Source organism: Macaca mulatta, chromosome 5, assembly GCF_049350105.2.
Source record: "Macaca mulatta isolate MMU2019108-1 chromosome 5, T2T-MMU8v2.0, whole genome shotgun sequence".
Classification (NCBI taxonomy): domain Eukaryota; kingdom Metazoa; phylum Chordata; class Mammalia; order Primates; family Cercopithecidae; genus Macaca; species Macaca mulatta.
In genome coordinates, this window is record NC_133410.1 from 185,749,286 (window position 1) to 185,885,543 (window position 136,258).

General features: G+C 38.4%; 1 protein-coding gene across 3 annotated transcripts; it reads left to right on the plus strand.

Moving 5' to 3' along the window:
- The first annotated feature begins 31,043 nt into the window (after nt 1-31,043).
- On the plus strand, nt 31,044-84,619 carry NEIL3 (nei like DNA glycosylase 3). Of its 3 annotated transcripts, none has more exons than XM_001090459.5 (10): nt 31,044-31,335; nt 43,739-43,851; nt 57,120-57,254; nt 57,542-57,755; nt 61,208-61,282; nt 62,916-63,082; nt 73,125-73,294; nt 75,010-75,430; nt 82,131-82,305; nt 83,967-84,619. In XM_001090459.5, the coding sequence occupies exons 1-10, from the start codon at nt 31,180-31,182 to the stop codon at nt 84,147-84,149; spliced, it is 1,809 nt and encodes a 602-aa protein (XP_001090459.3). In that variant the 5' UTR covers nt 31,044-31,179; the 3' UTR covers nt 84,150-84,619. The 3 variants fall into 3 exon arrangements, with proteins under 3 accessions (XP_001090459.3, XP_077858868.1, XP_077858867.1); XM_078002741.1 differs by lacking the exon at nt 31,044-31,335 and adding an exon at nt 37,962-38,040; XM_078002742.1 differs by lacking the exons at nt 82,131-82,305; nt 83,967-84,619 and adding an exon at nt 75,509-79,966.
- The last annotated feature ends 51,639 nt before the right edge of the window (nt 84,620-136,258 follow it).

Sequence of the window (136,258 nt, forward strand, 5' to 3'; positions counted from 1 at the left end):
ACTGAAAAGCTTTGAAATTAGTAACGAATATTAATAAAAATACTTTTTTGTTTCTGTTATAATCTTCTTTCATTTGTTAGTTGATTCAATACTTTTATTTTGAATAACTACTAGTATTAATCTCTGTACATACCAAAATAAATAAGGCACATTGCTGTTTTTTTAGGATCACCCAATGTGGAAAGAGGTAAGCACAAAATCAGACAATATAAAAAAAAGGATAATAAAGACTTCATTGCCTTTAGAAACTATTACAAAGTCAGAGGAATAGCAAAACCCATGAATCACGCTCTATATGCTACCAGTGTACACCATGGAGAAAGGAAGAGATGGGATTAACTGGGCAGCCCCTGCATACAGCTGGTGAAGCTGGATTAGTTTAGCATGGGCAGTAGGTGAAGATGAATGGAGCAGATTCAAGGATGACAATATTAATTTCCTTGTCATAACATGGAAGTAATGCCTATCTCATAAAGTGGTTATAAAGAATAAAAAAGGGGCCAAGAGCAGTGGCTCATGCCTGTAATCCTAGCACTTTGGGAAGCCAAGGCAGGCAGCTCACTTGAGCCCAGGAGTTCAGACCAGCCTCGATAGCAAGGTGAAACCCCGTCTCTACTAACATCGTGAAAACCTATCTCTACTAAAAATACAAAAAATTAGCCAGGCATAGTGGCACGTGCCTGAAGTCCCAGGTACTCGGGCAGGAGAATTGCTTGAACCCGGGAGGCAGAGGTTGCAGTGAGCAGAGATTGCACCACTGCACTCCAGCCTGGGCAACAGAGTGAGACTCCATCTCAAAAACAAAACAAAACAAAACAAATAGTTGGCTGAAAATATTGGGTAAACCATGCTGTAAACAGATGTGTTGTCATCTACACTTTCTTGTTCCAAGAGAGTCAGCCTGACATTTGAAACTTTGAAGCCAGGCTTTAACTTCTCTCTAGTTAGGAAAGTCCTAGATAACATCTTTTCCTAATAGAAGGCTGTTTCATTTACATTGAAAATCAGTTATTTAGTGTAGTCACTTTCACTGATTATTTTAGCTAGATCTTCTGGATAACCTGCAGTAGCTTCTCCATCAGCACTTGCTGCTTCACCTTGCACACTGTTATGTTACGGAGATGACCTCTCTTCTCAAACCTCATGAACCAACAACCTCCACTATCTTCCAACTTTTCTTCTGCAGTTTCTTTACCCTTCTCAGCCTTCACAAAGTTGACTTAGGGTCTTGCTGAGGCTTAGACTTTGATTTATATATACATATATGCAAAGAACCTGATGTTCAATGTCCATGAATTTTATAGACAGTTATTGCTGTTTGACTATTTCTTTACATAAAATTCATTTTGTGTTTCCTTTTCTTGTCTTTAAAGTGAGTTTTCTTTCCTTCACTTGATCTATTTATTTCAAAAGCACTTTTAGATGTTTTTCTACTTAATTTTAGTCACCATCAGATTAAATTACACAGCTGACCTTTTTTTTCCTACTAGCCATATAATTGTAGGGAAGTACATGTGCCAAAATATTACATTACTAAATATTTGTTATTATCTAAGTCAATGCCAGAATGTCAAGATGGTATGAGGCCAATGAGAAAAGCTTGGAAAACTTACAAATGTGAGGTGGATTTCATGTTACCCGGTAGGAAATGTGTATTAAAGTCCAGGCCAGAGAGTATGTGATAAGAAGGAGAAGAGATTAATGCAACATATTTGGGCTTTAGTTGTTAACATAAAACATAAATACTTTCAATGACTGAGACTAGTTAAAAGAAAGATCAGCTTCTGTACAATAGATTCTATAAAGAAAAAGAACACACACAAATGATATGCTAGATTCCCTTGCAAAATTCTAATAAAGTTGAAAATCATTATGGATGTAATTATTAGAAAAAAGGAAAACTGGCACCTATGAAATAGAAGTCACAATTATATTCAATAGCAATCACAATTTGCAAATTTTCAGGTTCTTAGTGAATTGTTATTTAAGTGAGTGGGAACAGCAAGCTTTAAGAAGTAGAGACTGAGAAAATAAGCATACTACCAAAAAAAAAAAAAAAAGCCATCTGCAATTGTAAACTACAGAAGGAAGATTGAGGATTCTAAAACAAACTCAGGAAATGTGCAGTTAGTAGCACTCAGAAATAATGCAAGAGGAGAATAAGGCTGATGTGAATGAGTATGAAAATTATGAAAGCCCTTGAACAAAAGTAAGAAAGCATGTGTCAAATAAAGCATCGCACTAGAAATTGCTACTAAAACAAAGAGCTAAGAGCAAGAATAAACTATTAGAAAAACTATCATTATGATGGAGAACTAACTTATAAAGTAAGTAAGCAGAACAAAGTTGTAAACATGTTAGGGCAAATAAACTATGTTGAACAAGAACATAGTGTAATTTCAGTTCCACTATATTAAAAGAACATAGTACATAATATACTTTGAAGAAAATAAAATACCTTATTCGTGAATTCTGCTAGACTTTTTAAGTACCTTCATTTACCTTGTGAAAGGACCTATTCTTTTTCATGCACAGTAACAACTGATGGCAATAAAAGGTATGAGTTCTTTAGAATACTTTACGTTTAGCCAGGTTCACGAATGAGGATTGGGTTTTACGATCTTTTCGTGAAATATTAGAACACTTATTAAAGGATAGTATACTGTAGTTGAAAGATAATTAGATTAGGACCCAGGTTCAAGTTCAGTTTTAATCTTTTATCAGCTGTGTGATTTTGGACAACTTTTTTTTTCTTTTTCTTTTTCTTTTTTTTTTTTTGAGAGTGGGCCTCATGTTGTCACCCAGGCTGGAGTGCAGTGTTGTAGTCATAGCTTACTGTAATGTCAAACTCCCGGGTTCAAGCTATTCTCCCACCTCAGCTGGCTGAGTAACTAGGACTACAGATGCATGGGACTGTGCCCAGCTTCTTTTCTTTCCTTTTCTTTTCTTTTTCTTTTTTTTTTTTTTTTTTTTTTTTTTTTTTGTATAGACAGGGTCTGACTATCTTGCCCAGCAATTCTCCCACCTAGGGCCTCCCAAAGTGCTGGAATTACAAGCATAAAACGACCATGCCCAGCCTGGGCAAATAATCTAATCTCTTTTAGGATCAGCTGCTTCGTCTACAAAGTGTTTGTACTAATCATTCCTTCAGACAGATACCTTAAGATTTAAATATAAAGCAGTTCTGCACTATTCCCAGGACTGATGCATAGTGACTCTCTCTTTTTCCTTCAAATCTTGATGGTTCTGGCAAAGCTTGAACTCAGCAATGTCATCGCTGAGCTATATAATAAAGAAAAGAATACCTACGAATAGGCGTGTTGAGTAAATCCATTAATGATGAAAACACATCGCCAAAAAGTGGTAGTACCGCTTTTTCATCAGATTCCTTAAGGGGATGTTCACAGTATAAAAGGCTTTAACTTTTGGTAGCTGACAGCAGTGGACAGTATTGCTTGCAATCAGAGATAAGCTCAGTGTGAACAAAACATCTAATGATTCGGACACAGAAATAGAACAGTAAACATTATGCAGAGTATAGTGCCTTGCCCCCTGTAGGCACTCAAAAAAATAATCCATGGTGATTATGACAATGATGAACAGGACCAGGTCCCGCAAACAGTGTCTAGAGCCATTGACAAAAGGCCATGCACTTAGGAGGGGGATTGCTGCCTTTGTGGCGTTTACTGAGTATATTTCCACTCACTGGGTTACAGGGCAGTGATGAGAGATGCGTAGGGCTTTGAGAAGACAGGAAATGGCCTGTTTTGTGACACAAGTAAAATGTCGACAGCCTGTCATAAAACCATTTTCAATTTCTGGCCTGAAACCTTATTTACATTTTTTTTCTGAAAGATACGTTTTTTTCTTAGAGATACTAAATAATTTTAGGAAAAAATGTCTTCTGCAAGTTATTTTTATCAGAAAGCTAGAACACAGTTTATTTAAGGACATAGTTTGAAAGTTGCTTTACCTATCTGAGGGAAGGCCAGGAAAGGCTCTATTTTCCAATAAGGAACTGACCCGAAGAAAGTGGGGAAAGGCTGAGTAAAGAAATAAATGGAATTAAAAGAATCAAGAGGTGCTCCTTTGCATTTTGTAATTTTTCTGCAGTAAGCGAATGGTAGAAACTTGTCACTTGCCACTACCTCTTCTCCCCTTCTTCCTGGATAATATAACTCCAATTTTGTTGGAGGTTATTATCAACGTTCCAAGTTTAATATGTAATATGTAAATATATTCACTTTCACAAATGCCTTTGCCGTTAAGGGAAGCCATGTTGCCAGTTCTGGCTAATAAGATACAGACAGACATGCCTAGGGCCAGCATCCTTGTCAAGATAAGACAGAGTCTTGTGGGAAAGGGTTATGTACCGATCCGTTTCTTTCTGCCTGGAATGGGAACAGAAGGCCTGGAGAGGCAGCAGCCAGCTTGCAAACATGGGCACTGTCTTAGTCCCTTAGGACTGCTATAACAAAATACGCTAGACTGAGCAATTTATAAACCACAGAAACGTATGGCTCACAATTCTGGAGGCTGGGAAGCCTGAGATCAACCAGCAGCAGATTCCACGTGTGGTGAGGACCCATTACTCATCAATGCCACCTTCTAAGAGTTCTCACATGGCAGATGGGCAAACAGCCTCCCTCAGGCCTCTTTTATAGTGGCACCAAGCCCATTTGTAAGGGCATAGTCCTCATGAGCTCCCAAAGGCCTCACCTCCCAAAGGCCTCACCTGTTAATGCGATCACACTGGAGATTAAATTCAAACATAAAAATGTTGGGGGGTACACAAACATTCAAATCGTAACAAGCACAAAGGTAGCAACACCCTGAGGAGGGCAGAGTAGAGAAATAAAAGGAGTTGGAATCCTTGATAATTTTGCAGAGCTTCAGTAATAGCAGCCCTGGACTACCTATCTCTACCCCGAAGTGTACAGGAGAAAAATTTACACTTTCTGTGTTTAAGCCACTATTCATCAGGATTTTTATAGCTCAAAACCAAACATAATACTATGTCCAGTAAAGGCCTACTTCATTTTTGTGTTTTGCTTTATTGTGCTTCAAAGATAATGCATTATTCTTATTTTTCTTCTTTTTTTGGAGACCATGTCTGACTCTGTCACTCAGGCTGGATTGCAGTGGCACAATCATAGCTTACTGAAGCCTCAAACTCCTGGGCTAAGGTGATCCTCCTGACTCAGCCTCTGGACTAGCTGAAACTACAGACATGCACCACCATGCCTGGATAAATATTGCATTGTTTACACATTGAAGGATGGTAGCAACCCTGCCTAAAGCAAATCTATCAATGTCATTTTTCCAACATCATGTGCTCAATTTATGTCACATTTTGGTAACTCTAACAATATTTCAAACTTTTTTGCGATTATTATATCTGTTATCGTGATCTGTGACCAGTGATCTTCGAAGTCACTACTGTAATTATTTCAGGGCTCCACAAATTGTGCAAATATAAGATAACAAATTTAATAAATGTTGTGTGTGTTCTGACTGCTCTACCCACTGGCCATTGCCCCATCTCTCTCCCTCTCCTTGAAATTCCTTAAGATAAAACAATATTGAAATTAGGCAAATAAATAACCCTCCAATGGCCTCTCAGTATTCAAGTGAAAGAGTCACGTGCATCTCATCTTAAATCAAAAGCTAGAAATGATTAAGCTTAGTGAGAAAGTCATGTTGAAAACAGCAATAGGCCAAAAGCTAGGCCTCTTGCACCAAATAGTTCGACATGTGAATGCAAATGAAAAGTTCTTGAAGGAAATTAAAAATACTACTCTAGTGAACACACAAATGATAAGAAAGCAAAACAGCTTTATTTCTGATTTAGAGAAAGTCTGAGTGGTCTGAATAGATCAAACTAGCCACAATATTCCCTTAAATCAAAGTCTAAGCCTCAGCAAGACCCTAAGTCAACTTTGTGAAGGCTGAGAAGGGTAAAGAAACTGCAGAAGAAAAGTTGGAAGATAGTGGAGGTTGTTGGTTCATGAGGTTTGAGAAGAGAGGTCATCTCCGTAACATAACAGTGTGCAAGGTGAAGCAGCAAGTGCTGATGGAGAAGCTACTGCAGGTTATCCAGAAGATCTAGCTAAAATAATCAGTGACAGTGACTACACTAAATAACCGATTTTCAATGTAAATGAAACAGCCTTCTATTAGAAAAAGATGTTATCTAGGACTTTCCTAACTAGAGAGAAGTTAAAGCCTGGCTTCAAAGTTTCAAATGTCAGGCTGACTCTCTTGGAACAAGAAAGTGTAGATGACAACACATCTGTTTACAGCATGGTTTACTTAGTATTTTCAGCCAACTCTTTGTTTTGTATTGTTTTGTTTTTGAGATGGAGTCTCGCTCTGTTGCCCAGGCTGGAGTGCAGTGGTGCAATGTCGGCTCACTGCAACCTCCTCCTCCTGGGTTCAAGCGATTCTCCTGCCTCAACCTCCCGAGTACCTGGGACTACAGGCACGTGCCACTATGCCTGGATAATTTTTTGTATTTTTAGTAGAGACAGGTTTTCATCGTGTTGACCTGGCTTGTCTTGAACTCCTGACCTCAGGTGATCCACCCTCCTCAGCCTCCCAAAGTGCTGGGATGACAGGCGTGAGCCAGCGCGCCTGGTCTCAGCCCACTGTTGAGACCCAATATTAAGAAAAAAAAAAAAGTTTCCTTCTGCTTTTGAACAATATACCTGGTCACCTAAGAGCTCTGATGGAGATGTACTAAGAAGTAAATGTTGTTTTCATGCCCACTAATGCAGCATTCATTCTGTAGCCCATGCATCAGGAAATAAATTTGACTTTCAAGACCTATTATTTAAGAAATACATTTTATAAGGCTACAGCTGCAATAAATAGTAATTCCTCTGATGGATCTGAGAGGAGACAATTGAAAACCTTCTAGAAAGGATTCATCATTTTAGATACATTAAGAATATTCATGTTTCATGGGAGTTGGTCAAAATATCAGCCTAACAGTAGTTTGGAAGAAGTTGATTCCAACCCTCATGGATGACTTTGAGGGGTTCCAGACTTCAGTGTAGAAATTGACTGCAGATATGGTGGAACTAGCAAGAGAGAACTAGAATTAGAAATGGAGCTTGAAGGTGTGACTGACTTGCTGCAATCTCATAATAAAACTTGAATAGATGAGAAGTTACTTTTTATGAATTAGCAAAGAAAGTTTTTGGTTTTGGGTTTTTTTTTAAGACAGATTCTCTCTGCCACCCAGGCTGAAGTGCAGTGGTGGGATCTTGGCTCACTGCAGCCTCCACCTCCTGGGTTCAAGTAATTGTTTCTCCTGTCTCAGCTTCCCAGGTAGCTGGGACTACAGGCGTCTGCCACCACACCTGGCTAATTTAGTATTTTTAGTAGAAACAGTGCTTTAGCATGTTGGCCTGGCTGGTCTCAAACTCCTGACCTCAAGTGATCCACCTGCCTCAGCCTCCCAAAGTGCTGGGATTACAGGCATAAGCCACTGCGCCAGGCCAGAAAGTAATTTCTTGAGGTAAAAACACCACCTGGTGAAGATGCTGTACACACTGTTCAAATAACAGGATTTAGAACATGAACATAACTTAATTCTAAGTTATTTAGAATAACTTGGTTGGTAAAGCAGCAGTAGGGTTTGACAGGATGACCTCCAGTTTTTAAAGAAATTCTACTGTAGGTGAAATGCCATCAGTTTGCATGATACACAGAAATCTTTTGTGAGAGTCCACTGATGTGACAAAATTTATTTTTGTCCTATTTTAAGAAATTGCCACAACCACCCCAACTTTCAGCAACTCCACCCTGATCAATCAGTGGGTATCAATACTGCGGCACGATCCTCCAAGAGCAACAAAGAGATTACAACTTGTTTAAGGGTCAGACGATTGTTCGAGTTTTTTAGCAATAAAGTATTTTTAAATTAAGGTATGTGATTTTTAAAAAACAGGATGTGATTGCACGTTTAATAGATGACAGTATAGTGTAAACGTAACTTTCATATTCCCTGGAAAACCAAAAAATTCTTGTGCCTTGCTTTATTACTATATTGGCTTATTTCAGTGGTCCGGAAACCATCCTGCAATATCTCCGAAGTATGCCTGTATACGTTATTGGTGGAATTGTTTTGAAGTTTAAAATATAAGAGGCTTCGTAACCTAATTTAGGATCAGCCCTAATGGGAGCTTTTACTTTGTCAAAATTATGGTTAAAAGAGTCTGCCTAGGAGGAAAACAACAAAGTAACGTTCAAGGACCCCAGGAATCCACCCTTCCTCATTCTACAGGTGACTCAATCTGAGGCCAAAATCTACTTAAAACATATAGCACTGCCCACTCAGGCAGATTGCCCTCAAGACCCTTGGTCTTTTAAAGTCAAAATAATTCTACCTGAACCTAATAGGTGAAGGACAATCTGAGACACCAGAGCCAGAAAACAGAGGCATCTGTATCAAGTATCGAGCGAAATTAAGAATCAGTTCCTCCCTGTGGCGGAGTGCTGGGACCCAAGTTCTGCAATTCCAGTCCTAACTTGATTAAGCCTCAACCCTGCCTTATCTACTCATCTTGCCTTGAATTTCTTCCTGGAAAAGTCTGCATTGACAGCTGGCAATCACTAGCCTTGATTCTGCCAGTTTCTTGGCCTTTCTAAATGTCTGCCTGCTCAACCACTTAACCACTTAAACCTAGTTGTCCCTGTGTGGCTTCAAACTCCTGTTAAGTAGGCCCAGTGTTCTCTTATCCATGGCCTTAATGTCTGTCTATCTTATCTAGCTGAATGAGAAGAAATTACAGGGCAATCAAGGCAACACAATGCCTCCGCTGATCAATATAGAAAAGGGCAAATTAAGAGCCTTTTAAAATTTAGGCAGACATTCTGTGAACTCTATAAAAATATCACAAGGCTTAATGCTGAAGAGCCTCAAGTAGCATTTGCAGAGTGTGTTTCTTGAAGTAAATGTCAGTGATCAAATAGATTTGGGAAGCAGTGTTCCATACTTTCCCCTCAGAAGTTCAAATGAGCAACAGTGGATGAAGATCCTCAGAAATCCACATAGAGGAAACCACTTTATTTTTTAAAAATTTAACCCAATGCTTCATAAAATACTTTTTTTACATTTTTTCAAATATTCTCTGGAACACAATTTGAAAAGTGCATGAGGACAAAGTTTTAAAAATCGATGGGAAGATATCTCTTGGTTTTAAGTTGGAGTCCAGTAGACTTAATTCTACAGTATATTCAATAAATAATGTCTGAACTGGATTAAAGTAACTAGTAATAAAAATCCTGAATTTGACAAGAGACATTTGTTTCCTTAAACTTTAGACATTAAGGTTTAAGTAAAAAATATGTATTTGACACCATTTGATTCTAGTTAGCTAAATATCACTTTTTATTATCAATGTTCTGAAAAATTCATGGTTAGAAAATCTGAATTTTAGAAGAAAAAAATACAGATTGTCAGTTTGATATCTAGGACCAAAGTTCCTCTGTAACCTAGTGACACTGTTCGAATAGTAGCAAAAGCAGCTAGGAAGAAAATGTCAGCTTTTTAAAGACCAAAGCTACACATTAAATTGAAAAAAAAAAAAGTAATGTTATTGTATTAGTATTATTTATCAGTGCATACACATGCACATAAACACATATATATACCCATACTTATACATATTCATGTGTACAAATATCTTGATATTTGCTAGATATTTGCATACACATATAAACACTTGGGATTATTTATTTGATTTATTCTCATCATCAGGAGAGTTTTTAAATGGACGTGAAAAGAAAGCTATAGAATGAGAAGTACAAATCTGAAATACTAAATAAAAATGTTAGGAAGTTTAAGATGCATGGATTATGTATGAATCACAGGGTGGGGAAGAATTGATATTTTCAGGCCAAATGCTGATGAAAGGAGTTCTAGTACATAAAATAATTTAAGGCTATATTTATCAAACCTCTTTAATTCATGAGTATAGACATGAATTAAACTCTTCTTAGAGTTGGAGATGAGAAGACCTGAAAAATCCTTTTTCCAAACCTTCTGCTTTCATGAATAATGAACCTGAGACCACAAAACACAGATGGCTTGTCCTTAGGTGAGAATGCATCAATAGCTAACCTAAAATCAAAACCGTGTTTCCTAATTCTCAATCAGGTTTCTTTATCACTGGATAGATACAAGTTGGTGGATTTTTCAAGCTCAGAACCGCTCTCCTGTCATGCAATACATCGCATGTATTGGCATCCATCTGGGCCCTTTGGGTCACCCCTGTGGGACTGGCGAACAAGGTGAATAGACACAAATATGTTGATGAGGTTGAGTCTCATTGTCTTCTGCCAGACTCTATGAAACCGTAACATGCTAGATAATAGCTTATAACTAGGGTAAAATCAAATCCTAAGCCTGACACAGACCTCATAGGAAACACTGGAAATTATTGCCTCCTTTTTCATTTTATGTGAAACTATATGTAAGATTTGCTAGCTTGTTTGAATTTTTTTTTTTTTTTTTTTTTTTTTTTTTTTTTTTTTTGCAGTTGCAAGATTTAATAGCGTGAAAACAGAGCTCCCATACAAAGGAAGGGGACTCAAAGAAGGTAGCCTTTGCCGGATAGAATGCCTGGCTTTATAATCCCATCATTGTCCCTCCTCCTGTGCTCTCAGGAGATAGATGATTGGCTATTTCTTTACCTCCTGTTTTTGCCTAAATAGCATTTTGGTGAGCTCTCTGATTGGTCAGGTGTGAGCTAAGTTGCAAGCCCCGTGTTTAAAAGTGGATGCGGTCACCTTCCCAGCTAGGCTTAGGGATTCTTATTCGGCCTAGGAAATCCAGGTTTCTTTCTTAAATGTTTGACAGAATTAACCAATAAAGCCATTTAAGACTCAAGCTTTGGCCAGGTGCAGTGGCTGACACCGTAATCTCAGCACTTTGGGAGGCTGAGGAGGGAGGATTGCTTGAGCCCCAGAGTTCAAGACCAGCCTGGGAACAGAGTGAGATTTCATCTCTTAAAAAATTTAGCCAGATGCGGTGGCATGCTCGCGTAGTCCCAACTACTTGGGATGTTGGGGTGAAAGGATCACTTTGGCCCAGGAGGCTGAAACTGCAATGAGCTGAGATGATGCTCTTGCACTTCAGCATGAGCAACAGAGCAAGACTCTATTGCAAAAAAAAAAAAAAGACTCAAGTTTTATTTGTGGAAAGACTATAATTATAAATTCAACTGTTATTATGGGACTATTTAGATTTTCTATTGCATCAGTTTTGATAACTGGTGTTTTTCAAGGAATTTCTCTATTTTATCTTAAATTGTCACACATATTGGCAAAAAGTTAATAATATTCCACTATTATCCTTTTAATATACATATTATTTGAACAAAAATTCCTATTTTTCGGAAAGTAGTAGTTTTGATTTTCTTTTTAACTTTTTTGAACTTACCAATCTAGCTATAGTTTTATCAATTTTATTCATCTTTTCAGAGAACCAACTTTTGGCTTTGTCAATTTTCTCCCTTGTTTGTTTTATATTTCTTATTTCCACCTTATTTTTATTGTTTTTGTGTCTTTTTATATATTTGGGTTTAAATGCTTGCCTTTTTCTACCTGCTTAAGAAAGCAGAAATTTAGAGTGATCTTAAATCATTTTGCTTATTCAATTTTAGAGTTTTCCTTTTAAGTACTGCTTTAGCAATATCCCTCAAATTTTCTTGTTTTAATTTCACTCAAATTAAGGTTTTATTTAATTGTAATTGTTTTCTTTGACCCATCTGATATTTAAAAGGCAGTTCTTTTCTAATGTTTTGGCTTTTCGAAATACCTTATGTTATTGATTTCTAATTTAAGTCTGTTATCAGTTAACAAAGTTTATAATATGAAGACTATTATATGTTTCATTTTCCAACATATGGTTTATCCTGGAAGTTGCATAATATGCCTTCATAAAAGGTGTTCATATGTCCATTGGAATGGTCTGTATCTGTCATTAGTTCCACCAGCTTTTACTTTAGGTATTTTTGTATCAACATAGTACGTCTTTAGGTTTAATTCTCAGGGCAGCCATATGAAGAGTGACGTCATACTTCCTTTTGATTTCTTACCCAGTGTTGCCAGTCTAACACACTTTCTTAGCCTTTCTGCATATATGAATAATTCGGGTTTTGTTCTTGTTCTGAAGCACTGTGAAAGAATAAACTCTTCATCAACACGCTCTCACGATGTCATTATTTCCTCAAAAATAAACTGTGCACTAAAGCTATTTTGCACAAAATCTATTTCTAATTAAGCAAGATAAGGAGAGAAGGTATTGTGTAAAAAATAACTAACAATCAAGATGTCACAGGCATCTGCCAAAAATCAGAATGGATGCTGGTAAATATCTTGTAATATGTGGTGGAACATGCTGATTGACCACTCAACACCCATTCCCTCCTTTGTGTTTACTAAAAGAATCCTATTTCTGTTTTTATTAAAAGGACCCTCATTTTGTTTTTATTAGCAATGCAACAAAAACCAAAACAAAACCACACCTATCTCTCCGGCTCTGTTTCAGCAAAGGTTTGGTCAATGAAATTAGCTGAACTCTGCCAGGAATTCCTCTGCCCTTTTGTCTGCCTGACGTGGGCACCTGCCCTTCCACCTCATAACTTTCTTATTCTTCCTGCCTCGAATAGAGAAAGGAGGTTACTGATGGAGAATAACACCTTACAACCATGAAGTCATCATGAAGAGGAAGGAGCAAAAGATGAATTAAGTCCAGGATATTGATGACCTCATGAAGCCACTATACCAATCTCACTGACCTGTATCCAGACTTTGTATGTGAGAAAAGGAAACCTACATGGTTAAGCCAACAAAGTTGTGTTTATTTTACAGTCAGTGGGACATAATCTCTAACTAATACCAAAAAAGAAAGGAAATTCATGAGTCTATCAGAAACCATATTCAAACTTCTGCCTGAGTTACATTTTTCGATTTTCCCCTCTTCTAGAATAGTTTCTCTGAAGAATACACTTTAAAGGTTACAATCTTTTTGTTTTTGTTTTTGTTTTTTTTTGAGACGGAGTCTTGCTCTGTCGCCCAGGCTGGAGTGCGGTGGCGCGATCTCTGCTCACTGCAAACTCCGCCTCCCGGGTTCCCGCCATTCTCCTGCCTCAGACTCCCAAGTAGCTGGGACTACAGGCGCCCACCACAATGTCCGGCTAATTTTTTGTATTTTTAGTAGAGATGGAGTTTCACCATGTTAGCCGGGATGGTCTCGAGCTCCTGGCCTTGTGATCCACCCTCCTGGGCCTCCCAAAGTGCTGGGACTACAGGCGTGAGCCACGCCCCCGGCCAAAGCTTACTATTTTTTCCTGCAAAGAATTCAGTGCGGACTTTCCCCCATTATGCGGCAGATGATTTCTGGTTTTGGTAACCAGAAATCGTCTGAGTAGTGTTTCCCTTTCGTTGAAATACCACTACTTTTTCTAAAATGAGACATTAAGTCCAGGCTATCCTGAAGAACATTGTTGACTGCCCTTTTGTAAAACAACTCAACTTCTTACATAGTTTGAAAGACACTCCCAAGGTGAAATTTCTACAAAATTATTTCCATATCTGGAATCTCTGCAAATACGTTTCTGTAACTGCCTTGGCCTTTTCTGTCTGAGCTGAAGTTATGCTTAACCCTTTTCTTAAGGAGAGTTTTAAATTTGCAGTGCTAATCCCTTTCACATTAGCACGCAACCTCAGAATCAAGTTCTAACATGCATGTGCTGAGGAATTAATCAAAACCTTTTATAATCAAGCTGTCACATAAATGTCTACTGATGCAAACTTCCACATGTAAGATAAACAGTAATTCCAGCCAGCATTTAGGATATGGCTCTGGATGCCCTAGTGCAGCATTAATAAATGAAAAGAATGGGCTGTTTCTCAGCTTTGCTAATCTAAATTAGAATATTTTGTAAAGCTGAGTGCTTACCCCTGAAGGACTATAAAACATGTCCGTGTACATGCGTGCGTGCACACACACACACACACACATACACCCCTCCCTTAGCAACTTCCAATTGCTTCATGAATAAAACCAGTGGAACAGAAAAAAAAAAAAAAAAAAACTAGGTGTCGGTATTTAGCAAGTAAGCAAAAAGTCTTGAATTTTAAATGCTGCATAGGTTTAGATCTGATAAACCTTTCAAGTCTAATAGATAAAAAAAATCAAAATAGAACCTATTGTGGCTTAATCAGTAGTTCAAATTCATTACAGGCCAATAATTATTAGATCAAAAAATGCTAAGGAATCTTTGTTGAGGCTTAATGATTAAACTAGGAACCCCGTCTGCATAAGATGAACAATTTCTAAATATCGTTCTTGTCTTTAAAAAAAAAATGGGTTCCAAAACATCTACAAATTTTATACATCTGAGTTTTTCTGTTGATTTTGGTGGTTGACTAAAACTTTGGGCAAGAAGTGAGTGATCTTTTATTTGGCTGCTGAAACTGACTTTCTGTTCCATAGGAATATAAATCCATTTTACCACATTATAATTACTGTGTTCTCATTAGGACATTATACAATAGACTGGATTCAGTCACCTCCTGAAAGTTGTACTTGTGCTGTTACATATGTAGGGATAAATATACATATAGCTGACAAGTTATCTCCCAAGTGTGTAAATACGATTGAGAAGGCTAGAGTGTGCCCAACTGTCTTAAAGGAGCTCACGATATTTATATCTGACCTTTAGTTAATGATATAACCTGCTTCTATATGGTCTGTCAAGCTCAGGATTGAGTATTTTGCTTAAACTTTGCACACCTTTGATTGCTTCATGCTAGCAAAGTCCATCTGTTGCTGTCATTGCACAGCTATCAATTTCAGTGTTACCTTGCTTCAAATCATGCCTTAAAACAATCAAGTCGACTTGGAACATCCACAGAGTAGATAATGTGGCATAAAGACATCATTCAAGCATTTCTATTTTTTAAAACTCCAGGTCCACAAGACTTTTTCTGTTCCTGCTTCTGCTTTGTAGCAGTCAGGACTTAACTTAGTTTCTGCTCTACCTCTCAGCTGCCACCTCCTTCTCTGTCCCTTGCTTCCATTTCTCCAAATGGCTTGCTGCCCCTAAAAACAAGAATGCAGCTTGTTTATTCTTAAGAGTTTTCCAGCTATTCATGATGTGAACTGGCGATCACTAAAAACAGCAACAATGAATCCACATGTAAAATTATTTCAAAACTCTTGGTCCTTGGTCTAAAATAATAGTCTCTGCCTGAGATGAAATCTAGTAATATTTCTGTTCTCAGGTTTTGTTTCTTGAGATGAATTCCTTACTAAACACTTCCTCTACATCCAGACTCTATCAATGAAGATAATAGTGGCCCCTTTGCCTCAAGTAGAAATTCTGATTTTTAAAGAATAATTAGGCCAGGCACAGTGGCTCATAATCCCAGCACTTCGAGAGGCTGAGACAGGATTGCTTGAGCCCAGCAGTTTGAGATCAGCCTCAGCAACATAGTAAGACCCGTTCCACAATTATTTTTTAATTAGCCAGGCATTGTGGCATGTAGCATCTGCTACTCAGGAGGCTGATCATAGTTCAACGCAGCTTCAAACTCTCTGGCTCAAGCAATCCTCCCACCTCAGGATTGAGGTCAAGTGAGCCTGAGAGTTTGAGGCTGTACTGAACTACGATTGTGTCACTGCACTCCAGCCTGGGTGATAGAGCAAGGCCCTCTCTCAAAATAAAAATAAAAACAATTTTTTTAATTTCTTAAATTTTTTTTGAAAAAAAACAATTAGCTTGATATTTCTTCTCCCTGGAACAAATGCAGTCCTCATTAGAAATCTAATTTTTACAGTAATCACCCTCTGGAAACTCATCCTTTTTCGTCTTTCAATTTACCCATCAAAACATAGCTTATGTTGACATAGTTACTGTGATTTTTTTGCATTAATAATCTGACAGGAATTTGGGGGGAAACTGACTTCCAAAATGGTTGGCAACCAAAACATCAAATGAGTCAAACATACAAAAGTGCCGATGTTCTTAATCCCTTCCAAAACAGCCAAATACCATGAATTTCAAAATTCTGCTATGAAGCTTTAAAGTTCACTATCTTATGATGAATTACAGAAAATATTTAACTCACTAAATCAGTTAATTAGTCACTATAATTGTTTACTATAAGTGGTACTAAGTGACTTAGGATGGGTCCCCTAGGTAGCCTCAGGATGGGGATGGTCACCAGAAAGACGAAGGTGAGGGTTAGAGGGTTAGAACCTTTGGCCTTGCCCACTGACCTCTAGAAAAGGGCATGGAAATGAGATTAGGATCCAAAAAACTCTTGAACAACAGAAATTTGATGAGCTTCTGGATTGGTGAACACATCCAGACGCTGAAGGAGTGGTGAATGTCACAGCACAGCTTTGGTATCCCTTCTTTTCACCCTTGCTAATTAAATACCTAATACTTAGTTGAAGTACGGCCTTTTAACGTTTGATAAATGAAATTTTTAAAAGCAGGTAATCTACATCTTAAAAAAGCTCTTCCAGAAACAGAAAAGAAGCCTGGAGCGCTGGCTCCTGCCTGTAATCCCAGCACTTTGGGAGACCAAGGTGGACAGATCACCTGATGTCAGAAGTTTGGACCAGCCTGTCCAACATGGTGAAACCCCATCTCTACTAAAAATACAAAAAATTACCTGGGTGTGGTGGCAGGTGCCTGTAATCCCAGCTACTCAGGAGGCTGAGGCAGGAGAATCACTTGAACCTGGAAGGCGGAGGTTGCAGTGAACTGAGATCGCATCATTGCACTCCAGCCTGGATAACAAGAGTGAAACTTCGTCTCAAAAAAAAAAAAAAAATGGAAAGAAAGAGATTGTACATGTCACTTTATATCACTAGTACCCTGATATTAAAATTGGATAAGGACAATATAAAAGAAAAAGAAAAATAATTCACTTCTGAACAGATGGAAAAATACTAAATAAAATATTAGCCACATAAATTCAAAATGTATTAAGAAGAATATAGTGTGAATAGGTAGGGCTTATTCCAGGAATGCTAGAAAAGTTTACTGATCAAAGCTCTATCAATGTAGTTCATTATAGTAGAAGACTAAAGGAGAACAATTTATTATCTCAATAGATGTAGATAAAGCATTTAACACAATTTTACACTTATTTAATACAAAACAAAAGAAAAACTAGGAAAACTGGGAGCAAATGAGATGTCCTTTACTTGTCTTATGATCTGTTTCTATCCACAGGATACTTTTGGCACTAAATGTGTGGGGTTTGTTTCTCACACCAACCAATTGTGTGATTGTCCAGATACCAACTGGGAGTTCAACAATTCAACTTTGACACTAACCACCTAGGGTTAGAGCAAATCCCACAGTTTAAGGGTTCAGTCCCTCAAGACTGCCCCAACTCCAGATGCCAGTTGCAAGTCCCAGGCCTCCTGTACTTTCTGATGGCTATACGTTAAGAAATCCCGTGACCTCCTCTGAATGCTTGATAATTTTCTAGAAAGGCTCACAGAACTCGGGAAGGCAGATAACTCACATTTACTGGTTTATTATAAAGGGCACAACTCAGAGTAAGGTATTGGGGGAGGGGTGCAGAGAGGCTGCACACACTCTCCTGACACCACTCCCTCAGGGCCTGGATGTGTTCACCAATCCAGAAGCTCATCAAATCTCTGTTGTTCAACAGTTTTCATGGAGTCTAATCTCATTTCCATGCCCCTTTCCAGAGGTCAGTGGGTAAGGTCAAAAGTTCTAACCCTCTAACCCTCACCTTAGTCTTTCTGGTGACCAGCCCCATCCCGAGGCTACCTAGGGGACCCATCCTAAGCCACTTAGAACCACTTGTAGTAAACAAAAAGTATTTAACTTTTTAAGAAAAAGAAAACAAGATTGTGCTTACTGAAGAAATTTTTAACTCAACAAGACAAAGATATCATATATCTCAACTACGGTTCAAGGTACTACTGAAGGCCCTGGCCAACACAATAAGACAAAGAAAATAATTACTGACCTTAAGAATTGGATGGCCAGGCACTGTGGCTCATGCCTGTAATCCCAGCACTCTAGAAGGCTGAAGCGGGTGGAACACCTGAGGTCAGGAGTTCAAGACCAGCCAGGCCAACATGGTGAAACCATGTCTCTACTAAAAATACAAAAATTAGCTGGGCGTAGTGGTGTGCACCTGTAATTCCAGCTACTAGGGAGGCTGAGGCAAGAGAATCACTTGAACTTGGGAGGAGGAGGTTGCAGTGAGCTGAGATGACACACTCCAGCCTGGGTGACAGAGTGAGACCCTGTTTCAAAAAAAAGGAATTGGAAAGGAAAAGATGTGACTGCCGTTGTTTGTAGATGCTAAGATGATCTCTACATAGAAAATCCAAGAGAAAAACCAAATTAGTGTATCTAATAAAAGAGTTAAGTAAAATTTCTACATACAAGATAAACTTTAAAAATTATTAGTGTTTTTCCACACCACTAGTCTCAAAATATTAGTTCCTCTAAAAATTAATAAATAAAACTGTTAGGCTTGCTGTGGTGGCTCATATCTATAATTGTAGTGCTTTGTGAGACTGAGGCAAGAAGATCACTTGAGGCCAGGAGTTTGAGACCAGCCTGGGCAACATCACAAGATCCTGTTTCTACAAAAATAATAATAATAATAAATAAAATAAAATAAAAATACAACTTTGAAAAATATATAATCCTTATTTTTAAAAAGCAAGACAGGTTGGGTATGGTTGCTCATGCTTTATAATCCCAGCACCTTGGGAAGCCGAGCCGGGTGGATCACTTGAGGTCAGGAGTTTGAGACCAGCCTAGCCAACATGGTAAAACTCTGTCTCTACAAAAATACAAAAATTAGCAGGATATGGTGGCGAGTGCCTGTAATCCCAGCTATTCTAAGGCTCAGGAAGGAGAATCACTTGAATCTGGGAGGCAGAGGTTGCAGTGAGCTGAGATCGCACCACTGCACTTCAGCCTGGGTGACAGAGTAAGACTCTATCTCAAAAAAAAATTAATTAATTAAAAAGCAAGCCAACTCATTTTATGAGCCTATTATGACCCTGATATTTATTTATTTATTAGCTACAATTATCTACTTCACATACAATATAACGCAGAGGCTAAGAGTGAAACTACCTTTGCAAAAATTATAACAGTGAGAAAAATCTAACCTAACTGACTCCATCTTGCTTCTAACCTCACAAGCTAATTGCTCTCACTCATTTCTGGGTGCAGGCCAAGGTAAGTATGGAAGAAATTCAGTTTTCAGTTCAACTTTGAAGCAAGGATGATAATATTCCCTCCCAAAACTGACCCCCTCTGGGGACAGAAACTGCCTTTGCAAGAACACTGAGAGGCTACAGGGTTAGGGTTATGGGAGGGGCCAGAATTCTGCAAAGATGTGGACATATTTAAATAAAAAGTAGCCATTGCTCCCTAGCTTACTTTTCTATAATTCCTTACTGCTCAGGAGTCATGTAGCCAGATGTCACTAGGTTTGTAACTTCTCTTGTTGCTCCTATAGATAACATTACTATTGATTGGTTTTTGAGATATTTTTCAGACTTTACATTCGGGCAGACCAACTGATGCCACCTGGACCTGTGATTCATACCCAGAAACTGACTCAGCACAAGAAGACAATTTGGATGCTCTGATGATTTCATCCCCAACCAATCAGCAGCACCCGTTCCCTAGCCCCTTGCCTACCAAATTATCCTTAAAAATCCTAGGCTCCAAGCTGTTGGTGAGGCAAATATGAGAAACATCTCCCATCCTTCTGCTCAGCTGCCTTGCAATAATTAAACTCTTTCTCTGCTGCAACACTGCTGTCTCAATACATTGGCTTTAGCTGTGCATTGGGCAAGAAGAAACCACTGGGAGTGTAATAAGAACAAGATTGCCCAGACTCAAATCTTGGTTGTGTCATTATCTGTATGAATTTGGGCAAGTTATGTATCCATTCCCTGCCTCAGCTTTCTCATCTGTAAAATGAGAACAATAATAATACTTATCACTTGGGATGCTGCAAGGATTAAGTGAATCATACTTGAAAAGCACTTAAATATTCATAGTACAAAGTCAGTGCCTCATAAATATTTTCTATTATTATAAGTATAGAGCTAAGTTATTAATCCATTAGGAACTACTTGCCTTAAAATTAAAATATTTTTAAGAAGAAAAAAAAGTTTTTTAATATATAGAAATGCTAATATGTTTTTCTCTTCCCCAATTGCATGTACACCTTTCGCATTGCAATCAAGTGCCTTTTATACAATTTAAAACAATAAAAATACAATAGAAAATAATATGGCACTCAATATATCAATCTATGAAATAACTAGAAATTAAGCCAATAAAGCACACCACCTTCACAGAGAAACTTATAAAATTAATAAACTTCATCCAATGAGACCTTAATAAAAGAAGACACATTAACATTGTGAAGCTATTAATTTTTTCTTAAACTTATCTATAAATTTAATGTATTTATAATTAAAATCTCAGAAAAATTTCAGGAGGAATATAAAACTGATTCTAAATATAACCTGGAAGTTTAAACAGTCATAGAAAGCTAATATAATTTTGAAAAGAAAGACTAAAAGTGGGAACTCATTTTCCAAGATATGAAGACATATTATAATACCACTGTTATAAAAATAGTATTGAACTGGAGCAAGAACAGATAGACCAATGAAACTGAGGAGGAAGAACAAACAGACATATATAACTGTGAATTCTGCATGTAATGATGGCACCATACATAAAAGACCTAAATGTAAACATAAAAGTTTTAATCAAAGTTTTTTAGGTTTTCTGCATAAGAAACCATCCCAAAGTCTCAGTGGCTTCCAAAAATAAACTTTTCTTTTGAGATGGAGTGTCTTTTATGTATGTATGTATTTATTTATTTATTTTTTGAGTCAGAGTCTCAAGTCTCACTCTGTTGCCCAGGCTGGAGTGCGGTGGCTCGATATCGGCTCACTGCAACTTATGCCTCCTGAGTTCAAGTGATTCTCCTGCCTCAGCCTCCTGAGTAGCTGGGATTACAGGTGCCCGCCACCATGCCCAGCTAATTTTTGTATTTTTAGTACAGTGTTTAACCAAGTTAGCCAGGCTGGTCTCAAACTCCTGACCTCTGGTGATCCACCACCTGAGCTTCCCAAAGTGCTGGGATTACAGGCGTGAGTCACCATGCCTGGCCTAAAAATAAACATTTTATTTCTCACTCACAAATTTATGATCAGATAAGAGAACTCACATTCAATTGACTAAGGTAGTCAAATGGCCTGACAACAGTGTGGTGAAGTCTTATCCTCTAGAGAAAGACACATCAATGATAGCATTAATAAAACTGCTGTAAGGAAGCAAGTGAATGCAGGAAACAATAATCAATTTAGCATAATAAAACTATGAAGTTTATTAAAATAGTGTGTATGAGAACATTTTTATGACATTGGTACTACCTTGGATTTGGGCGGAAAGAACAAATCATAGTATAAAATGTTGATAAAAATAAATCAAAAGTAAAAATTTATGTTCAGGATAGAAAAAAAATAGCTGATATATGATAGAGGAAGAAAATAAATTAGCATTATACAAGAGATTATTTTCTAGAGTATGACAAAACCTCATATGATTCAGTAGCTTATACACTTGAAGAGAGCCAGAATTATTATCACTATTATTTTCTGTATTGATCACTATTGTAGCTCCAGTGCTAAGATAAGTGCCTGGCAATATTGTTACTCCTCACTGTTAAACCTCCTTACTGTGTATCCTGTTTCAGGATTTGCTTCTGATCTATTCCTCTCTAAACCAGATATATTAGTTTCCTATCGCTGATGGAACAAATTATCACAAATTCAGTGGGTTACAACACCACAAATTTTTTCTCTTACTGTCCTGGAGGTCAAAAGCTCAACATCAGCCTCACTGGCCTGGAGCCAAAGAGTCAGTAAGGCTGGTTCCCCCTGGAGGCAATGAGGGAGAATCGGTTTCCTTGCCCTTTCTGGCTGGCCCAGGTCACTGGTGTTCCTTGGATGGTGGCTTCTTCATCCTTCTTCAAAGGCATCAGCATAGCATCACCACCTTCCTTCACTAACTCTGCTTCTGTTTTCACGTCAGCTTTTCTGTCTTTGACCCTCCTGTCTGCCTTTTATAAGGACCCTTGTGATTACATTGAACCCACCAGGACAATGCAGGATAATCCCCCATCTCAAAATCTGCAATTTAATCACACATGCAGAGTCCTTGTGTCACATGAGGAAACATATTTACAGGTTCCAGAAATTAGCACTTGAACACTTTTTGGAGGCCCCTATTCTGTCAACCACCCCAGAGGATCTCAACCTTGGCACAATTGACATGTTTGCCTGGATAATTCCTTGTGATGGTGGCTTGTCCTCTGCATTGTAAGATATTTAGCAGCATCCCTGCCATGTGCTCCTTAGACATCAGTAGCACATCCCCATCTCCTAGTTGTGACCAAATGTCACCTGAGGGGCAATATTGCTCCTGGCTGAGACCCCTTCCTTTATCCTGTTCTAGTGATCTTTTTAAAAAGCAAATCCAATCATGTCACTTTCCTGCATAGAATTATGTGTTGCCTATTAGTTTCAAAACAATATTCACATTTCTTAATATATCATATTAGATTACTCACAATTGGGCTTTGCTCATTTCTCTTGGTTATTTCGCTGCCCTCTCTTTCCATCCTCTTGTCCTCCGTATATGCTTGCGGTTCCCCTGAATATGAGGTTCCCTCACATCTCCTGGCTCTGTAAATATCTTTTCCTCCATCCACCTAGAAAAGACCTTCTGTTGTTCATCTGATGAACTTTTACTTACTTCTCTTTAGGAGCCAGCTTAGATGTCTGAGAATCTAGGTTACTTTCTCATGTACGCTCTGAGCACGTTACCTCAATTAGAGAGCTAGTGTTTATTTCCTCCTTTCCTGGCACTAGGCTGTGAGTTGTTTAGATCTCTGACCATTATCTGTTTTTAAGGGTTTAACCCTCTTCCTGGAACATAGTAGTTCTACAATAATTGTTTTTGGAATGATGCAGTACATGGTGGATTTCATGCCTCAACTTGAATACACTCTCTGGTGGCTGAAACTGAGGAAGAATGTTGCTCCAAAATATGAATGGGTGATAACTTGCTTTTCTATTTTAAAATAGAAAAGAAATTAATTCTCCCATTCTCTTGCATGGAGAGAACCCCTCAAGAAGAAATGATTTTGTATTTTGTCACTATTTAGTTATTATTTTTTCCAAACTCAGAAGCTATTTTTCTTAATATGTTTGAATTTTTAAAAATTGGAAAAAACATCTCTTCCACCAAGAATTTGGCAAAAGAAAGCTAGAATTAAACACTGCGATCATAGATTTCACAACACTACGAAAAGGCTAGGTATGTCAGAGCAGTTTCCTGTATCAGGAGGGCACGGTTGATTCTGCAATTTAGATTTTTACTTTGCAGGCAGAAAACTGTCACCTGGGCACTTCCAGCCTTCACTGCGTAACAAAAACACTGATTTGCAAAGTCCCAACATTTGGTGTATGCTCCAAACAATAAAAGTGTCAAAATGGTTTCTGTGGCTGTGCATTTTAGTATTCTTCCGATAGTTGAATGTTAAAGTTTCTCTTAAATGTTTAGAAACTGGAGACTCTTTAGTAAATACCACTGAAAACACCTGCATAAAATGCTTGCTAATGAGGTTTCCTCACTTCAAAGCTCAAATTGAGAGGGTGCTGAGAGAGGATGGATGCTATCTCTGTACCTTTTAAATATATCCAGGTAATTTATGTAAAATACCAAAATTAAAGGCATTTCCCCCATGCTATACTTTTATCACTCCAGCTAAAAATCTGCCCACAGACACTATAAGAAGGGTATAAACAAAGTTTTGTTGTCTGAAATACCTGAAAACATAATATGCTAAAAGAAGACTTAGATTGTTGTTAGTTCCCATATAAGGCTAAAATGTTTTCTTTTCTTTTAAACCACGTTTTTTTTTTAGGCTGTTGCTAAACATATTTGGTTGAGAGCCAGTGTCACAGAATTGATGTTGCTGAAAATATTTGGCTAAGACTACAGCTTGCCTGGTTGAATCCTAACTCTGTAACCTTGAGAAAGTGGCTTCACCGCTCTATGCCTCAGATCTTTCATTTGTAAAATTAGGATAGCAATAATAGTTCCAACATCAGAAGGTTACTGTAAGGACTAAGAGTCAATATTTGGGCCACATTCCATGGCTCATGCCTATAATCCCAGGACTTTGGCAGACCAAGGCAGGAGGGTCACTTGAGGCCAGGAGTTCAAGACCAGCCTGGGCAACATAGCAAGACCCTATCTCTAAAAAAATATGTATTTTTCAAATTAGCAAGTCATGGTGGTGAGTGCCTGTAGTCCCAGCAGCTCAGGAAACTGAGGTAGGAGGATCACTTGAGCCCAGGAGTTCAAGGCTGCAGTGAAATATGATTGCATCACTGCACTTCAGCCTAGGTGCAAAGTGAGACCCTGTCTCTAAAAAATAAAAATAGATTAAAAATAGTCAATATTTGCAAAACACTCCGAACCTTTCCTGGTACATGAAAGCACTAAGTAAGCCTCTGGGACTATTATTAGAGAAAACAGAGGAATTTTGTACTAAGGACTCTTCAAAGTGTTAAGAACTCAGCATTGTGCAGGAAACTCTACCCACCTACTATGAGCAACTGTGAGATCCATCTATTCCTTAATAAGAATAAGCAGATAAGGGGCCCAGACTACAGCTCTTCATAGCCTAAAATGCAGCCCTGGATTCTGGTTAGTAAATGTATTAAATACTTCCATACTAAATCTGGGTTTCAAATTCAGTAAGAAGTTTTGTGAATTTGTGGGTTTGGGATCCCTACACTTGTTGAAAAATTTCACTGGCTGCGTATTATCCTAGGAAAATGAGTTCTACTTTCCTTGATTTGTGTTCTTGACAACATAGTTCCTAGGAATTTTTTCAGTGTCATCTACCATTACTTACCTACCTGACACTTCTGCTTTAATCATTGTGCCCAAATTACATCACATATTTTTCCACATTCCACTTGCTTAGAATTCCCTTAATTGACTTTTCTACTTCCCTAGGGTCCCCACTTCTGATGGGAACCCTCTTAGCTTCCATCTCTTCTCTGATCATATTTGTTAGATTACATTGCTTCTGAGCGATCGGTTCCTTCGATGAATTCTCCTAGTACCTGTATCATTTTTTGCACATAGTATGAAATACTTTTCCTTTTGTTACATTTTTGAACGCCTGTATCTCTAACTATATTGTAATTTCTTTGTGTACAAAGACTCCTCTATGTCATATTGTACCCCAGGGCCTGGCTCTGTGCCCCAGACAGAGCACGCATGAAGTATATTTTTTTATTAATAAAATCATTGGAAGTAAAATTTATATTTATTTTTAGCTCCCATCCATCTCCTTTTGGCAAATTGTTATCCCTTTTAACGCTTTTTCCACTAGTATTACGTATTTATGTGCTATATATTGCTTATTTGAGATCTCGAAGAAAGCTCTCTTTCCCAATGTTTTGGAAATTTTTATTTCATCAACACTTACCTGTGTTGTTAGTGAAAAAAGTACTGATCCAGGAGCAAAAAAATGTAGGTTATCTTAATAATGACTAACCTGAAATGAAACTGTTTCTTCATCTGTAAAATACTAAAGCTAATATCTTCCCTGACTACTACACAGGGTTATTGTGAAGACAAATACATACAAAATGCAGTCTTGTGTTGTGTGACAATATTTTGATAAACAATGGGCCACATATCCTACGGTGGTCCCAGAAGACTGTAATGCAGCTATTGCCTAGTGATGTCATCGTAGCTATCCTAACATCACAGTGCAATGCATTACTCATGTTTGTGGTGATGCTGGTGTGAAGAAACCTACTGCACTGCTGTCATGTAAACAATTATGTACAGTACATAATATTTGATAATGATAATAATTGACTATGTTGCTGCTTTTTATATATACTATACTGTGCATTTTATTATTATTTTAGAATTTACCCCTTGTACTTATTTTTTAAAAAAAGGTTAACCATGAAACAGTCTCAGGCAAGCCCTTCAGGAGGTATTCCAGAAGGCATTGCTGTAAGAGATGACAGCTCCATGCGTGTTACTGTCCCTGAAGACTTTCCAGTGGGACAAGATGTGGAGGTGGAAGACAGTGATATTGATGATCCTGATCCCGTGTAGGCCTAAGCTAATGTGTGTGTTTGTGTCTTCATTTTTTCAAAAAGCTTACAGGTTAAAAAAAAAAAATTAAATACAATAAAACTTATAGAATAAGGATATAAAGAAAATAGTTTTGTACAGCTGTACAATGAGTTTATGTTTTAAGTTGAGTGCTATTACAAAAGAGTCAAAAAGTTTAAAAAGTTTACAAAGTAACAAAGTTACAGTAAGCTAAGGTTAATTTATTACTGAAGAAAGAAAAATACTTTTTATAAATGTAATGTAGCCTAAGTGTACTGTGTTTATAAAGTCTACAGTTGTGTATAGCAGTATCCTAGGCCTTCCCATTCACCCACCACTCACTCACTGACTCATCCAGCGCAACTTCCAGTCCTCTAAGCTCCATTCATAAAAAGTGTCCTATGGAGGTGTACCATTTTTAAATCTTTTATACTGTATTTTACTGTACCTTTTCTATGTTTAGATATGTTGAGAAACACAAATACCATTGTGCTATAATTGCTTACAGTATTCAGCACACAAACATACTGCAAAGGTTTGTAGCCCAGGAGCAATAGACTATACCACATAGTCTAGCTGTGCAGTGGGCTGTCCCCTCTGTGTTTGTAAAAGTGCATTCCATGATGTTCACACAATGTCAAAACTGCCTCATGACAAATTTCTCGGAATGCATCCCGTCATTGAGCCACGAATGACTGTAATGTACACAAATGACTGCACATACGGTTGGTCTTATTTCCTAGGGAATACATCAAGATTACTGGCTTGTTGCTCTAATAGAGAAAGCGTGTCACAGAGTAACTTAATGTATTACTAATTTTCCATAACATTTAGTTTAAAAGAGACCTTTGAAAACATCAAATCTGTATTCAAAAGAATGACAGTGAAGACCTCTGGGAACAGATGGTCCAATTTTTCAACCTTAAGTTAATAATAATCATTCGATTAAACAAATATTTGTTGAATATCTATTATATACAAAAAAAGCATCCCGGCTGCTATGGGAAGTGTAAAGATGAGCATCTCTTCTGTCTTTAAGGAATAAGAGTCTAGTTTAGAAGGAGACCAAAATGTACAAAATGTACACAAATTACTTTACCACAAGGTAACTTTGGTAAGTTCTTCGGAAGAACTAACTTCAGAAGATATGAGGTTAATTCTGACTGTATCAATAAGGTTTTTTTAGAGGATATCCATAAAACTGGGGCTTAAAAGTTGGAAAAACTTAGCTAGGCATGGTGGTCCCAGCACTTTGGGAGGCTAAGGCAGAAGGATCATGAGATTTAGAGATTGAGACCATCCTAGCCAATATGGTGAAACCCTGACTCTACTAAAAATACAAACATTAGTTGGTTGTGTTGGTGCATGCCTGTAGTCCCAGCTACTTGGGAGGCTGAGTCAGGAGAATCGCTTGAACCCGGGAGGTGGAGATTGCAGTGAGCCGAGATCGTGCTACTGCACTCCAGCCTGGGTGACAGAGTGAGACCCCATCTCAAAGGAAAAAAAAAAAGTTGAGAGAACTTCAACAAACTGGGAAAAAGAGGAGGTATTAAAAAGGCGAGAATAGGCCATCGACGGTGGCTCATGCCTGTAATCCCAGCACTTTGGGAGGCCGAGGTGGACGGATCACCTAAGGTCAGAAGTTCAAGACCAGCCTGGCCAACACGGCAAAACCCCATTTCTACTAAAAATACAAAAATTACCTGGACATGGTGGTGGGTGCCTGTAGTCCCAGTTACTCGGGAGGCTGAGGTGGGAGGATTGCTTGAACCGGGAAGGCAGGGGTTGCAGTGAGCTGAGATCATACCACTACACTCCAGCCTCAGAAAACAAAAACAAAAACAAAAACAAAACAAACAAACATAAAAAAACAGTGCGAATAATAGCATGAGCCAAAAAAAAAAAAGTACAAAGTATATTCTGGGAATGGTAGGTACAATTTATCTTATTTTTTTGGAGTATTTCATAGTTTTCAAAGTGCTTTCACATAAGCTATGTTGTGTATGGAAATTAGAGCAATCATATGCAGGTGTATAGAAGAAGTATTATTTATTGTCCATATGAAGAAAGTGAGTTTTGGGAAACAAGAATGACATATATATATATATATATATACACATATATATATATAGTTATCAAAGAGCACAATTTAATAAATTTAGCAAATTTGTTAAAATTAATAAATTGTACTTAAGAAATTGTGAAGGTTCCTCTGGTAAAAGTGCACAAGAGAAACTGCAAGGAGGATGGCAGTTAGCAGGATCGTGCCATAGTCCAGCTGAAACGTAGCAAGGGTCTGCACCAGGGTAGGCTTGCTTGCAATGATGTGGGGAGTCTTTTTACAGACACTGTAGATACATAGCATATGCAAGTTTGCTTTTGATCGGATGTAAGAAGCAAGAGCAAAGAGATATACTAAAGGACTCAGAGGTTAGTCACATATAAACAAAATCTGGGCCGGGTGCAGGGGCTTATGCCTGTAATCCCAGCACTTTGGGAGGCTGAGGTGGGTGGATCTCTTGAGGTCAGGAGTTCAAGACCAGTCTGGCCAACATGGCGAAACTCCGTTTCTACTAAAAATACAAAAATTAGCCAGGTGTGGTGGTAGGTGCCTGTAATCCTAGCTACTCGGGAGACTGAGGCAAGAGAATCGCTTGAACCCGGGAGGTGGAAGTTGCAGTGAGCCATGGTCATGCCACCGCACTCCAGCCAACAAAACAAAACAAAACAAAATCTGACTCGGCCTTTCAGTCACACCAGTGAAATCTCTTAATACCTTCAGTGTCAGTCCCCAACTCTTACTAATTAAAGATAGTATTTGACCCAAATGTGCACAGTACCCAACACCTTAAAGAGAAATGAGATGAATCAGATAAATGAACAGGTTGATATTTTTAAAATTTGTCCACAAACTCTTTGATATCCCTCCTTTCAAATCACAGCTAAATTCCCTTCCCCTTGTGTATGAACTGTATTTAATGGCTGGCTTCTAATGAATGGAATAAGGAGTAAGTTACCATAATAAACTAGGTAATAAAGGGTGACTAAGTAATAAAGGGCATTGCAACTCTCTCCTTGACTTCTCTCTTGGATCACACACTCAGCTGCCATTTCGTTAGAAGAGCCAAGCAGCACTGTAGAGAGACATATGAGGTGAGAAACTGAGGTCTCCTGCCAACAGCCATGAAAGCCACTGATCTCAGAAGTGGATCTTTTAGCTACAAAAAGCCTTTAGGGCACTTTAGCCCTGGCTAATATTTTAACTGTAACCTCTTGGGAAATGCTGAGCCAGGATGACCCTGGCTAGTTAGACTATTGCCAAATTCCTGACCCACAGAAATTTTGAAATAACAAATGGAATAATTTATGAGGTAACAATAAATAACTAATACAACTCTGAAAAAGGAAAAGGTATATAGGACTTTTCTCCATCAAAGGACAGAGATTATTGAATTGAACAAGGGAGTAAAGTACAAATAGCCCTGAAACTGATCCAGCCAACTTTTGACCACTAATCTCTCCCTGCAAAGAGAAAGATTTAATACTTTTCAAAATTTCAAAGTCAAGTCTTCAGTATATTCAAATGCAAGTCTCTAGTATACAGATGCTCCTCAACTTATGATGGGGTTATGTCCTGATAAACCCGTTGTAAACTGAAAATATAGTAACTAAGTCGAAAATGCCTTTAATATACCTAACCTACCAAACATCATAGCTTCACGAGGCCCTCCTTAAATGTGCTCAGAACACTTACGTTAGCCTACAGTAAGGAAAAATCACCTAACACAAAGCATATTTTGTAACAAAGTGTCAAATAGTTTATTGACTACTGTACTGAAAATTAAAAACAGAATGGCTGTATGAGTACTCAAAGTACAGTTTCTACTGAGTGTCACTTTTGCACCATCATACAGTCAAAACACTGTTACGCTGAGTCATCCTAAGTCAGCAACCACCTGTGTATATGCTCTCCTGGTTTAACTGCAGTGCGGTGCTATGCTTACGAAATCACTTAGAAATTGACATTCTGTTTTAATGTGTTGTATTTCAGTTTTCAAAAAAGAATACACTTTATAATTTATAAAACAATATGGAGTCATAAACCTCATAGATTTATATGTATGTATGCATCTTTGGTTAGGGTTGTGGGTAAATTTGAAAAGCTACGCATTACCCTCAAATTTATATGAAGCTCTATCTTTAACAAAGCAAACAAATGGGTGCATGTCGCCTAACAAAATGGGTGCATGGACTTGGGTAGGGCTCACTTAACTAATAATGGAGTTTTTAAATATAGACACTAGAATATATTCTGCTGTTTGTTCCAAAAACCCTCCTCTTCGTTTCTCTCATCCCACCCACGTCCAAATATAGCATACCAAAAACAGGGCCAAAAACTAGATTGTCTGTAACATATCTGTCCTGTCCCAGACAAGTACAGATTAAGAGGGCCAGATCAGAAAATGTGTGTATACTAAGTAGCTCAAAGACAAGGGCAAAACTTTAACGCACAGAAAATACATTCAGAACTTTCCGAGTCCCAATTTCCTCTGCTTTTACAGGTCAGCCTAGTTAGTTGTCCTCCACGCCCCACGCCCCACGCCCCACGCGCGTTTGCGTTTTCTTAATAAACTCATAGCAAGACCTAGGGCGGCGGCGGGGGGAGGGTGGGGTTGAGCCACAACGCATGCGCCGTAGGGAGCGACCCCCCCAACAACAGCCAGGACGCTGCTTGGGCGGGGCCTAGGCCGAGCCTGGGCCGGGCCTGGGCGGGGCCAGGCGCGCGCCAGATTTGAATTTCCTCTGCGAGCAGTCAGTGCCCGCGCAGAGGTTGAGTTGCATAGCAGTACTCGCACCAGGGCCTGCGAGCAGTGGGCCACGGGTGCCGGCCACAGAGATGGTGGAAGGACCAGGCTGTACTCTGAATGGAGAGAAGATTCGCGCGCGGGTGCTCCCGGGCCAGGCGGTGACCGGCGTGCGGGGAAGCGCTCTGCGGAGCCTGCAGGGCCGCGCCTTGCCGCTGGCAGCCTCCACGGCTGTGGTCTCCCCGCAGGTGAGCTACTCCTGTAACCGGCCATACAGTCAGCACGGGGAAGTGGAATAAAGACTCCATCAGGGTTCCAAGGTTTAAAGTGTCATCTCTTTGCTCTGGCCCAGGTTTCGTTTCCCAAAGTTTTTCGTCAATTTACTGGAGGGAGAAGTCTGTCCTAGGGCGCCTGCGCAGGAGAGAAGGGCTAGCGCTCCGGACAGAAGCTGCCTGAGCAAGATGCCCTAGGGGAATCCAGTGAAGGTGTTTTATCCGAGTCACCTTACTTAACTCCTTTATGATACCCACATGGTTTCCCATGTCTACAGCTGCATTTTTTACTGTTGATAGTATCAAATCTCTGCTACCTCTGATTTGTTTTTTCGTCCCATTTTAAGCTTTTAGCACAAAATTCTAGTTTCTTGCTTGCCTAATATTCTGCAATTGGTAAGTATATCACAACTAGTATATAATTCTAAAACTACACGTAGAAAATGTAGCACTAACTTCTCACTCAGCTTCATATTGCCATCTAATTAAGGGGCAATGAAACCCAGTTCTGGTTCCCTTAAGTGAATTTATTTCTTTTTAAAGTAAACGAGCACAGCTTCTTGCCACTCAGGCATTCATTGCAGACGATGTGGTATTCATTTGGACAGAACTTGTACTAAAAATATTTTGATTAAGGCATCATGTTTTAAAAGCCCTTTAGATGTGTGGATGATTGTATTTCATGGATACATGGATACATGCAATATTGCTGTATTTCAATTTCTTCTGCAAAGCTTCCTCATAGCCTTTGGTCCTAGAAGAAAAAGTTGCCTGCTATGAAATTAGCATATGCTTACAACTTGAAAGAAATGAGGTTCTAAGTCTAAGAAAATATATTTTCAAACTTGGGAAAAAAGAATAAATTTTACATCTCCTTCCAATTGCCCTTTTGTTTATTTTGACTTGATATGCCAGTAAGTACTCTGTACCTATTTTTTTTTTTTTATTATTGTTACAGTGTTTCTAAAATCGTTTCAGGGTACCAAAGATGGATTTTATATGGTTTCTTAAGAATATTAATATTTATGAAAATTACTCATTCAACAAAATTTGAGTACTCGAGGCACCTGGGGAGCAAAAACAAATACTTCCTCTTTTAGAGCCTATACTCTAGTTGGGAAGATACAAAGACATTCATTAAATAATCGCCTAAAGAAATATAAAGTAGGCCGGGCGCGGTGGCTCAAGCCTGTAATCCCAGCACTTTGGGAGGCCGAGGCGGGTGGATCACGAGGTCAGGAGATCGAGACCATCCTGGCTAACATGGTGAAACCCCGTCTCTACTAAAAAAATACAAAAAACTAGCCGGGCGTGGTGGCGGGCGCCTGTAGTCCCAGCTACTCGGAGGCTGAGGCGGGAGAATGGCGTGAACCCGGGAGGCGGAGCTTGCAGTGAGCCGAGATCGTGCCACTGCACTCCAGCCTGGGCGACACAGCAAGACTCCGTCTCAAAAAAAAAAAAAAAAAAAAAAAAAGAAATATAAATTAAGTTCTGTGAAGGAGAGATACATGGTTCTTTAAGGGCTTGTAGGAGGATCAGGGAAGGCTTCCCCAGGGAAGTAGCAAAGCTGAGGTGTGGGCCGGGTGCAGTGGCTCACTCCTGTAATCCCAGCACTTTGGGAGGCTGAGGTGGGCAGATCACCTGAGGTTGGGAGTTCAAGACCCGCCTGACCAATATGGAGAAACTCCGTCTCTACAAAAATAAAAAAACTAGCCAGGCATGGTGATGTGTGCGTGTAATCCCAGCTACTTGGGAGCCTGAGGCAGAAGAATCGCTTGAACCCAGGAGGTGGAGGTTGCAGTGCACTGAGATCGCATTATTGCACTCCAGCCTGGGCAACAAGAGCGAAACTCTGTCTCAAAAAAAAAAAAGCTGAGGTGTGCAGGTCGAGTAGCAGCTATACAGCTCAGGGACTGGAAAAGGAAAAAGAAAAGACTGAAAGAAAGCCAGAGTAGACACTGCCCTCTCATTTAGGAGATAACTGCAGAAATCCAGGTGACAAATTTGGTGTCAAGTGCTGGTGGTGGAGATGAAGACAAGAGAATCACTATTTTAGAAGTAAAGATGGGAGGGCTAAGCAGTGGATATGACATGAATATGCTTAGGGATATCATCATTTACATGATTCAACCACAGCGTATTTTGTGTTAGGTTTTATGCTAGCTCCTGTGGATACGAAGATGAGTAGGATATGCTTTCTGCTGTGAGAGTCAACCTAATGTTTTAAATAAATATCACCTCATTGGTTTTTAGGAAAAATAGCTTAAACATTTCCTTTTAAGTTTTGTTGTGATTATCTCTGATGGTAAGGCATGAGATGCTCTTATATTTCATTCAGTCATGAAAAAGGATAACCCTATGATAAAGGATTAACCTGATTCTACAGATGAGGCATATGAATCTCAGAGTGAGTTTAAATCAGTTTGCTCAAGATCACATGGCTAGTAAGAGGCTACACCAGGGTTTGATTTTTCTTTAAAACTCCAAAGCCAGGCCGGGCGCGGTGGCTCAAGCCTGTAATCCCAGCACTTTGGGAGGCTGAGACGGTGGATCACGAGGTCAGGAGATCGAGACCATCCTGGCTAACATGGTGAAACCCCGTCTCTACTGAAAAATACAAAAAAAAAAAAAAAAAAAAAAAAAAAAAAAAAAAAAAAAAAAAAAACTAGCCGGGAGTGGTGGCGGGAGCCTGTAGTCCCAGCTACTCGGGAGGCTGAGGCAGGAGAATGGCGTAAACCCGGGAGGCGGAGCTTGCAGTGGGCTGAGATCCGGCCACTGCACTCCAGCCTGGGCCACAGAGCCAGACTCCGTCTCAAAAACAAAACTCCAAAGCCTACCCTCTTAACATGCCGTAGCTCCTCTCAGCCATAAAAGATTCAGTAGGATCTTTATTGCTTTTTTAGCATACAATGGTAGGAACACCATAATGCTCAGTATGTAGTAGTGGTTATTTATTAAATAGAGAAGTGCAACCTTGGATTTTTAGCTGTGTCTACTACCATTTTTAGTTTTGTTCGGTTTAGTGAAATCTCTTATGTCTATTCTGATAATTCTCTTCTAACAGCTTCCATCACCATGTTTGGATTGCACAAAAGAGTGCAGCCTGATGATGTAATACAAATGCTTCAGTACTGGTTAGGCAATTATTAACATCACTTGGCAGCAATATTCAGTAAGTTATACCCCACACATAAAAAGCCCGGCATTTAAAGGTATTATTTTTGATACCTTAATAGAAAGAGGCATTAAAAATTGGAATAGGTCTCTATGATTAGGATCAGGAATCTGGTTCTATGGACACTGGATTTTAAAATCAACATGGAAGGAATACACTCTTTGAGGCTGTTGGTAAACTTCTAAATAATTTACTATGGCTTCATCTTCTGGGGCTTTGATCTAAAAAAAAAAACATAATTATAACCTTTTGTAAACATGAAGAGTCTTTTGCATTTTAGAGGGATCCTTAGTAAATTTCATTAAAACATGGTAGGTTGTCACAAACCTCTGGCAAGATCATTAGTGTAACAGATGATCCCATGTCTCCTAGGCATTTATGCCAAAGAGTTAAAGCTATTTAAATGTTTCTGCTACTGGCTTGCAATGATTAGTTTTCACAAGGCAGCATTTAAAAATAATTTAATAACTGCATACTGCATTAAAAATAATTTAAAAATAATTTAATAACTGCATTTAATTACTGCATTCTTTACAGTGCAGTAAACATGGAAAAAGTTACCAATGAGAGCTAAAGAAATATTTAATGGGCATTCAAAATAAAATATTTAAACCTCAGATAATCATACCAAAAAACAAACCAAGAAACACTACTTCAGTAGCTATTGCCGCAATGAAGTGTTACTCTGTCATATAGCATTCTTCTTCGTTCCAGTGTAAAGTTTATCGAGAACACACTTGAATGCATGTCTCCCTGTGACAACTGATCCTCATTTTGAGAAAACCTAGCCATAGAAGATCCCAGCATCTGCTAGTCATGGGTGCACTATATTATTGTTCTGAGTTACGATCCACTGTCTTGTCAGCATAAAATTGTGCAACAGTGTAAGCAAATTGCATAAAACTCTGCTGGAGATTGTGGAACCTTATGGTAAGAAACAATGTTGGAATATAAATGAACATAGCTGGTTAATGAGCTTTGAAAAGTCAAACCTTTGATTTTAATTGTTGGGTGGATACAATATTTTAGTGAAATATTTAATCTGCATGTGTTTTCAATTTCACAAAACAGGATATGAAACAGTTTATTTATAAGCATTCATTTTATTTGAAACATGGTCTGGTTATTTCCATCACTCCTTAAAATTTGATACATGTATTTAATATGCCAGCTATGTGTCTTTATATATGCTTCACAGTGTCAGGAACTGAGGAGACATTTAATAAAAGTTGAATGGATGGAGAAGAGCAAGGTTTTGAATAGTGCAAAATGATTAAAGATTTAGAAATAAATTCCATTTGGAATCTTTCATTATGAGAATGTGTATATTTTGTTGTGCATGTTATATGGAAATTCCTACTACCAGAATATAAACCATGTAGTAAATTTTCCGTCTTCAAAGTGCAGGGAAAAAATCATGGCTCATTTTATTGCCATTATTTAAAGAAATGAGCTAATCTACAGAGATTCATTTTCCAGTAAAATGAGGCTCATTTCTTTAAGCATCTGAAGGGGACACCTAAATAATTTAGAGAGCATGCATTATATACTTCCTTACCTTCTTAAATGGATACTGATAATGATTTCTCCTTAATGACTCAAGATCATCATTATCAGTATCCAGAATCCTATGGAGTTATGAAACAAGGGATAACAGAGAACAGATAACATTCTTACAAAGGAGGAAAAAGGGGAGGTGATTTTCCATGGCCATTGTAGCTTTTTATCCAAGATGAACATATTCGGTATGCTGTAGAGACAAGAACATCTATCATCTTGATTTTGAATTCCCATTTCTTTGTTACTTCCTCGTCTGGAGATGCTTATTGTCACATCTTAGCTTATTTGGTCAGGATTAAATTAAGCAGCATATAAAATTCTTAGCTTAGTGCCTAGCAAAATAAACATCCTGGGAATTGTTCCTTTTTCTTCTAGATCAGAGCTTTCTCACCAGACCCACTTATCTGAGGAACACCCTGTTTTTATGAAGGGTTTGTAATCATTTGATGCCTTCAGATAAGGTACAAAGTCTTTAATCTCTTAGTAAGTGCTTGAAGGCCCTGCACTTAGAAAATTGTAGAATATGTTTTGATGACTAGGCCTGAGGACCCCTATTTTGGTGTTTAGAAATCATTTTAAAATTATGTTCCTTGATGACTTAGACTGGTATACAAGTGATCTCTGATTAAAAAGTATTGTTGTATTGGGGGGGAAAGCATGTAAGGAAAAGAGGAGAGACTATGAAAGTAAATATGGTATTTTCTTCTCTATAGGGAAAATACTTAACTGCACTAGAGTTGAAACATTTATCTATGGAAAAGTCTTATTCTGCTCTGAAAAGTTTATCTTCCTTGTCCACCCATGGATAGGCAGGATAAATGGTAATCAGCACAATAAATCATGTGCTATCTCTGAAACTATATGTTGTTTTGAAGATTTCATATTATTAAGCCACTTGAAAATGGGAAGGTGAACCCTTCTCAATCATACTTAAAATTGTGTCAAAGCAGATTTTCATCTTTATTTCAGAAAAAAATAAAAAGGATGAAATGTTCAGATAATACAGTAATAGATTATACGGGTCAACATGAGACAGTCAAGTGTATATTGGGCAATTGTGTATAGTTATAGCAAAGATAACAGGCTTATGGAAATTAGTTTTTGAATTTGGGCAGCAAAAGCTTGTAGAGAGAAGGGATAACCCTAGATTCTGTGGTAGGACAAGTGAGTATCTTATAAATCTTAGGTTTATTGCAAAAGCTTTGCCCAATTTGTACACAATAGCTATTAAAACAGGTAGAACAAACCATTACCTGTATACCAGAATTTTACCTTAAGATGGAGTTTTAAAAGGACAGTGAAAGATATATGCCGGTGCTTGCAATGGGCAATCATAAGTTGAAAATTTTATTTTATCCCAAGTATATTATCCAGAGCTGATTATTTTAGAAATGATAGAGTACCAGGAATCCACTGACTTGGGTAAACCATCCGCATGATAGACAACTGAATAAAAAAATCTTTATATGACATTTCAAAACCAAAATTAAGCACAGTAGTACCACCTATCCACAGAAGGTGCATTCGAAGACACCCAGTGAATGCCAGAAACCATGGATAGTATCGAACTCTATATATGCTATCTTTTTTCCTACACATACAACCTATGATAGTTTAATTTATAAATTAGGTACAGTAGGAGATTAATAGCAGTAATTCTTAATAGAACAGTTATACTGTAATAAAAGTTAAATGAATGCGGTATCTCTCTCTGTCTTAAAATACCTTATGGGACTATATATACCGCGAGTAACTGGAACTACAGAAAGTGAAACCTTGGATAAGTGAGAACTACTGTATTGGATTAGATCTTTTTAGAGCAACAATTTAAATGCTAAGTAAACATGTCAAATAAAAACCAGGCATTCTAGGACTGGTGGCCAAACACAGAGGAACTCCTCCCTAAACCTTCCCATATGGTTCTTTTAATTTTATGGGAAATTCTGGTAAGTAGAGTATTTTAGTTGCATTAAGACTTTTAGTAGTCATGAGAATTTGGTCCTCTTATGTTCTCACTCCATTACAGGTAATTAGAAAATAAGATATTGGGATGTTAATGAATTTTAAAAAGAGATTAAGTAGATGGTAGAGTAGAAGATTTTGCCAAGATATCTTGGGAAAAGTCAAGCAGGATGGGGATGGTGGGAGGGGAAGCAATGAGTGTATACTTTAAAGTCACACTTGGTTTTCAGAGCTAAAGGAGGAGGCATCTATTTAATCCCACAAATGTTCACTGAACCCTAGGCATTGTGTAAAGCCATCAAGGATATTAGCTAAACTTGTTACTGTCCCCAGAGAGCTTATAGACCGATGGGGGAGAAATGCAAGTCAGACAAATAATAATTCAGTATAGTAAGTACTATGACAGTGGTTTAGAAAATACTATGTGAAATTTGGCAGGTAGAAAGCCTCAAGATTATCCTGCTGTCCAGGTGGGGAAACCCTAGCCCCAGAGAGAATTACAAACCATATATGTGAGCAAGGGAGAGGTTTTACTAACATTTCATTTTAATACCCAAATACCATCAGGTATGAAAAAAGGAATTCTTAAACATATTCAAGCCAAGGTCATATGGCATCTGTAGCTAGAAGAGTTTCTGCTGCACTGAAGTCATTTGATATTTTTAGGTTAATGTTTTTCTATAAGTTAATATCTACCTGTGAATTCCTTCACTTGCTCTCTGTCAACACGTATGTTACAATATTAACATTCATCAGGCAATAAACCTCTTTTTTCAACATTTATAATTTCAGAGTTTTGATTTTTTTAAAGATTGTATCGTATGTTGTTTTTAATTGCAGAGAATAGAGTAAAACACCAGTAGAACAAACAAGACATGTATTACACCTTTAAGACTTTAGTTGGAGGTTCTCTTTGAGGCTCTGTCAGCTAGGACAACATATTTCAATTTCCATTGACAGCCATGTGAAAATATATAATGGTCTCATGCATTTAAGTATATTGGGGGCTTTGTATTTTTGACTCTTTTTCCTTTCACAAGAGAATTTATTTACAAGGGAACGTATTACCTTTTTTCTTGTTAATAAGTGGCCCAGTAACCATAAGATTTGAAGCACTGTCCACCAAAACTTTGTTTGCTAAATGGCCACATCATTTTCCACGGTTAGAACTTTTTTTTTTTTTTTTAGATGGAGTCTTCGCTCTGTCACCCAGGCTGCAGTGCTGTTGAGAGATCGGCTCACTGCAGCCTCCACCTCCTGGGTTCAAGCAATTCTGCCTCAGCCTCCCAAGTAGCTGGGATTACAGGCATGCGCCACCAGACCCGGTTAATTTTTGTGCTTTTAGTAGAGTTTTCATCATGTTGGTCAGGCTGGTCTCAAACTCCTGACCTCAGGTGATCCGCCTGCCTCAGCCTCCCAAAGTGCTGGAATTACAGGCGTGAGCCACCGTGCCCGTCCACCATGGTTAGAACTTGCTAAAATCTCTGATAGATGACAGCAGATTTGCAGATATAGATGTCTGCTCCAGGATAACCTTTGATGCCTTGAGGCGTAAAATCCTGGAAATAAAAACTTTTTAAAAAAATGCCTATCCCCCAGCATTGGTTATGGGAGATGTTTCAGCTGTGCTTTTCATAAACTGTACATGGAACCATATTCCCCACAGTGTAGATTTTACAGAATCTTAAGGCAGGATCTTATAGGCTCATTTATCACATAGGAATTCCCTGGGGGAAAATCTCTGGTAGAAATCAGGACGGCTGGTTTTGTGTCTCTTCCTAATAAACATTATTAGGAGTCCTAAGCATTTTAATATTGGGGTAAAAAGAAGTTGAGGTTTCCATTAAGAACCCTCATTTTTGTCAGGTTTTTCCTGTTTGTTTTTTCAATTGATCTCACCTGAAATGTATGTCATATGGTGGTCTGAGGTTCAATGGTTCAAAAAATTTTACACTTATTATTTCTGTAGGTATTTTCATTTGGCAATTACAACAAAACTCAGTGGGGCAGTACTGCTGAATTCGATTTGGGTGTTTTGATAATGGGGTAGTTGTCTTCATGGAGTAGAAAACTTCCCCAGGAAATTGGCTGAGTTTTCAGAACTGATAGAGTAAAATTAGAAAATCTGTCTACTACTCTTCCTCTTGCTCTCTGGGCCATGGCATAGCAGGGCCTTTGCTCTGTCATTCCTTTTGCCAGGAGCATGGCTCACTTATTTAAAACTTGCTCAAATTTCAATTCCTTGATGAAATTATGATTGCTCCTTTAAAATTGCAACCTGTTGCACCCTCCCCCAATCTTGATCTCTCCTTTACGTCTCCATCTCTTTTCCAAATCTCCTAACATACTGTGTTACTGTATTTATTGCCTACTCTTTTCCCTTACTAGAACATAAACTCCATGAAGGCAGCTGGTTTAGTTGTTTTATTTATGGATGCATCCCGAGCCTCTAGAACAAGGCCTGAGACATAGTGGAAGGTCAGTAAACTTTTCTAAAATGAGTTTATCCAAGTAAACAGCCATTTTTAACGGGGAGGAGGATCATCTCTCCAGATGTCACGTGCCACTTTTGTTGTAGACAAAGCCAAGTGAATAACATGAACTGTTATAGGTGTTGACTTTTGGTGTTTTTAACTAAATGGTGTAAGTTCTTGCCAAAGCTGTTAACTTGGTGATGTGAGCAGACTTCACATGAGACATTTGGGACTCATGTACTATCTTATTAGGTGTTGTGACAGCACTGTCTCTTTCAAGGTTATTTCTCTGTCTCTGCTAGCAGCCATTATAAAACCTGGTAAAGTCAGAACTAAGTAGTAGAAAGAAGGTCCAGGCAGGGAGAAGACAAGTAGTGAGTGCAGGCCAGTCAGATAGTTTCCCATCTTGGAAGAAGGGAAGTGAGCCAGTCAGGTGCAGTGAGAAACAGTGATGTGGCAGCTGACACAGAATTTCATAATTGGCCTATCAGACATTAGATAGATTGTGAGTTTCAGCTTTAACTTTTTAAAATTTATTATTTTTATTACAGTAGGCTTCTGGGGGAACAGGTGGTGTATCGTTACATGGATGAGTTCTTTAGTGGTGATTTCTGAGATTTTGGTGCACCCATCACCCAGGCAATGCACACTATACACAATGTGTAGTCTTTTAGCCCTCATACCCCTCTGTCCCTCCCCGCAAGTCTCCAAAGTCTAATGTGTAATTCTTATGTCTTTGCATCAGATTTAACCTATAAAACTTGAAGGGGTAAAGGAGATTAAAGCACAGGAGTGGCAGTAGTAGCAAATTCTTTCCTACCCAAGAAGTGGGGAATGCTACTATATATGAGAGAGAGAGAAGGGTGTGTGTGTGTGTGTGTGTGTGTGTGTGTGTGTGTGTATAAAATGGGTTAACATTCATCACCTGGCCTCTGCTGGGAGCTCTAAGAAAAACTAGAAGATTTCACAGGGTATGGCTAAAACAAGTTGCTAGTAAAGAATATTGGGAAAAGATAAGAGATTGTTGACATTGGAATGGTGGGAAAACAAGGCTCTGATCATTGACTTATAAATGAGGGTTCAAAATGTTAATAAGAACTTAAATCTGAGATCCTGAAACTGTACAACCTAATCTATATTGAGACGAAAATCTATATCTGCTTTGTATATCATCATCTTAAAAGTGTCCTGGGTAGTTTATAAGAACTTTTTACATACTGATTGGTTGTCATGGAAACCTACCTTAAAACCCACTATCATAATCTATACTTGGCCTGAAGTGTATTTGAGTGACTTAAAGTCCCTTGTTAGGGAGAAAAGCATCAAGATTCTTGGTGCTTCTCAATTCAGGGCTTTAAAAGATTGACTTATATGAAAACAAGGCAAATGTGTTTTTTCCTCACTGAGTGCTCAAGCCTGCCTTCCCAGTGCTTGATAATTATTGATAGGTACTGGAGTTCATCCCAGAAAGGGAAACCAAAGACTGAGCTTTGAGGACATGGTGGCAAAAACCTACGTCTCCAACAGGTTCTTTTTTGTGCAGAGCAGGAAGTGATTGCTGTCATTTTTAATTACTCCTGTGCATTTATCTGACATTCTAAGCCAGTGATTGATTCTCCAGTCCTTAAACAAAGAAGGTTTTATATAAAGCTAATCGACTGAACTGTAGGCAGTTGGAAAATTCTGGCATTGACTGTAGCTATTTCAACCTTGAGTGGGTTTAGTGGAATAATGTCTCTCATCTCTATCTTTTTTTCTTTATCTCCCTGTTATCTCTCTTTGAGCTAAATACTGTGACTGTATCTTAACAAAGTCCAATTTAGTGAAATAAAGAATAGAGTGGACATGCCATCTTAAGCATTTAGAATGACAAATGTCTGTAAAACCAAAAGTTTGAGAATCACTGAACAATATCATTTCACTTTAAACTGAGGAAAAATTGTGACTTGTTTCTAGACTCTATATCTAAAGCTGTTTTATAATTATATCTTGACATTTCCCCACTCCCATTGCCTACCAAGGTTTCATTCAGAATCTTCTGAGGATCCTTAGGCCCATTAGAGAAAAACAAAGAAGAAGTGAGAGGTAAATGCGGATATTACTTTAGATTGAGTTAATACATAGATGTAATTCTGTGTACCCTGCTTTATCTTATATGATAGTTATGCATGTCTTAAGTTTTACATTTTTTGTTACATTTTGAGTTTAAGTTAAATAATGTTTGTAAAATATATCTAAATAATAAAAAATAATGACATAAGAAACACCAGTATACATAACACCCAGTTTAAGAAGAAGGGCATTACTAAAATCTAAACCAAACTCCCTTTCTTTTCTTCTCCCACAGAAGAACCTGTATTTTATAATTTTGTTTTCTGTTTATTCATGTTTATAATTTCCTCAAATATCTTATAGGATTCTGCATAGGTGTTGTAATTCTAACAATGTATTGTTTGGTTGTGCAAGGCTGATGGGGGAAAGGGAATATGAGTTGATTTTTTCTTTATTCTTAACATTGTGGTTGGAAGAGGACAGGTCTCAAATTAGATACCCTTACTCAGGGGGCCCCAGGTTTTTATCTCTGATCTCCTGCACCCTCACAAGACACAAAGATTGAAGCTCTCATTCCTTAGTTTCAATCAATGCCCTTAGGGTACATGCTGGCTTCAGGACTCTCCCTACTGCCTCTCAGGGTTCTCTCCCACTTTTAGGTTTTGACCTTTTATTATCTCATACTAGCTTAACAGTTCACTGGTGTAGTTAAAAATACTTTGTTTTCATATTTTATCATCTATCATTTGTAGCTGTTTTTGTCTGACCACTCTTTGAGGGAACTTGGCTATACTTCTGGAAATGGAAGAACCTGTATTCCAATTTTTAGTTTTAAAACATTCGTGTTGTATTCCTGTGCTTTCTTTTCATATGCACAGAGCTGTATGGTCCTGGAAGAAACTTTATTTTGATTGTCTGCCAATTACTTTTTTTCACTTAATTTTTTTGGCCTCTCTCTCTCTTTAAATGACTGCATAGTAATTTGACAAAATGTATGTAAACAGCCGATTACATTACCTGACTTGTTGGAGATTATTCTTCTCATTGGAATGCAGCTGGGCATGAAGTAATATAAACACATTTAAGAATTAAATTATAATTTTGTTTAGAGTGTGTGTGTGTATGTGTTTATGTGTGTATATGTATTTTCTACTAGGCTTCTGCACTGAATAATAATGATGCCAGCAGCCTGTTTAATGGATACGTTTACAGTGGCGTGGAAACTTTGGGGAAGGAGCTCTTTATGTACTTTGGACCAAAAGCTTTCCGGTAAGATAAGCCTGTACAATGCATCTTATCTCTCTTAAGTTTAAAGATGCGTAGAAGGCTAGATGGAGCTTGCTGGGTGACACATTTAATCGTATAGGAAGTACTGTGTTTTTAAGAGAGTTCCAATATGAGAGGTTGCAATTCTATCATGGAAATCAATAAGCAGCCGAAGAATAAATTCTGATGTCATCATTACTTGGAAGACAGTCATTTTACAGAGCTTCCCAAGATGTAGTAGAGCAACACATCTGTTTTGCTAGTCCCCAAGCTCCCTATACCACAGTCTCTCCTTGTTTTTACCAAATGTGTATTGCATTCAGTGACATTGGTTACTTTATATTTGTGACAGGCCCTAGTTTGGTTTAAAAGTATCACTTGATTTTTAAATATTTTTCTGGCTCCTTGCTTTCTCTGAAGCCTTGAATGGAATTTGGAAATTTACTTGGAGAAGGTAAAAACTTTCCAGAGAAATAACAGGTTCTCCATTGTTTCACAGTTCCCATGGAAATTCATGGCTAATATACTGGCAGAGAAGGACTAGCAACCTACTTCCTTGGGTGACTTAATGGTAAAAAAGTCAAAATATATGTAATTGTGATGCATGATGACATATTTAATTTTTGCAGGAAAATGAAAGCGGCCTTTGAGTTAATATGTCTACCCAATCTCATTCTGTCTTTTCTGAGTTTAGCCTAAGCTTTTGCCAACTGTAAAAACTGGTACTGCTTCCTTAAATCGTTTTTAGTGCTGTTTAAAGATACTGTCCACAGTTATCACCTTCTTAAAAGACCCATTCTTGAACCCGATGCTAAACAGAGGTGAATAGTTGTCACAAAGAGATGATACTATATGATTGTTCTTTGTTGCATCTCATCTACCACATATTTAGAGGAATCCAGGGTTTATGTAATTGCTTTTCCTTTGAGGTGTTCTCTTTTCATTGTCAGCAGCTGCTGTCCTTGGACAACATTGTCACTTCATGGTTTTTCTCAGTCTGGAATTGATAACATCAGCATATGCCTAGTTGTTCATGCAGGAATGATATATTGCAGGTTACATTACTGCTGTAGTATATTGATGTGCTTGAAAACTCGTAGCTCTGGATAGAGTAGTACACAATGGAATCTGTGCACGATAGTTGAAAACATTGATATGTTATTGATTCTCTGGTGTTAGGTACAGATTTATTTCTGTAAGATGATAGGGGTTTTTATCAAGTGCTCTCCACCAGACTGATAAGGGGGAAGTCATTTCTCAGTGCAGGGCTGTCAGTAAGTGTTCCATGAAGTTCTAAACAAGGACAATCACTTCTTCAAACTCATTGAACTAGTACCATCCCTGGAGAGAACCTATGTCAGTATATGGGTGGGAAAAATGCAGTGGCTTGCTTCCTTTCAATTTCCTGCAGCCATAACAACTATGGGATCTAACAATTCAAGGTCAGTGGCAGATCTGCTGTTGGAATCTGAACCTAAAATCAGTTGCTCCCCTTTCACAATGTAACATAAGTTCAAAAAATGTACTTCCAACTTGTGCTTCTTAGAGGAATGGATAACTCTCTCAAAGAAATATGATCTCTTTGTGAGGCTGCAGGTCTGTGCACCTGCAATAGAAATGTAGTCTTCATTTTTGACTTCTGCCTCTCTCCCACCCTGGCTCGTCTGCATTTGATAGAGCATATAGCAGGAAACATGTTTAAAGGTTGCTCACAGTTTTCCCTTGATACCCAACTTTTCACAAGCAAAATTGCCTGCAGAATTTAGTTATAAAGTATGTGCATCTCACAGGTCGGGCCATGAATCTCCTGGGATTCGTTTGTTAATGAAAGTAGAATACAAGCATAGCCCTCTAAAAGAATCTGCCCTGTAGAAACCCACACATCAGAAAGATACATAATAGAGAGTGATTACTTCTCTACCTACTAAGTGATATATTTAAGTGCTCCTAATAGTGCCAAGGAATACTAAAAATTATTTGCTATACATTTATTTTAGGAGCCCTGTTGTGGTATTATGTGTGATTAATACCTGTACAACTTCTGAGCACTTTCCAGTAACCCTTCAACTAAAACAACACAAACGTCACTTGAAGTTTTTGCTATAAATGTAACAAGTACTCAGTAGAAAAAACTGAAAAATAATGAAAAAATAAGTGTAAAATAATACATTCTCAATTCCACTACCAGGTATAATCTTTATTAACTTTGGATTCATATATTGCCACATTGCCAGTATAATGTGTGCAAATATTTATATGCATGTTCACCCAGCTGCACTCACACTTAAGCTATCATTTTAATCAAAATGGACATAGCTGGGCATTTTGGACTAAAATTCAAAAAACAGATAGATAGATAAATAAATATATTTTTCCAAGACTATTTGCTGTTTCTAGTTTGTGATTTACTCCCTCTGGCTTTTGCACTTATATGTGCTCAGAGACTAGAAACTATATTTGAGATATTTTGGAGGCTTTGCCATTTTAGAAATGCCTTATACATGATTGATTTTATAATTTATTGGGGTTTAAGTGAGTATGAACCTCAAATCAGTTATGCAAGAGATAATATAATGATTCTTTTTAGTTTGCTGAAATGTCTTTATTGAATCCATCATATACTACTTATAAAATAGTTTTACAGCTTCAACATAGTTTCTGTACTGTCACATAACATGTTAGGGGAAATAGAAGTGTACTTTTACTCTGTATAATACTTTAAGATTCATTCATATCGTTTGAAGTATCAGTGGTACTTTCTTTTACTAAGTAGTCTCCCATTATATGAATGTACCATATTTTGTTAATTCATTCATCAGATGATGGACATTTGGATTGTTTCAAGTTTTTAGTATTAAAATTGCTATGAATATTCACATACATATGACATATATGTGTGGACATATATTTTCACTTGTCTTGGATAAATACGTTGGATTAGAATTTCTAAGTCATGGCCGGGCGCGGTGGCTCACGCCTGTAATCCCAGCACTTTGGGAGGCCAAGATGGGCCGATCACGAGGTCAGGAGATCGAGACCATCCTGGCTAACACAGTGAAACCCCATCTCTACTAAAAATACAAAAAAACATTAGCCGGGCACAGTGGCGGGCGCCTGTAGTCCCAGCTACACGGGAGGCTGGAGAATGGCATGAACCTGGGGGGCGGAGCTTGCAGTGAGTGGAGATCGCACCACTGCACTCCAGCCTGGGCGACAGAGCAAGACTCTGTCTCAGAAAAAAAAAAAAAAATTTCTAAGTCATTTGGTAAGTATATGTTTGACTTTAAGAGGAATTGCCAATTTGTTCTTAAAAGTGGTGGTACCATTTTGCATTCTTACCAGCAGAGTATGAGAATTTCAGTTACTCAGCACCTTTGCCAGCATCTGGTATTGTCAGTCGTTTTAATTTTAGCTATTCTAATAGGTGTACAGCGTATCTCATTATGATTTTGATTTTCTTCTCCCTACTAACTAATGATATCTGATGCAAAGTGTTTATCTGCTATTTGTGTATTTTGTAGGGTGACGTGTCTATTAATTTTTTCTCTTTTTATTGGATATATTTTAGTATTACTGAGTTATAGTATTCTTTATATATTCTAGATGTAAGCCATTTATCAGATACATGTTTTTCAAGTATTTTCTCCCAATCGGTGGCTTTTCTTTTCATTTTCTTAACCATGTCTCTTGAAGATTAAAAACTTTTAAGTTTGATGAAACCTAATTTATCCAATTTTTCTTTCATGGTTCATTCATACTTTTTGTGACCAGTCTAAGAAATATTTGCCTAATGCAAATTAATCAAGATTTCCTTGTTTGTTTTCTTCCGGAAGTTTTATTGACTTAGTTCTTCTGTTTAGGGTTATGATCTATTTTGAGTTCTTTTTTGTATATGGTACAAGGCAGGAGTTGACTTTGTCTTTTTGCGTGTGTATTTTCCAGCACCATTGTTGAAGAGATTATCCTTTCTCCATTGAATTTCTTTGCAACTTTGTTGAAAATTAGTTGACCACATATGTGTGGGTCTATTTCTGAACTCTCCATTGAGAAGAATATCAGATAAAATGATATTCTTTTATCATTTTTTGTGTCTGTCCTTTCACCAGTAATACACTGTCTTAATGTCAGTTTAAATTAAGTTGTGTCAGTCCTCTGACTTTATTCTTTTTTTTTTTTTAATTGTTTTTGTTATTTTAGTTATCTTTCTACATTTTAGACTTAGCTTGTTGATTTCTACAGAATTCTTTCTGGCATTTTGATTGGCCTTGTGTTGGATCTATAGATCAATTAGGTGATAATTCACATGTTAACATTATTGTCTTCCACTCCATGAACACAGTATATTTTAAGAAGTATTTAGATCTTCCTTCATTTCTTTCAGTATACATTAATAAGTATTTAGATCTTCCTTCATTTCTTTATCAGTATTTCATAATTTTCAGATTCGGATGTATTTTACATTTGTAACTAAGTGAGTTTTTTTGGTGCTATTGTAGAGGGTATGTTTTTAAAGTTTGACTTTCTAATTGTTCATTCACAGAATATGGAAATACAATTTTTGTGTGTATATTGACCTTGTATCCTGCAACCTTGCTGATATGATCTGGCTCTGTGTCCCCACCCAGATTTTATCTTGAATTGTAATCCCCACGTGTTGACGTGTGGGGGGCATGTAGTCCCCATGTGTCGAGGGAAGGAGGTGATTGGATCATGGGGGCAGTTTCCCCCATGGTGTTCTTGTGATAGTGAGTGCGTTCTCACTAGATCCTGTGGTTTTTTAAGGGGCTCTTCCCCCTTCTCTTTCTCTTCTCTCTCCTACTGGCATCTGAAGAAGGTCCTTGCTTCCCTTTCACCTTCCACCATGATTGTAAGTTTCCTGAGGCCTCCCAAACCATGTGGAACTGCAAGTCAATTAAGCCTCTTTCCTTTATAAATTATCCAGTCTCGGGGAAGTTCCTTATAGCAGTGCAAAAAGGGACTAATATACTTGCTAAACTCATTATAGTTCTAGTAGCTTTTTCTTGTATACTTTTAGCATTTTCTATGTAAATAATCATATCATCTGTGAACTAAAGCAGTTTTATTTTTTCCTTTCTAATCTATATGCCTTTTTAAAAAAAAAAAAATATACTGGGCAAGTTCTAAGTACATGTGCAGAATGTGCAGGTTTGTTACCTAGGTATACATGTGCCATGGTGGTTTGCTGCACCTATCAACCTGTCATCTAGGTTTTAAGCCTCGCATGTATTAGGTGTTTGTTCTAATACTCTCCCTCGCCTTGTCCCGCACACCCTATATGCCTTTTATTTCTTTTTCTTGTTTTATTGCACTTGCTAGGAACCCCAGCATGATGTTGAGTAGTAGTGGTAAGAGCAAATAAGTTTGTCTTGTTGTCTATGATATTAGCTTTATTTTCTTTTATTAAATCAAAAAATTTCCCTTTTATTTCTAATTTGTTGAATTTTTCAAGTAGTTTTTCTGCATCTATTGAGATCTTCATATTGCCTTTCTTCATATGTTTATTTGTGGAATTCTACATTGATTGATTTTTAAAGTTTGAATGAGCCTTGCATTCCTGGAATATACTCCACTTTGTCATGATACATTATCCTTTCTATATGTTTCTGGATTCAATTTGTTAATATTTTATTGAGCACTTTTGCATGTGTCTTCATGAGAGGTATTGCACTATAGTGTTATTTTTCTGTTACTGCCTTTGTCTAATTTTGGTATTAGGGTAATGATGGCCTCCAAATGAGTTTCATCTGATATTCCAGAACATTTGTGTAGATTTGTTATTGGTATAACATCAACTGGTCTAACATATTTGGAGTTCCAGGAAGGAAAGAGAAAAAAACAAAACTGAAGACATTTTTAAAAGAAGTAATGGCCAAGAATTGTGCAGGATTAACAAAGCTATGGAACAAGGTTACATAATTTAACATTCTTGTAACTGTCATCCTAGAAGAAAGAAAGAACAGAAGACATCTTTGGATTTAAATGGCCAAGAATTTTCTAAACAAACCACAGATCCAAGAAGCAAAAGAACCTCAAACCAAACCAAATGTCCCTTACACATACCTAGCCAATGTGCTAAAAACCAAAGACGAAGAGAAAATGCTGGAAGCAGAGAAACATTACAAATTAATACAAAGGAATGAAGCTAATAAATACATTTACAGAAATTGTATAAGACAGAAGACAACCGAGCAATGTTTGCTGAAAGAAAAACCTCTCAACTCAGAATTCTAAATGCATCTAAAATGTCTATTAAAAATGAAGGTATAATAAAGACTCTTTTGAAAAAAAACAAAGAAACTAAGAGAATGTAGTACCAGGAGACCTACAGTGCAAGAAAAGTTAAAAGTCTCTCCAGCATAAGGGATATAATAACAGATAGAAATCTGAATCTACAGAAAGAAAAAACTGGGAATGGGAAACTTGGAAGTAATTTTAAAGATGTTTTTCTTTTATGTTCTATATCTAAAGCAAGCATAATAACAATTTATTGTGGACTTTATAACATATGTCAGAGTAAAAATGCATTGCAACAGTAGTACAAATAACGAGATAGGAAAATGATGGTACACTACTTTAAGGTTGTTGCAATATACGTTTTGCATATCATTTGAAGTTACACTTACCACAGTGTAAGATGTGTATTATAAAACCTAGAGCAACTACTAAAAAAAAAATTCAAAAAGTGGTAAAAGTAATAAGCTGCTAATGGAGATAAAATGTAAGTTTTAAAAACGCTCAATCCAAAAGAAGGCATTAAAAGATGAACAAAGAACAGATGGAAAAAATAGAAAACAATAGTAACATAGTAGATTTAAATCAAAGCATTAAAATCACATTAAATGTAAATAATCTAACCATCCCAATTATTTGGCAGAAATTAACTGAATAAAAACACAAGACCCAACTATAACGTGCCTATAAGAAAACCACTTGAAATATAAGGATGCAGGTTAAAATAAAAGGATGGAAACAGAAATACTATGGAAACACTTATCAAAAAAAAGCTGGAGTAGCTAGAATAAAAGCAAAGTAGTTATCAGATCAAGGAATATTACTGGGTGTAAAGAAGGACATTAAATAAAGATTAAGGGGTTAATTCATCAAGAAAATATAGTAATCCTAATAGAAATTCAAAAGACGTAAAGCAAGAACTGCTAGAATGGAAAGGGCAAAGAGAAACTAATATTGTTGAATAATTCAACACTCTCTTGTCAGTAACTGATAGAACAAGTGGGCAAAAATCATTAAGGATAAAAGACCTGAGCAACACTATCAGCCGTCTTGACCTAACTGACGAGTAGAGAACATTCCACCCAACAACACTGCTTTTCAAGTGCACATGGAACACTCAGCAAGATTGACCAGATTATGGACAACAAAATGAGTCTTAACAAATTTAAAAGTATTGACATCCTGAAAGAATCCTGACTGCAACAGAATTAAACTAGAAATTATTGAGATACCTAGAAAAATCTTTCTTTTTTTTTTTTTTTCTTTTTCAAATGCAGTCTCACTCTGTTGCCCAAACTGGAGTACAGTGGAGCGATCTCAGCTCTCCGCAGCCTCCACCTTCTGGGTTCAAGTGATTCTCCTGCCTCAGCCTCTTGAGTAGCTGGGATTACAGACGCCTGCTACCATGCCTGGCTAATTTTTATATTTTTAGTGGCGACAGGGTTTCACCATGTTGGCCTTGCCGGTCTCGAACTCCTGACCTCAGGTCATCCACCTGCCTTGGCTTCCCAAAGTGCTGGGATTACAGGCGTGAGCCACTGCACCTGGCTGAAAAATTTTAAGTATTTGGACATCATTGTGCTTCTAAACTCATGTGTCAAATAAATCACCAAGGAAGTTAGAACATATTTTGAATTGAATGAAAATTAAAACACCAGATCAAAATTTGTAGGACACAGCTAAAGCAATGCTTGAGGGAATGTTCTAGCATTAAATGTTTATTATAAATAAATAAAGTTCTCTAAGATTTAAGCTTCCATATAAAAAAACTAGAAGAATAAGAAGTAATTAAACCCAAAACAGACAGAAGGACAGAAATAATGAAGATAAGAACAGAAATCAATGGAATTTAAAAATGAAAGCAATAGAGAAAAAAAATCAATGAAGCAAATAATTGGTTCTTTGAAAAGCATAATAAAAATGAATGACACCAAAAATTGGTACTTTGAAAAGTGTAATAAAAATGATAAACTTTTAGCTCAATGCAGTCCAGTGTAAACATGGGAGACATATATAATTTAAAATCTTCCAATAGCCGCATTAACTAAAGCAAAAAGAAATCAATTTTAATATTGTATTTTATTAACCTATGCAAAATATTTCAACATATAAACAATATAAACAATTATTGATAAGCTATGTAACATTCTTTTTTTATACTAAGTCTTCAAAATCTGCTGTGTATTTTATAATTAGAGTACACATTAATTTGAACTAATCACATTTCCAGTGCTCATTTGCCACATGTGGGTAGTGGCTACCATACTGGACAATACAGCTCACAAATAAACGCTATGAGGAATGACAAAGGGAGCATTACTGCAGATCCTCAAGTTGTTATTTGAATAGAAATAGGACACTGTATATTACATAACAAATTTATGTCCATGAATTCAACAACTAAAATAAATGGACAGATTCCTTGAAAGACACAGATTATCAAAACCTACTCTAGAAAAGTAAATAATACGAGGTTTTTTTTAAGTTTTAAATGAGTTGATAGTCTAAAACCTCTCAAGAAAGAAAACTCCAGGCATATTTAAGGAACATGCTCTGTTTTATCTTTTTCATCTTTTTTTTCTCTTTCTTAGGTTTGGATAATTTCTATTAATCTATATTAAAGTTAACTTATTCTTTCCTCTGCTCTGTGCAGTCTGCTGGTCTGCTTATTGAAGAAATGTCTTATCCCTGCTGTCATGTACTTTTGTTTCTCTGCTGAAATATCACACCTGTTCAAGTGCCTTTATACTAGATCCTTACATGTGTTAAATCATTAACATATTAATAACTAGCATACAATATAAAATTTGATTAAGAATCAATATTTTAAGTTTAAAATTAATTTAACATTACTTTTAAATCACCTGTCTCATAGGTCTGACATCTGGTGCATCTTTGGGTCTGGCTCTGTTGACTGCTTTATCTCTTGATATCTTTACCTCTTGATACTTTTTTAATCTTTGTATATATATATGTGTCTTATAATTTTTTTTGAATCCTAGACATTGTCTATAGAAGACGAAAAGCTAAATCCCAGACACCATATATAGACAAATAAGAGCTAAATAATATTTAAGCTCAGAAACAGTCATGCTTCTTCTATTAGTCATTAGTGTCAGGGATTGAGTGAGTCTAGTAAAGTAGTTGACCTTGGTTTGAGTTTTGCTTTGTTTGGGTTGTCTTCAGTGCACCAACAACTCAAAACTCCAGCTGCTACTGCTACTTTATGCCTTGTGTGTGGACTGGGTTGGCAGTGGATGGTTTCTCTGTTGCTGCTCGACTGTCAGCTTTCAGCACATCTTGCATATTCACGTCACAGAGAAAGTCTCTCCATGTTCTTACCTCTCCACCATGTAGGCTGCTGTTGCTTTGTGACTTAGTGGGAGGCTCATGATGGAGATAGTGGGGATTTTTACTTCTGGACTAGCTTGAGACTTGGGCAGGCCTTTGTGTATGTAGAACTCAAGGTCGCAGTTTTCTTAGGGTTACTGTCGCTTGCCCTCCTATGGCAGCCAAGCTCTGCCTTGCTTCTGTGGGTGTACTTGGGTCTGAGAGCTTCTTCCCTCTCTTTTAGTGGGAGCGGATTTCTCTTTGTATCATCACAGTATTTTGTGCCAAAGCCGATTTTCTGTTTCAACTCTAGGGACAGATGACTTTTGCTTCTACCTCACCCTCAACAGGCCAGGGTACCTTTGCCTGGGCTGGGTGGCCGAAGGGTTTCCTGCTGCTCTCCTGTAGCAGACTGCTTATGGTTGTTATTCAGTATGAGACATATTGTCTGGGCAGAGGAAGTTTCCTGTTCCTCCCTCAAGGACAGATACGATCTTTGTTTCTACCTCTCCCTTGGCCCTAGAAGCTTAAAGACTTTTTAAAAAGACTTTGGCTTCGTCTGAAAAAAGTGTCCAAGAAGCAGACAGAGTTTCATGAAGACAGAGGTCATGCCAGCATGAGCAGCTCGTTCAGGTTTCTTGCTGTCACTCATATCTTTCACATGGGCCCACGAGTGTGTACTCTCCTTGTGGCTGGAGTTCCAGGGATTCTAAACTGTCACACCAGCCCACATTCGGTATCTAAAAGTTTGTTGAAAATTGTGCAGTTTTCTGCCTTCCCATTTGTATGGTAGCCTTCTCTTCCTCTTGTGCTCTGCCATAGGTGAAGCAATTTGTGTATTCTGACTTTCCTTTCCATGGAGGGGCTTGTCACATTTTGGAATGTAGCTTACCTGGTTGCATTGCAATCCCATGTCTCTGATGGGCTTTAAAAAATGTATGATTTTGTAGATAATGTGATTTTTTTTTTTATCCTTGTTGGAGTGGTAGCTATGTTCACTTTCAGCCTTCTGTATTCTAAGTAGAAGCAGAACTCCTTTTTTTTTTTTTTTTTAGCTTTGTTAAAACTGTATCTTTTTACATTCTCTTTTTTCAAATTCCCAGCATAGGTTTTACACTATTATATTCTACATTTTACACTCTTTATTACCCTTAGGACACTTCTGATCACTTGAAAATTTTTATAGGCAATTGCCTTATTTGCAAAATGTAGTTGTCATTAATGTGAAACTGTGACAGTACTGCTTTGTTTATGCTGTTTGTGCTTGCTTAAGGATGTTCAGATTATTCTGACAGTGATAGCTGGGAGAATACAGCTGATTCTTAAAATAGGATCAGGGCTTATTTACTAGTTTATTTAGGAAGCTGTTTCTAATGAGAGGAATTTTCTTACTATTAATTGAATTTTTAGTTTGGGCACAATTTTCGTATTAGAACTTGGTTGCAAGTGACAGAAGCCCAACTCTAGCAAATTCAATAATTATTTATTATCTTTTGTTGACTTTGGTACCAAAAACTTTTTAAAATTTAAAAAATCATATGGAGTATCTTACAAAACCTGAAGAGAATACAGACAGGTTTCAAGGAGAACTAGAGCAAGCAAAGACTAAAAGCCATTAGGATTCTCTTCATTTCTTCACTCTGTTCCTCACCGAAATCTTCTGTAGTCTTCCTCTCTGCAGAGAGACCTTCCTTTGCTTTGCTGGGGCTCACGATGAGAATCATTCCCAGAGACAGCTTTCATATTAGATCTCTTAATGCTAACAGGATCTCCCTGGGTCCTGCATCTTTAAATTTATCAGAAAAACTGATGAATCCAGCTTGGATACTGATGGATCTCGCTTGGGACAGGTGTCCATTTCTGAATCACCTGTATCAAAGGCACAGGATCTGAGAAAACGGCAGAGACCTGTTCAGGATAAGCCTAATGCCCACCCTTGGACCAGGCAACTGTGGTTGGCAGGTAGACTTCTATTACGCAGAATGAATTGTCTCAGGTAACCTTTTACGTTGGTAGAAGGAGCTTGAAATAGAAATAAGGATCTGATAAAATTTTCCTGAACTAATAAATTATAAGGAATCTTGAAAAGCAAATGAAATCCTACAAATGTCTTTTCTTTATGTAGTATGGGCCAATGTACTGGTTTTAAAACAAAAATCAGTATCAATTGTTGTTGCAGTATAGATGTTTACTCTGCCTCAAATATTTTCATAATACTGATATATTTTTTGTAGTTTAAGATCAAAGGTACTTAGTAATAAACCCATGAGATGTGTTGGTTTATTGGTGCTCAATTATAATATCTAACTATTGAATAAAACAAAATAAATAAAAATAAAGTAAACATTTTATGCACTTTTTTCCTAAAAATGAATAGATTTATAAGACAGAGCCATACTTATTTGATCTAAGGTTCTTGCTGGGGCTACTCCTGCATTTGAATTGGGTCTTAACCTTTGAGATTTTTTATGTGGATGTGGTTTCATTATAGAAAGTGATTTAGAATCCACTTTATGAGCCATGCAGCTGAAAAGATTTTAGATATGATGGCTTCTGGGCATGACAGTTGTACACCTTTCACTGGGGTTGCACCTCCGTAAGCTAAATTATGGAGTACTTACAGGCACACATTTTTCCTGTCAAGAACTATGGGGCATGCAAAATGCATTTATGATTGATAGCAGGGCACACAGAGTTTAAAACCCACATTTTTAAAGTTAGGCTGGTTAACCTTGTACAATACTATAACATGGTGCTTTGCAATTAGAAGCACAGAGCAGTAACATTTGCTGCCAAAAGAGCCATATTTATTAACTCAACAAAGCTATAAGGAGCAGGATTTGAAAGGTGGAACACAGTATTTCATCTTGAGAATCATTTTTGATCTTCATCATCAGAGATCTTACAGAACTGCTTTAAAAAAAAAAACTGGACATGCTAATCAATCCTATAAAATCTGAAAGGTTATGAATTTTTCATCACTGCATTGTGGCTTTCAACTTAACCGTCAATATTTATAAATCTCCTCTTCCCAATACATATAAAGGTAAAAGAAAATGAAAAGAATTGAAGACAATAGTATTTTGACTTGTTCTCTCTCTTTTTTTGATACATAAGATTTTGCAAAAATAAAAAAATTGTTTCATTTCTTAGTGCAAAACAAGGGGGAAGAGAGTGTCTTAAACCATAGATATTATTTTGCAATAGGTAAATATTTCCAGTCCACTGTGGTTAGAAATAAGGAATTTGAATATTAGTGGCTTTGTAGAATTTATGAAAACACAAACTATAGGCAACTTAAACTTAGCCTTATCTCATCCCAAGCCTTTGAATCTGAGAAAATGCCAAGAGATGCTAGACTGTTCCGTGAATAAAAGATACTTCGTCTGACAAGAAAAGAGGAGCAGGGGTGTATTTTCTTGGGCTTAGTGTTGGTACCTTATTATTTCTCTGAGAAGTTATTTTACTTTTGACTTGAAAAACTGATTGTCATGTCTTCTATCTTTATAAGGATACAAAGTCATGAGAGAAAAATAGATAATAATCTTACTACTGGTTTCTGCCCTTTAAAAGTGCCTATCCTGACTAACATTTGTTTGCTTATAATCCAAAAAAATGATAGTACAGGGAAAAAGCTTGATAAATGATATACTTTCTGCCACTCAAAAATGGGTTTGATTTTGTTTCAGGATTCATTTCGGAATGAAAGGCTCCATCATGATTAATCCACTTGAGTGTAAATATAAAAATGGAGCTTCTCCTGTTTTGGAAGTGCAGCTCACCAAAGATTTGATTTGTTTCTTTGACTCATCAGTTGAACTCAGGTAAAAAAAGAAATAAATAAAAGTACTTAAGCCGCAGTACTGCAGAGCATGGTTTGGGATGTCACATGTGTGACTAAAGAAACAAATAAATAAATAGTTTGTAATTGATGAAACCTCATTTTAAAGAAGCCTTCAGATAATATAATTTGTAAGATCTTTGTTGTTTGCATATCTAACTCTTATACCCTGATTAACATAAAGTGCTTATAGCAAAGCTCGTTTTAAATGGCACTTTGTGAAATTATAACCAGACTTATGATTAATGTGTTTTGTATTCCTTTCTATAGAAACTCAATGGAAAGCCAACGGAGAGTAGGAATGATGAAAGAATTAGATGTATGTTCACCTGAATTTAGTTTCTTGAGAGCGGAAAATGAAGTTAAGAAACAGAAAGGCCGGATGCTAGGTGATGTGCTAATGGATCAGAACGTATTGCCTGGAGTAGGGAACATCATCAAAAATGAAGCTCTCTTTGACAGTGGTCTCCACCCAGCTGTTAAAGTAGGTTTTAAGTATTTTTTAAATTATCTCTTGAGTTTTCAGCACTGTGAAGGAGCCAATGTGGAAGCCTTAACTCTGCATTGCAGTAACACAGTCTCCACAAACTTCAGGTGTCCCGCTTCCCACATCTACCCAGGTCAATTTCTCGGTGCAGCCGGCTCTGACCACCGCACGTACAGTAGCCTTGTGCACACCCTCCCTCTCCACATTTCACTCTCTCAGTCTTCCTTAACTTGCCCTGCTTTTTGTTCTCTCCATACCAGGTATCCCTTTCAAACATAACCTATTTACTTATTATCCTGATGGTTTAAAAGCTGTCTCCTTCTCCTAGAACACAGTCTCAAAAGAAAACAAGGCTTTGTTCACTGAAGTATCCCAACATCTAGAACGTGGCCTGTGGTGTATGGTAGGCATTACATATTAATATTTGTGGAAGATGTGAATGAGCTAACTCACAACTTATTTTCTCTCTGGCATATTAAGTACATGTTCTGCACACATTCGTGTATTCCTGATTACAGCTGTTGGTGACATTAGAAGCTGCTGTTGTAGTGTAAGGATAGCAGTGGAAGGCAGGCAGCAGGGTCCAAGGAATAAGTGATCAGTGAGGAAATGGAAACAAAATGCAGAGCCCTTGTTCACATAGGCCAGAGTGAAGGGAAAATATTGACCTGCTAGAGAGGATACCAGGACAAGACATGAGTTTGTTACTTTGTTTTTTTCTTGTTCTACAACTAGAGAGACTTGAACTTATTTATATGTTGTAAAAAAAAAAAATAAATAAAAAGTGGTTGAAGGGCAGAGGTTCCACCTGTAGAAAAGGGAATGGCGACGAATACGGCAATGTTCTAAGAGGGTAAGAGAGGTGGGAACCCAAACCCAGGTAGAATACATACATTTTTTTCTAGGAAAGACCTCTACATTAGGGCTTTTATCAAGACCTGTTGTTACTAACTAAATTAATTTTTTAGCTCTTTTAGCTGAATTATTTTGTACATAATTCACTCTATTAACTAAACTATTAACTAAATAAATATTTACATAAACACTCTATTAAGTAAATAAATATTTACATAAACCCAGGTTATTTGTTTACTTTGCGTAGATAATTACTAGATAGTTTTAGTCATACCAAAATTAGTAGGAATTAAGCTTTAAAAGAAGCCAGGTAATGATAGGTCTAGATTAGATTCTGCTTTTTGATACTTGGAACAAGTGAGTTCAGTATGGAAGTAATGAAACAGAACTTTAACAAGAGTGAGCTTTTTAAAAATCACTTAGACCTCGATGAAAGATGTTTTTGAAAAAAAGAACCCAGGGTATTCTTGTTATCTGTGATGCACGGATAATTTACTTTTTATCTCTGCATCCAGCCAGCCATCCATCTAGGAAAAGATAATTTACCCATAATGCCTGGGGGTTTAAAAAGTAATGACATTGACCAGGCACGGTGGTTGATGCCTGTAATCCCAGCACTTTGGGAGGCCAGGATGGGTGGATTACAATGTCAAGAGGTCTTCAAGACCATCCTGGCCAACATGGCGAAACCCCGTCTCTCCTAAAAATACAAAAATGAGCTGGGCATGGTGGCACACGCCTGTAGTCCCAGCTACTTGGGAGGCTGAGGCAGGACAATCACTGCCCGGGAGGCAGATGTTGCAGTGAGCAGAGATCACACCACTGCACTCCAGCCTGGCAACAGAGCGAGACTCTGTCTCAAAAAAAAAAAATTTTGAAGTTTAGCTATTGGCTTCTTAAAAGCACGTGTACAAAAATTACTGAAAAAGTGCAGTTTAACCTTTCAAGGTGTGACTTAATACAGTATGTAAGATATGGAAAGTAATAAATGCTTTGGATGCATGCGAGTTTTAAAGTTTAAGTGAACAACTGAGGAATATTTATAATACTTTCAGGATGACTATGTTGATTAGATTTTCACTTTTATAGTCACTGATAAATGATTTTCTTTGTACATGTATGTGTCTGTTTATATGCAGCCTTCCCTCGGTATACACAGGGGATCAGTTCCAGTACTGCCTTTACCAAATCCACGCATACTCAAGTCCTGTGGTTGGCCCTAGGGAGACTGCTATACAAAAAGTCAGCCCTACGCTCATGCAGGCTGCACATCTCACAAATATTATATTTTTCATCCATGTTTGACTGGACAAAATCTACATCTAAGTGGACCTGCTCAGTTCAAACCTGTGTCGTTGAAGGGTCATATTCACACACAGACAACAAGCACGAGGCATCAGACGGTTTCTTTTGGGATTACCATTGATAGCACATGTGCCAAATAATAATTCTACAAGGGTAACACTGAGATTTATGCTAGGCTGTGTCAGAAAAAAGTTCTTCAGTAAGGTCTGTGTCTGAGCTCTTCCATGTGTTAATAAGTACTTTGATATTAATGCATGTATATAAATGCATATCTTTTTTAAAGCTCGATCGTGACCTTGGTGGTCATCTATTCTTGTGCCTATTTTCCTTTCCCTTCTTTCTGTTTTATATTGTTCTTGGTAATTTTTTTTTTTCGAGTCCAGCAAGATCTTTCAAGGTGTCTGATACACAATGCTGAGACTTTGAAGGCGTCTCATACAGAATAAATATTCAATAAATGCTTGAATTTATAATTAAAATGTATAAATAGGAATCGTGTTTTTGTCAGTAATATTATCAGTTCAAAATAAAATTACTGTTAATGATACTAAATAGATCCGTGAGAAATAGAGCTCTAGAAGATATGCATATACGATTGACTCTTGAACAACACAGGAACTGGAGTGCTAACCACCCCCCATTGAAAATCTATATACAATTTTTGACTATTCAAAAACGTAACTACTAATAGTCTACTGTTGATCAGAAGCCTTACTGATAACACAGTTCACACATATTCTGTATGTTTTATTGTTACATATGTATTCTTACAATAAAGTAAGCTTGAGAAAAATTGTTATTAAGAATATTGTAAGAGCCAGGTGTGGTGGTCTGCGCCTGCAGTCGCAGCTTCTTGGGAGGCTGAGGCGGAAGAATGGCTGAATCCAGGGGTTTGAAGCTGCAGTGAGCTATGATGGCGCCACTGCACTCCAGCCTGGGCAATAGAGTGAGACCATGTCTCTAAAAAAAACAAAAGAATATCGTAAGGATTATATTTACTATTCATTAAGTGGAAGTCGATCATCATAAGATCCTCCTCCTCATCATCATTACATTGAATAGATTGAGGAGGAAGAGGAGGGGTCGGTCTTGCTGTCTCAGGGATGGCAGAGGCGGAAAAAAAAATCTGCGTATAAGTGGACCCTCGCAATTCAAACCCATGTTGTTCAAAGGTCAACTGTATTCAAAATCTATTTACAGTTCTCTTTCACAGAATTGGCAAGGCATATTATTTCTTACAGTAATGAGCAAGTCATGAAACTGGGCTCCACTGTTTTTTCCACTTTAAGGTTTGTCAATTAACGGATGAACAGACCCATCACCTTGTGAAAATGATACGTGATTTCAGCATTCTCTTTTACAGGGTAAGAGCAAAATTTTTCAACTATGTAAAATGTCAAATGTCAGTGGTTTCCTTTTGGATTGCACCAAAAAATGTGAAAGCTGTATATAGCCATCTAGTGGAAAGAGCATGGAGGTGCATTAAGGGAGAGTGATATTATGTGGGTATAATTAACATCTTGAAATTCTAGGTCATAGGTCAGTTCAAACTCGACTAACTATAATCATATTCAATTATCTTTATACCAGTTGGGAGCAGCCATTTTAGCATTTTACAGACCCTTTTCTATTTTTGGATACATAAAATATAGAAAGTCTAGAAAAGCCGACCTACAGTAACACTTTCAGATAACCTTAGTTCCATCAGGCTTTGCCACTGACTGTAGACCTTGGTTCAGTCAAGTTTGCCACTTAACTATCTGTGTGGTTTAGATTATTTGGATAACTTTATCTAAGTTTAGTTTCTTCATCTGTAAAATGGGATAATAATGTTTCTCTGTCTACCACAGTTTTGAAAAGGAAGTACTTGCTGACTTATAAATGTGGAAAGTTATATACTATATGCATATATAGAATTCAATAAACACATTTTATCTTTTAAGCAAAGTATCACAAATACGTCTTTTCTTCACAGTCCATTTTCTGTATCCAAAATTTTCATTTTTACTATGTTCAGAAAGGCAGGTATTGTAGCATTCTTTATTAATTGGCCTAAAATGTGAATGAACCTCTTGCTCTGCAGATCTGTCTTGAGTAACTATGGCTATTTTTAAATTGCATCTGCTTATTTCTTCCTCCAGAAAAAGATGACCATAGAAAACTGCCCATTTCCACCCAGATTAAATTGGGTCTTCCAATACTTTCCTTAAATTAATATAAATTGTGTAATTTTCAGCTCATATATGGTAAGCTGTATTTCTGGGCTTTTAAACTTTCACACTGCTGATGGAAACCCAAGATATTTTCTTTGCAGGGGGCTTAAGTATTTGTGAGTGGAATGAAACTCACAAAGTATATCAAAATATCTTTTGAAGTAGAATTTATACCAAAATGGAATATATTCTCTGCTAGGATGGTATTTGAATGTTTATTTTCTTTCCTTCTTTTTTTTTTTTTTTTTTTTTTTTGAATCTCTAAGGTTAAAAAAGAAAAAAAAAATGTCCTTTTCAGGTTAACAAAGAAAATACTCTTACTGAATTTTGTCCCCTAGAAGTAAGTTTTTTGGTTGTTGAAACTGAGTGAGCAGTTTCAGTCTTCTAAAAATAACCAGATTTAAAGCTAATCTAGCCTTTTCCCTTTAACGATATACTTATGGTTAATTAAAAAAGCCTTAAAAGTGTAAAAGACATTTTTAAATATAGAACTTTTACATCTCATTTAGATAAGAGGATAAAGCTATGCAAAGAGCAATTTTGAATACTAATGTCATAAAATGACTTATTTCACGCAAATTTTATTTGACAAGTATTACCAAATCTTGTCAATACCTTTTTCTCTGATGAAAGAAAAGATTATATTGACATATGTACAAACGTATGTAAATTTTTAACAGATGATTTTCAGAGATGACCTTCGAGACTGTGTCTTTGGCTCCTTGGCAGCACTGTTTTGTGGATAACAGAATATTTTGTTTTTTGTTTTTTTGTTTTTTTTTAGTGCCGTAAAGCAGGACTTGCTGTCTCTAAACACTATAAAGTTTACAAGCGTCCTAATTGTGGTCAGTGCTACTGCAGAATAACTGTGTGCCGCTTTGGGGACAATAACAGAATGACATATTTCTGTCCTCGCTGTCAAAAAGAAAATCCTCAACATGTTGACATATGGTAAGATATTGAATTTAAAGGGATACCATTTGCCCTAACCATCTAACTAAAAAGCTAATAATCAGAGAATATAACTGAATAACTGTCAGGCTATTCAGAAGAGAACATAAATCAAAAGTATTTTAGTCCTTGGAAGGAAATAGTAAATAACGTCACCAAAGAACCTGAAGGAGCCAAAGGTGATTTATGGACCAGTTCTGAATTTAGGTAGAAAATCTCTGGCTCAGGGAATAATATGTAGCCTTTACCTTTAACCTAGTTTGTAAAGTGAGTACCTGGAGATGTCAATAATTGGGAAAAAAATGCAACTACCTTCAAAAGTCTCTGCTTCACTTAGAAATAATATTATAAAACACGAGCAAGAGATTTTTACAGATTATATGTCTTGTTGGTGAAATAATAAGACCACTTACTACACTCATGTGTGGTGGTTCTGCCAGTTTCCGAGTATGTCTCTTCCAATGATGCCTTCCAGAACTGGAGAAATAACCGCAGGACAGGTTTGAGGACTTGCTGTGAGAGGTATTTGAGCTAAAACTCCATCAATCACCTGACCTGACTGGTGGTGGATCACAGTGACATTTTTGTCTCCTGGAATTAGTGCCAGTTCAGAGCCAGTGTCCAATAATCCTAAAAAAGTCTGATTGTTTCCTTTTTCCCCAATGTACAGTTACCTTGGTAACAGGCCATAGGACCTTTTGGGGAAATCTAAGAGAAAGATTATACAGTATAAAGCAGCTGCATAGCAGTATGTGTGATTTTAAGCCAGTAGTACCAGTATGATATGAAGCACATCAAATGCTGCACGGGTTCAGGGATATTAGAGGTTTACATGTGCAGGAAGGTTGGGAAGATCTCAAAGAAAGCATCATTTGAATGGAGCTCCTTGTTCCACTCTTTTCCCCCTTCTCCCTACTGTACTTTTAAAAAAAGTATCATTTGAAATTTACTTTTAAAAATAGAATTTTAATTAAATGATAAAGCAAACAGTATTTAATTGGAAAAAAGGAGCATGGCCACAAACCTTGAATCATTAATAAACATGGCATGGTGGAGGGATGATGAGAATACTGGCCAACCCCAACAGAGGCTCCACGTTGTGGAACAGTAAAAGCTAGTTTTACAGGGAGGATGTGATCAAATGGTGGTGGTCATTAGTAGTTTGGGGAATGGTGTTAACGGTCTTTCCTAAATTAGCGCATTGAGGACTTTTAGGTGATTGTAGCAGTTAACATGGAAAACAAAGAGACTGAAAACGCATGTAAAGAAGCTGGTGCAGAGTAACGGGCAAACGATGGTTACCAGCCTGGGGTCAAGTCACTGGACATAGTACCCTAGTAAAACTTTTTAAAAGTCAACAAGGACTGTGGCAGATTTGATAGGTAGGAAAATGCAAAAGTTTTCAGGACCAAATGATAAAAATATTCACATTGTGGGTCTGGGAAAATGGGCTGCAGCAGTGCAGATGCAGTGCGTGTTAGATATGGGAAAGAACCGTGGAATATCCAGGAAGACGTGTCTTAGGGGCTGCGATCCAGGATGAGAGAGGCTGTCGGCACAGTGCTGTTGATTGAAGCATTCCAACTTCTCAGTTCACTAAGAATGGAAAAGGAAATGAGCCAAGGTCTGAGCTTCAGCAAATACCTATAACTACAGAGTGGGCAGGAAAGAAAAAGCAAAGGAAACAAAACCGTAGGATTGGACATAGGAAGAGACTCAGGGCGCTACTAGGCTGTGGGAAACCCAGGAGGTGGGAGGGGCCATCATGTCTGTAGAGCTCGGGGACAGGGGAGGGAGCTGGTGTGCAAAGGAAGTCCCAGCTTATGTCTTCATAAGTATGTCTAGAGCTGCGTGCTTTCTCTTGGTGTCCTTGTGTTTCATTTTCTGCATCACTCTTCTTGTTCTCCAATACTTTTCTCTAAACCACTCTACATCTTCTACTCATCTGCTTCACCCCTCGTTACTATTATAGACATCTGAAATAGATTTAGATAATAATATATATATATATAAAAAAAACACACTTATGGTTTTTTAATTTTTTATGAACATTCATACATTTTTTTAGGAGCAAGAACTTTCATAATTTTTTATGAACAGGAACTTTTTTTATAATATAGGTATACATTTATTTGACCAAATAACTAGATACTGCATTGAACACAATAGCTGGCAGATAGAAGACCTTCAATATATGTCTACTGAATAAATGATTAATGTTCTGTATTGGTTTTCTATGAATTGATATCTCTTGAGATTAAAAAAGTTATCAAATAATTATGTTATTTATCATATAAATACTTGTCAATGTCAAAGGTTCTTTTGAAACTAGATTTCAAAGACCCCACAATTCCCCAAAAGAGACCTATGAGTTAGGGAAGGCCGTGCTCAAAATGTTCTGGGCCTTGTAATCCCTCTTCCCTCCTGACCTGATTCTGTTTTCTACATTGGCACTCAGCTTGGAACTTTGTTTGATGAACCAACTATACACTGCGAAATAAATGTTTACATATTTTAAAAAGCTTGAAAACCGGGACGATATGCCCTGTTCCTAGATTTTTCTGTGAATAAGTACATCCCATTTATTTTCTAGAGGAGTATTTGAACCTTTTTTATGTTGACTAAATTTTCTCATTTTAATGTAAAGTCATTTCAAGTTAAGTTGAAGTCTGAAAAGGCCACTACCAATTATTTAAATCCTCCTGTTTCTTCCGTCGCTGAAAGCTTACTGAACTCCTCATGAAGGCCTCCCCCAATTTTCCAGTTTCCACTGATCATATCACACTTTAAATACTGATACTATTTATTGTTGAGTTTTGTTTGTTTGTTTGTCTGTTTTGAGTCGGAGTCTCAGAGTCTCGCTCTTGTCACCCAGGCTGGAGTACAGTGGCGCGATCTCGGCTCACTGCAGCCTCCGCCTCCCTGGTTCAAGTGATTCTCCTGCTTCAGCCTCCCTAGTAGCTGGGATTACAGGCACCCACCACCATGCCAAGCTAATTTTTGTATTTTTAGTAGAGATGGGGTTTTGCCATGTTGGCCAAGTTGGTCTCAAATCCTGAGCTCAAGTGATCCGGCTGCCTTGGCCTCCCAAAGTGCTGGCATTACAGGTGTGAGCCACCATGCCCCGCCTATTGTTGGTTCTTAATTATTTGCTAGCTAATATAATTTATGTATGTGAGTATTATTTCCTTTAAAGAAAACGAAGGAGGTAGTCTTTACCTTCCATTAGGGACTTTACATTTTTTTTGTTATTTACTTTATTTATTAGGGCCTACTGTATGCCAGGTACTGGAAATACACAGACAGAATAGAACACTGCCTCTCAAAGTGCTCAAGGGCTAATGTGAGAAGTAAATGGTAAATAGATAAAGCACCGTGATGGACTTGCTGTAAAGGGACTTGTTTATCCTAAGGGGAATGGAAGTATGGAGGAAGAAACACTTAAGTCTACCTAGGAAGGACAAGGAAGTCTTTCTGAAAGAGGCGGTCTTTGAGTTTAGTATAGAAAGAAATAGTAATTCATCAAAGACAAGAGGTAGGAAAAGGATTTTCTGAAAGACGAAACAGCACATGGGAAAGTACACAGGGAAAACATTTGGAAAGCCGCCCACAGGGAGGATATTTTGTTCCTTCAGGAGCACATATTCAGGTCTCTAGAAACCATCTAGTTTGGAAATGTGGCAATAGTTGGTTGCCAGTCAATGAGAATTTAGTGCTGTCTGCAAACCACTCTTTAAGCACGTGTAACCTGGCAGAAATTTTTGAGGGCATGGAGCAGTTAGAGGGCACTTGAGAGACATAAGAAAACCTGTGATGGGTTAGTCTTGGTAGGATAAACTTGTTCAGGGGAAAATCTGATTGTGTAGTTGTCATGTTTAAAACGTAATTTGAAGGTCTTGACTACAGTGAAACCCACCTCAACGTCTCATAAACAAAAATGGCAATTTATGGGTCATGTAGCCAAAATGAATATTGGAGTAATTCACAGAATTAATAGAAAAGCCGTAGGGACCAGAGCCTTGGAGGCTGGAACCCATGAAGGTGACCTTGGCTCTCCACAGACAGAACAAGTAGAGAAAAGGTGGGTCTAAGCTGCTTCCTGTTTAAGCCCCTTACCGCAAGCTTCATGATAATAAATTATTTCTGGTTTCAGCAAAAGAACTATATTCTTGAGGGCTTCTGGGAAGTTTTGGTGCTCCAAGAAGGATTCAAAGTAGACTGAATGAAATAGCAATCATATATTGATTAAAATAGAAGCTGGACAGCAGCTTTTTATTCAAGCCTTTAAATGCCACTTTATTTTGCATAACTTCCTTTTTAGTTTTATTAACATTTATATTGGTTTTTTTTTTTTAATCTACTTTGTTTAGACAAAGAAAAATCAATTGCTTCCCATGCCAAGGACTTGTTTCCACTGAGAAATGCAGAGATACCTTAGAGCAGGGGTCTCCAGCCCCCAGGTCACAGAACGGTACTGGTATCAGTACATTAGCGCATGAGCTCCGCCTTGTGCCAGATCAGTGGGGGCCTTGGATTCTCATAGCAGCGTGAAACCTATTGTGAACTGTGCATGCGAGGGATCTAGGTGCCAAGCTCCTAAGCCTGCTGATCGCCCCCACACCCCACCCAAGCCCACCACGCCGATGGAAAGATTGTCTTCCACAAAACCAGTCCCTTGTGCCAAAAGAGTTGGGGACCGCTGCCTTAGAGGCACTGCCGTTCCCCACTTGTGTTTTATGCCCCTCCCCATTTCCCACCCTAGGGTAGTCTGAGACGATAGCTAAATCTGATAGTATTCGCGATCACTGGGAATGCATGGAGGGAGGCAGAAAGGTCCAATGGAGAGCCTTGCTGTTGCCTTAACTTTGATGATCAAAAGAAAAGGATCCCATTAAAGAGAGGTAGAAGAAACAGAGCTATAGGATCAAAGATGGGAAGTGATGGAGAGAATTAAATTCAACTGAGTCAGCTGGTACGGTGACTCATGCCTGCAATTCCAACACTTTGGACAGCTGAGGCAGGAGGATCGCTTGAGGCCAGGAGTTCAAAACCAGCCTGGGCAACATAGCAAGACTCCATCTCTAAAAATAAAAATAAAATTAGCCAAGCATGATGGTGCATGCCTGTTGTCCCACCTACTTGGGAGGCTGAGGCAGGAGGATCACCTGCCCAGGAGTTCAAGATCACAGTGAGTTATAATCACTCCACTGCACTCCTGTCTTTAAAAAGATTAAAATTTTAAAAATTTAAAAATAATTCAGCTGAGTTAGAGAGGGTGAAGTTTGAAGAAGGCTATTTTATTGGACCTCTAGGAAATAGGTGATTTTCAAGAAAGCAGTTGTAATCAATATGTAGGGGCAAAATTTGTTCATTAAGCCTATATTTATTGAATATTTATAGAGTACTATATTCCAGTGGGAGGAGATCTTTTTAAGAAAAACTTGGCCGGGTGTGGTGGCTCACGCCTGTAATCCCAACGCTTTGGGAGGTCAAGGTGGGCGGATCACCTGAGGTAAGGAGTTCCAGACCAGCCTGGCCAACATAGCAAAATGCCGTCTCTACTAAAAATACAAAAAATTAGCCAGGCGTGGTAGCATGTGCCAGTGATTCCAGCTACTTGGGAGGCTGAGGCAGTAGAATCATTTGAATATAGGAAGTGGAGGTTGTAGTGAGCCGAGATCACGCCACTGCACTCCAGCCTGGGCAACAGATTGAGACTCTCCAAAAAAAAAAAAAAAAAAAGCCGGGCACAGTGGCTCATGCCTGTAATCCCAGCACTTTAGGAGGCTGAGGCGGGCAGATCACAAGGTCAAGAGATGGAGACCATCCTGGCCAACATGGAAAACCCCATCTCTACTAAAAATACAAAAATTAGCTGGGCATGGTGGCGGGCACCTCTAGTCCCAGCTACTTGGGAGACTGAGGCGGGAGAATCGCTTGAACTTGGGAGGGGGAGGTCGCAGTGAGCCGAGATCGCGCCATTGTACTCCAGCCTGGTGACACAGCGAGACTCCATCTCAAAAAAAAAAAGAAAAGAAAAAAAACTGTCTCTACAGACATGTATAAGCCACGAGGCAATGATAAGCGGTGATTAGTGTTCTCAAGAGCATCAGCCACAGTAGCAGATAGTGACAGGAGAGGGCTCCTTTTTGATAGGGTGGCAGATAAGTCCCTGGGGAGGACATTATTGAAAAGATCTGATGACCTGTAGCAATCTGAGGGTGGGAGAGAAAATTCAAAGACGGTAACCCAGAAAAGCATGAAGCCTCTGAGTTGTTCAAGGAAGAGAAAGAGGACGTGTATGACTGAACCAAGCAGAGGGAATGAGAGACAGAGGGAGCCTCTCTGCTTGGGAAGGACCAAGGAGCATGCAGTCAGTTTGGCCAAGGAAAGATTCTGAGTAGAATGGGGAACCTTTGGAGGGTTTTGAAAGGGCGTGAAATAACTGACTTACGTTTGAAAAGATTAATCACTCTGGCAACTGTTGCCAGTACTTTGAGCTGGGAAGCCACTGGGAGATTTTGAGCAGGAGGGCAGCATGAACTGACTTGAGTTTTCCGAGGATGATTTGGGCTGCTGTATGGATTAGTGACTGTCGTGGAAGCAGAGTGAAGCGGCAGCATTGAGGACTCAACAGTAGTGCAGGTGGTAAATGCTGGTGACAGGGAAGAAAGAGAGAGGAGGTGGTGGGATAAAAAGGTTGAATTTAGGATAACTTTGGAAGTTGAGGTATGGTTAAGGCCAGAAACTTGTATAATTTAAGGGGCCTTATTTATGAAAAACAATAAAAAATTATGACTACAACGTTAGGTCCTAATGTGAATATTTAGAATAAGAAATCACAACAAATTATATTTTTTAAACACCACAAACATCAGAAAAATGAGATATTATTAGTTCACTGCCTGACACAGCTGTGTAATTGTGTTCCTTCATGTTTTTGGCTGCAAACTCCTTGATTGCCTTTTCATATGACCACCAACAATATCATTACATCTTTTATTATGACTAGATGAGAAAACTTTTAGCTTCACAATTGGCTGTTGATAGTGACACATCTCCAGCTTCCTCTATCTTTTCTTTAAGCAGTTCTTCTTCTCTGTAAGGAAACCCTGAGAGCAGTGCCTTTCAAACTTTAGGGTGTGCCAGCATTTTCTGAAGGGCTTGTGAAAACACGGATTGCCGGGCCCCACCCCCAGAGCTGGGGATTCAGTGGGACCTGGGAGGGGCCTGAGAATCTGCATGTCTAACACATTCCCACATGATGCCCATGCTGCTGGCCTGAGGACTTGACTTGGAGAACCCCAGCCCTTTGATCTTCCTCAGGTGCCTCAGGTCCCCCCCCCACCCGCCAGGTTGTTTCTGAGTATTAGGGGTAGAGTGGCCTGGCAATCTGGATTACGGTGGCCTGTGGGCACGGAACGATGCCATATCTCTTGTTCAGGTCCTTCTCCTCAGGCTTCAAGGCAGAGTCCACCTGCTCCTTGAGGTCACCAGGGCAATATTGTCCCTGGGCACTGAGCAGGTGTGAGGTGACGCTGGCAGCATCCAGGCACCAGGACTACTGCTGCCTGCAATCCTCTGAGACCCCAGCGTGTGGTTGAGTTATGGCTCCCATTCTCCATGCTGCCCACCCCAGTCCGCAAAGGACACATCAAGCCAAGGAAAATTAAACTTTTGCTTCATGTAAATTTGCATCTGCAGCAGATTCCACAGGATTTGCTGATGGACTGGAAGTGGGTGTGAGGAAAGGAAGTGTTAAGGATGACTTCTAGGTCTGGGCCCGATGAACTGAGTGATGCTGATGCCATTTCCTGACGCGAAATGGAATAGTAGAATTGCAGATTGGTGGGTCATGAATTTTATGTGTATTCGTTTCCGCTGGCTGCCATCATAAATTATGACCTTGGTAGCTTAAAGCAACAGAAATGCATTCACTCAAACGTTGGATGCCAAAAGCTCAACATCAGTTTCATTGGACCAAAATTAAGGTGTGGGTAGGACTGTGCTCGCTTTAGAGGCACTGGGGGGAATCATATTCCTTTCCTCTTCTCGCTTCTGGTGCTGCCGGCATTCTTTCACATGTGGCTACATCACTGCAACCTCTGCCTCTGTGGTCTCCTCACTGCAACCTCTGCCTCTGTGGTCTCCTTGCCTTCTCTTCAGTGTGTATCAAGTCTCCCCCTGCCTCTCTCTTATAAGGACACTTGTGATTGGGTTAAGGGGCCACCAGCTAATCCAAAATAACCTCTCTATGTCAAGATCCTTAATTACATCTGCAAAACCCTCCGTCTTTATAAAGTAACATTTATAGATTCCTGGAATTGTGCCCTATGTCTTTGGGAGGCCATTATTCATCCTACTACAACACATTAAGTTTGAGATTCTTCTTACACATTCAAGTGGAGATTGGGAAGAATTTATTATGAGTGATTAAGAAATGGAGCAGTAAGAAAAGGAAAGAATGTTTCCAAAGCCTCCATATGTAACAATAAAATTCTCCTTATGATCAGGGAAACTTATATGACAGAAGAAGATGAAAATAGGGAAAAGTTGGAGCCCATGGAAAATGTAAAAGTCATTTAAATTGTGTTTAATTATAGATAAATGCATCACGCTGCCTTTCAAAGTAAGTTAGTAGAGGACAGAGATTAGGTCAAGTAAACAAATTCTGTCGAAGATCTGATGTTCCATAGGGATAATAAATACTGAGTGGCATTAAAAGTCAAGGTAAGTAAAGATAAAAGAATCCTAATGAGATGTATCTTACTTTCAGATTTTCTTATTCTATTTATTATTTTACCAGACACACCTGAATTTTAAAACTAGGGTAATTATATGTAAGGAACAAAATGTCACAGGAGACAAGGTTACCTTTGAAAGGCAAAGAACTCATGTTCTGAAATGTAAGATACACAGCCTTTACCTGGAAGAGCTTTTTTCGGTATTAATGTTTGGGATGGTGAAGGGAATCCGTGATACTGCCATGGTTGCTTAACCATGTGACATGCTCTATATCCAGACCTATAGCTAGCTGTGCATTAGAGAGTAGGGCTATGTCACAGCCATATAAAGGCATTTTGTGTAAAAATACATGTTCAATTAAGGACTTCAGATGGAGAATCATGATTTATGTTTGTGGCCAAAAATCAGGGTTTTATTGTTTGCTTGCTAATCTAATAATTGGCTATCCACCATGACACAGTTTTACATGAAGGGAAATAACACAAAGAAATATGTTTTTTCATCATTATGAATTAATGAATTTACATAGTGCTCAGCAGATGTTGTAGAGAAATTCTAGAGTTTCCTGAGTTTTCTGTGCACATGAAGTAAATATAAAACTTTCACATCTTTCAATCCTCTAATTTGTGCATAGGTGTGTTTTCCCATAATTTAATTGAATAAAGGTATTTTCATTTTGTTTGGGAAAAAGTACCAATTACTTAAAATATTATTTGAGAAATACTTCCTAATGTGATATCAAATATTTTTAGTTGGTTAAAAAAAAACTACTCAATTATTTGACTCTAAATAACTTTTATTTGATGTTTCTCACTTTAACAACAATTAGCGGGGTCCAGGTGAAAACATTTTACCCTGGACAGGTGCAGTGGCTCACGCCTTAATCCCAGCACTTTGGAAGGCTGAGGCAGGAAGATTATTTGAGGACAGGAGTTCGAGACCAGCCTAGGCAACATAGCATTCCATCTCTACTAAAAATTTAAAAATTAGCCAGGCATGCTAATGTGCACCTGTAGTCCTAGCTACTCAGGAGATTCAGGTACAAGGATTGTTTGAGTCCAGGAGTTCAAGGCTGCAGTGAACTGTAATGGTGCCACTGTACTGCAGCCTGGATGACAGACCAAGACCCCATCTCTACAAAAAAAAAAAAAGACTCTAAGATACAGTTCTAACTTCTAAGCAATAATAAAGAGATAGCATTGGGGTATTAATGGTTCTGTAATCATTTCTTAAATACCCAGACAAGAACAAGGCAATAACAACATTAGTGATTAATTTAAAAAAATTATTTCTATAGCAGGCTACCGACTAGAAATACTATAATCAGTTGGACATCTAGCAGGGTGGATCATATTATGGACTCTGTGGCTCGGAAGTCTGAAGAGCAGTGGACCTGTGTGGTGTGTACTTTAATCAATAAGCCCTCTTCTAAGGCATGTGATGCTTGCTTGACCTCAAGGCCTATTGGTAAGACTCAATTTTGATTTTGAGTTTGTTACATTTCTAAGAGGGTTAATTATACAAAGTCAAGAATATATCTTGCTCCATCTTGATATTCCATAAGTAAATAAAATTTCTTTCTCAAAAGTTTAAAGGAATTGCCAGTTTTTACATGTAAACCATACTAATATTCTGTTGAGTAATTTTTTTTAACAGAGAGGGAAAGCATGTTTGTGCTATAACAGTATGTGCCTTTGTATCTCAAAAAAACGGAGATGATCACATCTGTTCTCTACTGTTTCTAATGAATTATTCAATAAAGCTTTGTTTTATGCAGATTTCAGCAACTTTCGAGTTTGTTATTCAGTGCAAGTGTTTCATAAATTGAAAGGGAGGGTTTCTGTAAGAATATCTTTGCAGGTGGAATAGAAAAACGCTGAATTTTTTATCTTCTGTATCCCCTCTACCCTTGTTATTAAAATCTTTACCCAGACAATTGTACTGATTTCATTGAAATCTTTCAAAATAACTCTTTATAGCTCACGATTTCATGCGTTTAGAGCATGTAAAACCTCAGAGGAAACCTGTGATTAAGAGCCATCTCATTGCTGCGGCTTCTATTGTGTTCTCAAAGCGTTATTTCTTTCTTCAATTAGAGATGAGAAAGTTCATTCCTGATTTATGCACCCCCGCATTGTGTCAACTGTCATATTGTGGTTTGTTCCCTGGGCCGGAAAGGCAGCCATCACCCCTTGTGTAGCTTTGCTGTGCTGCATCTCCTATTTCTACCTCTCCTTCTTCAGTATCCTTCAACAGAGACAGAGCCCACGGAAAAACACAATCTTAGGTTGCCACATTGATTTCAACGTTCTGAAATGCATTTATATGTCTCATTAACTGTTTTCTTGTTAATGTTTCTGAGTCAGAAAGACATCTTAATGAAAATATAGAATGTATTATAGTACATGTTCCAAAATCCTAGGATACTCTGTTGAAACGTTGTATTTAATAGATGTTTAGTCTGGCCCAGTGCGGCGGATCACAAGGTCAGGAGATCGAGACCATTCTGGCTACCACGTGAAACCTGTCTGTACTAAAAATACAAAATATTAGCTGCGTGTGGTGGCGGGCACTTTTAGTCCCAGCTACTTGGGAGGCTGAGGCAGGAGAATGGCGGGAACCCGGGAAGTGGAGCTTGCAGTGAGCCGAGATCATGCCGCTGCACTCCAGCCTGGGCGACAGAGCAAGACTCCGTTAAAAAAAAAAAATAGATACTAAGTTTTTGTAATTCATCTTTACTTGTTTTAAATAAGCCTTTCACTTTGTCTTATCTTTCCTTGTCATTCCTGGTAGTCTAGAAACAGGTCTTTAACTGCTGACCTAATGCTTCATAGGATATCATCTCTTAATTACCACTTGTTAATATTTTGCCTAATATTAGCAAAACTGATAGCTGAATCACCTTTAAATGCTTAAACATAATAAAAAGCAAATATAAATCTGTGTTAAACCCATGTCAGGGTTTCTATAAGTCAAAATTTTGCATTTTACATAATATTTCATTTCCTAGCCAGAAGATGATTAATTCTGACTTGTCTGAGCTAACTTGGTGTTATTAGTTCTATATATTAGTTCACTGTAATAAAGTGAAGTAAATGTTTTAATCAAATAAAAAGATGTTTCACATAATCAGTATGTTATATTTATAGGACTATTGCAGAATTACTTATCTCTCCTTCCAGATTCAATGCTCAAGAATGAAGAAAATTCTACTGTCTTTAGCCACTTAATGAAGTACCCGTGTAATACTTTTGGAAAACCTCATACAGAAGTCAAGATCAACAGAAAAACTGCATTTGGAACTACAACTCTTGTCTTGACTGATTTTAGCAATAAATCCAGTACTCTGGAAATAAAAAAAAAGCAAAACCAGACACTAGATAAGGAGTTTCAAAACTCTCCTCCTACTAATGTCTGTTTGAAGGATACACAGCACCCCTCCAAGAAGAGAACAAACAATATAACTCAACTCTCCAGCAAAGTAAACATAGCACCTACAATCAGTTCAGAATCTAAATTATTCAGTCCAGCACATAAAAAACTAAAAACAGCCCACTGCTCATCACCAGATCTTAAAAGCTGCAACCCTGGATATTCTAGCAGGTATGATGCTTTTAACCTTGGTCTTTAAGATAATTGCTTTTTTTTTTTTTTTAAAGACGAGGTCTCTCTGTCTCCTAGGCTACAGTGCATTGGTGTGATCTCAGCTCACTGCAACCTCTGCCTCCAGCATTCAAGCGATTCTCCTGCCTCAGCCTCCCAAGTAGCTGAGATTACAGATGCCTGCCATCACACCTGACTAATTTTTGTATTTTCAGTAGAGATGGGGTTTTACCATGTTGGCCAGACTGGTCTCAATCCCCTGATCTCAAGTTATCCACCCACCTCGGCCTCTCAAGGTGCTGGGATTACAGACATGAGCCACCACGTCCGGCCGGTTGCATTAAGTTTTAAGAGGACAGAAATTGTCCCTTGCTAAGGAAGTTGAATTACTTTTGGTAACATGAATCAAACCCTAAAAGACTATTATAGTAGTCTGCCTCTTTTCCCTGCTCTAGATTATAATGTTATAAAAAACATAATTTCCTACATGTATAAAAAGTTGGGGTTTTTTTTTCTGATAATAACCATACACATGATCAATACAGAATATTTGGAAAATATTGTACAGTATAAAGAAAAATATTTGTCACCCATAATCATACTGCTTATCAATAACCAGTTAGCATTTTTTAATATTTCCTTCCAATGAAAGATAGTCTTCCAAAAGGGGAACTATTTTTATAAAAGTTTAGTTAGTATACTGTGTTCTAAAAGGAAGGGTCTCAGATACCTCTGGTGACCTTTCTGTTAAAGAACGTGGATGGATCTCAAACAGTCATGCGAGATGGTGTTTATTTTTATTTTTGTTTTTTTCTTTGAGACAGCATTTCGCTCTTGTCGCCCAGCTGGAGTGCAGTGGCACAATCTCGGCTCACTGCCACAACACCTGGCAAATTTTTTTTTGTATTTTTAGTAGAGACAGGGTTTCGCCATGTTGGCCCAGCTGGTCTCGAACTCCTGACCTCAGGTGATCTGCCCACCTCAGCCTCCCAAAGTGCTGGGATTACAGGCATGAGCCACTAGGCCTGGCAGTTGCTCTTTATTTTAACTGAAAGTCCTGAAAAGCCTGCTTGCTACTCTACTTTGTATCTGAAATTCAAAAGTTGTAATTGTAACTAATAAATACTACCAGAGCAGATACATTTTATAGGACTTCCAGCTACACGTCCAGGAGAACACCCTCATTTTTGTCGCCTGTGATACAGAAATTTGAATACATAATGTCATCCTCTCTTTTCCTTAATGATTATTGGCAGCTCCTGAAACAATTTTCTATTGACCCTCCTTCCCCCTTTATCTGGCCCTCCCAGTCCCTTTATCTGGAATTCCTAACTATGGCAACCCGATGTTACATCTCCAACAGAGGACACATTTCTCCACCGTTTTCTTTTCTGAGCTGCTTTCTTTCTTCCTTCAGAAAGCAGCTGACATACATCCAGCATTTTTGACTAAGGGGAGAATTTATAACACACAAATAGAGGGTCGTCCTCCCATGTATGTCTTTTCTTGCCAGTGGGAGACAGGCAGAGAAAGAGTTACAGTCATCCCTCGGTATCTTCAGGGAATTTGTTCCAGAACCCCCAGGATACCAAAATCTGCAGATGCTCAAGTCCCTGATATGAAATGGCATAGTCCTTGCATATAACATATGCACACCTTTTCATATATTTAAATCATCTCTGCATTACTTCTTATAATACTGAATTCAGTGTAAAGGCTGTGTAAATAATTGTTATACTGTATTTTCTTTGTATAATTTTTTATTGTTTCATTTTTATTATTTCTTGTTTCCAAATATTTTTGATCCAAGATTGGTTGAATTCATGGATTGGAAACCTGCAGATGTGGAGGGGTGTACTTTGGTTGGGACCTAGAGTAATCTCAGGTGGAATTGTGAGATTCACTGGCTTTTCCTCTTATTAACTATGCCTTTACTGATGGATAGATGCCTCCTCTTGGCAGTGGGATGAGGGTCCATTTGGTGTAAACTCCTAGAGCAACCTGTAGGAATCCTTAAGCTTAGTTCATAACAAATTTGGAGACAGTCTTTGCTCAATAGATGTATTTACTCCGAGTTTCCTATTCCAACTCTCATTTCATCATCAGTTAATCCTGATGATTTATCCTTGACTGGCTTTTTTAATGTTTTGTTCATAATCATTTAGAGCTTAACTTTTGTTCATATGCTCACATTTGAATTAAGCTATGGGGGCTGAACTTTTAACTGACTGGATAAATTCACCACCTGTTCACTTTAACCCTAATTAATGCCTCGTGGTGGAAGTTCATGAAGGAGTTAATTAAGAATGTTTGAGTTGGGAGGCTGTCCTGGAGGAGAAAAGCATTTCCAAACAGTCTTTTCTGTTCCGTGGCTTAAGTGGATAGTACAAGTGATCATCTTAAAATATTGTGGCATTCGTTGTACCTGGATGAAATATCTTGGCATATTTTTATTCCCTTAGTGCTTTGTAGAAAATCTCAGACAATTTCACTAATGAATTAGGGATTTAAAAAAACATTAATGTAACCTTAAATTTAAATGATTTCTTCATAAGCCATTAGTAATAGGATCATATGATCAATCACAGTGCACCGCATTCCTTAGAAATGCTGCAGCCTGTGTGTGTATTGAATATAAGAACACCAGGACTGAGACTCCACAATCAATCAAGATTAACTAGCAGAATAAATGTCAAGTGATGAAATAAATTCACCCAGCAGCCCTTCTGCACCCAGCTACTTTACAAGGAATAAATTGCAAATTACTGTCATTTATTTCATTTTTCTCCTTGTCTGGCAGCTATAGTGTTCATCTTGTGGACAAGATGCCTAGCAGAAGCTCACAACATAATACTATTAAAGCAGGTGGTCCATTCATAATTTATAGCCAGTTTATTTTTTCTTTAATATTATATGATAATTACTTTGACTTTTGTTCTCTTAATTACAGTTCTCATTACCACACAATCCATGCAGCATTGATGAGGCATATTTTCTGATTGGTCTTGAGATAGATGTGTATTCCATCCAGTTATTGGGTTATAAATTAGATGACTGAACCCATTTTTAAACAGTTAAGAATAATTACTAGAAGCAGTTTAAGTTGTCGATCCAATTATTGTAAACACAGAGCAAAACACAGTGATGGATTTTCAAAAAATGCTTGTGTTTTAGGTTGAAATTTTTCCTGAGTTGATGCAAAGACTCACATAGAAGGGTGAAATGACAATAACAAAATCATTAATATTTTCTCACGTTTGCTGCCATCGGGGGTGTTGAAGATTTGTCTTAATCACAGTGCAAGTACTGACACCGTGTCCTTGTCTCTGGGTTTGCTTCTGGGAGTTTTCAGTCTAAGGATTTCAGAACCACCTGGGACCATCCAGAATGAGTCATTTCACTTTTGTTTCAATTCTTGCAATAATCCCGTATGACAAAATCCACATTCAGTGAGACCGATTAATCCAAACAATTCAGACAATATTTTTATTATAATGAATCACCCTATCTATAAAATGAGTTAAACCAAACTTGTCCAACCAAAGGCTTGTAGGCCGGTTGGCTTTGAATGCAGCCCGACACAAATTTGTAAACTTTCCTAAAACATGAGTTTTTTGTGTGATATTTTTTTTAAGTTCATCAGCTATCATTAGGGTTACTGTATTTTATGTGTGGCCCAAGACGTTTCTTCTTCTTCCAATGTAGCCCAGGGAAGCCAAAAGATTGGACACCCCTAAGTTAAACTGTGATAAGTTGACCATGAAAAAATAATATTCACTTTAAAATTACAGACCTGTGCTTAGTAATGTCTTCCTTCTTGATGATAGTTTTTGTCTGGTCTCTGTTCAGTTTTATTTATTAATAAGTATTGAGAATCTATTATGCCTCAGGCATTGTTCTTGATTCTAATGACATGTACATGAGCAGACTATAGCCAGCAGGGCCAACTCCATCCCACCACCTGTTTGTGTAAAGCTTTATTTCCATTTGTTTCGATATATTCTGTGACTGCTTTTCGTGATGACAGACTTAGACCATAAGACCAGCAAGCCTAAAATATGTTATCTGAAAAGGTTTGCCAGCCCCGATCTATTATATTAATAGATCGTTTATAACCCAGCGTTAATATTCAAAATGATGGCCATGATCACTAAAATGAATGATTCTGTATGCTACGTTTAAATGAGAAATCTGCTACATTTTAGAAAGTTTTTAAATGATTAAAACAAAGAGAGGAACTAAGATGTCCTCAGTTAATCAGAACATTTAATTATCCTGGCTAATGCTTTCTATCACAAAATTAAGATTAGCTGTGACTATTTAGAGCCAGCCTGATTACAGGTGGCATCAGTATTTTGGTTATATTACTTCAGTGCTTCGTAACTTAATGTGCATACGAATCACCTGGGAATCCTGCTAACATGCTGACTCTGATTCTGCAAGCAATCTGGCGTAGTAGCTAACAAACTCCGGGTGATGCTGATGCTTCTGGTCAGTGGACCACACTCTGAGTACCAAGAAGTACCAAGATTGAACGTGGCTTTTTTTTTTTTTTTTTTTTTTTTTTGAGACGGAGTCTTGCTCTGTCACCAGGCTGGAGTGCAAAGGCGCAATCTCAGCTTACTGCAACCTCTGCCTCCCGAGTTCAAGCAATTCTCCTGCCTCGGCCTCCTGAGTAGCTAGGATTACAGGCATGTGCCACCACGCCCGGCTAATTTTGCATTTTTAGTAGAGACAGGGTTTCACCATGTTGGCCAGGCTGGTCTTGAACTCTCGACCTCAGGTGATCCTGCTGCCTCAGCCTCCCAAAATGCTGGGATTACAGGCGTGAGCCACTGCACCCAGCCTGTGGCCATGTTTTTTACTTAATTTTTAAAGAAAGAAATGGAGTGGAAGGCAGAAATGAAGGCAGAGAGATGACATTTGGGCCTCTCTTTTCTACCATAATCCTGCCTTCTACCTTGGCCCTTCTCCCCAGAAAAACCTTAAAATAGAGAATCCAAAACTCTCCCTGGATATGTGGAACCCTGGAGCTCTCTGGGTTGAAACAAGTAGGTTAGAAAATGTTCAACCGTTATCCAAAACAGCCACCTCTAAAATGATACGTAAAACTGTTTTTATGTCCACACGATTTTTAATAAGAATGCATCATTTCATTAATTTTGTTAATATTCTTAATCTTTTCTCGTTTAATTTTGTTTAAGCATTGTTTATGAACCACTTGCTTTAATTGTGAAATCTGTTGTCTTCTCTACAACTGTCCTGATTATCTGGCTTCTCTTGAAGTTAAATGTTGGAGGAGATTGGTGAACTGAAAGGTTGTGGAAAAGAGAAGTCCTTTGCCTCTCAGCTTTCCTATTTCTGATTTGGTATTACCCATGACTCTAAAATACAACCACCACCCCCTACCCTGAAAAAGGTACCATCAAAACAGTTGCTGGTGAAGTATTTAATGATAACGATGTATTTAGCAATGCCTACAGCTGCTCTTCTTTTACAAATGGCTACTGAAGAAACCTTCAAAAATTGCCCTCAGCATGTTTGAGTTCATCCCAGCAAACATTTTCAAAGCAGTATATTTAAGCATGTTATATAAATGAATTTTAGTCAGTTTCATCACAAATAAAAGATTGCTTTCTCTGAACATTTCAGTTAGATATAATGTATTCAGACACCATAGAAACAAGTGTATAAATGCAGTTTAGGAAGCAAGGAAAAAGAGAAATCACCTTTGATTTTTAAGTATTTTCAACAATTATTTAAGAATGATATTTTTGTTCTTTAGATATTTACCAAAAAGATGAGAACGGATTAACTGTTTTATCATTAAAAAGTTTTTAAAAATAGGAATATTAAGAGGGGGACTTCTGGTTTTAATGAATGTGAACACTTTCTCTTCAACCAGTTTATTAAAAAACTAAAGGCCTCATTAAAATATGTACAACATAGAAAATGTAAATAAGCTTCTTTTCAAAAAGAAAATTCTGTTTATACAGCTACAGTACAAGGCCAGCTTCTGGCCTGTGTACACTGGGTATGAGGACAACCTCCAAATCCTCTTGATCCTAATTGTGGGGGAGAATAAAGCTTCCCTGCTAGCTTTACCAAATTCACATTTTTGCTCTCTGCCAGGCAGCCTGTTTCTTGCAAGAATATGATTGCGACTATTAGAGTAGCCTTGATCAGAGAAAAGCATAGAAAATTGTCTTTAAAGTAGACAGCAGAGAGAGTGATTTCTATGGCCTTGTCAGAGCCATTGATGAGAGTTTGCTACCTATGAGAAAATAATTAGAGAATATTGTGACTAGCCACTTTGGGACCAGTGGGAATGGAGAACCTGGACTGGAGAATAGTTCAGAGGAAATAAAAGTGGCTACCGTGTAATACTGAGTAAGAAAAGAACAGAATATCAGAAATGAAAAATAAAATTTGATTTACTGGATGCACAATCCAGCTGCTTTTGTTCTTTAGAAATTTAAATTACGTGTTTTAGGTACATAGGTAACTTTGGAAATAAATTAGAATTACCTGGGAAAACAAAGAATAAAGACAGCATTTGCATAATGACCTAATGCTAACGTGGTCCAGTTTTTGATAAAATCTCTTTGTACAAGTGAAATTCTGACATGTGGGGGCAAAGTGGTGTGAATGGTCCTTTAGCACTCCTATGCGGTGCTTACTTTGTAACCTGTCATTACAGTGAACTTCAAATTAATGTGACAGATGGCCCTCGTACCTTAAATCCTGACGGCCCTCGCTGCAGTAAACACAGCCGCCTCTGCATTCTCCGAGTTGTGAGGAAGGATGGCGAAAACAAGGGCAGGCAGTTCTATGCCTGTCCTCTACCTAGAGAAGCACAATGTGGATTTTTTGAAGTATGTGTAAGATTTATCTAGCGCACTAAAATGTAATGAAATGCTTTGGTTATTCATGTATAACAAATAGCAATACTTTCCTAGTTTTACCTTTTACCTTTAAATTTGAAATAACCATATTGGCATTCGGTCTAAAGCTTGAATGTTGAGTAGCTTAAAATTCAGATGTTCAGCCAAAAGAAATTTAATAAAATAATAGCTATTATATTGTTAGAGTATATCATATTTATAGTCACAAGTCTAGAAGTGTTGCCCTTAGCTTGTAAAGTTAGAAAGACACTGAGTGACTAGCAAATACTAGTAGTACATATGTGGCTAATAATCCAGGGTGAGAATTTGTTCTTCCTGACTTCAGTGCTACATCAAAACCTTTGCTTTATGCATTGGATAAAGGTTTATAAGAAAAACAACTTACATGCCTGGGATTTGCAGTAACCTTATCAAATCCTACTTAACCACCCTTGACCCAAAAAAGTGATGGCAGAATAGCAATTTAGCTACAGGCGATTCCTCATGCCTTCCCAGTCTGTGGATATGTCCCTAAAGATGAACCTAAGATAGGAGATAAGAACCTCAGGTCCATTTAGTCAGTCTCAATTCCAGTATTCCTCAGTGTGAGCATCTCATCAGGCTGAGTGTGATTCTAATGGTCAGAGATACATATTTTTTTCTAGTTACTCTTCATCTGAAATAGAACTGAAAAAAAGAAAATATTGATATGTTTCAGTGCTGGAGCAAAGATTTTCTGGTTGGACTTTTTGAAAAATCAAATGTCTGTCTTCAATGTGATACCTCCTTAAGGAATTTCCCAGGGAAAATTGGACAGTGATCTTAGACCTCAGTCTCTGAACACAATGTGACTCTACCCTACAAAATTCACAGATTTCCTCCTCAAGAAGCTTTTATAGATGTAATGGGAAAATATTAGCAATATTCATAGTATTGCTAAAAATATAATAGCCTTTTTCATATCTCTCTTGAGGTCAAAATTAGTAAGAATAATATAATAGAATCTGTCTAATTTAGTCTGGGTAAGTCTTTATTCGATGCTTTTCCTAAGGAAGTTTAATATTAAAATCATGACAAATCTTTGATCTTACAGGGTTTCTTCTTCTTGTTGTTTGGTTGGTTGGTTGATTTTTTTTTTTAGAGACAGGGTTCTCACTATGTTGCCCAGGCTGGTTTCAAACTCTTGTGCTCAAGCTATTCTCCCACCTCAGCCTCCCAAAGTGCTGGGATTAAAGGCGTGAGCCACCACACCTCGCCTGATCTTACAGTTTTAACTGAAACAGACCTTTGGCAGGGATATTGGTGATTATAGCAAGATTTTGATAGTTTTCAATTATTCTTAATAAAGTGAAGAAACTTCTGTAAATATACCTTTAGACAAAGGGAAGCTCAGAATTACGGCCATTTTCTGCGTGATTCAAACAAATTTGTAAGAGACATGCTTCTTTTAGGATATGCTTCTTTTAGTTAGACATGCTTCTTTTAGTTGCCTTTTTTAAAGGCAACGACTAATGACTAGTCTATTTTACAATGTCGAATTAATGATAACAGCAGTGAAGACTATACGGCACTAATCGCATGTGCCTAGGGTTAGCCTGTACATCATGATAACTTTTATATAAACTTGTAAAATTTACCTTTTTTCCCTGCAGTGGGCAGATTTGTCCTTCCCATTCTGCAACCATGGCAAACGTTCCATCATGAAAACAGTATTGAAGATTGGACCTAACAATGGAAAGAATTTTTTTGTGTGTCCTCTTGGGAAGGAAAAACAATGCAATTTTTTCCAGTGGGCAGAAAATGGGCCAGGAATGAAAATTATTCCTGGATGCTAATATCTGTAGATTCTCTGGCATTTAATCTCTTCAAACTGTGTGTAATGTTTGGTCCTCTTCTGTTTCATAGAAAAGTTGTAGAATATCTATGATACATTGAAAAGTTACTGCAATATTTGAGAACTGTTCTTTTTTTTTCCTTTCCATCTTTGGTGCCATCTTTCCGTCATTGGCTATGTGTTTTCTTTTTGCCTTGATGAACGTTCTATGTGTTTCATCAGATACAGAGCGTATTCCATTTAGGATGTGTATTTAATGCATTTAGTGATGACAATAAAGTGTTTTTAGTATGCTCTTAGTCTCTTGTAACTGTGGAGAAGCAGAGTTTGTTTTTTTTTTAGGAAAGGATTATGCAACACAATAAAATAAGATATTCTGTCTGTAGTAAATATATTTCTCATGTACAACCACTATTTATAATATATGATTAAAGATATTTCTTGTTTTATTAAATAAAATTTAAGAAATAAGATCTTCTTTGTGAACAAGTCTATTTTTAAAATTCTGTGCAACCAACATTAAGTTGCTGTTCGATGCTAGGGCTATGCCAAACCTTGTATGACTTCAAATTTGTGTTCTCGTGTAAAGTGATGGGGACGCAGACTGTAAAAGTAACATCTAAGAAAAGAAGTTTGGGTGTAGGTGTTTAAAAGAGAGGTTGATTTGTATTTTTCTAATGCCCTCTCCCCCCTGCTTTTATTTACATTTTAGCACAGATCACAATGATTGTTCCCTCTCAATAAAAAGTCACTCTTAAGGTGTTTCTGCATGCTTGTACAAAAACGTCCTTTCAAGCCGGGCGCGGTGGCTCAAGCCTGTAATCCCAGCACTTTGGGAGGCTGAGACGGGCGGATCACAAGGTCAGGAGATCGAGACCATCCTGGCTAACACGGTGAAACCCCGCCTCTACTAAAAAAATACAAAAAACTAGCCGGGTGAGGTGGCGGGCGCCTGTGGTCCCAGCTACTCCGGAGGCTGAGGCAGGAGAATGGCGTAAACCCGGAAGGCGGAGCTTGCAGTAAGCTGAGATCCGGCCACTGCACTCCAGCCTGGGCGACAGAGCCAGACTCCGTCTCAAAAAAAAAAAAAAAAAAAAGTCCTTTCAGAGCTGGTTGAATCTTTTTTTTTTTTTTTTTTTTTTAAAGGACAGCATGAAGGTGGCTTGAACTACTTTCCCATTCTATCACTAATTTTTTCATTCAGAGCTATAGAAGTTAATAGCATATGAAATTATTGGCAAGAACAAAACATATTTCATAGTTTTATAAGTATTTTGTTTTGACTCTACACTGAAAAGACAGGACCAGCCTAGGATGAATGATCTTCACCCAAATTGCTCAACAGGGCAGTGAGTCTACAGACCAGGAGCTGGACTGGACAGTTGACAGTCTTAGCTGCCCTGATGTGAAGTACGTAGGGAATACATTAAGAAGGAAACTGCAAGCTAATAAACAGGAAAAAAGGTCTACTGCAAAAAGGACTTCCATAAAGTCTGGTCTCCAAAAATGTGCATATTAATTACACAGAAATGTAGGTAAATGAAACAATAGGTTATACAATAAACTTAGATCCCTATCCTAATAAGAAATGTTCAGGATCTATATGAGGAAACTCTTTTTTTGAGACAGGGTCTCACTCTGTCCCCCAGGCTGGAGTGCAGTAGCATGATCTCGGCTCACTGCAGCCTCAACCTGTCGGACTCAAGTGACCCCCTAGCCTCAGCCTTCCAAGTAGCTGGGAATACAGGTGTGTGCCAGCATGCCAGGCTAATTTTTGTATTTTCTGTAGAGATGGGATTTGTCCTACGGCCCAGGCTGGTTTCTTCTGGGCTCAAGAGATCCTCCCACCTTGGCCTTCCAAAGTGCTGTGGGATTACAGGTGTGAGCCACCACGCCTGGCCTGAAGAAACTTTCATCTGAGGCCCAAAGAACCAGATGCATTCTAGTTCAAACAAGCAAAAACAAGTTCTTGTTTGGAAAGAATGAGTGTTTAAATGACAGCATTCTTTCAAACTTCTATTATAACGAAATTTCTCATAAAAAATTGCAGTGGGGGTTTCTGCCTCCTTGTGTCCTGGTGAGCTCCGGCTGAACCCAACCTTCCCACAGATAACTCTAGATCCTGGACCAAATCAAAAGCACCGCTGGAGAGTGAACTAAAGCAGGCGGATTCTTGAAGGCTGTGAAATTTAGAAGAAAGAATTGACTGGAGGTGATTTCCCATTTTTTACAGCTTTTGTCCTGAGGGCAGAACAAAAACAGAATCAAGTAGGCCAGCCAAAACTTCAGTATAAAACCTAAGTATTTCTCATCTGCAGAATCAGCAGGCAATTATGGCAGCCACAGCCACTGGGAAGTAAGGGGGAAAGCTCAGAAAGGACATGGAGAGGGGAGCCCCGCATTCTGTGAAGCTCTGCTGATGTCATTGACCACTGAACCATATATGCATGGAACAAACTGAACACAGCAAGCTAAAGATAAAAGCTGAGCCAGCCAGGCACAGTGGCTTACACCTATAATCCCAGCACTTTGGGAGCCCGAGGCGGGCGGATCACAAGGTCAAGAGATCGAGACTATCCTGGCCAACATGGTGAAACCCCATCTCTACTAAAAATACAAAAATTAGCTGGGCCTGGTGGTGGGCGCCTATAGTCCCAGCTACTCTGGAGGCTAAGGCAGGAGAATCGCTTGAACCTGGGAGGCGGAGGTTGCAGTGAGCTGAGATCTCGTCATTGCACTCCAGCCTGGCGACAGAGTGAGACTCCGTCTCAAAAAAAAAAAAAAAAAAAAAAAAAAGGCTGAGCCGAGATATGATCTGCCATTGCAAGAAAGAGATTTTGTAGTTTGAATCTAACCAAATTAATCTGCTGCTGAGATAAATACATCAACACTCTTTAGAAGCCGACAGCAGGTCCTTGAATAACCCTTCATTCGACATCATTTTGTTGTAACTATGAGAAAAATATCACTTTCAGCCACGGCCACTATCTGTGTGGAGTTGACATGCTCTCCGCATGTCTGCATGAGTTTTCCTCTGGACACTGGGTTCCTCCCACATCCCAAAGATGTGTGCTTTAGGTGAACTGGCACGTGTGTGTTCATGGTTCCAGTGTGAGTGTGTGTTAGTGTGAGTTGCCCTGTCATGGGAGGGCATCCTGGCCAGGGAGAGTTCCCACCTGGTGCCCTGAGCTGCTAGGATAGGTTCCCACCACCTGCAACCCAGAACTGGATTAAGTGGGTTGGAAAATGAATGAATATGAATTACAGAAAACTAAAAATCTGCCAAGTATACAATAATCATACAAATGCACAACAACACAGTACGAAACATTTGCAGACATTTATTCTGTGAGTTAACTCATCACCACTACTACAATCGTCAGTCACTCCAAAATTCGGGTAGCTAAGAAAAAGAAAAAAAATTACTGTGACTGCAGTATGGAGGGTGAATGAATTCATTCACCAAAATTTGAGTAAATATCTTGTTTATAGCAATCTTTCTTCAATATATTTACAGCTCACATTTATTTTGGTGTTTAACATTAGAAGTCTATTTAGAAGTTTGATGATGTTTCTCTGACCAGAAATATGCTGTAGGAACTTAACTCTGGTTTATATCAATTAGCCTTTTGGAGAATTAGTTCTGTTTTACATTATTTTGCTTAAAGTCATTGTTTCCATGAACCTATCAATGATGTGAAATGAGAACTTACTGCATGCCAAATCCAGAGTCTTCACCGTATAATACCTATACTATTCAGGATACAGTCTAAAACTACAAACATATGAACAACCAGAATGATGCGACCCAGTTTTAGAGGAAAGACAATCAACAGAGACCCACTCTAAGATGACCCAGATGTTGGACAGTAAGCAAAGATTTTAAAGTAGCTCTTATAACTATGTTCATTGAAGTGAATTCTAAAGGGAAATAATACCAGGTAGAAATCCAAATATTTATTCAAGAGGCAATATAGAAAATATGAAATCGCAAATACCTAAAGGAATATAAAATATTTTTTCCTCTTAGTTTCTTTAAAACATACGGGACTTTTAAAGCAAGAAATGGGCTTGTGAAATTTACAATACAGGTAGATATATGTGACAACTATATCATAAAGGACGGAGAGATTGAAGGACCTATTATATGAGTTTTCTACATTTTATGTGAAGTGTTACCATATTGACTCTAATTGTACAAAGTTAATTATGTATTTTAAATATCTATTACCAAATTTTGGGAGTTTTCAACCATTATCTCTTCCAATACTTTTTTTTTTTTTTTTTTTTTTTGAGATGGCGTCTCACTCTTGTCGCTCAGGCTGTAGTGCAGTGGCGCAATCTCAGCTCACTGCAACCTCCGCCTCCCGCGTTCAACCGATTCTCCTGCCTCAGCCTCCTAAGTAGCTGGGATTACAAGCATCCGCCACCACACCCAGCTAATTTTTGTACTTTTAGTAGAGACGAGGTGTCACCATGTTGGCCAGGCTGGTCTTGAACTCCTGACCTCAGGTGATCTGCCCTCCTCGGCCTCCCAAAGTGCTGGGATCACAGGCATGAGCCACCACGCCCAGCCCCTAATACTTTTTCAATCCCGTACTCTTCCTATTCTTCTGAGACTCCAGTGACACAAACGTTAGATTATTAGATTGTTATTGAGATCCCCAAGGAACATAGCCCAGATCCCTGAGGCTCTCTTCATTTTTTCCAGTCTATTTTTCTCTCTCTTTTGTTCCAATTGAGTAAATTTTATTGATTTGTCTTCAAGGTCACTGAATCTTTTCTCTGTCATCTCTACTATTGAGATCATTCAGCAAGGTTTTATTTCAATTACTGTATTTTCCATTTCTATTACTTCCACTTGGTTTTTTAAAAATATAATTTCAGGGGGTTTTTTGCTAAGACGTTCTAGTTTCTTCCCCTTTGGTTTCAGGAGCATGTATAATTGATTCTTGAAGGTTTTTTTTGTTATCTGCTTTAAAATTCTTGTGAGATAATCCCCAAATCTGACAAATCTCAGTGTTGTCCTCAGTTGAGTATCTAGTCTCATTCAGATTGCTGTTTTCCTGGTTTTTGGCCTGACAGGTGATTTTTTTTTTCCATCATATCCTGGATGTTTCAGTTATGTTAGGAGAGCTTAGATCCTATTTTAATCTTCTACTTTAGCATGCCATCAGCCTGTTTAGGTTTAGTGTGTAGGTTCTGGCCTGCATTGTAGGCTTTGGTTTCAATGACAGTGTCGTTTACAGAGCCCTTGCAATGCAGTTCTGATCTCCTTTCTTCTGGTGTTGCTGTGGCTCCTTATCAGTCCCACTGGTGCTATCTGTGGACACAGCTGATCCCCTAGGTTGCCTGCTGTTTCTGGAGTTGGGGAGAGCAGTTGTCTCTGTGCCTGTGTTTCCTTGTACCACTCGGTGGAGAGAAGCAGTTGCTATTGTCCCATATCAACTACATGGACTCCCACAGCAGCAGAACCTGGACAGGGTTGTCAGATTTCAGAGCCCACATCTGTTGGTCCTTGTGCTTAACTTGGGAGATGCTGTGTGGGCTGCTGGTATTCACCTCTTTGGAGTTTATCTGCCCATTTCCTGGTATTTCAAACCAGTATCACAAGAATATAAAATAGTTCAATGATGGGAGAAAAAAGTGAGAGTCAGATACAATATGAGGAAGACAGTGATTTCGAGAGTCACTGTTTATTGAACCTTACTTTGCAGCAACCACTGTGCTGAATATTTGCCACAGATTACTTCAGTTAATTCTCTTGACCACTCTGTGTAATAGACTTTGTTGCTGTTGTTGTGGTGGTGTTGCTATTTCTAATTTTTCAGTTAAGGAGACTTGGCCTGCTGTAGGTTAAGTAGGAAGTGTGTCTGTCACACAAGCCATGGTTTGAATGAACTTTGTGACACACTAATGCCCACACCCTGAATAAGCTATTCCCCTTTTCATTTATTAAGGAAAAGTAGCTGTTCCCAGAATTGCATGTCTTTAATATGTACAAATATCTAAGAATCACCTATGTAGGAAAAATAAAGGGAAAAAATACACAAATGAAAATAATTGTGGTATGATGAGATTATGGTCATTTTTCTTTTCTAACATTTATGTTAAATTTATGATGTTAAAATTCCCATAAGTTCATTTTAAATTCAAATTATACATTTTAGTTCCGTTATTTTATTTTTAAAAATCCATTGTTTTCGTGTACTTTTCTAAAGGTACTTATCATTGCATATTATAGATCATCAGTATTAGCAAACTGGGCGAGGAAATGAAAAAGCAAGTGTTCTAATGGATTTCCCAAAAGATGAAACTTCTTCTTTTTGTGGATGTCTTTACAGCACTGCCATCTTTTCTGGAGTATAGTATGGTCTGCCTTGTGTTGTATTTGTCCTCTCTGCGTTTCTTAATGTTCACTTCCTTAAGAAATTATATATGACTCTTCCTTATTCTTCATAGAATCTTACCAAGTATTGTACCTTGCACACAGTAGAAATTTGGTAAATATTTGTTAAACTTTGTAGATGGAGGTTTAATGTAACGTCAGTCTATTGAACATTTTTAACCTTGTTACCACTATTCAAACATGAAGGCAGTGAAATGTCATTGAAAAGAGTGTTACTGGTTTATTATAAAAGAGAAAGAAATTCCTCAGTATCTAAAAGCTGTTAAATCTTTCCAGTAATGTAAATGAAAGTCCCTTTTATTGGGGTATTTTCTAGAACTTTGCTTACAGATAGACAGGCCAAAATTAATCAAATCAAAGGACGTGCGTTCAGTACAAGGGAAAGAACACAAAAAAGTAATGCTGCCTTACATTTACACTGTATTTAGGGACATATAGAGATGAGTAAATACAATTATATCTTACAACGCCCATGACTTTGAACCTCTTCATTTTTTAGAAAACAAAGCCAACTGATTTAAATAAATGTTTAATTCAATTAATCTCTGTTGAGCACCTACTATGTGAAACATTCAGGGACAGTTATTTTTAAAGAGATCTTGTAGATACATAGATGAGGTAGAAATGATAAGTAAAATAAGCACTTTAAGCAAAGTGCTAAAGGTTGCAGAGAGGGAAATTTCACATCGGATTCAGGAGCTAGAAGAGCTTCAGGAAAGAGGAAAGAGTTGACATGTCACCTTGATGAGGATTTGCATACGTAGAAGGGCATTCTAGGCAGTGGGCACAGCATATACAAAGGTCTCTAAGAGCAGCAGCACAAGAAGGTGTCAGCAATAGAAATATTCCTGTTTGGCTAGATCATAGGGTATGTGAAGGAAAACGGGGAGATAAATGTGTAAAAAGAAGAATCAGTTCCCATTTCATGGCTACGGATGGATCCTGGGATGGGCTAGTTCTGTGTTCTGAGAATATAAAAACAAACAAACCACTCTCTCCTTAAGGAGCCCACGGGCAGATAAGTACGCCAATGTACGCTGGGATACGCGCTAAACTAATGACGCAGAGGAACTCAAACAAATGAAAACAATGATCAATCCTGCCAGTGGTGTGGGAGATGGTATGCATGGTGGTTAGTCACTCAGATTCTGAATAAAATTGAATCCTGGAGTCAGACTGCTGGTCCCAAGATCTGCAGCAGCCCTGACCATGACCTTGACCTTAAAACCTTGATCTCAGTGTTTTACTAAGTTTTGGCTACTGTGTGCTAAGTCTTAGATACCTCATCTGTGAGATGGTGACAGCAACAGTTCAGTTCTTACAGGGCTCTTGTGAGGATAAAATAAAATATCCACGTGAAGGTTTAGCACTGGCAGTTAAAGCTCTTGAGTTAATTTTATTATGTTTATCATGAATAGCCCTGCTACTGTTATGTGTCACAACTATTCTCATGGAATGTTTCAGAGAGGAAATAACATTGACAATAACCTTAAAGAAGGACTTGAACTACACCCTACAGCAAGGAGACTAAGGGTCTCCTTAGGAGGAGAAAAGAACAGTGCAAAAGCTTTTTTTGTTTAGGGAACAGAGTCCAGAAGTTCAAAAAGAAAGTATTTGGAAGAGATGCTGGGGTGAGTATTATGGTTCCAATGATACATCAAAAATTTAGAAATAGAAAACATGTAAGAACTCATAAAAGTCCTTCATACATGACAAATTTTGAGATCCAAAGCCTCAGATCAACACAGGCATATATTATATTCTAGATAGAAATCATGTATCAGAACAATGAGTGTTATTACCAAAATTAACCTCTTTCTCTCTCTACTTCTTTGCAGCAGAGATTGTGACTCAAGTGCATGGAAACACTGAATATATAGTGTTTCTAGAGGAGCAGATTGTAGGGTCACATGGTTTCATTCACAGTGATGGATCCAAGTAGTTCCAGAGTCACATTCGAGAAAGGGTAAAACCTGTTCTCAAAGGAGGACCTGGGGAACAACAGAGAATGGAAGAAACCTATTGTTCTACTTTCTATTTATTATTTGAATCGTATTGGCTTCTCTAATAAGAGAGTAATGAGGGAGGAAAAAGGAAGTTAAAAAGAGATGAAGAGCTGGGTGCGGTGGCTCATGCCTGTAATCCCAGCATGCTGGGAGGCCAAGGTGGGCAGATCACTTGAGGTCAGGAGTTTGAGATCAGCCTGGCCAACATGGTGAAACTCCATCTCTACTAAAAATACAAAAATTAGCCTGGTGTGGTGGCGAGCACCTGTAGTCCCAGCTATGTGGGAGGCTGAGGTGGGAGGATGGCTTGAGCCAGGGAGGTCGAGGCTGCAGTGAGCCATGATCATGCCACTGCCCTCCAGCCTGGGCAACAGAGTGAGACCCTGTCTCAAAAAAAAAAAAAAAAAAAAAAGAGAAAGAAAAGAAAAAAGAAGTGATGAAGAAGAAAGTGAAGACAGAAAACAAAAAAAAGATCCTGTGACTGCGAACAGAAAAGGAAGGATGAAGAGGAACACCTAAAGTATATATATTTATGTGGGCACTTGGCATCTGTTTTTGGTAATCAGAAACACAAATATATGTACTCAACAAAAGAACAGTCTTCTAAATTTTTAAAACTACATACTAGCATTTTGTACTAAATGCTATCATAAAATGCAAAACTACAAAACAAATTCAAAGTCTCATTACAACAATTCCATATCTACCTTCCATATTAACATATCTATGTCACTCCCAGTCGCTAGCATGAGCATCTTGGTTTACATATTAATAAATACTTGTCTGTTTGTAATATGCATTTATTTTTCTCATTATTATGTCATCACATTCAGCTTATTTGGCATCATTTTAAAGAATTTATTTTGCTGTCAATACCAGAAAACAATTTAGGAAACGGAATAGAGCAGGAAAAATGTTAAATCTATGTACTTGAGTTGGTTATTGACTCATTAGTTTAATAACTCATTTTTTCAAACCTGAATAATTTAAATGCATTAGAAATGATACAGCATTAAAAAGTGCCTTCTTAAAATGATAAACACTGGATCTAGGATCTGAGTTTGTAGTTATTACTTATTTAAAATAAACAAGCAAATTCCATTGAGATATGGTCTCATTTTCAGGAATGGTCTATTAGCAGGCAGCAGTGAGTACAACAATTAACCATATCAGCACATTAAAGCCTAATGTGTAAACTCAACATAGCAGCAAACACACATCCTACCATGGCCTATTAAGTAATCAGAAATGATTGCAGATAATTAGCCCAGGAACAGCTGCATAAACTCAACTATTCCATTTTTTGTCAGACATGGAGACTTCGAGTGGAAGAGAGGTTTATGAGGTATGCTTTGAATTGAGTGGGAGTACTACTATGAAATTAGGGACAGATTCTCACGTTTGATGGCATAGTGCCATTTTACATTGTCTTCTGATCATACTTCTAACGTTCACATAAATATTGTTCTTGAGTAAAAAATATGGAAACAAAGATATTACCAATGATTTAAGAAGCTTGTAAAATTGGAAGTCGAAACACGATAAAAAGCAGAAGTCAGTTAGTAAATCCCTTTAATGAGTGTGTATCATTCATTCTTGTTTGTACTTTCATTTCAAATTTGATTTGTGCATTCCCATCTATTCTTTCTGAGTGACACTAAATGCAGCACCATTGGTAAATATATATTTGCATTTGAATTAATACATATACTTGGTAAGTATTTCTTTTCTAAATTAAAAAAAAAAAAGTAGTCTCCTTTTTTTTCTATTCCTTTTTTACAAAAGAAAGCATGCTAGGTAGAAGACGGCAACTATCTGTAGAAATCTGAAAGACTGATATAAAAAGAAAGAATTATATTTATTCCATGCATGTCCAGAAAAACAGACCTAAGATACATGAGTTTGGTTTTTAAAAAGAAGACTAAAATTCCAAAAATTAGAATTTTAAAAAATGAAATGAAGACGCTGTGAGGTACTTAGCTCCTGCCGGGAATGTCATCAGAGAAACTCAGTGATCAACCTCCTACAAGGGTAGATGTGGTTAGAAGGAACCTCCCTCAGGTTCTATCAAAGTTTCCTTCCCACTGTAACATTCTAGGAACTAAAACTAAAGAGGTTGAAGTCCTTCAAACACAACTTTGCTCTGCACTTGTCCAGAGAACAGCAGTGTTACTTGACAAATAACAATGCCACCTCTTAAAGAAGACTGTGGAATCTATGTTTATCTCTGCCCACTATATCCTTAAGTTTGGACATTTAGCTGACCTTCTCTTTTAACGTGGGTCTCATTGTGTCATTTTCCATACAATTCAGTTAATTTAAAAGTTCATTTCTCATACCATGCATTAAAATAAAAATTTGAACAATTTAAAAAAACTAAAGAAAATGGCTCAGAATAAACAAATATATTATCAATGGTGCTAAACTTTTGTAGGGTAATTTCTGAACACTTGCATTGAAGACTTTGTATCATGAAATTACACTTAGCACATGTTTATTGTTTTTTGACAGACAGTTTTCAGTTTATTTATAGGCCTACCAAGGATAAAATGGATAGATAAAATTAGAAACCATAAATTTCACAGAAAATTATTTCTACTATATATATTTTACATTTTTTTCTCTCTAGTTATCCTCATTTTTATAAGCGTTCAATCAACAAATGTTTCAGTGCATGATGTCAGTGAGGCACTGTGAAAGCATAAATAAAGAACAGTGCCTCAAGGAGTTTAAAGCCTTTGGGGGGAATTAAGCATACAAAGTAACAATTCCAGCCCAGTGTGACAAGGACTACAGTGGAGAGAGGTAGGGTGCAAAGAGAAAACAGGAAAAAGAACGCCCAAGGCAACCTGGAGGACACAAGGAATCTTCACAAAGGAGGTAGCACTGAAGAGATGGGTAGTTGCCAGCTTCAAGCAAGAAGAGTTTAGGAGAAGCCTGTAAACAGAGAATTTGTAAAGGGCTACTTTGCATGGAAAGGAACTAGCATGTTATAAATATGAATGATAACTGGAGCTAAAATCAACCCACTCTAATAATGGTAATTATTTTCATGCTGTTTATTCATTGCAAATTATTACCTGTTCTCACTCAACTTACCAAGAGTGGGTTTACTATAACCACTGTTTCCTAGAGCAACGCTTGTAAGTAAAAGTGCTAATAAAATGTGGACTAGCAGCATCAGCACCAGCTTAGAGCTGCTTAGACTCTCCGGGATTAAGACCCAGGAATGTTTGCGCTCCAACAACCTCTCCTGGTAATCCTTGTGCATTCTCAAATTTGAGGACCCCTGTCCTAGAGGAAACAATATTTGCATGTGTTTTATACCACATTTTAATATACTATATTAGAACAGACACGTGAGGATTCTTTTTTGAAATGTGCCGTAATACGTGGGTTAATTCATTTGAAATGGAATTGAAATGTGAGGCTGAAAAAAGAACAGTGAGTGCAGTGGGAGTCAGGCAACCTGATTTCTCATCTCAGCTCTGCCACTAAATAATCATTAATAATAATAATAACAAATATGATTGCTAACAAATATATGAAACTCTGCCATGATACAGAACTTCTCTTGGACCTCAGAATCTTCAGCCATAAGACAAGAAGGTTGCATTAGAAGATGTCTAAAATCCCTTTCCAAATCTAAAATACGTTTCTAAAAAAGTTTCCGCATTCACCATTTGCATAATTAAATAGGATAATCATCCCCAATCTCTTTTCAGATGACCTCCAGTTGTTTTCAGCTTCTTGTCTTTTCAAAGCAGCACTGAAAAGACCGCTCTCTGCTGTGTTTCCCAGTCCATCACTTTTAAATCTGCTTTTCTTTCTGCCCTCTCTCTCTTTTAGGTCAGTGGTTAGTTTACTATACAATTATTTAAAATGAGGTATTCTTACTTTTATACATGTAAAGTCCCGTGAAAATTGCTTGATTAAAACTCCCCAATAGACTTTTAGAAGAATACACAACAAATTGTACTCATCTCAGAGTGTGGAGCACCCTGTCTTGAGGGTCAATTGAACAAGCACAGGGGCTGGAAACTAACAAGAAAAAAAAGTTTCACTGAAGTTAAGACAGGGAAGAGAAGATAGAGAAGCTAGCAATCCAGGGGAAAATGTAACACTGCTGTTTGTGTGCAAGGCCTCCGAGTTTCCTTTTCTCATCCTTCCTGTTTTTCCCTCCCTCCTTTCCTTTTTTCCCCTGCTTCCTTCCTTTCTTCCTTCTTTTTTTATCTCTTTTGTTGGTGCTGATTTTCTATCTGTTGAATTGCTTTCACACCAAAAATCTTGCTTATGTAAACTATAATCTTCAAAAAGGCAAGATTTAATAACCCCCATAACATTTAGTGAATACCTCCCAAACAAGCAATTTCTCGATAAAAGCTTAGGGGAAACACGCTTAAAGAACAAATGCATAATGCATTCTAATCCGGGCAACAGTCCATTAATTGGCTTTCTTTACAATCTATGAGTGCTTCTTCCCAAAACATTTTATTTGTATTTTCGCAAGGAGGTACATTTTTTCTTTCACCTATCCACTGCTTCCTCGGCTCCTGTTCCCTTTCTGTTAGGATCTGTGACTGAGGGGCGGACATATGCTGGCGCTTTGCTTGTATCTCACACACTGCAGTGTTTCAGCACTTCATATTTTATGTCCTGGCTCTCCAACTCCTAACGCATTCCCGGGTAATGCAGCTTCTGCCTGAGTGCCCTTGAGGCCCACTTAGAGCATGTGCATGGTTGATCTAAAACTTTTCAATAACCCTTCTCTGCCTCAGATAGGAAATGACAAGAGAATGCCCTATTTCAGCATCACATTGCAATCATTCTACCTCCATGCCTTATGGTCTTGCATCCTCAAATTGGTCTTATCTGCTATAGCTGATTGTCCTGTGCTTTCCAATGGGACTGTAACCATAGCACATTTCCAGCACCCTCATTTTGTTTCAGGAATGAACATAGATAATTTTGATCCATGGTCAACTCCAGTGGTGAAAATCTTCAAAGCTGTTACCGGTTCAAAAAAGATCGGAAGTAGTTCATTTCTAAATAGTACATCATTTCTGGAATGTGGATAACTATGTAAGCCTCTCTTGATGCCACTCTTAAAGAAACATGAGCAATAGTCCTTCAAAATGCTCTCTATGCAAATAATTGTTTTGTCACAGATCATTTTTGAGCTACTTATTGTCACCCACTTTATTCACAATGTTAGCCTAATTTCACTCCCTTAACTAACTGTATTTATTCCCTCATTCTTTCTCTTTTCCCTTCGATAAGATACTAATGAATCAAACAAAAGAATCCTCAGAAAAGCTTTCTCTAAACCTCAGGTGAGTTGGGGAGCCCCTGTGATTTTTCTCAGTTTAGATAAATCCTGTATATGTTCTTCCTAGAAATAATCACGATTGTAATGAAACCATGTAAATCTTGTTGTTGAATATCTCTCTTTCTTTTTTAAATGAATGCTCTATAAGAACATGGATTTTCTCTTCTTCAACACGGAATCCCCTGTGCCTAGGCCAGTGGCTTGAGTGTAACTGGCATTCCATAAATGTATCCTATTCCTTTATTAATTTTCCTAACTGCTCTTTGCCTGTTATTATATTTCTAAAAATACAGTCCTTGGCATTTTGCTGCTTTGCTGGTAAAGGCATTCTCTCCCTGTAGGCAAATGGACACAAAAATAAAGCTTTGGAAATCCAAATGACTACGGTAACAGCTCTTGGTTCTACCAGCCTGCTAAGTGGAACACAGTGGCCACGCATATTACACTGGAGGGAGCTGAAATCACACACAAATTCTGGCTTCCCAGGTTCCCCATTTCCCTATAGACACTCCCCCACCCTTCATTAGAACTTTTTTCCTTCAGGTGGGTTACAATGCAATTGATTGTGATTAGAGTACTTAATCTATTCACTATAACTGATTAAGTTACTGCTTGATTGTGTTACAGCTTCATCCATTTACTGTGATTAGATTGTTGCTAGAAATATATGGATACAATCAAGCTTCTGCTATTGTCAAATTCCTCAGGGTGTTTCTGAATTTCTCCACATAATCTTTTTGTCTGTTCCTTGGGGTATGTCATTTCCACAGATAACTAATCTCATCTATTACGTTTTGAATCTTCTTGATTTTATTCTGAGGGCAACTTTATCTCAAAACTCCCGGGGTGACTTTCCTGCCCTCCCCAGTACTAACCATGCCTGACAAATAACTTATGGGGGGCACCAACTGTGCTTTTCTTTGCCTTTCCTACTGTCTATTCCTTCATCTCAGAGAGGCGGTGGCACAGATTCATTCATTTATAACTTCTAACAAAGAGTAGGAGACCTTTGTGTGAATTTTTCGTCAGGGGTCTGGAATGCAAGTTATGCCAACATCTTCAATATATTAGAGGAGCAGAACAGTCAGCAGCACAGTTTGTAAAGATAATAACAGTGAAAAGATTCGGACTATGCAATGCCCCACGTTAAGAAAAGCACGTATGCACAACTCAGTTCATAACCAACCGCTTGCATCAGGCTCGCCTTTTCCAGGGTGAGGTGGGGTCAGTGGTGGCTTCCAGCACACTCCAGCTTTCCCAGCCATGGCGATGAGCCTTCAGACACAGAGAGAGGCTCACTTTCTAGCATGACAAAGTTGAGGCCAGTAGGCTCACTACGTTTTTTTGGGGGGGGAGGTCGACAGAGCAATGAGGTATGTCGTGTTTGTTTGTGTATTTGCCTTTTCAGAGCCTCCTCTTGTGGATGAATGGCGAAGTTTCCTCTTGGTAATCACAGAAACCAAATGCCAGAGACTTCCCTATGGCTCCTCCAGAAACAGCGTGGTGTAGCGAGGCAATGCCTAAAACCTTGTTTTTCCCAAACAACACAAGAGCGTACAGAGGATCTCATGGTAAACACGGTAAATATTAATTAGTAATTGGAATTCTTTTTTTTTGTTTTTGTTTGTTTGTTTGTTTTTTGAGACAAAGTCTCGCTCTGTTGCCAGGCTGGAGTGCAGTGGCATGATCTCGGCTCACTGCAACCTCCGCCTCCCAGTTCAAGTGATTCTCCTGTCTCAGACTCCCGAGTAGCTGGGACTACAGGCGCGTGCCACCGTGCCCAGCTAATTTTTGTATTTTTAGTAGAGACAGGGTTTCACCATGTTGGCCAGGATAATCTCAATCTCTTGACCTTGTGATCCGTTCGCCTCAGCCTCCCAAAGTGCTGGGAGCCACCGCGCCCCGGCCTGAAATTCTTTTAGTCTGTGAATATGGATTGTACCAGCCTTACATCTCTTGTATGCTGTTAAATTATTTTTTGGCTCGGGAGTCCTAGTTTTCCAGCATTTCTGGTATCTCTTGCATTCATACAGGCAGGTGCAACATTGTGTTCTGTCTTCAGGGCTACATCTAATTGCTTTCAAGAGAGAAAAAGGGAAGTGAAAGTTTACACAGTGAAAGGTATACAAAACATATTTTTGTTTCACTTCACTACAAAAACTATAATCTGATTTTTGTTTTTTGGTTTTTTGGTTTTGTTTTTTTTGTGTGTTTTTTTTGTTTGTTTTTTGTTTGTTTTTGAGGTGGAATCTTGCTCTATCACCCAGGCTGGAGTGCAGTGGCATGATCTTGGCTCACTGCAACCTCCGCCTCCCGAGTTCAAGCGATTCTCCTGCCTCAGATTCCCTAGTAGCCGGGACTACAGGCGTGTGTCACCACACCCAGCTAATTTTTGTATTTTTAGTAGAGATGAGTTTTCACCATATTGGCCAGGCTGGTCTCAATCTCTTGACCTCATGAACCTCCCGCTCAGCCTTTTAAAGTGCTGGGATTACAAGTGTGAGCAACCATACCCAGCCCAAGAACTATAATTTCTTGACACATAACCTAAATAACTTTACCAGAAATGGAAAATCAGAACTACAAATGCCTCTGTATGTTTTAATTTTAAAAAATAACTTTCTGAAATGTAACATCATATCATGAAGAAATTCTCTTTATTTCAATGAGTGGCCATGTTATCTGCACTTCAGAGGCTGAATAAAATTGTCACATACTTTGAGATCCTCAATAACAGCTTTAAAAATGTCTATTAAACATTATTTGAATATGAACCCAGGTATCCGACAGTCTCATGTAAGCAGAACGCTGTGCAGGAAATAAAACATGCTTTTGACAAGATAAAATATAAATCCCCAAATCCAGGCACTCCATTTCTATAACTTATTTTGGGGATGAACTCCTACCATCTTAAAGATGAGGATCAGATTCTGCTAATTAGTTCTGTGTACATTATTTTCATAAAACTGATTGGTCTTCAAGACTTTCAGAAAATGAAAGCAGAAATCAGAGGTAAGTGGAGAGGATGCTTATTGGTATCCATGCTGATAAAAGCTAGAAAGTACAGAAAAATGCAGGAAACTTCAAAAAGCAAAGACAGAGAATCCAACATATAAGAACTGTTATATCTTATCCAGATTTACAGTCATCCCTTTATTATAGCATGAAATACTCATCTATGTTCGTAGTAACAGCATTGAGGAATCAATTCAGTAAACACACTGGTACTCTATCTGCAGCCTAACATTTTATATTCAGCTCCTAAGATGTTCTGGCACATGCCCCAGGGTTCGACTGGCATCATGTCAAATGATACTATGAAAATCAGCTTCATAGACACGCAATGGAAATTAGGTACTTTACATTGTAATTTTTAATGAAACTATTTCAAGAGAAGGGTTAGAGAAAGTTAAAGGGTATCAAGAGTAAAGCAAGTAACCCAGTAACTGAGAGTTAAAAAAAAAAAATGGATGAAGAAGCCATCGAAGATTGTAGAAAGGTCAGGAATATAGAGCTTTGAAAAATGGAGAGGTAACATAGTATAGCATCAGAATTCTAGATCTTCTGAAACTTGCAGATTAAAGATTTAAGAAGGCTATAAATGAGGTAGAGGTAGGATTTGATATAGAAAATGATTAAGATATAAATAAGAATCTCAGCATAGGCAAGATTCTGGTAGGGGATATATTAGAAATGTTCAGGAGTGGATGACATGAAGAGGGGAAATGGCAAGTTCAAGTCAAGGATAACTTAACTAGTTTTGGCCTTGGGAGCAAAATAAAATGAGAAAATCTGAAGGAAAAAAGAGCAAAACCAAATCCTGATCAGGCATAACTGGAAGGTAAATGACATTCTTTAAAAAATGAAGAATAAATTGACAAAGTTTAGGAAGATAACAGATTCAAACTAGGAACTAAAAAAGGTGTCTACCTTGAAATAGGTTTGAGACCAACATAATCATTAGATATTCTCGTGCGAATCCATGGAATTCACTGGGAGATCCAAAATCAGGATTAATTGCACTCATGAAAGAGGCAATGAGTCAAGACTGTGAAATATTTTAAAAATTATAGAAAAATGCACCAAAAAGAGAGCTGTGCTTTGGAAATAAAGGCATGCATAATATAACCCAAATGGCGTCTTACTCCTGGAGGCTCTCCTCACCATTAAGGTGTCTGAAGCTCAACTTTTAACAAGTATACTTCTTCTGATCTTCTAATTAGAGTGTGTTCATGAGAAAGAGAAGAATACATAAGGACTTAGACAAAATTTTAAGAACAGATTGCAATCACTCCTGCCTTACCAATTAGACTTATTTTTCCAGATCTCCTCATTAATTATAAAAATGGAAATTATTGTACTTGGTGCTTTACAATAAATATTCAAGCAACTGGAGCTGTAAAATATAACCTGGCAATTTAAGTGATTGATTACAGGAGCGTACTGCTTGAGACATTTCTATTAGCTGAAAACCTGAAATATTTCTAGTAAAATATTTAACAAAAAGAAGGTCTCTTTAGGCCAAGTAAAACCAGAGCACTTGTAACTGAGGAAGGTGGATTCATCCTCTTCCTTCTGTCAAAAACATGTCATCAAAATAACCTTTTACCATGTTCCATTATGTAAATAACACACCTTTGTATAACATCATACATAAAAAGACTAGGAAAAATGAGAACTGATTGCTAAGTGAATTACTTCCAGTCATTAGAAGAAACATAGATTTAGTAACGTTCTGTCATTGTAATTGTTATGTTATGATGCTTAAGTTTGTCATTAAATGATACCTATGTGTGGACTATTGCCCTAAGAAACAAAAAGTGAACAAAATAAAGTAGTAAAATGAGCATTTTAAAGTGACTTTTTTTCACCAAAAAGATGTTATTAAATTATATGTAATTTTCAATGCATTAATATTTTTGTGGTTTCTAATCAACTTTCTTTAATGGAAAAGTACTATATCACCAGAAATCACACACCATTTCAAAATTCATTGATAGTTTATACTTATTATTGAAAGATGTAGCTGACCTGGTCATTTTATTTAGTTGAAAAGAAAACAATAAAGCCAAACATAATTTTGCATGAGTCTATAATGAAAGTGTTTTGGAATGTGTAGATTTAATTGTACCCAATCTAACAATATCAGGCACAGTTTTCAACTAGAGGGAAAAGGCAACAACCTTGTCTCTGTACATGGCCTCCTTCTTATACGAAGTCTTGCTAGAGTCTCACAATACAAACTGCATTTTATATTTCTTTTGATATTGACTTAAATAGCTTGCTATTGACAAAGGAAGAAATAGGTCAAAGAAACTGCTACAGTCACATCAAGCATGTTCAGGGCTGTAAAGATTCAATTAATTGTGCACATTTCTCTGAAGTGAGCAGTAGCAAATCCAGCCCTCACCACATGCTTTTTGGTCTGCCTGGTTTTGTACTGAGCCATACTTTAAATTATTTGTCAATATTTATAATTGGAAGATGTCCCTTTAAAAGCCTAGATGTATGGATTGTCTTTAAAAATGAGAGATGGGCCGGGCGCGGTGGCTCAAGCCTGTAATCCCAGCACTTTGGGAGGCCGAGGCGGGCGGATCACGAGGTCAGGAGATCGAGACCATCCTGGCGAACACGGTGAAACCCCGTCTCTACCAAAAATACAAAAAAATTAGCCGGGTGTGGTGGCGGGCGCCTGTAGTCCCAGCTTCTAGGGAGGCTGAGGCAGGTGAATGGCTTGAACCCGGGAGGAGGTGGAACTTGCAGTGAGCCAGGATCGAACCACTGCACTCCAGCCTGGGCGACAGAGCGAGACTCTGTCTCAAAAAAAAAAAAAAAAAAATCAGAGATGGATCCACATTCCCCCATGGGCTCCCTCTTTTTATAAGGTACTTGATCACTTTTGCCCCAGCCCTAACTATTCCTTGTTGTCCCTCTAACACTGAGAGAACATTCATTGTCCTTAAACATCTTTCTAGCTCACACCCATTTTACTTCTCACATTTATGTCACCTGCCTGGCAATGCATGTGTGTTTGATGCCCACTCTATGAGCCTAGAGGATTAGCTTTGTCATGCCATATTCCTGGACCCACAGTCATTTCCTAGAGTCTAAGTCTGCAGATACCATCTCTCAGTGCTTGGAGTAACTTTGAAGATTTTTCTCTCTGTCTTTTATGTTATACATTTTACCTGAACAGTGAAAAGATGTGGGTTTATTTTCATTCAGCTTCCTTACTTAATTCCTTCCTTCAGTGAATGTTCTGTTTCATATTTTTAAACAGGTGGTCAGGCAAATGTCGCCTTAGTTCTGAGACTATAGAAGAACTTTTCAGCTGTACCTGGAGAATGTAAAAACTACTGCTTAATAAATAAGTGGTTAGTCAAGGAGAGAGGGTTTTTCTGTTTTTCATACTCTACTTGGTCTTAACAGGCTCTTATTTTTCAAGAGTAGTCTATGATAACTTACTTTGGCATTCTCTCCATGAGAGCTAAAATTCAGTAACTCTATCAAGCTGGCTGCTTATTGCTCTTCTGTGAATGGCATACTCTGTCCAATCTATTTCAAAGGACAACACTGCAGTCATAACATATAATGCAAATATAATGTGGCAATCTGACTTTCAAGGGGTACTTCCTAAGAAGCCTGTTTAAGCAAGGGCAGCATGCCACAATCAGCCCTTGTGTGTATTATATCAAACCAACTTAAGTGTTACAGAATAAAGTAACAATCTTAACTTTCTCAAACACAGATCATATCCCAAAGACTGAAAATGTCTTGTTCTCTACAACCTTTCGCTCATAAGCTTAATTCTCTACCTTTCCCTGAGCATGGTTTGATGCTCCTTAGGCCCTAAATGGAGAAGAGAGTCCTTCTTTCATGGCTTCAGCTCCGCTTAAAAGATTTATGGTAGGTGACTTAGTCCTGCTGCTACAACAAAAATACACCAGGCTGTGCAATTTATAAACACAATACATCTCTTACTCACAGTTCTGGAGACTGAGAAGTCTGAGATCCAGGTTCCAGTAGATTTGGTGTCTGGTGAGAGCCTGATCTCTGCTACCAAGACGGCACCTTGTTACTGCATCCTCACATGGCAGAAGGATAAGGCAGCTCTGTTCAGCCTCTTTTATAAGGGTATTAATCCCATTCATGAGGTTGGAGCTCTTACAAAATGACTTGTTTCACAAAAGACCCCATTACTTAATACTATCAGGTTCTGACACGTGAATTTTGGGGGGATGCCAATATTCAGACCATAGCAACAGGTTTCTCCGACTCTTCCAGATATCAAACCTGGAAATGTACATTGTATAACACACCCAAGACCAAGAGGATAAACGGAACTATGGAGGTGTATGAGGAGATCCTCATTCAGGCGGGGCGCAGTTGCTCATGCCTGTAATCCCAGCACTTTGGGAGGCCGAGGAAGGAGAATCACCTGATGTCAGGAGTTTGAGATGAGCCTGGCCAACATGGTGAAACCCTGTTTCTACTAAAAATACAAAACTTAGCTGGGCATGGTGGCGCAAACCTGTAATCCCAGATATTCAGGAGCCTGAGGCAGGAGAATCGCTCGAACCTGGGAGGCGGAAGTTATAGTGAGCCAAGATCATGCCACTGCACTCCAGTCTGGGCAAAAGAGTGAGACTCCGTCTCAAAAAATAATAATAACAATAATATAAATAAATAAATAAATAAATGTTTAAAAAAAATCCTCATTCAGTGTGTCAAAGATAACCATCACCTGATATAACAATAAAGATAGCAGTCAGCCAAGTTATCACAAAGAATTTTTGGGCAATGAACAATGACAGTACCAAGCAAAGCATGATCTGCTTTCTAATGTTCATCCTGAAGACTTAGCCTCTTCCCAGCATCTTAGATATCATCACATATGTGACAGTAGCAGTCACTCAATGACAGCGTCTCAGAGTAAATTCTGACTCCTTGCCGTAAAAATCAGAACAATTTTCCCTAGAGCGGTCAAACTGTTTGCATCTTCCTCTCTACATATCACAATCAAATCTCTGATTCAGATCACACTAGTCTGTCTCATAGCTGGACGACTGTAGTTTTCTCCACTGTGAAAATCACCTCTTTGGTCTTTCAGTTCTGCTTGACTGTGTCAACATCTTACTGGCTTCCTTTGACCTTCTGTATTAAATTCTATTTCAGCTCCCTAGGTTTCTGTCTGTTTACTCAACAGCATTGCAGCACTCATCTAGCCAGGCTTTGCCACCTGCCCCTTAGAATTAGAGCAGCAGTTCTCAAATGTTTTGGCCTCAGAACTCCTTTACATTTTTGAAAATTAATGAGAACCAAAATGTTGATGTGTGTTAATTCCATCTATCACTATTCACTATATTAAAACTAAAATGGAGACATTACAAAAATATCTACTTATAAACCCTTCACATGTTGACATAAAATATTTTTATTAAAAAACTACTTTTTCAAAACAAAAAGCAAGAAGCGTTATATTGTTTTACATTTATGCAAATCTCTTTAATGGCTGGCTTAAGAGTGTTGGATTCTTGTTTTTGCTTCTGAATTCCATGTTGCAATGTCTTCTTTTGGTTTAAGTTCCTAAAGAAAAATTCCGCATATGCCTCACATAGCTATATGATTGGAAAATAGAAGAATATTTTAATTGCGTTCTCAGATAATGTTGAATTTCCTTCTTTGATATGACACCAAAACTTGACAAGTGATAACTTCTTAAAACAATATGCAATGTAGAAACTGAAACCATATCAATGAACTTGTTTTCGTGTGCTGCATTAAATTCCACTGCTCTGTCTTGTGGTCAAATAGGGGTCTTTTGTTCATGTGTAATATTGTACATCTATGCATGTGGAAAATATTGACTGATTATGCAGCTCTTACAAATGTTGATGATTTTATTACACAATATAAAAATACTTATAATTACTGATCTCATAAGAAAAGTCTCTAAGTAGTGGGAAGCTGTTAAACCTCATGGTTGTTGATGTATTTCAAAATGTAATTTTTGCATGAAAGCTCTAATTTTACTACTGACAATAACACATACTGATAGCTATTCCCTTGAGGTATCAGGCTTACATCATTTATTGTCAATAAAATCTCTGCCAAATATCCAAGTCCGTATAGTTTGTGTGTTAGCCATTCTTTCAAGTAAAAAGAGTGCTTATGAGAACATTGACTCGCTTTAGCTCACAACTCAATCGCACAAGTGTTTTTCCTCCAGGCATACTTTAGTATGCAGCAGATGCACTTCATGCAAATTCTCATTTTGTCAAAGAACAGAAAGTGAAGGGTTGACATTTAATCAAATTAATACTTTTTCTGCTTCATCATCAAGGGCATTCTTAAGAGAAACTAGATTCTTTTTCTTTTTAACTGCAAGTGTGTAGCTGTAAAAACAAATGATGACAGTTAGTACAATTTGGTGTCACTGTCTTGATTCGTGCTAAGGCACCAGCAGTTTTACCCATCGCTGTTTTTGCACCAAATGTCAACACAGAGAAGCACTGCAGATATCAACACAAGGAAAAGGCAAACAATGCCTTAGCATTACTATGAAAAGAGTTATGACGTCATAGACCATGTGAGAGTGTTTCCGGAACCCCCAGGCCCTGATGCACCACACTTGGAGAAGTGCTGCCTTGATGCAGGGGATTTCAAACCCTGGTTGCCAATTAAAACAATGTAGAGAGCTTTTATATATACACATACATACACACACACAAACATATATGCATACATATCCACATATTAATCCATATCCATATATTAAATATACATACATATATAGCTATACATTACATATATACATACATATACATACATGTATACATATACATGCACATTACATATGTACACACATATACATCTACATACACATATGTGTACATCACATATATGCATACACATATACATACATATGTGTGCATACATGTACATTACATATGTACACGCATACATGTATACATACATACATATACATGGACATTGCATATACACACACATATATACATACATATTTTGAGATGCATCTATATTTCTCAGGCTGGTCCCGATCTCCTGGGTTTAAGCAATTCTCCCACTTTCAGCATCCTGAGTAACTAGGATTACAGGTGTAAGCCACCACACACACGTAGCTTTTAAAAAATACATATGCTGGCTGGGTGCGGTGGCTCATGCCTGTCATCCCAGCACTTTGGGAGGCCGAGGCAGGTAGATCACAAGGTTAGGAGTTTGAGACCAGCCTGGCCAACATGGTGAAACCCCATCTCTAATAAAAATACAAAAAATTAGCCAGGTGTGGTAGTGCACGCCTGTAGTCCCAGCTATTCAGTAGGCTGAGGCAGAAGAATCACTTGAACCCGGGAGGCAGAGGTTGCAGTGAGCCGAAATTGTGCCACTGCACTTCAGCCTGGGTGACGGAGTGAGACTCCGTCTCAAAAAAAAAAACAAGAAAAAAACAACAAAAAAAATATGCTTAGGTCCCAACCAGACCACTTAAATGAGAATCATTGAAAGTATGACCCAGGAGTCAGTGTTTTTTTTTTTTTTGAAAGGTTCCTAGGTGTTTCTACTAAGAACAAGGTTGAGAAACGTTGGTCTCTGTGGTATCTGAACCAGTTTTCAATGCTATGTCCCCTTCTTCCTTGTTTTCTTATTCTAAGTTTCCCCAAGTTCTTTGATGTGCTAAGTACACTTATCTATGACTCTTCTAACTCCCTCAAATCTTATATTCTTTAAGAAATCTTTTCAGACCTTTTTTTTTTTTTTGGTAGACAGAGTCTCCCTCTGTCGCCCAGGTTGGAGTGCAGTGGTGCAAACACGGCTCACCACAACCTCTGCCCCTGGATTTAAGCAATTATCCTGCCTCAGCCTCCCGCATAGCTGGGATTACAGGCGTGCACCACTGCATCCAGCTAATTTTTGTATTTTTAGTAGAAACGAGATTTCACCATGTTGGCCAGGCTGGTCTTGAACTCCTGACCTCAGGTGATCTGGCTGCCTCGGCCTCCCAAAGTGCTGGGATTACATGCGTGAGCCCCCACGCCCGGCCAGTGATGCAATCTTGGCTCACTGCAACCTCCTCCTGGAATCAAATGTCCTCTCACCTGAGGCCCTGAGTAGCTGGGACTACAGGCATGCACCACCAGGCCCTGCTAATTTTTTTTGTGTGTGTGTATGTGTGTATTTTTTTAGAGATAGCATCTCACCATTTTGCCCAGGCTGGTCTCAAGCACCTAGTCTCAAGTGATCTGCCCACCTAGGCCTCCCAAAATGCTGGGATTACAGGTGTGAGTCACTGTGCTCGGCCTTAAAATGATTATTAACTAATATATGAACTTGTTGTTGGAAAAGAATATACATTTTTCTTATATTTTCTAATAAGAAGGTACAGAAAATCATATTGTAATTTATTACATTCCTCCTCCCACATAGCACTTTGCTAGATTTTGAATTTTACTTAATAGGATACTCTGGCATCATGTGGACAAAGAGTTAAACTTGTTTCTATAAATGACAAAATAGCTCTCTCTATATAAGTGACGGAATTTCCTGATGAAAATTAGACCATGAAGCAAAGGTTAATAGTATAATAAAAATAACGTTTTCTGGCCAAGCGCAGTGGCTCATGCCTGTAATCCCAGCACTTGGGAGGCCGAGATGGGTGGATCATACCAGGTCAAGAGATTGAGACCATCCTGGGCAACATGGTGAAATCCCATCTCTACTAAAAATACAAAACTTAACTGGGTGTGGTGGCGGGTGCCTGTGGTCCTAGCTACTCAGGAGGCTGAGGCAGGGGAATCGCTTGAACCCGGGAAGCAGAGGTTGTACTGAGCTGAGATTGCGCCACTGCACCACTCCAGCCTGGTGACAGAGTGAGACTCCGTCTCAAAAAAAAAAAAAAAAAAAAAAGGTTTTCTGTTTATAACGTCTTTTCCTATGAAAAACTTAAAACACTTATCAAGACAACCTTTTATTTTTTGATGCTAACCTCTCACATCTGAGCAAACTCTTCCCTTAAAGAAATAAAAATGGCCAAGAGTCTCAGATGACTAATGACACTAAGAGGGCTGTTGCCAACCATCAGTATCCAGTTCACGGGCCACAGTTCACCAGCCTCCAGCCTGGTTGATAAAACTATGCCCAGTGATAAAACTATTCACAAAATATCATTTGAACACTTCACTATATGGAATTTAAGATAACAATTTGGGGATGGGGGAAAAGGTGTTTTTCTCCCTTCACAGAGATTGTAGTTCTCAGCTGTTATCAAATTGTCTGATATAACCCGAAAGAGTAACTGCTCTCTTTCAGAGTCTGAAAGAGAAAGAGAATTCCTCCAGGTCAGAAGAAGAGGATAATGATTTTTTAAGAGTATATCAAGAGATTGATGACATGAAGAAGAATTTCAGGCAGGCAAAGGAAATGGCTGGAAATAAATGTCTCAGTCATAACTGGTTTTCCACAGTTGTCTTTCAGAGCTGCCACAGGGAACAACTTCATAGCCTTATTGAGCATGAAGCAGTTAAAGTTTCCATTAAAATTGGCTAAATTCACTCTCCGGATGCTTTCGGACAAATAGGTAAAAGGTCAGCCCTGATGTTTAACTGACTTCATAATATCTGCTTTTCTTTTATTTATTAATATTATTTTCACTTTCTTTTTATTACCATTGTTTCAAATATGTTATTTAAACTAACTACACATGAGAATGTTATGAAATAGTGAAGTAATATTAAGCCAGTCCAAGCATGACACTTCTTTCCATAACCACCTTTATATCTAATTGCAGTCCTCGGCTTCCTATTTTCTTATTGGACCACTAGGCTGGAATGTCTAAACTGTGTAAATTCAAGCTCAGTAGGCTTTTATCTGTGACAGTGCCTAGTGCCACTTTGGGAATATCTTGGAGAAAAAGTTACATCTGTAATTTTTTTTTATTTTATTGCCTTTTCTTCCTTGCAAATGGTTACCTAATGACACATTAACCTGTCAGATTATTTGGTTACTTTCTGTTTCAATCATTTCTATTCATTTAATTTTTCACATTCAGTTTTCATGTTTACTGAGCGATTTTGATGTTCAGTTTATTTTACTTTCCTCACACTACAAATTTCTTGTTTGCAGTCTCCTGCCTTATTTCCAGTTTAAAAAAAAAAAAATCCCTTTTCCCTCCCTCCATTTCCCCTCCCTCCGTCCCTCTCTCTCTCCTTTCCTTCCTTCCTTTCTTACTTCCTTCCTTGCTTCCCTCCTTCCTTCCTTCCTTCTTCCCTCCCTCCCTTCCTCCCTTTCTTCTTTACTGTCTTTCTCTCTTTTTTCTTCCTTAACTGCTTCCTTGTTTTTCTTCCTTACTTCAAAATCATAGGGAAGGCTCACAGATACTTAACAATTATTCAGTTGTTAAGCATTCAAATGGTAAGCATGTAAATGCTTACCATGTCCTAAACACTGTGCCAAGCCCATACATATACATTTTTTTTAGTTTTCATAACCATTCTCTGAGGCAGAAATTATCATTCCCCTCATTCTGCAGATATTAAACCTCAGGCTTAGAAAGAACATGTAAATTGACCACGTAGAGTCAGTGGCAGAGTCACAGACAGAATTGAGCTACGCTGCCTTTCCCCATAGGGTGAGATTCTCAACGATTCTGCCTGTAATGCTATCTCTGACCATAGCTGCAAAGTGTCCTTTAAAAAAGAAAGAATAATTGTCCCTGATGATATTCACCTCAGAAAAATTAAAGTTTATTCCAAATATCAGAGGCTTCCATTAATAGAATTTTATAAGACTATGATCCATAAATGTGTCCAAAGCCAACCTGAAGTCATTTATGATTTTTACACTTATTGTCTCAAAATGGTAGACTTTTCTAGAAGTTTTATATACATCCTATTAGCTGCTCTTCCTTTTAGACCTTTAAAGTTTCCCTCGTTCATCACCCCTTTCACCTCCATGGCATTTTCCAGACTCACTGCCAAATCTCTTCACTCCCTTCCCTTTCTTCTAACATTTTTGGCTTCTGTCGCATCTCTTCTCCACTTCAACTTTGCAGAGTCCTAATTCAGTTAGTCGAATGTCATTCACTGTCTCTGCTTTCTCTTGATTTCTGTAATTGCACTCCTTATGACCCTTTTCCCGTCCACCATATTCTTCTGAAAGTACAGATCAAATAGATGTCCCAACTTATTTCAGATAGGAAAGCTTTGATTGGGCAAATTATATTGTAAATAACGTGAAGGCTGGGTTGAAAGAAAAGTATGAGACTAAAAGCAGGAAAGCTCTTGCAATAACATGGATAAGAGGCAGTAAGGTCCACTGGGGGAAACTGTGGGCTGTGATGAAAGGAACGCAGACAAATATGGGTTAAGATCCACTGCTGCCCACTCGCCAGTTCAGCTCGGTGGCCCTGGGCAAATCACTGAAGGTCTTTGAGCTTTAATGCTTTCATTTTCAAGATAACGGTTGTAATATCTATCTTCCTTGTTGCTTCAAGCGTCAAAGGAAATACATTTATTTTGGCTTACAAGAGACGCTCCAGAAGTTGCAGTCTTCGCCATCTTGATTCGGAGCAATTCACTTGCAAAGAGAGATACAGGAAACAAAGAAGAGAAGAATAAAAGAATGCCAGTAGGTTCAGTTTAAGAGATTCGAATATCTTAAATTATCTCTGACTTCCTCAATTCTTAGATTGTTCCTAACCTGCCACAATATTCGTGGGTTTTCTTTGTCTTGTTTTCATTTGGAAAAACTTACCAGCTTTGAAAAGATATGTTTTTGATAATACTAGCCTATATTACTTGCCAGTGAACTGGGCTATTTGTGAGTTTCTCTGTGTAAGAAGTTGGAGCGGGAGTAGTGACAGGAAAAGAAAAAAAGAGGTTAGAGGAAGGCAGAAAGGTGGGCAGAAGAAAGGTGAGAGTGGAGGGTGGCAAGAGCCAGGAGTTACACAATCTTTCTTTTTGATTCATAGCACACACTTTTCCTGAGTTTGCTCCGGGGGGTTTTCAAAGACTGTACAGATTTCCTGCTGATTATTGACTCTGCTTTACAATTTCAGCATTTTGTCATAGTTTGTTTTTTAAAGTTGAGTAACCAAGTGGATGGATTTTTAAAAAGTGCTTCCTCTCCAAGAAGACATTGATATTAGGACTTAACCCACAGATACTTCCAGCAAGGATTTCTGTTCACTGCTCAGGTCCAAGCCTATACCCATTTATCCTTCCCTAAACTATTCTAGCCCAAGGAGAGATTTTATCAGTGTAGTATGGATAAAGTCTTACATTATAAGCAATTACTGCATTTTTGTGTTTGCATTTCTCCTTATCACTACCAATCCTTCTACCTTAACATAATTTATCCTTGGCAAATCTCTGAAATATATTTCATTGCCAGTTTTGAAAAAATTATATGGACTAATACAAAGCACATACTTTACATGGTTCGATTTTTATGCTATGATGGTATCTGTTTTTCTTTGCACAATGCTATTTCTCCTTCCATCTTTTTGACTCTTCCTGTAGACTTTCTAATCTGCATGCTCCATGCACCTTTTGATCTTCCAATCATTGACATTCAAATTATTTCCAAATTATTTCATTTGCTGCCATGCTTCTTATTCAACCTTCAATGTATTTATTTATTTTATTTTATTTTTCTTTTTATTTTTATGGAAACAGGGTCTCACTCTGTCACCCAGGCTGGAGTGCAGTAGTGTGATCTTGGGATCTCAGCTCAGTGCAACCTCCGCCTCCCAGATGCAAGCAATCCTCCCACCTCAGCTTCCTGAGTAGCTGGGATTACAGGTACATGCCACCACACCCTGCTAATTTTTGTATTTTTTGGTAGAGACACGGTTTTACTATGTTGGCCATGCTGGTCTTCAACGCCTGACCTCACATGATCCACCCTCCTCAGCCTCCCAAAGTACTGAGATTATAGGCATGAGCCACCATGCTCAGCTCCTTCAGTTTATTTTTATTAAGGCCTTTAATATTTGTTTGAAAGCATTTATGCAAACTTGGCTTTCTGATTTCCTACCACAGTAAAATTGACTGATATAATAAATAATTTAGTCCTATAATTTATTATAACTGATATAATAAATAATTTAAGGAGAAAATAAATAATTTTCTCCTTAAATTGTCTACACAATGTCTTCATTATTTTTAACTGGGCCTCTGAATATAAATCTTATATTTTTACAAAATTGGCTTTCCAGAATTTTTAGTTTACAAATTGTTTTTCAATATTTAACTTATTGGGTGGAGGGAGCTAAATTTAATATTGTTTAGGGTGAAGTTCATCCTTCCTCAACCAGCATAGTGAGCTATGTCATGTCAAAGGTACTATGTCAAAGGTACTATATCATGGAGACACTAATGCTCCATCAGAGCAAACAAACCTTTGATGAGCTTTTGCAACTGTTGAGAATAGAGAAGGAAAAATGGGCATGAGAGCAGAAGACCTCTGAGAGACAAAATGACCTTAAAGCCATACATGCAAGGAGCTCCCTACAGGGATTTGGTTAGGGGGAGGTAGATAGAGATGAAGATGTGCTTTTTTATTTGTTTCCCATCTACTCTCTAGTCACTCCTCTGAGCTATTTGGATGGGTTGTTTTAAAAAGTCTGGATTGGTTGTGGGGACATATTAAAGTTCATTAGATATTTGAACTAATCTTTTTTTTTTTTTTTTTTTTTTTGAGAGAAAGTCTTGCTCTGTTGCCCAGGCTGGAGTGCAGTGGGGCTATCTTGGCTCACCAAAACCTCTGCCTCCCAAGTTCAAGCGATTCTCCTGCCTCAGCTTCCCAGGTAGCTGAGATCACAGGCATGTGCCACCACGCCCAGCTAATTTGTTTTTGTATTTTTAGTAGAGACAGGGTTTCACCATGTTGGCCAGGCTGGTCTCAAACTTCTAACCTCAGGTGATCCACCCACCTCGGCCTCCTAAAGTGCTGGGATTACAGGCATGAGCCACCACGCCTGGCCTGAACTAATCATCTTTTCATTTTCACTGTATAAATACAGCCTACGAGGGATTACTCAAATATTATAATACAGAATATCTTAATTTAATGAAAAAGTTAGAAACCAGTGGAAATAATTGTTTAACATTGATATAATGTGTTACCAGAAATGCTATCAGGATTCAGAAAAAGAAGACATTGGTATGAGCTAGAATTTTCCAGATAATCTTCACACAACAGTAAGGATACTAGTGAGACCTTAGGGAAATGTAAGCTCTGAACTAGTAAGATAGTTGTTCTAGGCAAAGGAGGTTCCTGAAGCAAAAGTGTGGAGACGGGATTTCCCCTGGCCTATATGCAGAGGATGGAAGGAAAACTCACCTCAAATTATGGAGCCCATAGTTTGAGGACAGTGAGACATCATCACATTGTACAGTGAAGGGTCAATTGATGTGGGATCTTGAATATGAAACTAAGGTATTGGGATGGGATCCAATCATTTAAGGAACTAGATCTAACTCTGTAGAAAACTACTGAAGAGTTTTAGTAGAGATGTGTTTTATGAAGATTAGTTCATGAGCAGTGCGTGCTATATGGATTGGAATGGGAGAAAATAGGAGTATTTGCAATACGGATGGTTCCCAACTTATGTAGCTTGACTCTTCCATGGGCTTATCACGGTATTAAACGCATCTTAGACTTACGGTATTTTTTACTTACTGTGGGTTTATCCTGACGTAATCCCATTATAACTCAAGAAGCATCTATAATCCAGACATGAGGCAGTGATAAGAGTCTACACTATTGTAGACTATAGTAACAAAAACAGTAGGATAAGAGACAGGCTGCAGAGGAAAAAGTCAAATACACTTGGTGCCTGCCTAGATTTGGAAAGCCAAGCAATTTGAGAAGAGATAATTCTAAGGAAATAAGAAGCAGTTGCCCAATATTTTAATAGAACTTTTTTTTCACCTTCCTTCTCATACTAAATTTTGAAGCTGGGGTAAAATTGAAATGGAAAAAAAATTATACTAACATCCTCCTGAAGAACTAAATATGATCAAAGAGTTGATAGTTTTAAGGCAAGGGTATTGTTTTTATTCTATAACTCAAGATCCACTTGTAAAACATGATCATTGTTACTGTGTTATTTGTATATTGAGTAACATTTTCTATGATTTGTGTATTAACAGCAAATTAGAATAAGTTTTATCCAGTGGGACTTCAAAATGTCATTAGTGCTAGTTCCTTAGTTCCATTAAATGCTTTTTATTGAATGCAAAACAAAACCAGTACCCTACTTTACTTTTGCCACATTACTTTAGGACAAAATCCTTGTTTTCTTTTCTTCTTCTAATGTTAAAACATAAGACCTAATTCTCTTGTTCACACCTTCTATGACTGACTTTCTAACAAGGACTTTTGTGAAAACTTATGACTCTATTTATTGCTCCTGGTTTTAGATAATAGACTTAACTTTAAGAGAAAAAGTTATCTTCCAGGCTGTTATCTGGAAGACTAGATTTGCTTAGAAATATTTTTTTTTTTCTCTAAAATACCTTCTTATCACTCATTATCAGATACCTCACTGAGCAAGAGGGGTTAATAGCTACCTGCTTGCTGTCTTGCTCTTTCATGTCAATTTAAACGTAGGCAGAAAGTATAATTGTATCCCAGGGTCCACTGTCACCATCTTGACCAACACTAATGAGGACATTACAAAAAGTGCTATTATTGTGATTATCACAAAACCATGCATGAGTCCACAGCTGCTTTTAAAACTGCTGTTTCTTTCCATTTATTCTTCTAAGCTTAATTGAACACATGATATTTAAATATTGCATATAAACGCATGGTATACAATAGGGATTTAAAAACTTGTGGATATCCCTCACTACATTTGAACATTAAGAGCTGTCTTATTTGGATGTTAATAATAATTAACACTTATATTCCACTTATGTACAATTCTAAAGATTTTAATATGTTTACTTCTTTTATCCTAACAATAACCCTATGAAGTAAATATTTTATTATTGCCATTGTCCAGATGAGGAACCTGAAGACCATAGAGGTTAAATAACTTTTCCAAGGAATGTGCCAGAGCCAAGATCTGAAACCAGATCATCTGGTTCAAACGTCGGCATTCTTAATTAATATCGAAACTCATAGCTCATAGCTCATGGCAAATAACTCACATCTCATGGCAAATTCATAACTCATATCAAAATTCACCTTTCATAGTTCAAGCTAGTCCTAGTCTATTCTACTTACACAGTACTAGTTTTTGTTATTTATTTATTTATTTATTTATTTATTTATTTATTTATTTATTTTTGAGACAGAGTCTCATTCTGTCGCCCAGGCTAGAGTGCAGTGGTGCGCTCTTGGCTCACTGTAGCCTCCATCTCCTGGGTTCAAGCGATTCTCCTGCCTCAGCCTCCTGAGTAGCTGGGACTGCAGGAGCGTGCCACCACGACGGGCTAATTTTTGTATTTTCAGTAGAGATGGGGTTTCACCACGTTGGCCAGGATGGTCTCGATCTCCTGACCTCGTGATCCGCCTGCCTCGACCTCCCAAAGTGCTGGGATTATAGGCATGCGCCACCACGGCCAGCCTTGTTATCTTAATTGCTTAATATGTGATGCTCAGAAATGTATTTTAAAGTGAATTCATTTATTCATCAGTTTCTACAAATGTTGAGTGAGCCTCCGCTGTCCACTGTGCTTAGTGCTGAAGGTGTTGTGAGCAATAAGGCAGACAGGGCTCCACTATCTGGTGGGGAAGAAATGACAGCTCCACAAAGACTTTCAAGAGAGCAGTAAGTGGTATGGTTGGAGAATAATCAGGACGCCACTGAGGGATATGAAAATATTTAATGGAGGGAAGGCTTTACCCTATGGCCAATGAGATGCCACTGAAAAGTTTTGAAAAGAGAAATCCCTTGATCCAATATACATTTTAGTAAGGTAAATCTGCCCTCAGTGAGGAAGAGGCACTGGAAGGAAGCAAGAATAGGAGAAGAGGGCAGCTACGACAGTCATCACAGACAGGAAATGATGGTGGCCTCTGCTGAACCAAAGGCAGAAAAGACAGATGAATTCAAGGGAAGAGGGAGGTGAAACAACTTAGAATTTTCATGGAGTCAGTTTAGAAGCAGTAAGCAGAAACTCCGGGTTAAGGCTTGAAATACCGGGTAAGTGAGAGTGTCATTTACCGAATTAGAGACTGCTTTAAAGGATTGAGTTGGTAGGCAAAGCTCATGAAAAAGGAATTCAGGTAGTTAAGGAGGTAGCACAATGTAGTGTATGCTTTGCAATGATTCCCAAACAAAGTAATTTAAGAAAGCTGAGAAAACACACAAATCTTTTCCAGGCCATGGCCAGGTGCAGTAGCTCACGCCTGTAATCCCAGCACTTTGGGAGGCCGAGGTGGGTGGATCACCTGAGGTCAGGAGTTCAGGATCAGCCTGGCCATCACGGAGAAACCCCGTCTCTACTAAAAAAATACAAAAAATTAGCTGGGCCTGGTGACGCATGCCTATAATGGCATCTACTCGGAGGCTAAGGTAGGAGAATTGCTTGATCCCAGGAGGCAGAGGTTGCAGTGAGCTGAGATTGCACCACTGCACTTCAGCCTGGAGACAGAGCAAGACTCTGTCTCGGGAAAAAAAAAAAAAGAATATTTTCCGGGTCCTTATAATTTATTGATGCCAAAGAGTATATGTTAAGGCATTAAATATTTATCACTATTATCACTATAACAAAAACATTACAATCTAGAAGCCATTTGTACTCTGGATAAGAACAGTATGGGCCAGGCGCGGTGGCTCACGCCTGTAATCCCAGCACTTTGGGAGGCTGAGGTGGGAGGATCATGAGGTCAGGAGTTCCAGACCAGTCTGGTGAAACGCTGTCTCTACTAAAAATACAAAACATTAGCCAGGCGTGGCAGCACATACCTGTAATCCCAGCTACTCGGGAGGCTGAGGGAGAAGAATTGCTTGAACCAGGCAGGTGGAGGTTGAAGTGAGCCAGATCGAGACACTGCACTCCAGCCTGGGGGACAGAGCAAGACTCCGCCTCAAAAACAAAAACAAAAAGAAACAAACAAACAATAAAACAGTATGGCGGTACTACTGCCATAGGTGACAGTCACAGGTTAGGGGATCAGAGGGACAGAGAAGTTTCTGCAGGAGCCCCGCTTATAGGAAAGATGCGGGAAAACACAAAGCTGGGTTAGGGTGGTCTGGATTAAGAGAGAGGCCATGAGTTGGGAAAATCAAAAGTTTATCAGCTTCCAAACCACCACTATTTGCAGTCCTCCTGTTTGTCCTCTGCCAGCCCATGCTTCCCCACTCTCCCATTCTGCCTGTGGGTTGCCCCTTTTAGCCCTGACCTCTCTTCCTTCTCTCCTCCTTCCACCCACCCCAGTCAAATATCTCTACTTTGGTAATTAAGAATGATGTTCATTTGACTAGAATATTCACACCAGGGAATGGATGAGGCTTAACCCCTTCAGAGATCGTTTCCATTTTAAAGCTGTAAAAACGAAGAAAATAAATATTGGGAAAGAAATGGTCAGATCTTGCATTTTTGGCGACCTCATATCTGCTTTTCTAGAGGGTCAGGAGATGAAAATTATTCTGGTTGCCTAATTTATAGCTATATGGATTTGAATTGCTGCTTTCCTCTTGCTTCTCTCTGACTTGTGTGCGAGGGAAGTTTGTGCCCCTGTGCGCGAGGGAAGCTTTGTGCAGAAGGAAGGCAGGGAGCAAGTGTGGTTTGTGGTGAACGCTTTCTTGTGACCTTTGTTTTCAAGAATCCTGAGCTCCTCTAGGGGTCTGTACTAGAGCAGAAGGCAGGGACACCAGCGCCTTTGAGCACAGTGCTCTGGAAGGAAACCACTGCAGTGTGAGCTCGGTGGACTGGACCCAGTTAGAGGGCCTCAGCTTTGTCCCAGGCTGTGAGGGGCACAACAGCAGCAAAGCTGAACCTCAGAGGATACGTGGGTCCGAACATGAACACATGTAAGGCGTATGGGTGGGGGGGTCATAGGAGGAGTGTCCACATCTAGGCTGCTCTGGGTGAATCTCCCCCTGCCTAAGGAACATTGAGGACCCTAAACTAGAAGGGCCCTCATAATGATGGAGATTGAATTCCCCATCAGGCAGTTAGAATGGGGCTCAGAGACTAATTTGTCTTCAAGTAAACAACATTACTTAGTATATGGGGGTGTGTGGATTCAAATGTATACTCAACAAGAATCAACTTTAGAGCCACATAAAATCAGCTTTAGAGTCACATAAAATCTCCTTTCATCACCAACTTGTAAATGATCACAAAACAAAAAGTAGAGCAAAATTCACAATCATCTAGGCAGCAGTGCAGGTATTATTATATCTCTGTCTCCATGTTCTCTGTATCATCATTTTACTCAAAGCTAGGCTTTGAGGAATTAGTCAGGTTTCTTTCAAAACTGAAAATACAAATGTTAACAACTTCTTAAAAAACAAACAAGCAAAGAACAACAACAACGACAACAACAAAAAAAAACAACAGAGTGTCTCCCAATAGTCCTAGCTCAGCTATTTCCTTTTCACATATTACCTTTCACCTGCATCATTTTACATATTTGCAATTATGTCTTGCAGACTGTTTCTTTTCTTTCTCAATGCCTATGAGGGTTAATGCTCCAAACAACCTGCTGAACTTGAGAAGAACTGACAGAAGATATCTATCAATTAATTAGTTCCAGAGAATTCTAGAGGAAAAATAAGAGTGGCTTACTCTGGTCATTGTATGCTACACAAACAAAGGCTAAAGGGAGATTTTAAAGCATATCACTGGGTAATTGCCTGCTATTCAAATCCTGAACTAATGCTTTATTCCCTCTACTTTTTTTTCTGCCACATATTTTCTTTTCCTGAAACACCTTGAGTTCTCCTAATAACCTGGATTTTTAAATTCACTCAGGCCTATGTTGGCCAAATACCTGAACTTACAAGATTCCTATTTTGTACTATCCTGTTGCTCTTCCTCCATTTGCAGATTGATAGCACTGGAGGCCAGGTGCGGTGGCTCACGCCTGTAATCCCAATGCTTTGGGAGGCCAAGGCAGGTGGATCTCTTGAGGTCAGGAGTTCAAGACCTGCCTGGCCAACATGGCAAAACCCCATCTCTACTAAAAATACAAAAAAAAAAAAAAATAGCCAGGCATGGTGCCACATGGCTCTAATCCCAGCTACTCTGGAGGCTGAGGTGGGAGAATTGCTTGAACCCAGGAGGCTCAGGTCAAGGAGACTCACTGCCTTCTTGAACCCAGGAGGCAGTGAGCCAAGATCACACCACTGCACTCCAGCCTGGGTGACAGAGCCAGACTCCTCAAAAAATAAAAAAAAAATAGAGAAGGTACTGGATAAAGCAGGTCTTGATTCTAGTTCTCCTTCTGCCTACTTTTAGGAGCTTTGTGGGCAAGCCATTCAGCCTTTACAAACCTCATTTGTTATCAGCAAAATGTGAATTACAACTAGCGATTCTATCTCCCAAGGTGGTTTTGAGGATCAAAAGAATCAAAGCTGGGAAAACACTCGAAAAACTTTGACATGGAACACAAATGTAAGCTATTGCATAAAACCAAATTAAGTATCTTAAATTTAATTGTACTTTTTCCCATCTGTCATTTATAAGCAGGTCACCTGAATGTTAAAAAATAATTGATACAGAGTAATGTGTGTGTGCATTCCATTCTGGCCATAGAGCATACTGAGAAGACAATGCTGTAATTCACTGCATAGTACCATTAGTTAGGGGGAATGTTTTCAATCCAATGAGGTGATCTACTTTCTTTCCAAGCAGCTTTTTAAAAAGGTACCAAACTGCCATTAAGTGAAAAAAATAACTATTTTTATAAACTTCACAGAAGTTGACTCCTTTATCTTTCTTGTCATTTGCACAGAAAGTAAAGTGCACAAAAAGCACTGAGCTCACTTACTTGAGAAGCCAGCTGATTCTGTTTTCTCTGCTCTTTGGAATCACCACTTTTCTTCTGCTGTTATTCTGTGTGGGCTTAACTAATGGTAGAATGGCAGTTTCTTAATCAAAATTGTTTTATTTTGAACACAAAAGCAAATTAAGTAGATTTTTTAAAGAGATGGAATCACACAGAGTTTATCTTACCTCCAAAGGAATGGATTGGGTTTGGTGTTTGAGTTTTATAGGCAATTTATCATAAATTCAGGTCAGATATATTAATAAGTATTACATTTGGCTCAAATGAAAGCAGAGGGGAAATATGACGTTAGGGAGAGTGATGGTTAAGATATAAAAGTCACAAATTAACACTTCTGACCAAAAAAAAAAAAAAAAAAAAAAAAAACACGTTGGGACTGCTTCAACAAACGGAGTGCAGTGGAAGAAATACCATGTGGCTTCCCATGTTAGATTATAAAAGGTTGTGTCCTTTGTCCCAATTCTTTGGAGATGCTCTCTTTGCAGGAAGCTGGACATTGTGCAAGAAGTCCTACCACTCTGAGACAGCATACTGGACAGGCTTCTTTTAGGGGCTCTAGAGAGAGCTCCAGTTGAGCTCCCAGTCAACAGCCAGACTCCGACAAAGTGAGTCAAATGAGAGTGACACTCTGGAACACCCAGCCCAGCTGGGTCCCAGATGACTGCAGCCCTTGCTGACACCTAGACTGCCACTGCGTGAAAGACCCCCAGTGAGACCTGCCTAGCCAAGCTCTTCTCAGACTCCTGAGCCACAAAGTCATGACCAACATCAAACAAAACACCTGCAAGTTAGGGGATCACTTTTTACACAGCAATATTTACTGTAACAGTGGCCCCAAAATTAATTAATGTTGAACTTAGGTAGTTGGTTAAGACTAATATTCAATTTTCAAGAGACCAAAGTTCCTACTCCTTAGGTAGTTGGTAAGACTATTATTCAATTTTCAAGAGACCAAAATTCCTACTCCTGGTTTTATCATTCATTAACCTGTGAGCTAGCCAGTGTCATTTAAATGTACTTATTCCTTTGTCTATAAAATGGGAATATCTGTTACTTAAAGTTATTATAAAGTTCAAATGAGAATACATATAAAACTCTTTTCAAAAGGGAGCATGTGCAAAGCATTATCATTATTCTCAATTTAACCAATAAGAAAAATTGTAATGTTAATCTCTTATAGTACAGATTTTGTGTTGTTTTTTTACAAATCAAATTTTCCAAGAAATGTTTAAGGTATTTTCTTATTTTCCAGAGTAATATTTATTGTTAGATTGAGGGAATGGGTGAAAGAATACAAATTCAAGTCAAAGTACATAAAAGCATATGCCTATTTAAAGTTTCATTTTCCTTCCTGTTCTTATTGTGATATTACTCAGCATGATGTATGATGGGCTTTAGGGGTGATTTGTATTCATCATAAAATTTTCTCTCAGTATTATTAGAGCCCATTGTGGGATGCTTAGGACTGTCTGAAAGTCATTTATCACTCAGAATTTATGATAAAACCACTGTTAGGCAGCTTCTAGACACTCTGTCATATTTACCCTTCTGGAAAGCAACATAGTGAAAGAACATTTGGGAAGTGACCTTGATGCTTTCATATTGTGCTATTGTAAATATCATTAATGCTAGAACTTTTAAACATCAATCCTATCAAGAATCAACTGCTAAGATGTCTTAAAAGCTATATTCCTACATTTCATTTCTGACTCTTTTCCTCAAATTGTAAAGGAGCTGTTTCTAGCAAGCGTGGTCCTTGATCTGGCATCGGAGTGTACTTTTTAGATCACTGACATTTACTAAGGCCTTTCAAGAGATGAAGGCTACATTCTTCAGACTGTATTTCTGGAAATTATGTGCATATTTAGCTGGATTTCTTTCTCTGTGCCGGGAAGAGACTAGAGACTTGCTGTGCAACATTATTGGGATGCCCCCTTGAATAAGTCCAGTGGTCTGAGCAGCTGCTCAGAATGGCTTGCGCTTCTTTGCCAAGAAAAGTATTTTCATTTTCTAGAGTCATAGATTACATTGGACAAAGAGAAAATGCTCTGGATTCTTATTGTCCCGGTGATACCACCATACCACCTACCTTGCATGCAAGTTGGCATTGAACAGTGTAGTGAATCGACAGTGCTAGTGTGTATTCTTCCTCCTTCTTAAAGCAATCAAGAAAAACCACCTTCGTCTAGAAACTTTAAGACAATGATAACCCTCAGTTTTGAATGGTAGAAATTATTTAAGTGTTATTTTTTTCTAGCACCAAAGTCACTTCTTCAGTACAAAGTACTTAAATTGTAAAACTTTCTTGTAAAAAAAAAAAAAAAAAACAACTTCCATGATTCCAAGGAAGAAAAAAAGCAAAAACATTACACAGTCCTCCCAGAGAGTTGGATGCTATTCCTTTTTCAAGGCTTCTTGCTCGATCTTCTTTTCTCCTGACCCTACCCACCAGTATAACCAGTCTCTCCTTGCCTAACATGTCCTTAGACTTTACTCAAACTGTTCCCACTACTAGTAATGCCATTCTCTGATACTCCAACTGTTGAAGTCTTACCCTTCCTTCAAGGCCCCATTCAAATTCTGCTTTCTAGGTCTTCCCATGTGTTCTCCAACCAAAATGATCTGTCATCAGATATACCTTCATGATAATTTGCTTATACTTATATTAATGGCGTATTGTCAACCTTATTTTATCATTAGTTATCTACTGTGTTTGAAATTAAAAATGGGCAGCATGTTGGTTGTCAAGAATTGTGGAGCATCTGATATTTCATCCAAAAGTAAGCTAACATGTTTACCTATCAGATTCATGGATGCTGGCAGAAGACATGAAACTCCTGGGTCAGAAACAAAGGACTTTATTACACAAACATATAGCAGTAGCTGGAATATCAGTATTTGTCCCAGTTCTCTAAACTCCAGTTCCCAAGGGGAGACACAAAGAAGGCCAGGTAATGCCTGCATGGGCAGTAGGTTGCCCTGTGGAGAGGAACCTTGAACTCAGGGAACCCAAATCCTTTGTAATAAGCAGTAAACCTGACTAAATTTTGCCCAGATACATTAATTTATTATTCTTAACCACAAACAAACCTGTCCTTTGCTCCAGAGGCAGCTTCCTTTACTGTCTTCCAAGTCTGTTCACTAAACAAACATCCTTGGAAAGATACTCCAAAACAAAGGTGGTCTGCACCTTTGCACCTCTGACCATAAGACATGAAGAAATGTAATAGACCCAGAAAATTGATTCTCAACATTAGTTTGCTCTATACTGCCAAACTTCCCCTTGATTATAAGCCCCTAGAGGGCAAGAAGAATATCTTATCATGGTTCTCGTGGAATAAATGCTGTTTGTTCAAGAAAGTCCATTAAATCTTCTGAGTAAATAGGATGATCTACCAGAGATGTTAATAATTTCCTATGTCAACACCCTATATTTAGAGAAACATTTCTGCCCCAGCTATCTGGAGACCAATGAGAATATACATTGTTTTTGATAACATAGTCTCCCTGTTCTACATGAGTTTTTCTCTTTGGGGGTAACTAACTCTCAGGCCTTCCATTTCCTATTTCTTCTCACTCCTTGCCATAAACACAGTGTTCTACTTTCATTCTTGCCCTCGTCAATACCAAATCCTAGGAAAAAAGTGAGATTCATTTGCACCAGGGTATAAACAGCTTTAGTACCACCCTTCTGAGACTGTCAACAACTTCCATTTAATGGGAAATAAATATAAATTTTGAGAATGTGGCAATTGCTAGAAACCATAACAAATATGGTTGACTGCTGTTCCTGAAATTGTTCATTCATAATACATTGATGAACACCTACCCTGCCTACACACACAAGAGTAAGCTTCAGGAATGAGTATTCCTATTACAAGGAAGTCATTTGCGATAGAAGTACTTTGAGAGTAGAAATACAGCATTTTTATTATCACTTATATCTCTGCTATTTTAAAGCTAACACAAAGCAACACAAAATGGTTTTGAATCAGGGACAAGAAAAAACACTTGTTCCTGCTAAGACAAGCATGTAGTAGTATATATTCTTCGTCTAAGAAACTTCTTACATAGGCCGGGCACAGTGGCTCATGCCTGTAATCTTAAGACTTTGGGAGGCCAAGGCGGGAAGATCATGAGGTCAGGAGATTGAGACCATCCTGGCCAATATAGCAAAACCCCGTCTTTACTAAAAATACAAAAATCAGCTGGGTGTAGTGGCGTGTGCCTGTAATCCCAGCTACTAAGGTGGCTGAGGCACAAGAATTGCTTGAACCCAGGAGGCAGTGAGCCGAGATCACGCCACTGCACTCCAACCTGGCAACAGAGCAAGAACCCGTCTCAAAAAAAAAAAAAAAAAAGAAAAAAGAAAGAAAAAAAAAAAGAAAATTCTTACATAGCCCAAGTTTTTTTTCTTCAAATTAAAACCCCTTCTAAACATTGAGAGTGCCAAGAGAGTTTGAAAGGACCAAAGTTGATGGTGATTATCTTAACAGAAGAAATATGCCTGTATGAGTATTGCATATTTGAGTGGTATGAGTGGTAGCTGCATGGATTTTACAAAAAGTTCAAATAATGCCTAGAGGATACACTGCATTGTACTGCAGCATTTGCATGGGAGTTGCCAGACCTCTCAGAGATGCTTTCGTAGTGTGACATTTTTAAACTCTGTAGGTATAAAGATGGTTGTGATAATTATGGGCCAATTTTGCTAGTTAATATTCATTGCAAAATATCAGACCCCATATATTCGATGCCTGGTGCCACTCTGATATTCAGGTTGCAGGTCAAAGTTACCACCTCAGAGAGAACCTCTCTGATCACCAGTCTAAAGTTGCATCTATACCCAATCAGTCAGCCTGAAATGATCTTAGTGGTTTATTTGCTTATTGATAAGTTTCTCCTTTCTCTCTCTAGCACATGAGATTTGAGGGTCTTGCCTATTTCTTTAGAGCTATATCCCTGGGCCTAGAACAGTGTCTGAGACACAGGAAAAAATCAAGAAATAATGAAAGAGAGAATGGATCTATTGTTCTACTCTTTTAGGCCACAGTTTCCACTGGTATCTACAGTTTTCTTGGCAGTTAGCAACTGTTCTCGGCAGAGTGCTGGCTAAGTTTGCTTTCTCAAAACCCACAGAGGACAGGTGAAATACTCATGGCTTAACTAAGGAGGAAGAAGACTCTTTCATTCTTCTCTCACAGTAATTGTGATTTCCTCTTTCTAATGCTGTTGCTTCTCCTTATTTGAGATTTGGGGTTGTGTTAACACCATTTTTGCATTGCTAGAAAGAAATACCTGAGAATGGGTAACTGAAAAAAGAAAAGAGGTTTAACTGGCTCATGGTTCTGCAGCCTGTGCAATAAGCATGGCACAGGCATCTGCTCAGCTCCCAGCGAAGCCTCAAGAAGCTTTTACTCATGGCAGAAGGCAAAGTGGGAGCAGGCAGGTCACATGGTGAGAGCAGGAACAAGACAGAGAGGGGGCAGAGGCCACACTCTTTTAAACAACCAGACCCTGAGTGAACTCAGAGCAAGAGCACAGGTATCACCAAGGGGATGGGCCAAGCTATTCATGAGGGATCTGCCCCCATGACCCACCACCTCCCACCTCCAACAATGGCGATTCCATTTCTTTCTTTTTCTCTTCTCCATTTCAACATGAGATTTGGAGGAAACCAACCATATCAGGGTGTTTTTCTGAGTATAGAGAGAATCAATCCTGGTAACTGCTGGATTTTTCAGCAGTTCATGCAGTCCACAGACCATCTTCCCCTCAGTCCCTCCTATCACATCACACAGCCTCCAGCAATTTGTGGGGAATATTTGTTTACAACTATGTTATGCGTATACACATATGTGTGTAACATAGATTATGTATATTTCATGCTGATAAATACAAAGAAAATAATGATAGAGGTGCAGAGAGAATGCACACCTGCTGATTCTCACATTTTGAAAGCAAGTACTAATTTTATAAGGGCAATTTCAGATAATAAACAAAACTCTTCTATTTAGTAATTGGACTAGGTTCTGTAAAATTTGAGTCACATCAAATCTCAGATGATTTAGGTCACAGCAAGTTTCAGAGTAGTCTGCCTTTCTGAACCTAGGCAGACTTCTAATAAATATATTCTGGAAAAAATGCATATATTTCTCTCACCATCAACCTCAAGAAGGATATATGTGTTTTTTCTTTTCTAGCATTATTTCTAACACAAGGCATACTTATATTCACCCTTCTCCCTCTCCTGTTCCTACAGTTCTGCTCATTTCATGTTTTCTGCAGAAGCAGATTTCTGGAAGGAAAAATCAAAGACCTAACAATTGCTGTTAGCACAGGAGTTGACCTAGGAAAGGGCCTCACATTTGCAAGTTGGAGGTGTAATCCGCCTCCCTGTAGATAACTATCTGTTTCCTTCTGTGGCCCTAAGGGCTTTCCCAATTCATCTCACTGATGAAACCTGGTTACTCAGAGTCTGGGGTATGTTTGCAAAGGATAGAGCAGGCTGTATTTAGGGAGAAGGCCTGTTAACACATAGGAAAAGTGACTTTGTGTTGGGAAGTCTTTCTTCATTTCCCTGTTTATCTACATTATTTCCCTATTTATCTACATTATTTCTTTACATGTATGTCTCTAACATCACAGTGACTTTCTTGCTGTGTTTTCGTCTTCCTACTCAACCAATATGGTCACCCTTTCCTAGTCACTAAACCTAAAGCAGTAAGATTCTTATACACTCTCCGCATGCTTCCAGGAAAGACTCTGTTGCTTGTTCCTTTGATTGAGATTGCATTGCAAATAGGAAGATGTCTCGAAAATGATTAGGAAAAGCTTTTATTCTGGAAATGCTCAAGTACTGAGGTGAAGAAAGATGAAGACCTGCAGGGCTGATTCATGTCTATTTAATTGTTATGTAGCAGGACAAGCCACAGACAAAACCCCTCAGACACCGAGTTAAAGAAGGAAGGGCTTTATTCAGTCCGCAGGGAGCTTCGGCAAGACTGACGTCTCCAAAAACATAACTCTCCGAGTGAGCAATTGCTGTCCCTTTTAAGGGCTCACGCCGCCGCGTGAGAGGGTCGTGATCGACTGAGCAAGGACAGGGTACATGATTGGGGACTGCATGCACTGGTAATTAGAACAGAACAGGACAGGGATTTTCACAGTGGTTTTCCATACAATGTCTGGAATCTATAGATAACATAACCAGTTAGGTCAGGGGTCGATCTTTAACCAGGCCCAGGGCATGGCGCCAGGCTGTCTGCCTGTGGATTTCATTTCTGCCTTTCAGTTTTTACTTTTTCTTTCTTTGGAGGCAGAAATTGGGCATAAGACAATATGAGGGATGGTCTCCTCCCTTAGTTACAGGCCAAATAAATACCAAGAGGAAGGAAAGACAGAAATTCTCAACTGAGAATGTGGCATTTTCATTGAAACACTAATAATCAGCTAAATGAGATTTAGGGGCTGATATTTATATTTGCAAGAATTTTCCTTTCAATAATAAAGAAAAGGCCAGTCGCGGTGGCTCAAGGCTGTAATCCCAGCACTTTAGGAGGCCGAGGCGGGTGGATCACTTGAGGTCAGGAATTCGAGATCAGCCTGGCCAACATGGTGAAACCCCGTCTCTACTAAAAATACAAAAATCAGCTGGGTGTGGTGGTTAGGTGGGTGCATCTGTAATCCCAGGTACTCAGGAGGCTGAGGCAAGAGAATTGCTTGAACCCAGGAGGTGGAGGTTGCAGTGAGCTGAGATCGTGCCCTTGCACTCCAGCCTGGGTGACAGAGTGAGACTCCATCTCAAAAATAAATAAATAAAATAATTAATTAAAGAAAAATATATTTAACACAGTGTTGAAAATGATTCAGAACTTCCCATCTGACTGAAAAAGATAAACGATGAGGTACTCTGCACTCTTATCTAGTGGAAGATGCATGATTCATTATAGCATTTCAGAGACATTGTCTTTAGTTTCCATTTTGTGAAAAATTAAGAAAGCCCGTAGCTTAACCACAAAAAACTTTGTTTTATGTGTTAGCTCATAATGATATCCTAATATCACACAAAGACAGTGATTTAATACATAAGGCTAAGAGCTCAAATTTCACACCCAGCTGTCACTTTCTGCCTACCCCGTATAAAGAATCACCTAGTTTCCTTTTTAATCTTACCTCTGTAAGCAATTCCTTCATCTGACTCACAAAGTTCTGAGCGTTGTATCCTTAACTTAAAAGTACGGATAGCATTTTCGCTGAGATTTAAATTATCTCATTGTGATAAGAAGATAAAGGTGATTCATAAGGTAAAACAGGAAAGTTGAACATTTAAAAAACAATATTAAGCTATTATAAAACATATATGGAAATTTAAAAAAAAAAAAACAAACTAAACTTCACCAGATGGTCAGAGACTTCTAGGAGTTCTGTATACTCAAAATGCTTTGAATGCATACACAGATAAGCTTTTTTTCACCACCTTGAAATGTAAGGACCCAACAGGTTCACCTTGCCCACTGCCTGGACAGAGTCCATTTATCAAGACAGGGGACTTGCAGTGGAGAAAGAGTAATTCATTCGGAGCCAGCTGTGCCGGAGACCGGAGTTTTGTTATTACACAAATCCGTCTCCCAGAGAATTCTGGGATCAGAGTTTTTAAAGATAATTTGGCGGGTAGGGGCTTGGGAAGTGGGGAGTGCTGATTGGTCAGGTTGGAGATGGAAACATATGGAGTCAAAGCTAGTTTTTCTTGCTGTTTTCTGTTCCTGGGTGGGGTGGCAGAACCATTTTAGCCGGATTACGGGTCTGGGTGGTGTCGGCTGATGCACTGAGTGCAGGATCTGCAAAATATCTCAAGCACTGATCTCAGATTTCACGATAGTGATGTTATCCCCAAGAGCAATTTGGGAAGGTTCAGACTCTTGGAACTAGAGGCTGCATGACCCCTAAACTGTAATTTCTAATCTTGAAGCTAATTTGTTAGTCCTGCAAAGTAAGACTGGTCTCCAGGCAAGAAGGAATTTTTTTCCAGAAAGGACTATTATCAATTTTGTTTCAGAGCCAAACCATGAACTGAATTCCTTCCCAAAGGTAGTTTGGTCTACACCCAGGAATGAACAAGGGCAGCTTAAAGGTTAGAAGCAAGATGGAGGCAGTTAGGTCTGATTTCTTTCACTGTCAGTCATAATTTCCTCAGTTAAAATTTTTGCCAAGGCAGTTTCAGAAACACAAAAAGAAATCTTAAAGCACAGAAGCACACAGACACACATTGCATCACCAGTTATGATACAGTCATTGTCTCAGATCTTTCTCTCTCTGTATAAGTGAAAGCCTGGTCTGAGATAGGACCTACTGTCTGACAATCTGAAAAAAAAAAAAAAACAAGAAAATTCAAGTGCCACAAAGAACACCTTTCAATCTAACTCTCAAATGTGTCAACTGAAAAGTTAAATAACAAGCACTATAACTTAAAGAAATTTAAAGTGAGCTTTATTCTGAGCCAAGTTTGAGGAAGATATCCTGGGAAACACAAAGTCAGAGCAAAACGACAATGTGTCCCCAAGTGGGCTACACGAGGCACAGTATTTATACACTCCTCTTACATAGGAACGGGAGAAGGGGGCAGTGAAGCAAAGGCGACGATCTTACAATTCTGTTTGTTGCTCAGTGACCTTATACATGAGATACAGCCAATATGTGGTTAAGGCATAGAGGGTAAAAGGTTTAAGAACATGTGGGCATCTTAGGGCCAGAGAGGAATGACCTGTTCTGCTGTGCCCTTGTGAATCATCTGCTAGGCAAGGTTTTAATCAGTACAGGTCAGTGAAATATTGGACAGCCTTAAGCCTTATAGACAAAGGTTCAGCTCTAGTTCACGGGCATCGTTTCCATTACCATATGTCCAACCTGTAACCATCTTGGGCTGCTTTTAAATATTTTTCCTTCAGATTTTCCTTTTCTGACATGCAGAATGAAATCAAGTAGAATGCTACTCTGACTATCTCAATTTATATCTTTTCTAAAAACAAAATTTGACATTTGCATGGTAATCTTTCAGCAAATTTGGCAGGAAAAAAAACCCAATTCAAATATTTCAAAAGAATTCCACCTGTCTTTTTAAAAAGTTCTTGGAGACCCATCAATGACAAAAAATACCTTTCAAGCTTTCCCTCAAACAGTGTCACATTTACCAGGTGACATTTTCTTCTACTTCACATAACTTATCTGACACAGGAGCATATCAGCAATATACTACAGGGAAGATAATTGGAATCAAGAAAGCTAATCCACCTTTCTGCTTCAACTGTCAGAGAAAAAAAATTGAAGTCGCAGCAAATACTTTTAAAAGCACAACAGTAGAATGTCAATTTCCTGACTCAGCAACCCAAACAAAAATGGCAAATCTATTCACAAAGCCATAAGAATCTGCCACATCTGGTATTCAGTGGCATAATGTACTTCCATAGCTAACTTGAATGGAAGTTGTAGGAAAGAAAGATGCAACAATCCCTTTGCCCCAACCTCTGTGTAAGGATATGATACGTGCATAAGGGGATACTGCCCAAAACATTCAGCTGAGTTAAAGTGTAAAACTAGTACTTTGGTCTAACAGACCAAAAGTTTCACAAAAGTAATTCTAAATGCAAGAAAGGACAATGATTTCCATAATACTTGTAGAAAATGATGTCACCTGGCCACAAAGTTAATCAGAAAGCAAAATGGACCCAGGTAAATCTTAACACACTGGTATTCACACACCCCATCTTCCTTATGCCCTGAAGCAGATTCCTAAGCATTGGGCAGAAACACATATGCTGATTTTAGAAATTCACCTGCTTGTAAGACCAAAAAAAAAGCTGACTTGATAAATGCATTGTTCTTATTTATGTCATATCAGGAAGTGGATCTTTGAAGCTATTTTGCCAAGGACAATTTTCACAAGGTATCCCTCTCTTTCTGCTTGTTTCCCTCCCGCTCACACGTGATCTCTCTTTCTCTTTTTCTCTCTCTGTCTCTTTTCCTTGTTTCTTTCCAGGAAGTCTCTGACTTAGGAGCACCTAACAACCTTACCAAGATGTTGTGCATGATATTCCAAAAACTGAAGAATCATCTCTCCTGGGAGAGACAATGTCTAAATATCCACTAGGCCAACAGCCATTGTATGAAGCAATTCCTTTCTTCAAGGTGGCAGAAAACTGTGGTGGGGTGGTGAGACGGGCAACCAGCTAGGCACAGGGAAAGGCTCTCACCCTGCTCCATCCCAGTGCTTGCCGCCTCCTACCCAGCGGAGGAAGGGGAACTGTCCTTGGATTCCAAGACTGATTTTCAAAAAAGTCCAGAAGTTAAATAAAATAGAAAATTCAAATTCCTTTATTTTTGATTTTCTACTTTTATACTGAAGCATTTAAAGGGGAAATAACATCTAGGAAAATGGTTTTTACAAGGAAACTTGAATTTAATATTTTATAGGCTGGGTTCAGATTCCTGTCTCCCATCAAGATGGTAACCTATTATCACACTTGTGGAAAACACCTGAGGCATGAGTGATTGCAGACTAATTCACAGCCTGTCACATTGTACTTCTTAATTGTCATACACCAATATAAACAGATACCATATTTTTGTCACTAATAAACATGTTTTTGTTATGAAGGTTTAATGTAATTAATGCTACCCGTAACTTCAAGCTCAGGAAAGCAATTTTTGATATTTGCTTACAAATATGAATAGTAAATAAGCCTGCCCTCTCCTGCCCTTTAAACTTTAAACCACCCTTGTCAACAGTCTTAGCTACTACATTTTTTGCAAAATTCCCTTACGACCAGTTCCAACATTGCTCCACCAGAGTTTCATTGTTTCTTTTCTTTCTTCTTTTATAAGCAAATATCTATGGATTTCCCACTAAAGGTGAATGGATTATACTCAGAACCGGGGAGACAACACTTAACACAGAGATAGTTCTCTGTCTTAGCATCTAGAAAGGACACTCACAGGCAACAGTAAGTTAGTGTGATAAACGTTACGATGGGGGTGAACAGGTGCTGATGGAGAACTAATGAAGGATACCTGATCAGGATTAAGGGAGTCGGCAAAAGCTCCCTATAAGATGTGATGACGTTCAGGTAGAAGGTGGAGGGTATTCAGGAGTCATCTCGGCAAAGAAGCGGTTGTGGTTGGAGGTAGAGTGTGAGGAGTGGTGAGTTGTGAAAAAATGGGGTTGGTGATGTTGGGGCTCAGAAAACCGTACCAAAATTGTGTTACCGGCGGGTCTTTGTTCTTAGAGCTCTCGAGATGGTGGCGGCTGTTCCCAAGATGCTGCCAGCCTTTTGTTCTCTGACCTGGGGTTCTTGGCCTCATGGATTCCAAAGAACGGAACCTTGGGCCATGAGGTGAGTGTTACAGCTCTATTAGAAGCCGTGGGTCACGCAAGAGAACCGTGGAACCCAGCGACTAGTGTTCAGCACGATTAGGATGAACCCAGGCCCTTAGCCGCACAGGAACAACGGCGAGCCTCTAGCCTGATCCCGAGCCGCGATGGGCGCCTCACTGGATCAGGAGCACAGCGGTCACCCTATTGGAACCGGACGGGTGGAAGTCAGCCTTGGATCTGTGATGGCGGCAATCAGCAATGGTGGATGGCAAGCGAAAGCTCAGCTCGAGCCGGAACAACGGACCAGAAGAGGGTGCAGTTACAAGATTTAATAGAGTGAAAACAGAGCTCCCACACAAGGGGAGGGGACCCAAAGGGGGTTGCCACTGCGGGATCCAATGCCTGGGTGTATATCCTGATCATCCTCTCTCCCTGTGCTCTCAGGTGATAGATGATTGACTATTTCTTTACCTCCTGCTTTTATCCTAATTGGTATTTTAGTGAGCTCTCTTTACTACCTGATTGGTCAGGTGCGAGCTGAGTTACAAGCCCCGTGTTTAAAAGTGGGAACAGTGACCTTTCGCAGCTAGACTTAGGAATTCTTAGTCGGCCTAGGAAATCCGGTTAGTCCTGTCTCTCAATTGGCAGGCTCAGCAGCAAATGTTTTCTCTGACCTTCTCCTGCCCTCCTGTTCTCTTATTGCATTCCCTGCCAAGGCTAGTCACAGCAACTTAGACCCATCCACAGGGTGTATCTCAGAAACCAGAGTTTCTTTTCCCCAAAGCCAGTTACAAAACCTAAACATATTACTCTAATTTGCCTTCCTCTCTATCTGTGTAAAAACTGATCATAAAAAAATGATCAGATCTACCTTGTAAAGAGCCTCATTCCAGAGAGGGTCCCACCCCACACCCAGAAGGAAGGAAAGCTGCACAGAGAGGCCAAGAGGAATCTAAACAGAAAGGTCTTGCAGGTGACCCCACCCAGTCTATTAGCAAGGCCCAGTAAACGTTCCCCGTAGCCACTACAGCGATATCGGCAAGGTCCACATCATGTCACATTCTCAAACTACATGAATAATTAGTAGGATCCTAGGACCAACGTAATAACTAAAAAATTAGGTGCATTACATTTGGGTTATAATGACATTACTCTGGCTGGAGTTTAGAGAATGGATCGGAGACGAGCCATGACTAGGGGTAAGAAAATTAGTTAGGTAGCTGCTGGGATAATCTACATGGGAGGAAACGGTGGCCAACCTAAGGAATCGCTGGTGAGGACGGCGAGAAATAGATAGATTTGGAATATACTGGAGGTACAGTGAACTCCATGATTGATTCGTTTGAGTAAAGGAGTGTTGAAGTTCTCAAATAGCTGGATGGATGCTGTTGCCATTGCCTGAGACAGAAAACACAGTAGAAGGAACACATTTGTTGAGAATCACGAGTTCGAGTTGTACCTGATGAGTCTGGGATGATTGCAGGACATCCCAGTGGAACTTTCCAGTAGGCACGTGGGTCTATAAGTTCAAACTTTCAGCGAGAGAGGGATGCAGAGCGTGATGGCAGGAGAAGCAGATGTGGGACTCATCACATCCTAAAGATGACATAGAACCATAGGGGTCAATGAGACAGCCCAGAGAGGGTGTGGAAGACAATAGGGTCTAGGATGGAGCTTCAAGGAAGACAGACATTCAAGATCAGTCACAAGAAGTCGTAGAAGCATACAGAGGAGCAAAAGCAATCCTTGTTAAGCTTTGAATCCCACCCTCTTCGCCAGGTCTCTCACGCCATCCGTCATGCCTACTCTACTCTGAATTTTTAACTTTCCCTTTCTACTGGATTCTTCTCATAGGCTTTGACCACACTCAGGTTCCTCTCATCTTAAGGAAAAGCAGCCAGCCTTTGACTCCACCCACTTTCCTCCATGTACTGGCCTGTCCTCTCCTCAAAGGCAACTTCTGTAAACTACTCAAGTGATTTTTATTTACTCTTTCTCTTGCCCCACC

Bases quoted from the DNA above. Each gene is read 5' to 3' on its own strand.
- NEIL3 (XM_001090459.5), top strand. From the start codon at position 31,180: ATGGTGGAAGGACCAGGCTGTACTCTGAATGGAGAGAAGATTCGCGCG. The intron at 73,295-75,009 runs GTAAGACTCAAT...CTCTCCTTCCAG, and splicing joins CTTGACCTCAAGGCCTATTG to ATTCAATGCTCAAGAATGAA. The intron at 75,431-82,130 runs GTATGATGCTTT...CTGTCATTACAG, and splicing joins AACCCTGGATATTCTAGCAG to TGAACTTCAAATTAATGTGA.